The following is a 144,179-nucleotide window of genomic DNA, read 5'->3' as shown; positions in this document are numbered from 1 at the left end:
TAGATGTGTGAAGTACTGATAAATGTCACAATGATGGTTTTAGATTTTATATTATTACTATAGGTAGGTTAGTCTTACCACAAGTGAGTCATTTTTAAAATGTGCCCTTTTTAATGAGTGACTTTTACAGATAAATCATAATAAATTGTACTGCTACATTAAAAAAAATAGGAGATGATGTGGGAGAGGGAGGGGATACATGGGAATTCCTCATACTTTCAATGTAACTTTTCTGTAATCTAAAACCTCTTTAAAAATAAAGTTTATTATATTTAAAAAAAGAAAAAGAAAAGCTATTTTTTTAAAAGTTAAAAAAAACCATACTCATATAATCTGTTGAGTAAAATAGCAGGTTTTAGAGCAGTGTTATTATATGATCCCATTTTTATAAATATATACTCATAGAAGAAGACTGAATGTAAAATTTTAATATTGTACTAATATTAGGGACATTTTCATTTTCTTCCTCTTTTTTCTTCTTCTTTGTTAATATCTATATTGGCTTCTGTTTCCACAATGAAAATATATTGCTTCAATAATAAAACCAAGTTCATCAAAACAAAGATTCTAAAAGTAAAAATTACTTATATACAAGGACATCAGTGACACCCTGGTGGGTCGAATACCATTCAGCAGAATTTCTGAAACTTCCCATTGGGTTGAAAACCCACCTTTGTTTGATATCTGACTGAGATGTCTCAATCTCTTAGGATTGTGGCTTCCATTACCTTCTTGCTAGGCTTACAGAGTCTCTTCATGAACTCTTGAGGCTGCTCTCCGCTCCCCACTTCAAGGTCTTACTCATCTACAATTTTGATCTCTCCCCACTTTCATATCATATGGAGGGTGATGTACAGCATGAGATAAAATCAGAAAACAAGAGCTCAAAGGGCCATTTCCTACAGAGACAGTAATGTTTTTCAGAACTCATCACTTAAAAAGTAAAGTCTGAAATAAATCTTTGTTTTTCCCAAGGTTGATCCTGCTAACATAACCTTGGAATTAATTCTCCTAAAAATTATGGATGAAGAATCAGGATGGCATCCACAATTTCAATTTAAATGTTGTTTCTAACACTTACCAGCTCTCTCAGCAAGAAGAAAAACAGTTTGTATGTTCTTTTAAATGCTGTGTTTCTGAAATCCTGTCTTTGGGTACTTGCTCTTGGTTGCTCTGATTATGCTGACCTATTTGCCAATTCCTGCAAATAGCTGAAACTACACTATAAGCTTATGTGAGGGGCAAAGAGAAAGATTAAGAGCAATTAAATTGAGGAAGGCTTGTAAAAATAGTGAATTCAAAATCTAAAAGGGAGCAGAGGATGTAATCATTTCTGTCATGGCAATTTCTTTTTGTTATAAATGCCCTTTATTTTTTAATATGAGTTTCCAGGGTGCTAAACCAAAAAAAATGAGATTATGTTTAAATATTCTCTCTTATGACCCATTTTGAAACACAAAATGAAATGTGACTTGAAATTAACCTTTCTGAAATCAATAGTTCTGACTTTTTGCTGCAGAATGTAAGACTTAGCACTGTCAAACAAATGCATTTTCTCACAAAATGTACAATTACAAATCTGAGCAGAGTCTGAACAGAGGAGATAAAAGCAACTTGGTTCTAAAGTATAAAACTTGAAGTTTAAGGTAGATTTGGATTGACTTTTTAAGGAGAATGCACTATTTTCATCATCAATGATGAAAATATTGGATGTATTTATTTACTTGGTGTCAAATCATTACTGATTTTCTGTCATTAAATTTAGAATTCAACCATGTGAACCCGAAGGTGAGCAGTCTGGGCCACTTATGGCTCTTCAAAGCTTAATGTCTAAGCGTGGAAGTGCATTTATTAAAATTTTAGAATTTACTGTTTAAAAAGTGCAATTAGTGGGGGAGTGGATGTGGCTCAAGCAGTTGAGCTTCCACCTCCCACATGGGAGGTCCTGGGTTCAGTTTCCAGTGCCTCATAAGGGAACAAAAACAAGGCAAAAGAAACAAAAAAAGCAACTCAGGGAAGTTGATGTGGTTCAGTGGTTGAGCAGTGGCTTCCCACATACAAGGTCCTGGGTTCAAACCCTGGCCCCTGGAACGCTAAAAAAAAATGCCACAACTCCTGAGGGAAGAAACATAAAGCAGTGCACCGACCATGTGGCCCCTGCTCTTCGTGGTTCTGCTGGTTGGCGGCTGGATCTGTTGGTTTGTCGGTAGGAGCCTTTTGCGCCAGAATCTGCAGAGCCTTCGGATTATACACACCTGGATCACAGCCCCGTGTCTGAGTGCCTCCAAGCTGTTCAGCCTGTGGGGTGTTCCCCTCGTGCTGTGTCCACTCTGCAGGAGACCAGGTACCACAGGAAATGGATGTTGGATTCCACGACTAAGGGACAATGTTACCGACTCTTAGTTTATGATTACTCCAGAAATTATTAATCAACTTTTCAAAAGCAGCCAAGATCTTCACTAATGGAGCAGGCATTTTCTGCCTTCAGGGTGAGTCAGTGAAATGCGACTCTCCCCAAACATTACTTCACAGAATTCTACACAGATTTTTGGGTAGATGTTTATTCTTGCCATTATACATTTAAGCATTAGATCATTTTATTGGGCCTGTGGGTTATATATATATATTTTTTTGTATGCTCATTGTAGGCTCTACTTTATTTATTATTAAAACCGGGTGCATTTTTTCACATTAATCATTTATCTATATCTCCAAATTTTATTTTCACCTAGTCAAGAGTCAGTTTCTGGAAAAATTGGAAAAGCACCCAAAAGCAGCTTTGTAAAATTTATTCTAAAAGACCTCATTGACAAATATTTCCTTTTTTCTTAACAGTCCTAATTATGAGTAAATGTGGATTAAATTTGAGGGCAGCCAAGTGGAAACCCAAATGCCAATTTCCCCCTTAGTTCCACGTAGATTTTTATTCTTAGCCTAGATAAAATAAGAATATTTTCTGTTATTGGTTTGTTAATGAGTCGATTGCTGGTAATTTAATAAAGCAGTTCAGACAGAAAATGTCCCAGACCATTTTAGGATTGGCCTATATTATATAATATTCAGAGGTGCTCAAAAGTTGACTTGGAGAATATTTTGGCTTTCAGTAGCAAGCCAGAGTCAAATAACATTCTGTGTGAATCTACGTAATACAAATATAGACGTCCATTGTTCTGCAGATATTCCAGGTCATTGATGATTTAAAATTCCTAGGCGGCAGACTTGGCCCAGTGGTTAGGGCATCCGTCTACCACATGGGAGGTCCGCGGTTCAAACCTGGGGCCTCCTTGACCCTTGTGGAGCTGGCCCATGCGCAGTGCTGATGCGCACAAGGAGTGCCCTGCCACATAGGGGAGCCCCATGCCCAAGGAGTGTGCCCTGTAAGGAGAGCGGCCCAGCGTGAAAGAAAGCGCAGCCTGCCCAGAAATGGTGCCGCACACAGGGAGAGCTGACACAACAAGATGACGCAACAAAAAGAAACAGATTCCCATGCCACTGACAACAACAGAAGCAGACAAAGAAGTCGCAGCAAAAAGACACAGAGAACAGACAACTGGGGTGGGGGTGGGGGTGGGGGTGGGGGAAAGGGGAGAGAAATAAATAAAATAAAATAAAAATAAATAAAAAATAAAAAATAAAATTCCTAGATTTCCAGGCCCTGCTTTTATACACATTGAATTAGAATCTCTAGGGGTTGGGCCTGAAGTCTATATTTTGAAAACGTCCCCCACATAATTCTTATGTGCACTAAATTTTGAGAAGCATTGTTCCAGAAAGTATACAATCAGTCTTGGTTATTATAGGAACCATACATCCATTTTCCAAGTCTGTCATGATTTCAAATACTCTGTTTTATAAAGGTACCTACAGTTTTTAGATTATAAGTCCAATTTTAGGTTCAGAAAATAGTGTAATCATAGTAATAATGAATGGTCCTTTCATACCTATACTACTAGATACTCTGTAACTGAATAAAAGGGTTTATAAATCTTTGTTTTGTCTGTTTACAAAATAATCCATGCTTAATGAACTAGATAAGGTACTTTTTAAAAAACAAATCAATTTTATTGATACATATTAATAAAGCATATAATTCATCCAAAGTGTACAATCAATGGTATTTTGTATAATCATATAGTTGTATATTCATCACTTCAATCAGTATTAGAGCATTTTCATTATTTCAATAATAATAAACAAAAAACAGATAAACAAGAAAATTCCTCACCTCTTAATCTCTCTATGCTTTCACCACTGTACATAGTTGCCGTTTCTGGCTATTACAGCCAAAGTGTGTAATCAATGGCTTTTAGTATAATCACAATGTTGTACATTCATCATATCAAAAATTTTAGAACAATTTCATTACTCCAAAAAGAAAGACTCCACACCCCTTAGCATTCCTTCCTCAGACCTACATAATCACTAATCTGTCATCTTTATAAATTAATTTATATTTATATTTTATATAAATGGAATCATACAATATGTAGTATTCTACGTCTGATCTCCTTCACTTAGTAAAATGTGTGTGTGTTTGTCTGATAGTAACATTTTGTAGTATTAACTTACATTTGCTCAGCTTCAAAGAAAAATGGTCTTATATATGTAATTCTACCCATAGTCATATTTCACATAATATATTATATTTTACATAATATATTTAGTTCCTAATAGGGCAATCATACAGTATTTGTCCTTTTGTGTCTGGCTTACTTCACTCAACATAATGTCCTCCAGGTTCATCCATACTGTCATGTTTCATAACTTCATTTCTTCATACTGCTGCATAATAATCCATCATGTGAATATACCACAATTTTTTTATCCATTCATCAATTGATGGACACCTGGGTTGTTTCCAACTTTTGGCTATCATGAATAATGCTGCTATGAACATCATTATGCAGATATCTATTCATGTCACTGCTCTCAGTTCTTCTGGGTATGTACCTAGCAACGGTATTGCCAGGTCCCATGGCAAGTCTATATTCAGCTTCCTCAGGAACTGCCAAACAGTCCTCCATAGTGGCTGTACCCTTCCACATTCCACCAACAGTGAATAAGCATTCCTATCTCTCCATATCCTCTCCAGCATTTACAGTTCTCCAAAATTTTTATAGTGGCCAGTCTAATAGGTGTGAAATGATATCTCATTGTAGTTTTGATTTGCATTTCCCTAATTGCTAGTGATGCTAAACATTTTTTTCATGTGTTCCTTCGACATTTGTATTTCTTCTTTGGACAGTTGTCTTTTCAAGAGTTTTGCTCATTTTTAAATTGTATACTTTGTCTTTTTATTGTTGAGTTGTATGATCTGGAAAGGTACTTTTGACTGCAAGCTATAGAAACTAACACTGGCTAACTAAAGCAATGCGGGGATGAATCTCTTAGAGATAGTCCAAAAGAGTGTCTAGAATTCAAGGAACAATTAATAACCAAAACTCAGGAAGGTGGAAAGTAGAGGTACTCTAAGGACTTCAGCAGCAAAGGCTTGTGGACCTTATCTTTAGAGCACTGGCAGCAAAGTAATTCTGCTCTAACAATTTTCAAACTTGGATTCTCTCACTTCCAAACTACAAAATCCTGGGGTAGAAGACACTGTTGGTGGCCTTCTCACTAACCATTCCTCCCTTCACCCATAATGGCAGAGCCTTGTTTTGTTTTGCTGTTCCTCCCTTCCCAGGGTTACTCAAGAGTAAAGCTTTAATAGTTCACATCAGTCATGGGAATCCCATTCCATTTGCTAATGTTTGGTTTAGAGGTGGGCTTGTGACACAGTTCTGGCTAATGATAGGTGCTGGCGGTTTACTGGGTGGCTTTTGGAAAGAAGAAACACATGAAAAACAATAATTTATTTTCTTTCACTGGACTAGATGTTGTCATGTCTGCATGTGATACCTGAAACTCTAGCGGCCATTTTTCAGCCCTAAGGAGCACTAGCCAAGAGCAAAGTTAATGTGATATCAAAATAGAAGTGGGAGGAACCTGGGTCTTGATGTCATTGTGGAATATCTCCACTCCTTGGTATCATTGTAGAGCTAGCTTCCTTCTGAATATATCTTGTTTTCTGAGATAATAGCTGCCAATAGACTTGGAGTTTTCTATTTGTAGCTCAAAATATTCTAATTGATATTCAAGGAGAGAGGATTTGATTGGCCAAGCTTGAGTTAATGTTCACCCCTCGATCCATCAACAGTGACAGGAAAACAGAGTCACATAGTGCAGTTAAGATCCCTTGGGGCTCACCCTACATATGGTACTATTTCTAGAAAAACTGGAATTTGGGGGAGTCAAGCAATCTCCTAAAGAGTGACTACTACAATCACTGTAGAAATTCAACCATGGCAGAAATAAATCATGTAGAACCTGACAATTCCCCAGACATAACCAATGCATATCACTAAAACTTTGTATTTATTCCTGCATCCTTCTTCATTATGTATAAACAAACATATATAAAGCTATTTGGCAAGATTACCACACAGATCACTGAGCAGGAGGCCTTCTGTTGGCTGGTCTAAGGTAATAATACACTGTGACATATGGGTTTGTGTTTGGGTCCTCCTGACCAGTCCTTGGGTCTTCTTGCCCCATGTTCTCTTTGCCATTATTCGTCTCCCTGATCCCTAGACCCTATGTCCTGGCATCACATAAGACCTCTCCTCCTAGGCCTTACCCTGTACTTCAGATTCCTGATTCCTTTCTCTTCCATGTCCCTCAACCACATTCTTATTCCCTCTGTGCCCTGCCCTTGGCTGGCTTTTAAGAAGGAAAGAATCTATCTAATTAACTCATCCTTACCAAGATGTCAATAGTAGACTTTCTCTTAATGTGTTACTCTTTCAACAGTTGCCTCTTTTTTCCCCAGAGGCAACAAGAGAATCATATTTACCTGAGAAGATTCCCAAATCGCAGTCTTCAAACATTCTCCTATCACCAAACCTGTAACATTTCTACCACTGCTCTCCATAATTCAGCCCTCAGATACCTAATCATTTGTCAAAACCCCACACACAAACACAATAACTGATGCAAACAAGCTCCTCAATCTCCGAATAAATAATTTCCCATTGAATACATTCTCCACCATGAATATTCTGGAAATACCAAGTTGTTTCATCCTCCTAACCTCATATTAATGACTTTTCATTGGTTATTCCTAAACTGAGTTTTCTTTAGCACACCAAGATTGTGTTTGGCTGAATGATTGTGGACCATGATTAGAGAACTAGTGCTTCACTCCTATGAAGTTCACTCATTTTATTTAAAAGATAAATTATAAATTAAAGTAATCCTACATTGAGACATAGAATTCCTCACATGCGATTTCTCTGGCTTGCTTATCAGTTAGAGCTGTAGATGTGGACTCCTCACTGCCATTACATTTATATTATTAATTCTCTCATATGATTATATCATTAAACCATCTACTAAGGGCTTTGCTACATAGATGACATTCTTCCACTATGAATTTCCTGAGATTAACTGAAGTAGTGAAGATGACTACAGCAACTTCCATACTGATTACAAACATACTTTCTTCAATAAGTGAATTTATTTTTCAGGAAAAATTTTCCATTAAGAATGTCTACTGTTCCATGACAAACAAAAAGAACCATCCCAGGTTCAATCCCCATCCCCTGGAACCTCAAGAAAAAAAAAAAATCCCATGTCCTTGGGACCATATAACAAAGGGAATCGAGCAGTGAATGATGGATTTCTATCAACAGGACAAATATGAAACATTCTCTCATGAACTATAACAAATATATAATACTAATTCAGGGTGTTAATAATCAGGTGGGTTGAGGGAAAAATATACCAAATGTAAGATCTGGGGTATAGTTACTAGTAATATTTTGACAATGTGCCTTAATTGTTTGTAATAAATGTTTCACAAAAATGCAAGGTGTTGGTGGTGGGGTGATATAAGGGACCCCCTATGATGACATGCGTGTTTGTTTTATAAGTTCACAACTTTCACTATATACTTTTTGCTTATGTATGTTCATGTATGAATGACATACTTCAATAAAATTTTATTTAAAATCTCTCTAAAAAAGAAGAACCACATAAATTCTTGAATTCTTACAAAATCTGCTGCAGGAAGGAAACTGACCTCAGGATACAGAAAGCAGACTTACAACCAATTTCCTAAAAGGTACCCACTTGGCTACATTGCCGCTGAACTGACATAAAAGATTATCTTATTATTCCTTTACTTGATAATAAAAACAAAGGTTCAAGGAATGTGTCTGACTCCCAGAGCTCTTCCTGGTTGTCACCACTGAAATTGTTGGTTCAATGCATGGCACCTTTTGCAGTGAGGAGTAGTTGAATTCTTTTTTCCTTCCTTCCCTGCCCCACCCCCTAACTTTACAGCTCAGATGAGTACTGGAGTAAATTTCTCCATGATCTATTGCTTTATAGTTATGGAATCATGGTATGTCAAATACATGTCCAACAGATTAGATTGCAATTAGATTGAGAAGTCTGGCGTGGGATGGAGGATAGACATGTTCTACACATAACCAGCAGACTGGAAAGGACTGCAACTGGGTGAAACCACTCTTGAAGAATACAGTGCGGTCACAGAGAGAAGGTTAAGTTGATCTTGTCTTATCTGATGTGTTTAAAGTTTAAATATATGGCTGAAGTCTCTTCCATATCCAAATCATTTATGGTGTGAATTCTCTCATTTCAGCTAAGATCAGAATATTGACTGATGGCTTTCACACATTGATTTCATTCATAGGGATTATTTCCAGTTTGGTTAATTTCATGTGGTCTGTGGTTTAAAAAAATTAAGGCTTTCTCATATAGATGATATTCTTACTGTTTCTCTCCTGCATGTTTTCTCTCATGTTGTCTGAGTGCAGAACTATAATGAAGGCTTTCTCACAGAGATGACAATCATGTGGTTTCTCTGCAATTGTGAGTTGTCTCATGTCATCTAAGATAATTCTTACTGAAGGCTTTCCCACATAGATGACATCCATAGGGCTACTCTCCAGTGTGAGTTTTCTCATGTTTATTAAGGTTTTTTTCACTGAAAACTTTCCTACACCAATGACATTCAAAGGGTTTCTCTCCAGGGTGAGTTCTCTCTTTTTGTCGAAGAGCAGATTTTTGCCTGAATGAGTTCCCATATAGAGGACATTCATAAGGTTTCTTTCCACTGTGAGTTCTCTCATGTATTCTAAAATGATGCTACTGATTGAAGGCCTTTCCACAGTATTGACAATCATGGGATTTCTCTCCAGTGTGAGTTGTCTCATGTTGTCAAAGACAATATTTACTGAAAGCTTTCCCACATGGATGACAGCTATAGAGTTCTCTCCAGTGTGACTTCTCTCATTTTGATTAAGGAAAGAACAATGAATGAGGCTTTCCTACATAGCTGGCATTCATGGAATTTCTCTCCAGTGTCATCTCTGATTAGAATTGTGACTTAAATCATTCATGAGGTTTCTCTCCAGTGTGAGTTTTCATGTTTGCTAAGATGAGAATATCGATGAAGGCTTCCCCCATAAATTACATTCATGACATTTCTCTGCAATGTGGTTTCCATTGTATTGTCTGAGGCCAGAGCTTTTCATAGAGGCTTCAGTACTTTGGTAAAATTCATATGATTTACTCCTAGTGTGAAACTGCTCATGGTAATTAAAAGGTGAATGGTCTCTGAGGACTCTGCAAGTTGCCTACTGAAATAAAGTTTCTTTGTCATGTGAAGTAATATAGGTTGAGTCACTGTCAATCTTCTGTGAGTGGAGACTTCTTGCAAATAATTACATTTAAAGGAATTCTTCTCAGTGTGGGATCTCGGCAATGGCAAGATATTATAAGTGTCTTTCCTGCAGATAGGTTGGATGGGTATCATTTCTATCATTTCTTGATTTTTAAAGGCACAACTCCTCCATTTCTCTGGTAATTATTGCTCCACTTGGTATATCTTTCACACAGCCAGCATGCTGCAGCATCATTGGTCTTGAAGGAGGCTCCAGTCAGCAGTTGTCTCTTAAAAGAGATTTCCTGTATGTGGCAAAACCACAGACTAAATATCTAGTGGGTTTTGTCTACCAAGGGACCTGGAAAAAGGGCAGATCAGGCACAGCAGTGGTGGTGTGGTGGCCAGGAGCTAGGTGCTTTCCTCCTGTGTGCTTGGTGCTGGTTCTCTGCGTATTGAAAAGTTGCCACTGGGTTCCTCTCACTAAGGTTGATGGTATCAGCGCTTGTCCCCTCAGAGTTTATATCAGACTTTGCTTCTAGGCTAAACTCAGCATGTCAGCCCATAAAATGTTCTGCCTTGAAAGGAAAAGAGCTTCCAGATAGCAGCATCTGCTTATACCCTTTCTTTGCAGAGAGAAGAGAACAAGATCTCCAATTACAGAATTTCAGACCTAGTATGTGCATTGTGAAGATACTTTTAGCCAAGATTTGGTAACATCTTCAAACTCCCCAAGTCATACCATGCATAGATTCCTTAAGGGAATCATGTAATTCCATTTGGGGTAAATATTAGATTTCTGTAGTTTTCTATAATTATATTATAACAAAATCCATGTTGAATGGAAAAACACAAGAAGAATTAATGGAATATTCAAATATAACATTTTGTGTGATCTATGTATCTTTAAAAAAAGAGATAATAAAAAAAGAAATAATCCAAAGTAATTTGACTGGAACATTAAAAAAAAGAAGAATTAATAGGCTATTTATTGACATAGGATGATCTGTTCCCTCTTTTCTTTACTTCTATTTTCAGGCTCAGGTCTGATCTTATACAAAACTATCACTTCCTTCCCATAGGCTGGAAATCCTCTCACTTTCATCCCAGCTGTTCATTCCTCAGCATGTTGTTTTCATGTGGCAGCCTCCTGGGCTCTCTTTCTTTCCTGCCTTATCACTCTCCCATTGTAGCAGACCCTAACGTGCATCCCCAAGGCTCCAACTAACTACTCTGAGCAACTAATCAGTGTTAAAATGTACCAGTGGAAAAAGGCAATGGGCTCTTCTGATGACCAGTGGCTTATATCTAGAGCCTTTCAGAGATAAGGCACCAAACAGGCATTTCTGTCTACATTAGAAACTGTAGGTTGGTGACATTTCTGAGTGCATTTCTTTTTTTTATTATTTTTTAAAGAAGCTTCAGATTACATAAATGATTCATCAAAAATATAGGGGAATTCTCATATACCCCACCTCCCCCTCTTCCCACACTTTCCTCAGTGTATCCTCTGGAATGACCTTTCGACTCACTTTGAAATCTCTTAGCCATAAAAACTCATTTGGATTTAATATTTCCCCCTTTTGGTCAAGGTCTTTTTCCATTTGCATCACTAGTTGGCAGTTGGTAATAATCCCTCGTTGTCAGGGAGGCTCATTCCTGGGAGTCAGGTTCCACGCTGGGAGGAAGGGAGTGAGTTTATATGCTGAGTTTGGCTTAGAGAGAGGCCACATTTGAGCAACATGGAGGCTTTCAGGAGGTAAATCTTAGACAATATATAATTAAGCTAAGTTTCTTTTCACAAGAACGAGGTTCATAAGTACAAGCATCAATATCAAGGGCCTGGTGTATTGGTCTGTCCTCCTTCACTAGGAACTGGCCATGTACCCTAGGGATTCTTGCCACTCTATTAGAGAATGTAGGAGGACTTCCCGGGATTGGAATTCAATTTTCTTTTGGTTATTTTGTGGGTCTCCAACCACTGAGACAACACCCCATGATCACTTAAACATATTCCTATTCCATAAAGGCATGCCCCAGGTGCACCCCTCCCCACACATCCCCCATCACCATACCCCACATGGGTGATCCTCCCCTGCCACAGTTGTGACCCTTATGAGAGTGCATTATTTTTTTTAGCAGGAAGTTAAAGAGGTGACTATCAGATTTTAAAAATATTCCTAAATTAGCCCTACCTGGACATCTCTTCTTTCTGCTGTCTCTCTGCCCATCATGCTGCCCATAACTTCCTCTTTCTGCTTTCTTTTTCCTTAGATTAAGACTTTTTTTTTAATTTGAGAAGTTGTGAGTTTATAAAACAACCATGTATACCATACAAGATTCCCATACATTGCCCCACCACCAACACCTTACATTATAGTGACACATTTGTTACAATTGATGAAGGAACATCATCATAATATTATTGCTATCTATACACCATTGCTTATATTTGGTGTATTATTCCCACAAATCATCCTATTACTAACACTATGTATTAGTATTCTATATTTGTTATAGTTCATGAGAGACCATTCTCATATTTGTACTGTTTACTATAGTCCATCACTCACCACGGGTGCTATACAGTCCCCTGTTTTGTAAGATTCTTCCCAAGTGTACCCTCAGTGGCTCTCAGTTTCATTACTAAGTTGTGCTGTCATAAGTTCATTCCATTTCAGAATGTTTTCATTACTCCAAAAGGAAAAATCCCATATCTCTTTATACTCACCATTATTGACTGTTAACATTGATGTAGTACCTTCTTTGCCACTGTTGTAAAAATATTACAATATTTCCATTAACTATACTCTGTATTTTATATTAGTTGTTATTTTTCCATGTATCTCCATATTCTTAACACTTTGTAATAGAAGAACATTCTTGCATTTGTACTATTAATTAACCACATCATCATCTACCACCGAAAACGCTGTTGTACAGCCCCTAGATAATCCTCTAGCTTTCTTTCAATTGACATTAACCTTCTTAGACTACCCCACTATACTCACTATAATGTTACCATCAAATCTATCCATTTCCCTACATTTACAATCTACCTTATTAAACATTGTAGATACACTCAGCGTCAGCTCCTACTTCTCAACTCTCATTCTATCTCCTAGTAATCTACAGTCCATAGTTTAACTCCATGAGTTTACTCATTGTATTTAGTTTGTATTAGTGAGACCATACAATATTGTTCCTTTTGTGTCTGGTTTATTTCACCAAGCATAATGTCCTTAAGGTTCATCCATGTTGTCATAAGCATCCTGACTTCATTTCTTCTTACTGCTGAATAATATTCCATCATAAGTATATATCACATTTTGTTTATCCATAAATTGGTTGATGGATACTGGATTATTTCCATCTTTTGGCAATTGTGAATAATGCCAAATGACTATCAGTGTGCAAATGTCTGTTCGTGCTCTTGCTTTCAGTTCTTCTGGATATATTGCATATATCCAGGATTGCCAGATCATATGGCAGTTCTATATTTAGCTTCCTGAGGAACTGCCAAACTGTCTTCCACAAAGACTGCACCATTCTACATTCCAACCAACAGTGAAGGAGTTTCTATTTCTCCACATCCCCTCCAGGACTTGTAGTTTTCTGTTTTTCTAGTAATGGCCATTCTCTAAGGCATGAGATGATATTTCACTGTAGTTTTGATTTGCATCTCCCTAATAGCTAGTGATGTTGAGCATATTTTCATGTGCTTTTAGGACATTTGTATTTCTTCTTTGGAAAAATGTCTGTTCAAATCTTTTGCCTATTTTTGAATTGGGTTGCTTGTCATTTTGCCCATTGTCAAATTGGGTTGCTGTTGAGTTCTTTTATCTCTTTATGTAACATGGACATCAAACCCTTATCAGATATGAGGTTTCCAAATATTTATTGTGGATATTTTGGGGATTTTCTAGGTATAAGATAATATCATTGGCAAATAGCAAAAGTTTTGCTTCTTCCTTTACTATTTAGGGTGGCTTTTATTTCTTTTGCTTCCCTAATTACTCTGGCTAGAACTTCTAGCACAATATTGAATAAAGTGGTGACAGTGAGCATCCTTGTCTTGTTCCCAATCTCAGCAGGAAAGCTTTCTTTCTTTCACGACTGAGTACAATGCTAAGTGTGGGTTTTTCATATAGGCACTTTAGCATGTTGTGAAAGCTTCCCTGTCTTCCTATCTTTTGGAGTATTCAAGAAAGGATGCTTTATTATGTCAAATGCCTTTTTTTTTTTGCATTAATCGTGAAAACCATGTGATTTTTCTTCTTCAATTTATTAATGAAGCTTATTGATATTCTTGTTTTGAACTACCCTTGCGTACCTGGGAATATCCAATTGTTCATGGTCTATGATTCAAAATATGCTCTTGGATTAGGTTTGCAAGTATTTTGTTGAGGATTTTTGCATGTATATTCATTCAAGGAATCAGTCAGTAATTTTTTCTTTTCATAGTATCTTTGTCAGGCTTTGGTATTAGGGTGATGTTGGCTTCATAGAATGAGTTTGGTAGCATTCCCTCCTGTTCAATTTTTTTTGGAAGAGTTTGAGCAAGATTTGTATTAGATTGTCTTTGAGTGATTTGGTAGAATTCACCTGTGAAGCCATTTGGTCCTGGGCTTTTCAACTTCGGGACATTTTTGATGACTGTTTCAATCTCTTTACTCATGATTGGTTTGTTGAAGTCTTCTATTTCTTCTAGGCTCACTATAGGTTGTTCATGTGATTCTAGGAATTTTTCCATTTAATCTACATTGTCTAGTTTATTGGTGTAAAATTGTTCATAGTATCCTCATATGCGCTCTCTTATTTCTGCGGGGTCAGTGATAATGTTCCCTCTCTCATTTCTAAGTTTATTTATTTGCAGCTTGTCTTCTTTTTTCTTTGTCAGTCCAGTTAAGGATTTGTTAATTTTGTTGACATTCTCAAAGAAACAATTTTTGGTTCTATTGATTCTCACTACTGTTTTTTATTCTCAATTTCATTTATTTCTGCTTTGATCTTTATTATTTCTTTCCTTCAGCTTAGCTTGATATTAGTTTGCTGCTCTTTTTCTAGTTCTTTCAGGTGTGCGGTTAGGTCTTTGATTTTAGCTCTTTCTTCTTTTTTAATGAAAGCATTAGGGCTATAAATTTTCCTCTATGCACTGCCTTTGCTGTATCCTAGAGGATATATATATATACATACACATATACACACACACATATAATTAGAGAAGTTGTGACATTAGAAAACAAACACGTATAACGTGTAGAATTCCCACACATCACCCCTCCACCAACACTGAGTCCCATAGGTTTTGATATGTTGTGTTTCCATTTTCATTTGTCTAGAGATATTTACTGATTTCTCTTACAATTTCCTTTTGGTCCACTGATTATTTAATAGTGTGTTGTTTAATCTCCATATATTTGGGAATTCTCCCTTTTTCCATTGGTTATTGATTTCCAACTTCATTCCATTCTGATCAGAAAAAGTGCTTTATATAATTTCAATCTCTTTAAATTTATTGAGACCTGTCTTGTGACTCCAAATATGGCCAATCCTAAAGAAGGATCCCTGAGCACTAGAAGAATATATACATCCTACTGTTTTGGGGTATATTGCTCTGCAAATGTCTGTTAGGTCTAGTTCATTTATCATATTATTCAAGCTCTCTCTTTCCTTATCTCTTTCCTTATTTATCCTCTGTCTAGATGTTCTAGCCAATATTGAGAGTGGTGTATTGAAGTCTCCAACTATTACTATTTCTCCCTTCAGTTTTTTTATAAGGATTTATTATTATTATTATTTAATTTATTTCTCTCCCCTTCCCCCCCCCCAGTTGTCTGCTCTCTGTGTCCATTTGCTGCATGTTCTTCTGTGTCCGCTTGTATTCTTGTCAGTGGCACTGGAATCTGTCTCTTTTTGTTACATCATCTTGCTGCATCAGCTCTCCATGTGTGCAGCACCACTCCTGGGCAGGCTGGACTTTCTTTCTCACTTGGCAGCTCTCCTTACAGGGCGCACTCCTTGCACGTGGGGCTACCCTACGTGGGGACACCCCAGTGTGACGGCACTCCTTGCGTGCATCAGCACTGCACATGGGCCAGCTGCACACGGGTCAAGGAGGCCCTGGGTTTGAACCACGGACCTCCCATGTGGTAGACGAACACTCTATCCATTGAGCCAAGTCCACTTCCCAGGAGTTCTTAATATCAATGTAGTGATGTCCATCAAACCTTTTCTCTATACTAGAAGTTTGCGTATCTTATTTAAGAAACCCAGAATCATAAAGATGTTCTCCCATCATTTCTTCTGAAAGTTTTAAAGTTTTGCTTTTCACATCTGTATCTTTAATCCAAGCCAGAATTGAGTTTTTGGGTATGGTATGTAGAGTCCAATTTCATTTTTTTCTGACATGTATACTCAATTTTACAATACCATTAATTGACTAGACTCTCCTTTCCTTTGGTAATCCGCAATATCAGCTCTATAATAGAGCAAGTTTTCATATGAGTATGGCTCTGCTTCTGCACTCACCATTCTATTCCATTTGTCTGTTTACCCCTACACCAATACTATATTAGCTTAATTAGTATAGCTTTATTTTGAGTCTTGATATCTAGGTAGAGCAGATCTTCTCTGTTCTTCTTCTTCAAGGTTCTTGGCTATTTTTGACCTTTTCTGTTTCATATATGATTTTAGAATTAGCTTGTCAAGATCTATGATGCCTCTTTTGGGATTTTAATTGGAATTACATTGAATTTTTTGGTCAATTTGGGGAGAACTTACACCTTATGATACTGATTCCTTCTATCTATGGCCATCATATCTTTCTCCTTTTTATTTAGGACTTCTTTAATACCTTTCTATTGCATTTAATAATTGTATCCATAATAACCTTACAATTACAATGTTAATTCTTAGGTACCTTATATTTTAAATTACAGTTTCTAAGACTTTGTAACAGGTATATAAAGATAAAATTTTAGTTATATATTCATCTTGCATACAACAATCTCGATAAACCCCTACTGATTCTAATAATTTGTCTGTAACTTACTGCATTTTCTTGTCTAATTGCACTAGCTGGACCCTCCGGTATAATGTGGAATAATGGGTGATATCATTGATTAGTGCTTAGGATAAAAAGCATGCTTTTATTGTTTCACTATTGAGTATAGTGTTGGCTATTGATTAATGAAGTTTTTTTCTATTCCTAGTTTACCAAGAGGTTTATTTATTTAATTCATGAATTGATGTTGAACTTTATTGAATATTTTCCCCACTACTGAGATGATAGCATGGTTCTTATCCTTTAACCTATTAGTTTGTGGGAATTAAACATTTTATGAATTTGAATCTTCCTACCCATGAACATAATGTATTTCTCCATCTATTTAAATCTTAACGTCTTTTTATTATGTTTTATTATTTCCTCTATATAAGGCTTATATTTTCTGTTTGATTTATTCATCACTATTTTAAATGATATTTTTAGAATTGTATTTTCTGTTTTACCTGGATTTTAGAAATATGTTGACTTTGGGAATCTAGATTTCTAATAATTATCTGTATATTCCTTAGATTTTTCTATGCAGACAATCAAATCATCCAAAAATAATAATGGTTTGATTTCTTTCTTTCCCTTCCTTCCCCACTGTACCTCCAATACAATGTTCAACTAGAAGTAGTAATAATAGTGTATCCCTGTATTGTTCATGATTTCAACATTTCTCAATCATTATTTGCTCTATGTAATTGATAGATATTTTTATCAAGCTGAAATTTCTCCTGTCTATTTCTGGTTTGCTAAACATTGTTTAAAATAATTAATTGATCTTGATATGTATCAAACCCCTTTTCTTTATTGATTAATATATTCCTATTCTTTTCTCCTTTATTCTGTTTACGAACAGTTATATAAACAGATATTCTGATGTTAAACTAACTCTGCTTTCCTGAAATAAATACAACCTCATCATGGTATATTATCTTTTTTAAACATTCTGGATCCAAGCAACCCATATTTTTTCTGTGATTTGTACATTCATGTTTATAAGGAAAATTGTCCTATAAATTTTCTTTCTTATAGTACCCTTGTCTGATTTTGGTATCAAAGCTATACTAGTTCCATGAAATGAGTTAGATAGTGTTCTCTTTCTGTTCTCTAAAAGCACATTCATTTAAGAGAGGAAATCTCTGTTCCTTGCATTCCTATCCTATTTGTCTCTATGCTGTTTCATTGGATTTTTCTCATCCCATCCCCCCAAGTTTCCTTTCCCTCAGCTCTTCCTCCTCACTGTCCTTATTTGTTCCCTCCTGCAATATTCACTTTCTTTTTCCTTTTCTACGTATCAATAAGATCACTGTTGACTGAATGCATCAAAGAAATTAGGCTGATTTCAAGTATCAGAATATTAATTTTAACAGATGTTTTTAACATTTCCAAGTATAACATTGTTCCGTATGACCAACTAGTACTGCCTAGATATGAAAAAAAAAAATCTCACATCTCAGTCATTTAAAATCATACTGATTGTTAAATAAGAATTTCAATCCCCTGTTCAAAACTACTGGTTTTGAAATATTTTTGAAATCAGCAGTCACATTGATAACATGGTAATTCCAGACTTCTCTGCTTTGTGACACTCAACAATGAAGGGAAACAATTCAACTTTGCAAGGAACACAACAGAATTTCATGAGGGCAAGAGCCTTTTCACAAATAAGCTATGATGATTTTCTAAGTTTTTCAATAAACCTTCAGTTCTATGCTTTATATTTCATAGATATCTTCTCCTCTCCTTTCAAATAGACAAATGCAAATCTTGATGGAATATTATTTCTGAATGCTGGAGATTACTTTAATTCTCTGTAAGAAAAACCTGGGCTGTTTTATCCTTTATTTTAGTTGAAATGTAAATATTTTTAAACCCTCCATATCAATAAGATTTCTTTCCTTCAGAGACTTAGTAGCTAAATACCAAATGCCCTTACAAAATGTAAATCTCATATGCAAAATATCATTAAATTGTAGCATACATAGTTTATAAGCATTTATTGCCACATAGTGTGTATAATTTGGAACTTTTTGTAAAAAGTCTATAAATGCACAGCTACCTTATCAGAATCAAGAAATATTATAGTTCTTGGAAATAAGGTATATTATAGCAAAAATACCATTTTTAGGTGAACTGTAAAGTACATGGGTTATATCCCTCTGAAAGAATACCAGTTAGGGATGCCCCTACAGGAATTCTGTGGGGTACCACCAGTTAATTATGTCATTTTACAGTGAGGATAGACACTAATCTCATTGTCTGAATTAATTCTATGGCTATATGCACTGATTGTTAAGATTTCCAGTGTCCACTTTGTGTGACTTCTTGTGAGCAGTCCCCTCAAAAAAATTTCAGTGAATTATAGTGTTCCCAAGTAGAGGTATTCTAAGTTTTCATAGATTTAACCAGAAACCTCACTTTCCTCAGTCCTAATGGTGGTGGGCTGTGATTAGTTACCCAGATTCTCCTTCAAGAAGAATGACTTATTCCCCCAACTTCTGGGATGGTTGCTAGAAGGCAGCCTCTGCTGTCAGCCCTCTTCAGAGGTTGCCTCAGCTGAAAGAAACTTCTTGTCCAAGGTCAGGCTTCCTTCTATGGGTAACCCACATCCAAAACTAATCAACATGCATATGAAGAGCAGGCTTTGGACCAACCTGGAACAACACTGCAGGGCCACTCCCATTTCAGAGCACCCCCTGGGGTGGGTTAAGATCTCATTCAGACTGCACCAGAGCTCAACATCTCTGCCAAATCCTTACCTCTCCTTCTGCTCAATGCTGAGCTCTTCTCCTGAGTCTGTTGCACAGGGAATCCGGGAAACACTTAGATGAAAATCCTTGTTTCCTCCTTCCCTTCCTCTCTCCCTCCCTCCCTTCCTTCTTTCCATCTATTTGAGTTCATCCAAAAAAATTTATTGAACACCTACTGTGTGCCAGTGTGGGAGTCCAAAGTCTGGACTCCCCCTCCTTAAAGGAAACAAAGCCAATAGCACATAGCTGCCTGCGTGGCCTGGACACTAGTTAGAAAGTTACAAGCCTCCCCAGAGTAAAAGGATGTACAGGTGATATCAGAGACTGTAATTTTATGCAGGCTCTACACTACCTTCCTACAATAACATCACCATACTCTATGTATGTGCTTCATGTGATCCTAGCAGAAATTCAGGTATGAAATTTGTTTGTTCTGAGACCCTATATATTGCCCCTCATTTTCCACCTCTTTGTGGAGTGCTATCTTCATTCTCTGGGCCATCACCAACAGAGAGATTCTCTCCTGTCCGTAAGTCTCAATAAAACTCATGTGCTGAGTGTGTCCTTTGACTTGCAACTGCCCCAACCTGTGCCCTTCAGAAGTGCATTGGAACATCCAGGTACTTTCTTCCTAAATATGGCATAATGAACAGATTTGAATCTTTCTTTCGTAAATCATAAGCTCCCAGTGCCTGAAGCTGAACATTAGGGTCACATTTCTTGTTAATTATGGATACAAAAGGCTTAGGAAAGGACTCACAATTTGTCCTGAACCTTTTCTTTTGTTTTGAACAACTCACAATCTGACATAAGCTTCCTTGCTCTGACAATAATTCTCCCCTACCAAAAGTATACACGAACTCTATCAATTGAGTGTTTTAATCTGTGAGTTTGCCTGGGTTCTGGAATCTGCTCCTGACTTTCTGTGTTGCATTAGGTCCATCTGTTGCATTTGTTAAAATTCAGTAAGGAGAGATGGTCCCAATCAAGACTGCGGAGTGAGATGCTTCAGGGCTTCATAGCTTTGAACAATCAATATGAACTGTCAGAAAGACCTGTCTCAAGGCTGCAGAACAGAGTTAAAGGACTGCAGGAACAAGGCAAGTACTGAATTAAGGAAAAGGCATCATAAAAGCAGGAGGACCTCATGGCAACATGGCTGGCCCCTTCCTCCCCCCTCACCAGCTTAACACGGGGCCAGCCTGAGCTCCTGTTGTGCACCCTTGGTTCCAGTTCCCGCGGGAGCAGAAAACTGCTTGTGCACATACTGCGAGTGTGTATGACTGGCCTAATCTGTCTGGTGGTCGCCTGAGGGATATCCGAAAAATTGCCTGCAGGTTAGAAAGCAGTTCAGAGAACTCTCTACTGAACACTGTGGGAGAGCAGTCCAGTGGCTGCCTGAGGCAAGGAATAAAGTGCAATATCCAGGACTGTCAGGAAACTGTTTCCTAAGGACAAGTGATATTGGTATCCATATAAAGGGGGAATTCCCAGGGCCCCAGGCTCATTCCCAAGACAAGACACATGCACAGAAAGGAGCAGGACGGCCCCTACACTTTGGCCTTGAGTTAGTCTCTAAACGTATTATATATTGAGGGGCCCTGAAGGACAGCACAAGAGCAGATCAATCTGCAAAGGCTAGGAAAGGTGTTTTCTTTATTATTTCTCCTCCTCCTCATTCTCTTCTTCCTTCTTCATTTTAGTTATCTCTTGGCATTCAAGGACATCTTTGTCATAACACTAGCTCAATAGAAGCTTAAGGAACAGACTTCTCAGATTCTGAATTCCAGTGATGACACACTAAAATATCGAGATGTCCAGCTTTCAACAAGAGATTACAAAGCATACCAAAACAAACAGGAAGTGATGGCCCAGGCAAAGGAGAAAATTACAGCATTAGAAACCATGAATGAGGAGGACCTGGGACATATCAGATCAGGGAAAAAAAATTAAATGGCCCTGGAAAAACATGAACAAAGAACTAAAGGAGGGAAGAGGATTTGGCTCAATGGATAGAGCATCTGCCTACCAAATGGGAGGTCCAGGGTTCAAACTAGGGCCTCCTAACCTGTGTGATGAGCTGGCCCACGCACAGTGCTGATACGTGCAAGGAGTGCCATGCCATGCAGGGGTGTCCCCCGTGTAGGGAAGCCCCACATGCAAAGTGTTAGCCCCATAAGAAGAGCTGCCCAGTGCGAAAAAAGTGCAGCCTGCCCACGGGTGGTGCCACACACATGGAGAGCTGACGCAGCAAGATGATGCAACAGAAAGAGAGACAGATTCCCAGGACCGCTGGCAAGAACACAAGTGGACACAGAAGAACACACAGTGAATGGACACAGAGAGCAGACAACTGGGGAGGGGGAGCGGGGAAGGGGAGAGAAATAAAAAATAAATCCTTAAAAAAAAAAAAGACCTAAAGGAAATCAGGAAAACAATTGATGAACACCAAGAGAATATCAGGAGAGACAGAAATTATGAAAAGGAACCAATCAGAGCTGAATATCACAGTAACAGAAACTAAAAACTCCCGAGGGGTTCACCAGAAGACTGGAGATAAAAGAATCACTGAACTTGAAGATAAGACTATTGAAATTTTACAATTGGAATGATCAATGATTTTTACTAACCATCTTGATTTGCTTGAGCTTTCATTTTATCCAGGGAATTATAAAGAAGAAATGGAGGTTAATGGAAGCAGGATGACATACCAATAATCCTTTGCAGTACTGATAAAAACCCCTGTCCCCCAACCTAGAAGAAAGAACTGTAACAAAGAGTTCAAACTGACACCAGTATAGTCTGCTGATCTTCACCAAATAGCCACCATCTTACATCACCATCCTGCTAGCTAATTAACAAACTGGGCCTCAAGGACACTCTGCCCAAACAGCCCTGTAGCCCCTCTAGTAATCATAACACATGTCCCCTTTATCCCTATCCATTCCCTTTGTTTCAAACAGCCATAGAGGTTGCTCCCCCAGCTCACCCTTTCAAGCAGAAACCTCTTTTGGTGCTATTCCTGCATTATTGCAACTTTAGCTCAATAAACTTGATCAGCATGCCCTTTTTTTTTTTGTCTGTTTATTTTATTTTCAGCATAACAAATCATCCAATCTGAGGAGCATAAGCAAGAAAGAAAGAAGAAAAATTGAGCAGAGTCTAATGAAGCTGTGGGATACCATCAAGTGTACCATTATATACATTGTGGGAATCCCAGAAGGAGAAAAGGAGAGAAAGGCACAGAGAGACTATTCTAAGATATAATGACCAAAAACTTTCCAAATTTAATAAAAGACTTGAATATACACATCCAAGATGCTCAACAACCTACAAACAGTATAAACCCAAATAGACCCATGCCACAGCATATTATAATCAAACTGTCAAATGCCAAAGATAAAGAGAGAATTCTGAAAGATGCAAGAGAGAAAGAACATGTTATGTACAATGGATCCTCAATAAGATTTAATGCTGATTTCTCATTGGAAACCATGGAGGCAAGAAGACAGTGGGATGACATATGTAAAGTACTGAAAACACAAAACTGACAACCAATAATTCAATATCTGGCAAAATAGTCTTTCAAAAATGAGGGTGAGATTAAGATAGTCCCAAATAAACAAAAGCTGAGGAAGTTTCTCACCACTAGACCAGTCCTACAAGAGATGCTAAAGAGAGTTCTGCAGGTTGAAAGGAAAAGACAACAGGTAATAGATGCATGAAGAAACAAAGGTCTCCAATAATAGTAATGACAGGGATAAACATAAGTGCCAGTATTATTGTATTTTTGATTTGTTACTCTACTTTTTACTTCCTACAGGATTAAAATGCAAATACATAAAATGTATTGAGAAATCAGTGGTTTTAGACTCATAATGTATTAACATGTAATTTGTGAAAAGAACTACATAAGGGTGAGGGGGTGGAAGGGTATAGGAACATAGTCTGTATACTATGAAGTTAAACTGGGATCAAAGCAAAAAGATTGTAACAGATTTACAAGGTTAAATTTAAGCCCTCTGTTAACTTGAATGTACCAGAGAGTATGCATACTCATAGGGACAGAAATTAGAGTACAGGTTGCCAGGTGCAGGGGGTCGGGTGAATGAGGAGTTAATGCAAAATGTATGTAGGGTTTTTGTTTGAGTGATACGAGAAAGTTTTAGTAATGGGAAGTGGTGAGGGTACTGCAACGTTATGAATGTGATTAGTCCTACTGAATTGTATATTTGGGAACGATTGAGAGGGGAAACTTTATGTTGCATATATATGTTCCAATAATAATAATAGTAAAAAGAACAACTAAAGAAACAATAATATCAAAATGCGATACATGATCCTGAATAAGATCTAACAAGAGAGGAGAAAAGGATCAAAAGGACATATTGGGACATATGAAAAAATTAGAGCATCAGCTATAAGCTTTAAATAAATGTTAAATTCCTTGAACTTGATAACTGTACTCAAGTAGGATACAGAAGTGAATATCCTTGTTCTTAGGAAATGTATGACATAATTAAGTGTTCAAGAAGTATGACATGTACAACCTACATTCAAATGTTCAGAAAGTCAATTGATAAATAGATGGACAGACTGATACAAAGATAGATAGATAGATCGATAGATAGATAGATAAATAGATGGATGGATAGATGGATAGATAGAATGGCTGATAAGGCAAAGTTAGTTGATCTAGGTATCTGGGGGATAGAGTATGATGGGATTCTCTGTTTGGGGTGTATATTATTTTTGTAACTGTCCTGTTCTTTGAAAGTATTTCAAAATTAAAAGTTTGAATTAAAAAAAAAAAACGGTATGGAAATAAGAGGAAATAATGACAGACTCACAGGATTAGAAGCATCCAAAGACTGCAGAAGGTTAGAGCCTGGCAGGAACCAAGAAATTATCCAACCAAACCAACCTCCTTGTACTGTAGATGGAAAAAATGAAAATACAATTGCCTGTTTTATGCAAAGTATGTGCTACTATATTATTGTTTTAGAGGTTACAGAGGGTGTCTCCCTATAGTTTGTAAATTTCTTTTGGGCAGAATCTAAATCTCATACTTTTCTACTTTTCTCAGTGCCTAGAATACTAAAAGTCAGGGTTTTAAATAAGTTGACCAATAGAGCCCTCTTCATCCAGCAAAACTGCTTAAATCACATGGGCAGTAGAGTCTTAAACTCCTACATACAAAGATCTCTCAAGGAAATTCAATAGCCTTCCTTACTACTCAAATCTTAACAGTGATCAATGTCAAGGAGTTCCTCTTAAAACAATAACCCAGCCTTGAAGAAAATTCCAAAACTGTCATAAATATGAACAAAATTTGTACTGGTCCTGTTCCTTTATAAGAAGTTTACATATAATAAAGAGGTTATAAATAAAATCAGCATTATTTTTTAATTTAATGTTTAAATATCTACTCAATCATTATTTTTACTCTACCTCATTCCAAAAAACAATTTGAGGGTACTTTACAATGAAATATAAATTAAAAAATAAGGATGTGGGTGGGGATGTAGCTCAAGTGGTTGGATACCTGCTTCCCATGTGCAAGGTCCTGGTTTCTATCTCTGGTACCTCCTTTAAAAAAAAAAAAAAAAGGATGTAAGAAAATGGAGATAGAAAATATAATTAAAGCTCTGGTTAATGTGTTAATATCCAAAGTTCATGATGTAATTGGCAGTAGGCCTGAAATTTAACTCTGAGCATTCCAAATTACTACGAACAACTGCTTTTCTGAAGGCAATAGAGTGGTCTAAGTACCCTATTCATCAGAATATATTTTATCCCAGATGATCAATCCAATCCAATCACAGTAATTCCTATTCCTCTTCTCAGTAAGTGGTTTAAGAATGTGTATATGACAAATTCTAACAAAATGGATATGGGGAAAGACTTCTGAGGCAGCTTCCAGAAAAGGTCTCCTCAATCCTAAAAGACACATAAGAAATGTAAGTTCCGCTTTCTTCCTCTGAATGTTGTTGTGTCTTGATACGCTACCCAAACTGATGAGTCATCTTGCTATAAGCCTGAGAATGAAGCCAAGACTCATTGGTAGGCAAAGCCAAGAGAATTCCTGAGAAAGGATCCAGTACCCTGACATACTTCCCTGGAGCCCACCTTACCTCTGGACATCTGGTTATGTGAGTTAAGACATTTTCTTTGCTTAAGGCAACTTAGGTTGGGGTTTTCCGTTACCTGCAGCCAAAAACATCCCAAATGATATTAAAAAAACAGTATGTAAGAGCAAGGCTGTGAAATCAAACTATATCTTCTATTTAATTTATTCTATGTAAACTTGAGAAAGTATTAAAATCTTTAAACTTCAGTTCTTTCATCTATAAATTAGGGTAGGCAATGCTAATTTTTAAAATTATAAAAATGTAGTAGGGAAAAAAGCATGTAAAATGGTTAGCACAGAGCCTGATATATAGTGCTTAATAAAGAAAAGCCTTTTAATTCAGAAGAAACAAAGCTAATCAATACACAATACACAGAGCAACTGGCTCTGTGAAATGGCAATCAAACTTTCTTGGCTATAATTGAGGCTCTCAACCTATCTTCAGTGAGGGTAGAAGACAGTTGATGCTTCTTGTAAAACAACCCATTACATGCTGAAAGGTCATTATAGGGGTCTAACTTGTTAATCTCAACTAAATATCGAAAACCAAAACTATGAACAAACTAAATCGACCTATGTCTAATTATCTGTGCACTTACTGAAAGGGCACAATAGTGTGACAGGTGACTATCAAATGTCCAAGCAAATAGTCACCAGGATGACCTTTACTGGGTAAATGTCTCCTGGGTTCAGTCTCCTTGTCTCTGGAGATGAGTTCTGTTTCAGGTCTGGTGGGTGCTATTGATGCCAATGGCCTTTGATATAAAAGTTCCTTGCTGCTTCAGACCTTGTGGAGCCCAATCCTTCCAAGTTATCATAGTTCCCAAGAGACTATGGCAATATTGGTTTGGTTCTTTTAAGGACCTATAATACTATCAGTCACTAGATGAATTCCTGTCAGTCCAGGGACAAATGAGCTAGAGGAATGTCTCAGTCTAATACTTCATTGGTCACACTGGCTATCAGACCACTCGACATAGTTTTAGTAACAAGGGTGGAGTAAAGTGAATGAGGAAGGAGGTGGGAACTAAAGGGAAACAGAGTTGACTGCCCTGAACAAATCACTTGTTTATTGACCTGCTTTTCATCCCTATCTGGAAAGCAGTAAAAAAAATAGTGGTTAATCTAATTATGTTGCTTGGGGACAAGGATTATGTCATCTTTGACACTATACATTGTTCCAAAAATGTTGAGAATACAATACTTGTTAAAATTTAAAAGTAAAATTTAAATATCAATAAAATAAAGGTCTTAAGCACATTTTTAAAAAGGATGATAATCACCTTTTAAAAACATTGACTAATGTCTTCCTTTTTGTTTTTGTTGTTTGGTTAATACTGTTAATGTAGGAGAAAAGAAAACATTTCCCCTCCCAAGCCATCACCAGTACCACTGAGAAGCCAGGACTTTTTATTTTTGGATACTGGTCTTGCTTGTCCCAGAGAAGAAACTAACAGTCTTTTTGCATTTCTCAGTTTTGCCAGATTGACATAGAGGCATGCTAATTACACTGTTTTAGTTTGCTAGTCTACCAAAATTCAATATACCAGAAATGGGTTGGTTTTTACAATGGGGATTTTTAAAAAATTAATTTTACTGAAATGTACTCACTCCATCTGAAATGTACAAACGATGGCATTTGGTATAAACACAGAGTTGCACATTCATTTCTTCAATCAGTATTAGAGCATATTCACCAAAAACAAAAACCCCTGCCACTTGATAGTCCACCTTTCAATTTCTCTAACCTTTTCCTGCCATACATAACTGCTAATCTATTTCCATCTCTGTAATTTATTTGTATTTCCATTTTGTGTAGATAGAGTCAAACAATATGTAGTACTTTTTGTCTAGTTTCTTTTTCTTAGAATACTTTCTTTTTGTTTTTACCATAGATGGAAGGTTAATATATTACTATACACTACTGGCCATAGTTTGCTTTGGCTGTGTTTTTGCCCAAATATCACCCTGATATTAACATCTTGTAACATTAACTACATTTGTTCTCTTTCAGAGAAAAGCATTCTTATAAATGCACTATTGACCTTACTAATTTTTCACAAGAGCTCACTAAGCTACATAGTCCCGTTTCCTTTTTTAGCTTTCCCTCTAGTGATATACCCAACCTAGATTTTCCCTTTCAATCACTATCATACCCATATATTAGCACCGAATTACACAGCATGGTGTGAATTCACAATCTCTATTCATTTCTAAACAACATTTTTTATTTTTTATTATTATTATTTTTTAATCTATGTTGCAAGTTACTCAGCTAACACAAGATAGTAACTACAATAACAATTATCACCACAGTTTATCCATTTATTAGTTTATGGACACCTGGGTTGTTTCCATCTTTTAGCAACTGTAAATAATGCTGCTGTGAACACCAGTGTGCAAATGCCTGTTTGTGTCACTGCTCTCAGTTCTTCTGGGTAAATACCTAGTAATGGTATTGCCGGGTCACATGGCAGAGTTAGATAACTTCCTTAGGAAGGGCCAAACAGATTTCCACGGCAGTTATACCATTCTATCTCCTCACTAGCAGTGAATAAGCCATTCCTATCTTTCCACTTTTTCTCCAACACTGGTAGTTTTTTGTTTTTTCGATAGTGGTCATTCAAGTAGGTGTGAAATGATATCTCACTGTAGCTTTGATTTGATTTCCCTAATAACCTATGGTATGGAACTTTTTTTTCATGTGTTTTTTTACCATTTGTATTTCTTTTTGAGAAAATGTCTATTCAAGTCCTTTGCTCATTTTTAAAATTGGGTCATTTGTCTTTTTATTGTTGAGTTGTAAGATCTCTTTCTATATCATAGACAGTAAATCCTTGTTGAATGTGTGATTTCCAAATACGTTTCCCATTGCGTAGGCTGCCTTTTCACCCTCCTCACAAAGTCCTTTGGTGCAAAAGTGTTTAATTTTAAGGAGATCCCATTTATCTATTTTTTTCTTTTGTTGCTCAGGCTTTGGGTATAAGGTTTAAGAGACCTACCTACCTCCTACCACACACCTACCACAAGATCTTTAAAATGTTTCCCTACATTATCTTCTGGGAGTTTTTAATGGTCCTGGTTTTTATATTTAGGTCTTTGATCCATTTTGAATTGATTCTTGTATAGGGAATGAGATAGGGGTCCTTGATCATTTTTTTGGTTATGGATATCCAGTTCTCCTAGCACCATTTGTTGAAGAGACTGTTCTGTACCAGTAAAGTGGACTTGGTAGGCTTATTAAAAATCAGTTGACTGTAGAGTTTAGTTCTATTTCTGAACTCTGAATTTGATTCCATTGACCAATGAATCTATCTTTATGAGAATACCATGCTGTTTTGACCACTGTAGCTTTGTAATATGCTTCATGGTCAGAAAGCATGAGTCCTCAAACTTCACTTTTCTTTTGTAGGATGTTTTTGGCTATCCAGGGCCTCTTACCCTTCTAAATAAATTTAGTAATTGACGTTTCTATATCTGTAAATAGGTTGTTGGAATTTTGATTGGGATTGCATTGAATCTATAAATCAGTTTGGGTAGAATTGACATCTTCATGATATTTAGTTTTTCAATCTGTGAACATGGAATGTCCTTCCACCGGTTTAGGTCTTTTTCTTTTTGCAGTGTTTTAGCTTTCTACAGGTCCTCTACATCCCTGGTTGAATTAATTCCTAGATAGTTGAGTCTTTTTGTTGTTATTGTAACTGGAATTTTTTCTTGATTTCCTCCTCAGCTTGTTCATTACTAGTGTATAAAAACATTACCAATTTTTTGCATATTGATCTTACATCCTGCCACATGCTCTACTCATTAATTCTACTAGCTTTGTAGATATTTTGGAATTTTCTAAATATAAGATTTTGTCATCTGCTAATAGTGAGTTTTACTTCCTCTTTTCCAATTTGGATGTCTTTTATTTCTTTTTCTTGTCTAATTGATCTAATGAGAACTTCTAAGATAATGTTGAGTAACAGTGGTGACAGTGGGCATCCTTGCCTTGTTCCACTCTTAGAGGGAAAGCTACGATGGGGATTTATTTGTCTGTAAGCTTACAGATCTGAAAATGTCTAAATCAGGCATCATCAGGTGATGCTTTCTCCCTGAAGACTGGCTGCTAATGATCCTGGACTCCCTGTCACATGGCAAGCCACATGACAGTGTCTGCTGTGCTCTCCCCTTTCTTCTGGGTTTTGTTACTTCAGCTTCTAGCTTCCTCTGGCTTTCTCTCTCAGCTTCCGTGATTTTCTCTCACCTCCTGTGGCTTTTTTTTTTTTTTTTCTGTCTCTCTCCATATTTATTCCATTGTTAAGGACTCCAGGAAGAGGATTAAGACCCACCATGCTTTACTGAAGTAACCTAATCACAAGGTCCCACCCACAATAGATTTGCAACCACAGGAATGGAATAACTCAAAGAGCACAATTTTCTGGGGTCGATGAAAACCTCAAACTACTGTAGACACCTACCCCCACAGGTCTTCATTTAGAAGGGTCAGACCCACTATAGAATTAAATGGCATACCACACAAATGAAAGATGCTATTAATGTGGAAAAGTGTATATTTTAATGTAATATTTATGTAATTTAAAGCTTCTTTAAAACTGAGAGAGAAAAAAAGATTTGACAGCCCTAAAAAATTAAAAAATAATTAAATGGTTTCATATGAGAAGGGGAGGCTGATGCTTTCAGAGGAAGAGGGAGTTGGGAAGAGTAAGTGAAGATGGTTGTATGAGTGCTGGAGACAGTCATCCTGGTCTAAAGAGATCCAAAGCTGCAGGATCTCAGGTTAGAGTGGCTGAGTAGGTTCCCAGAGACTGAGCACAAATCCCCAGTGGAGGGCCCCATGGCTACACTGAGCACTGAGCAAGTGGCCACCAGCAATGCCACCCACATTTGGATAGACTATGCTACCTTGACAAGGAGGACCAGGGGCACCAACCACAGTTCACTGAAGAACAAAAGCTTCGCTCCCGATTTCCTGAGGGTTCTTTTACAATCTCAAGAGAGGGGAAGTTAGAAATTATTGAGATTGGATACCACCATTCTTAAGAGGATAATGGCAAAGCCAGATAAAATTCTATTTAGAATAATACATAATATTTCTAGCTTGGTGAAGGAGTCCAATTCTGTGCTATTTGTATTTTTAATTATGCAAATAAAAAATAGAAAAGCAAAATGAAAGTAAAAATTTCACACACCTCTACCTCTCAGAGATTATAACTGTTAGTATTTGATGGCTACTTTTCCTGAAAACCCACAGATACCCATACATGTATTCATATATGTGGGATTATATTGTACATACTGTTGCTAGGCTTTCTTTCTTAATTCTGATTTTTACTTATAAAAAGATGTGCGTTTACTGAAAATTCATGCATAAAATACAAGGTTCCCATATACCACCTGTATTAGTTAGCCAAAGGGATGCCGATGCAAAATACCAGAAATTGGTTGGTTTTTATAAAGGGTATTTATTTGGGGTAGGAGCTTACAGATACCAGGCCATAAAGCATAAGTTACTTCCCTCACCAAGGTCTATTTTCATGTGTTGGAGCAAGATGGCTGCTGACATCTGCAAGAGTTCAGGCTTCCTGGGTTCCTCTCTTCCCAGGGCTTGCTTCTTTCCAGGCTTAGGGTTCTTCTCTTCCCAGGGCTCCAGCTTAAAGTTCAGCATCAAACTCCAACATCAAAAACCCTTAATTCTGTCCTTTACCATGCCTTTTATCTGTGAGTCCCCACCCACCAATGCCCTACTGACACAAAAGGTTTACATAATTACTTAATCAAGTAAACCTATGAATCCAATATAATCTAATATGCCCAGAGGAAAAGATCAGTTTACAAACATAATCCAATATTTCTTTTTGGAATTCATCAATAATATCAAACTGCTACACCACCTGATTATCAACACCTTGCATTGGTGTGGTACATTTGTTACAGTTGATAACAGTACATTTTTTAAATTGTACTATTAATTCTAGTTCATGGTTTATCTTCGGGCTGTTTGTGTTGTATCATCCCAGAGTTTTTTTTTTAACTTTTATTTGAGAAACATAAAAAACCCAAAATTTCTCCTTTTAACCACATTCAAATATTTAATTCAGTGCTGTTAAATACATTCACAATATTGTGCTAACATCAACACCACCCATTACCTAAATTTTTCCATCATTTCAAATAGAAACGCTGTACAATTTAATTAACTCCCTATTTCTTACCTCTACCCCAACCCCTGGTAACATATATTCTAGATTCTGACTCTATGAGTTTGCTTATTCTAATTATTTTATATTAGTGAGATCATATAATATTTATCCTCTACTGTCTGGTTTGTTTCACTCAACATGCTGTCTTTTCTTTTTTTAGGTACTGGGAGCCAGGGATTGAATCTGGTACCTTGTATGTGGGAAGCCAGCACTCAACCACTGAGCCACTTTGGCTTTCCTGAGTTGGTTTTATCACTTGTTTTGCTTGTTGTTTGTGTTTCGTTTTTTTCAGGAGGCACATGGAACTGTACCCAGGACCTCCCATGTGGGAGGCATGTGCTCAACTGCCTGAGCCACATCCACTCACAACATGATGTCTTAAGGTTCATCCATGTTGTCACATGTATCAGAACCTCACTCCTTTGATAGCTAAATAACATTCCACTGTGTGTATATAAAACATTTCGTTTATCCGTACATCAGTTGATGGACATTTGGGTTGCTTTCATCTTTTGGCAATTTTGAATAATGCTGCTATGGGCAAAGTGTGCAAATTATCTGTTTGAGTCCCTACTTTCAATTCTTTTGGGTATATACCTAGAGTGTGGGATTCCTGGATAATATGGTAATTCTATATTTAACTTTCTGAGGAACCACCAAACTGTCTTCCAAAGTGGTTGTACCATTTTACATTCAAAAATGAATGAGTGTTCTTATTTATCCACATTCTCTCCAACGCTTGTAATGCTTTGTTGTTGCTTTTTAAAATAATAGCCATTCTAGTCCTACACAGAAGTAGGACATTCTATGGCTAGAGATGTCCAGTGACTAGCCATAAGGACATCTCATTATGATTTTGATTTGCATTTCCCTAATGGCTAATGCTGTCAGCATCTTTTCATGTGCTTTTTGGCCATTTGTATATATTCTTTGGAGAAATGTGTATTCAAGACTTTTGCCCATTTTTTAATTGGGTTATTTGTCTTTTTGTGATTGAGTTGTAAATTTCTGAACTCTCAGTTTGATTCCATTTGTCTACGTCTATCCTTGAGCCAGTACCATGCTGTTATGATTACTGTGGCTTTGTAACAAGTGTTAAGATTGGGAAATGTGAGACCTCCAATTTCGTTCTTTTTGAAGATGGTGTTGACTATCTGGGGCCCTTTACACTTCTGTATAAATGTGATGATTAGCTTTTCCATTTCTCCAAAAGAAAGCTGTTGGACTTTTGATTGGGATTGTATTGAATCTGTAAACCACTTTGGGTAGAATTGATATCCTAACAATATTTAGACTTCCATTGATGATCTTGGAAATTTCCATTTATTTAGGTCTTTAATTCCTTTAACAGTGTTTTATAGTTTTCTGTATACGTCCTTCACATCCTTAATTAGATTTATTCCTAGATAGTTGTTTCTTTTAGTTGATATTGTAAATGGATTTTTTTCTTGATTTCTTCTTCTGATTGTTCATTACTAGGGTATAGAACACTACTGATTTTTGGGTATTGATCTTGTATCCCACCACTTTGTTGAATTTATTTAATAACAAAGATTTGTTGTGGATTTTCAGGCTCTTCTTTTTCTTGCATCATGTCATCTGCAAAAAGGACAGGTTTTATTTCTTCCTTTCCAATTTTGATGCCTTTTATTTCTTTTTCTTGCCTAAATGCTCCAGTACACTATTGAATAACAGTGGGCATCTTTGCCTTGTTCCCAAAGTTAAAAGAAAAGTTTCACTCTTCACCATTAGGTATGATGTTAGCTGTAGGGTTTTTATATATGCATATTATCATCTTCAGGAAGATTCCTTTTATTTCTAGTTTTCTAAATGTTTTTATCAAAAATAGGTGCTAGATTTTGTCAAATGACTTTCCTACAATTTTTAAAAATTTTATTTAAGTATATCATTCATACATGAACATACATTAACAATAATTATATAGTAAAAGTTGCAAACTTATAAAACAAACATGCATATCATTATACAGGGTTCCCATACATCACCCCACCACCAACACCTTGCATTGTTGTCAAACATTTGTTACAAACTATGAAAGAGCATCAATCGAAATATTACTATTAACTATAGCCCATATTTTACATTTGGTGTATTTCCCCCCCAAAACACCTGATTATTAACACCCTGTATCAGTATTATATATTTGTTACAGTTCACGAAAGAACATTCTCACATTCTGTTAACCACAGTCCATTCCACAGGATTCCCTGTGTTATACAGTCCCATGCTTTGTACAATCACTTTACATTGTGTAGTTTGTTGGTATACAATTGTTTATAGTATCCTCTTATGATCTCTCTCATTTCTAATTTTATTATTTGTATCTTCTTTTTTTCTTTGGCAGACTAGTTAAGGTCAATTTTGTTGATCTTCTCAAAGAATCAACTTTTGGTTTTGTTGATTCTCTCTCTTCTTTTTAAAATTTTATTTATTTCTCTCCCCTTCCCATTCCCCCCCTCCAGTTGTCTGCTCTCTGTGTCCATTCGCTGTGTGTTCTTCTGTGACTGCTTCTATCCTTATCAGTGGCACTGGGAATCTGTGTTTCTTTTTGTTGCATCATCTTGTTGTGTCGAGTTCTCCGTGTGTGCAGCACCATTCTTGGGCATGCTGCACTTTCTTTCATGCTGGGAAGCTCTCCTTATGGGGCACACTTCTTGTGCATGGGACTCCCCTACATGGGGGACACCCCTGAGTGGCAGGGCACTCCTTGCATGCATCAGCACTGTGCATGGGCCAGCTCCACACAGGTCAAGGAGGCCCAGAGTTTGAACCATGGACCTCTCATGTGGTAGGTGGACACCCTATCCATTGGGCCAAGTCCACTTCCCTGATTCTCTCTTTTGTTCTTCAGTTAATTGTGTTTGGTGCCCCTGGTCCTCCTTGCCAAGGAAGCACACTTTATTTTCCTTCAACCCCTTGAATTGCTTTAGGTGATTTGTGTGATTATCACTGATGAGTTGTCTTAAATCCTGTGCCTCATCAGGATTGTGGGCTTATTCCTTTGGCTGTGTCATGTCTTCTGTTTTCTAGTATGGCTTGTAATTTTTTGCTGTTGGCTAGGCATCTAAATATGTTGGTAACTTTACTCTGACAGTCAATTTTTTCTCTCTCGCCTAGTGGTTTTGTTTCATGGCTCTTCTTTGATTTTTGGTTCAGTTTATTCTAAGTCTTTAAAATTGCCCAGCTTAAGTTATCAAAATAGGGCTGGGGACTCACTAATGGGGTGAGAATCCTGGTGTTCTGGGACGAGAGACTCCAAAAAGCATTTTTCTTCTTGCAGTTTCCCAGCTGGCCAGTAGATGAGCTCATTGATGAATCTTTCCACTGAGAATCTCTTTCAATCTCCACTTGTCCATGATTATGGTCTGGACAGAGCTGAGATTCAAAGTGGGCTCTGGGGAAGCAGATGTGGCTCAAGGGATTGGGCTCCCATCTATCATATGGGAGGTCCAGAGTTCGATTTCCAGGGCCTCCTGGTGAAGGTAAGTTGGCCCACGTGGCAAACTGACCTGAGCAGAGAGCTGGCCCATGCGGAAAGCTGGCCTGGGCAGAGTACTGGCCCACAGGGGTGCTGGCCCTCACAGAAAGCTGACGCAGCACGATGATGCAACCAAAAAGAGATGCAGAGGAGAGGCAATAAGAGACACAGCATACCAGGGAGCTGAGGTGCCTCAAGATTGAGCACCTTTCTCCAACTCTGGTGCCACCTAAAGAGAAGACAAGCAGACACAAAAGAACACAATGTGAATGGACCAGAAAGCAGATAGTAAGTGCAAAACAATGGGGGGCGGGCGGAGAAATAAATAAATAAATCTTAAAAAAACCAAAGTGGGCCTCTGCAGGCCAAATTCACTGAAGAGAAACCATTTTCCACCCTCCACTGTATCCTCCCTCTTTCCAGGGAGGAAGATGTCCATTCCCTTCTCAGGTGGTTATCGTGAGCCATGGGTTTTACCCAGGCTGTTTGCCTTGAGGGTAGGGGATAGGTGCTGTTCTCAGCCACAGGGGTTAGTTACTCACGTTTTTTTCATTTCAGCTTCCTCTGCTTTCTGTCCCTTGCCCTTTTGGGGAATGCACAGCATTCTCCTAGTCTGCAGATCCCCTAAGCTGCTCCCTCAGACAGCTTCTTGCTCTCCCTTCATTGTTTTTGTGAGAGAGTTGAGCCCTGCCAATCTACTCTGATGCCATCTTCCCAGAAGTCACTTCTGTGCCCCTTTTCTGCAAGTTCGATGGTCCTGTTTTTTCCCCCCTTATTCTGTCAATTTGGGTGTATTACATTAATTTATTTTCTTATATTAATTCAACCTTCCATACCTGGTATAAATCCTGCCTGAACACATCGTGTATATTTCCTTTAATGTGCTATTGTATTCAGTTTGCTAGTATTTTGTTGAGGATTTTGCATCTACATTCATGGGATACTTGTAATTTTCTTTTCTTGTGTTGTTTCTATTTGGCTTCATATGAGAGTAATATTGACATCTTAGAATGAATTGAGGAGTGTTCCCCCTCTTAAATTTTTTGGAAGAGTTAAGGCAGGATTGGTGTTAAGTTTTTTTGGAATGTTTGGTGAAATTCTTCTGTGAAACCATCTATTCTTGGGCTCTTCTTTTTTGGGAAGTTTTTAATTATTGATTGAATCTCTTTACTAGTTATTGGTTTGTTGAGATCTTCTATTTTTTTTGAGGCAGTGTGTGTAGTTTGTGTGTTCCTAGGAATTTGTCCTTTCCATCTACGTTATCTAATTTGTTGGCATGCAGTTGTTCATAGTATTCTCTTGTAATCCTTTTCATTTCTGTGAGGTCAGTGGTAATGTTTCCCTTTTCATTTCTGAGTTTTGTTATTTGTATCCTTTCTATTTTTTTCTCAGTCTAGCTAAAAGTTTGTCAATTATATTCATCTAGCCAAAGAACCAACTATTTGTTTTTTTATTCTCTGTATTGTTTTTTTAATTATTATTTCATTTATCTCCATTTGAATCTTGTTATTTTCTTCTGTTTGCTTTGAGTTTAGATTATTCTTTTTCTAGTCCTTCCAGTTTTGAGGTTAGGTCTCTGGTTTAAAGTCTTTCTCCATTTTTAATGTACTAATTTAGAGGTATAAATTTCCAACTCAGCACTGCCATTGCTGCATCACATAAGTTTTGATATGTTGTATTTTCATTTTATTTACCTCAAGATATTTCCTAATTTTTCTTGTAATTTCTCCTTTAACTCACTGATTAAGAGTTACAGTGGAAGCAGACTTGGCTCAATGAATAGGGTGTCTGCCTACCACATGGGAGGTCCGTGGTTCAAACCCCAGGCCTCCTTGACCCATGTGGAGCTGGCCCATGTGCAGTGCTGATGCGCGCAAGGAGTGCCTTGTCACGCAGGGGTGTCCCCCGCGTAAGGGAGCACCACGCGCAAGGAGTGCGCCCCATAAGGAGAGCTTCCCAGCATGAAAGAAAGTGCAGCCTGCCCAAGAATGGCACTGCACACACGGAGAGCTGACACAACAAGATGACACAACAAAAAGAAACACAGATTCCTGGTGCCGCTGATAAGCATAGAAGCGGTCACAGAAGAACACACAGTGAATGGACATAGACAGCAGACAATGGGGGGGGGGGAAGATAAATAAAAAATAAATCTTTAAAATTTGACTGGCAATTGTTTTCTCTCAGTACTTTATTTCAACCCACTGTCTTCTTGCTGCCATGGTTTCTGATGAGAAATTGGCACTTAATCTAATTGGTACTCTCTTGTATGTAACACATTGCTTTTCTCTTGCAGCTTTCAGAACTCTCTCTTAGTCCTTTGCACTCAACAGTTTGACTAGTATGTGGCAAGGTGTGTTTCTCTTCAGGTTTATCTAGTTTGGTATTCTCCAGGCTTCTTGGATGTGTATATTCTTGTCTTTTGCTAAGTTTGAAAAGTTTTCTGTCATTATTTCTTTGAATTCTCTTTCTGTCCCTTTCTGACTTTCTTCCCCTTATGAAATTCTCGTAATATATATATTGGTACATTTGATGGTGTCCCACAGGTCTCTTAGGCTATTTTCTCTTTTTATAATCCTTTTGATTTTCTGCTCCTCAGCTTGATTAAATCAAATTGTCTTGTATTTGAGTTCTGATTCTTTCTTCTGCCAGCTCTAACCTGCCGCTTGTGGTCTTCAACTCCAGTAGTTTTGCTTGGTTCCTTTTTTCCTATCTATTTTTGAGATTCTTATATTGTTCATTCATTGTTTTTCTTATATCCTTAAGTTTTTTCTCTGTCTTTTCCTTTATATTCTTGAGCATGTTGAAGTTTTTTGGGTTTTTTTTAGCCTTTCTTGTATGTCCACAATCTGGTCTTCTTCACTGATGTTTTCTGTATTTTTATTCTCTTCCTTTGGATGGACCACCATTTCCCGTTTCTTTGTTTTTCTCATAATCTTTGCTGCACATTGTCCATTTTAATATTTTAAAATGTTAACTCTGGGGTTTAGTCCCTGAGACATCTGTTTCTTGAGTTTGTACCCAGCTAATGATTCAACAGGGATTTTCTTGAGTGTGAGGAACTGAAAAAAACAAAGCAAACCTAAGGAAAAAACATCTTTACCAGTCTTTGCAAATTGGCTTTGTATTGACTGGTGCTCTCCTTCAGAGTTGAGTCCTCCTATCAGGAAGGTCAGCCAAAGATTAATGCAAAGTACAAGGTCCTCCTTGTCTTCTCTGGGCATGTGTCTTGTCCTGGGCTCCTGCTTGCTAGTGGCCCTAAGAGATATTCTGTTTATAGGAATTTCAATGCTGCTTCTGTTCCCCAGGAAACAGACTTTCTCTCACTCCTGGAGTTCCTCTGCAGGTCTTGAAGAAGGTCAGCTTTTGCCTCCTAGCACCAGACTCAATTGTTTCTTACTCGGCTTTGGCTATCTCAAGCTGCTTTTGCCTGGAGGAAAAATTCTGCATGGTTCCCAAGTCAGTCTTTCCAACTGGAACAAGGCCAGGACCCCACAAAGGGAGCACCAGGGGCTCCATATTGCCCTGGGGAGGGATAAGGGAGGTGCTAGATACCAGGAAATTTATTCAGGGCTCCCCAAAGCTGGCTTTCTTGTATCAGCACCTGCACAGCAAGGGAAGTCCTTCACCTGTCTTCTCAGTTCTGAGGAAATGTAACATCTTTAAGTCTTCTCTGCCACCTTTGTGTAGGGTGGGTTGCAACAACAGTTCTCTTCAGAGCCAGGCCTCCAGAGATCTGAAGAAGTTAATCAAAAGCAGTGATCAATGCTCAGACTGTATGTTCCTGGCTCTTCGGAACTAGGTTTTTACATCACACCCTGGTACCAGCAAGCTGTGCCAGTACTTTATTGCTGCCTGATGCGAGGTTGGGTGATGGGTGACAGCTGCCACCGCAGAGTGCAATTCAGTGGTACTTACTGCAATTTACCAACCCCTTCCTCCCACCCTTCTCTGAATGCTGCACAGCATTCTATTGAACTCCAGCGTTCTGAAATATGTGTTTCAGATTTATCCTGCCTGCTTATTAGTTGATCTGGTAGACAGACTGATTCCTGGAACTTCCTACTCTGCCATCTTCCCATAATCCTTCTGGTATTTTTTTATTCAGCATAATATTGCAATTATATTATACCATATCATTAAACACATTTATGCAGTTATACATCCAAAACATCGTTTTTATAGCTACAAGGTATTCCATTATATACAATCTATATGTTCTATATTATAAATTATGTGTGCAACCAAACCATTAGTGTGGGTGCTTATATTTTTCCAATGATTTTGTTGTTAATAAATATAATTAATAGCACTATGATAATTGTAGTAAATCCTTTTATACCTTCTTATTAAACTCATTTTCTTAGTGTAATTTCTGAGAAGTGGAATTGCAGGCTCAAAGTGCACAAAGTGCATTTTAAGGTATTTTATATATATTGCAAAATTCAATAGGCACATTTAGATTTTTTATGAATAACATTTTCTACTTATAAGAAATTTTACAGGTCTATTAAATTATCATACCAAAATTTTCACTTTCTTTCTCTACACTTAATAGCATCATAACAAGGCTAGATTATGGCAGTGAAATTACTACTCTGAAATTGTAAGAGGTCTTATTTTTCACTTAAAGTAAAATTCTTCTACTATTTAGCAGCTGTTCACTTTCTTCCACAAGTTACATATCAATAATTGAGCTTGTAGGTCAATCTTTTGCTCTATTAATAGAGACAAATCTTTCTAGTAGTTTCATTCATCTTTTGATTTAATTGATCATATTGTATAGAACAATATCCTGTCATTATTTAAATTAAGTGAATTTAAAGCAGACTATTCTAAACCTTTTTGATTTGCAAATTTACTTATAAATGCCATGCCCATCTAACAATTAAAATACTCAATCTCTTATTAATGCAGCAGGAAAAGCAACAGTTTTGGCTTATATTTACTTTAAAATCATATATATATGTATGCATTTCCTATTATGGATATACTTTATTGCTTATAGATATGGAATAAATTAACTACGAGGCTAAGTATTTGCAAATGCATTTGGTTATTGCTTCTTATCTATAAAAAAGACCACTGCCTAGATACTCCTTTCCTGCTATCTCAACCCTTAGCAAACAAGAGCACAATTTAGCACTTTGCTTGATGATTAACGCTGTTAAAAGGCTCAGAAAATGCTGATGGTTAGACAAGGACTAGAGCATTTTAGCTTAGAAGTTCATAGCATAGACTATTCCTTCATTCACTCAAAACTGAGGAATATGTAGAGAAATATGTCCCTTTCAGGGACAACTCTATGACATGTATGAGTTTCCCTAAGTAATTTAATGGGAATATACAAAATGCATTAAGAGATAATATACTAATTTGATATACTTCAGAAACATTTTGGACATGGGAATTAGGTCATTTTTTATAGAAAAATATGATTTTAAAAAACACAACGAAATGGGCCATGGTATTATGCCTTTAATCATCTGGACAAAACAATGAGCTAATTATGTATAATGACTCTGCTATACTTTCAACACCTTCAGGGATCAATTTCTTCCAACAGTGAACCAGCCAGTACCACATGGTCTGCTCTAAAGCAATGACCTCTCTGATTCAAATGCAAAATGCTATTGCAGATGAAATTCACTGGGACAAAATGTTCAATAGAAAGATTACATTTCCAGTGGGGCAGAAAGATATTTGCCAGCATCTCATTAAGGCTTCGACACAAAGTCTTGGATTTCAATCAGCATTGAGATAGGATGGCAATAATCCAGTAGCAAAAATGTAGCAAAGGCTTTGTTTCCTGTAGCATTATGCATTTTTCCATCTACAATAAAATCCTGAAAAAATTTCCAAGAGAATAGATAAGGAAAGAAATAACCTTGTAGTAATTTTAATGCCAGCCACACAACATGTTCTGCGAATCCTCTGTGGCCTGATAACTTTGCCTCTCACTTGGGGAGGAGAAGGTGACATCATTTACATTTAGCCCAACACAAGAAAAAGCCTGAAATTCTCTGCACCATAAATGTAGCATCAATTCTTCCACCTTTGCAGCCCCACCTCCCATCATTAATATACTCCAGCCATTTTATCGCCGGCATTTTATCCTCTTCCCCTAGAAGTAATTTACCGACTTAATGGAAATGTGAGAGATTTGCTTTAACGGATTTTATGAATTTAAGCAAAAGGTCCCACTGAACATTTCCCAGTGGAGAAAGGTTATTCTTTGGCCAGGAGGCATTTGTAATAGTTCCGTAATCAAAGAAAGATTTGCCTCAGGCTTGCTAATTTGCTCAGTCTCTTAAGTAACAAAGGGGTCTAAACTCTGCCTCTCGTTTTAAAATGAGCCCCATAAAAGCTTCCAGCTTAGCAAGAACTCTAAGAATCCATAATCTGAGCTTTTAACCCCATTTCAATTTGTGCAAGTGTAATATCATTAGGGACTGATTTCTACCACAGGGTAGCTGTGGCTTTTCATGGAATTTAGTTCTTCGTCTGCGAGGTGCCAGGATGGGGCGAATACTTTGAAGAAGGCAAACTATTACTGATTTCTGCAGTAGCTGAAGGTGTGTTGTTTCCCAGAAAGATCAGATGCTGGGAATACTGCAAATTTCATGAGAAAGTCTCTTTCCTCTGAAACTTTTGGTCAAATACTACCTTAAGAACTCTAGATTGGACTTTTTAAAAACCAATTTTTTGTTTTCGTTTTTGTTTTAGGAGGTACCAGGGATTTTACCTGGGACCTTGTACATGGGAAGTAGGTGCTCAACCACCGAGCTACGCCTGCTCCCCTCTACATAGGATTTTGATTAGGAGGTGGAAAATTCAACTGAACTCTTCTTAATTTGCATAGCTGGGTCTAAAAGGATATAATCAGGCAGAGTTATGTCACTTTATTCACAACTGTCCCCCCGGGTCTAGAACAGTGCCAGGCACTAGCTGTTTAATAAATTTTGGTTGAATGAGTGATAGAACAGTTCATTGCCACTGTTCATTCAGAAGAGACTTTTGTTTTACCTCAGCTTGTGTCAACAGCCCACCATTCTTTGACTGACTTCTCTGGGCTGGTTTCCCCAGCTCCTGGTGCTTCCCAAACACCTGTGTCTGGAACCAACTAATCAAATGGCACAAATTAATGGGAAAATGTAATGAATTTAGGGCCTCAATTCAGAAAACAAGTAGAAGAAAATTGACCCACAAACCCATAGTTTTGCCCAACAAACTTGGCATTAAAAAAAAAAATCTATACATTGAGACCCTGGGATAACCATGTTTGCCAGAATACCTGGGATAGTTCTAATTCTAAATATTTCCCTGCCTTTTTAGTCATTGTTGAACCATGTGGTTGTCAAAATCAGACTAGGAGATAGGGAAAAAAAGAAAATAGCAGGAAGAAGGGAAGGTGTCTGCCCAAGCTTAATTTACTAATTGATCCCCTCTAGATATGTCATTTTGAAAATTATTAAAAATCCCATCAAGTGTAGACAGCCCGTGCAATAACATAAGGGTGATAAGAATGCCAGCATAGAAAGACTCTCAGAATCTTATTTCCAAAGTAATATCAAGAGTGGTAGAACTAATTATTGTTGGCTAATACATGTCAATTAATAACTAATAAAAAATAAAATTAAAAAAACAACTAATAGGTGAAAAAATACAGCACATTTGGGGAACTGGAATGGTTCAGTCTGACAGAAACATAAGCATGCTTGTTTCCTTACCAATGCTATCTTCATCTCTGTTAAAATTCTTCCTGAAATGATTTTGACAATATTCTTTGATAATCGGTAACAAATGTCTAACAACAATGCAAGGTGTTGGTGGAGGGTTGATGTATGGGATCCCTGTATAATGACATGCATATTTGCTTTGTAAGTCTACAACTTTCACTATACACTTTTTGTTCTATGTTCATATATAAATGATATAAAGATAATAATAGGGTGGGTTGGGGGGAAATATTTTGGTTACTAGTAACATTTGGACAGTGCTCTTTAATCATTAGTTTAAAGACCTTGCATTGTTAAACTGTTTCCTGGGACTGGAGTCATTGCCATTGTCACTAAGGGCAGGACTGCAGCCTCTTACGCTCTATACCCACAAGTCAAACAGCTTAGGTTATCTCTGAAGAGACAAAGAGCCTCCCACCCATAGCCCACATCACCCCTACATGGGTGACACCCCTGCATGGCACAGCACTCCTTGTATGCATCAGCACTGTGCATGGGCCAGCTCCACACGGGTCAAGGAGGCCCGGGGTTTGAACTGCGGACCTCCCATATGGTAGGTGATGCCCTATCCATTGGATCAAGTCCACTTCCCCTCCCTTAGATATCGATGCACGCCACGTACAGTTAAACAAGAACAGATTATTGTTCTAGTGCCCTAGATTAGTCTGTTTGTTGAGTCAGCAGTTTTATTTCCGCTCACCAACTAGAGTTGGTTTCAGAGATCTGGAAATCAGTTTTTCTTTTGACTTCCTAATGGACACAAAACCTGTAACAAAGAGTAGGATTGTGCATTGTCTTTTGACTATTTTCCTCCATATGAGGATTGGATGCTTTTAAAGTCAACTCGGTTAAATCCTCCTAAAACAATTACATCTCAAGAACAAAACAAAAAGAACATCCCAACCACTCACCTATACATTCCTTTCATGTACTACAGATATATCTTGCAGTAATTTTGCTTCTTTTGCAATAAGAGTTTCCAGTTGTCTTGTCTGTCGTCTTTGCAGGCATATAATCTTTTCTTTGAGAATTGGAACTATTTTTAGCGATTAGAATTCCAATACAAACATGACAAGATATGACTACAAGAGCCTGATTATCCTACAAGAATATTCTCTGGTAGTTAGTTATTTCCTATATTTGTGCTTAGAAGCAACCAAAGCTCCTCCCCCTTCCTACGAGGGAAGTTGCAATAATGTTTTCATTAGAGGCTCTGATCAGGGCTATGTAGGTATTCTCAGTAGCTCCTACACTGCCAAGAATACAAGAATTATTTGAGAAAAAAAAAAAAGATTGTAGGCTTTCAAATTGTCTTTACACAACCCCCTTATATAAATTAAGACATTTCTTGTTTAGCCCCTCACAAGTTGACAGACAGCAGTTACAGGAAGAAAGAAAAATGAATCCTCTGTCCTTGCCATTTTGTCTCATTTGTCGTTTGAAGAGAGACATTATGCATTTACCATGCAACCTTTCTTTTTCTCAAAGACCCAGACATGAAGAGAGAAACTGTACCAAAATCCAAGAAGACAGGAGAAAGAAATCGAAGAAAGATGGAGAACAGGAAATACATGTTAAAGGACTCCAGGACAAGGAGGAAAGGAAAGGATTCTAAAAGACTGTCAAATCTGATTAGATTAAGTTGCTTAAGCAAGGAATTTGGGAGGCTCAGAGTTTGTGTGTGTATGTGTGTGTGTGTGAGTGTGGTTTTTATGGTCATGATTTTAAGTCTTTAACTTCTTAACGGCTGAGTTGTATATTTGGTCACAATCAGGGCATATACAGTTTCAAGCTCTTAAAATGAGACTCAAGTCAGGGACTATCGTGTAAGGGATTATTTTGGTGAAGACAATCAGGACTTGAGTAGTTTTCCTTTGCATTCTCACGGTAACAAAATCTACCTTCTGGTTTTGGGCTCAATGTTTTACATATATCCTAGATCATTTAACTCTGGAATGTTTGAAGGACAAAATTATTTCCTTTTATTAATTATTTTGCTGGAGTGAGCTGAGTGAATAACAATAATTCTTTAGGGGAGTTTTTAAGAAAAAGGGAATTTTCATGATCAAATTCAGAACTAAGAAGACAACATAACAACAATATTTTAAATTAACACTTTATAGTAAGGTAAGTACAAAATGCAAATATTTTATATTGTTTTCTTAGCTCCAGAAGATTCTATTTAATTTAAGGAAATGCTTCAAAAGACATGAAGGAACTAGCAATTACAGAGTGCCTACTGCATGGTGAGCACTGTGTGGTCATTTACAGTGCATGTAGCCCTCCATATAGTCCTGAAAAGAAGGCATTATCATCTTCATTTTACAGATGAGGAGACTGAGGTGAAGCAACTTGCCTGAGATCACATAACTTGTAATTGACATAACCAAAATAAAAACCCCAATCTGTTTTAGTCCAAAAGCATGTAATCACTCTACTTCCCCCCTCCCCCTGCCCTCAGGGAGTTAATTGTCTAATGGGGGATATGACAAACACTCAAAAACATATGACCAAAGCTGAATGTTAAAGATGCTTTTAGAGATGCTTAAACAGTACCTTGGTACTCCAAAGGAGAAAGAGATCTCACTGGGTTGGAAAAATGATGCAAGCCTTAACTGCCTAGTAATTTCTGAGAAGAGCTTTGAAACAAGGGTAGAATTACAATAGGCAGAGAAGGGGTGGGGCAGAAGGTCATTCAGAAGAAAAGAGTGTGAACACTGAGATTGGGAAATACAATTTTTAGAGAAACAGCAAGCCCAAGGTTCAGCCTTCTGAGTATAGCATGATTTGGAACTTGGCACAGCAGACTGGCTACCACCGTCCCAGAACCCTTCAGCCCCATCTCAGAGTACTATCAACCAGTAGGAACCCATGATTCAGAACATATGAGAGAGGCGTCTTGCTGAGAAAAAAAAAATAGACCCAGCATATTTCTGACTGCTATCAGGGGTGGCTGCCTGCTCTGGGTCCTTCGCGTCTTGCCAGGCACACCCATCTTATCCTCCTTCCACCTTCCAGTTTCTCCAACACTCCAAGGTTTCCTCCCACCTTAGGGCTTGTACACCTGTCTGTACCCCCATCCCCACCCTCATCAGGATTCTTAGGTGAAAGCACCAGAAATTGACCAGGGCTCACTTCAGTATTAGAGAAACATATTGGAATATATTTCCAGGAAGGCTGGCTTATCAGATTTGGGGAACAGGAAGAAACAAAGCAAAGCTGGGCAACCAAAACTTCTGGCAAAATCACACTCAAAACCAGTCCAAAGGGGACCTGTTCCCTCTGCCTCTGGATGTGAAGCTCCATATTGCTAGACAATGGAAACTTAGAGTCACCACTCCAGAATCTGGACGTTGCCACCACGGTCACTGCCACCAAAACAAATTCTCCTCAGCTTTGCATCTCGGGCAGGTGACTGTGATTGTCCGAGGCCTGGGTCATGTGCCCATACCTTAACTGCAAAGAAGGCTCAGAAGGTGAGTAAATGGACCTATCTCCCACCAAGATTCCACAAACACAGAAAAGGAACTCAGATGCCAGGGAGCCAAAATCCTCACTTCTCCTTGCTTGTCTCAAGACCACTCCTTTACAATTCAGTTCTATGTTGAAATGACACCTCCTCCAAGACGCCCTCCCTTAATCACCATATCTTAATGAGATCTCCCCTCCATTGTTTTCTGCACCAGGTTTCTTCCTTCTCAACACTTACCACAGTCAGGAATTATTTTAGACTGCACAGATCATGGGCACAAGCATCTCAACTGTGCTGTACACATTTGCTTCCCAGGGCCCTTGCCCATGCCTCATACAGAGTGCTCTGGTAGATATTTATTGAATGAATCGATAAATGCATGAATACCCAGAAGGCAGAGACTCTATCTGCTTAATTTTCTTTAAGTAAATACAGCTTTGCATTAAAGAGAGAGTTCCCACAAATTATAATAAAAATTAGTTGAATTATTTTAGAGTCATAGCCAGAGTAAGAGTAGAAACCATTCTTATTACTCAGCACAGGACCATGCATAGTGTATTAGTTAGCCAAAGGGGTGCTGAAGCAAAGTACTAAAGTCTGTTGGCTTTTACAAAGGGTATTTATTTGGGGTAAAAGCTTACAGTACAAGGCCCTAAAGCTTCCAACTTAAGGCTGCTTTTTCACCAAAGTCAGTTGCCATGCATTGAAACAAGATGGTGATCTCTGCCTGTTCTCTCCTTCCTTCTTCCTCTTAAGGCTTGGTGGGCCTGGGTTCTTGTGATTTCGGCTGTAGGCTGGCATAGGGCTTGTCTCTCAGGGCTTCCCATATCAGTCTGGCATAGGGCTCATTTTTTTATAGGCCTTATCAGCTGCTCAGCTGCTCTGTTCTCTTCAGCTGCAAACTATCAGGCAAATGGTTCATCTCTCCCTGGTGCTCCAGGATCAAATGACAGGAAGCGCTAGCTCCTCTTTCATGTCTATGGAGCTCTCTCTTCCATTGCGTCTTCTTGCGAGAGTGTCTGCTTTTCAGCCCTCTAAGGGGTGGGGACTCAGCCCTGAGTCACACCCTCCTGACCTGGACAAATCAAAAGCCCTAAACTGATTTAATACAATCAAAGGTATTATACCCAGAGGAACAGACCAGTTTACAAATATAATCTTTCTTTTTGGGGTTTGTAAATCTCATACTGCAACATATAGTTATGCATTTCCATTAATTTTTAAAAACTTATTTAGTGAATAATATTTCTCTAACTGGCATACTATGGATTTTTCACTCATCACATTTTCTGCTCATAATTGGTCTCTTATCTGAAAACATAAGGGTAAGAGAAAAAAAAGTATATCTTGCATCCTATTGCAAATCATATATATTATAATCTTGCATATTTTCATATGCCAAATGTTTTCTTATAGAGAGCTTCAAAATTGCAATCCAGAAGTGGAATACTAACTAATGACTTCCCACTCTGTCAGGATCTGAGATCATCAAACCTTTTCGTGAATTTCTCCTCCACCACTACACTGTTAGATCCTTTCCTGGTGCTTTACTCTGCTTTTATTGACTGCAGCATCTCAGCAAATACATTTTTAATTCCCTATCAACGTTAAGTGAAGAGACTTGCCAGTCTCCACTTCCCGCAACCCTGGCTCCCTGCTCTGTGCCTCTAGATTTTGCACTTAACTCTAGTCTAGCACTTCTCCACTACAAGACTTTGAGACACTGAGGGCTAAGCCCTTGTCTTACAGATCTTTGCATTTTCAGAATATTCACCATAGACCTGGGTACACATTATTACTCAGTGAATGTTGGCGGCATGAAGCCAGTGCTATTTTAAAGTCTATTTTAAACAAGTGCATGTCCTTATCTCTACATTTAGTGTAGCATTCTGCACACACTGATTACAAAGCAACTGCAGATGTCTGACTGGAGGTATCACTCACAGGCTCCTGTCCAACCATCCTAGAAAACCTAGAGCTTGCACTAAAAGGGTTTCACAGGATTTGCTCCACCCCCAAAACTTTGTGCAATTTTTTTTGCATGTAGATGTATTTTTCCAATTTGAGGCCATAGTTTCCATCAGCTCTTCTCTCTAATGAGTTAGAAAAACTTAAGAACTGCTGCTCCAAAGGCTCCAGATGACCAAACCCAAATCATCTGTTGGAAGTATAGGTGGAGAAAGATTCTACCTACATGCGTACTTTCTCTATCACTGTATTCCCTGGAAAAGGAGTAGTAGTAGTAGTAGCAGCAGCAGCAGTAGTAGTGGCAGACATCCACTGAATACTTAATATGTCTAATCACTGCTCCAAATGCTTTACATGTGTTTTCTCATTTAAACCTAAAACCCTACTAGATAAACAACTCAATCAGAGAAAAATTGTGTGTGTATGCGTGCGTATACACTCACTAATGCACATGTAGGTATAACTGGGCAAGAACTTTGTTGTTCTTTTAGGTCTTAGCTTTAAGTTTTTGTGTGATGATCTATTTACACTGGATACATTTGTTTCATTTAATGTTCTCACTTTAAGTAGAGCCCAACTCATTGTCACAAATAATTTATGATTTGAAACAATATATCTTTGATGGGTAACTTGAGATTGAGAAACTGGATGTTCTGGATAGCATACCTTTTCAATTAATTGATGGTTTACCCATTAATGCTTTAAACCTTTTCCTAAATCACTAATAGCCCTGAATAAGATGTATGGACTTTGACCCTTGGATCTTTCCTAAAGTTTAGGGCTCTATTTCAATGTTACCAGTGCTGGCCAGGCCACACACTTGAATGACACCCTGCTGCCCATTACCTCACCCAGATACTGTCATGGGTTCCAGGGTCTGAGCAGAGGCTAGAAAATTAAATTATTCTTCAAATTTTGTGCAAATTCCAGTGTCTTCCTATTTTATGCATTCTCCCATCCCTGACACACACACCACACACACCTTACAAATGTGTACAATAAAAATCCATTGATTTCAATTGAGCTCAGAATGTCTTCTACCTGAATATCTTTGTCTGTGTTAACTCATCCCGAATGAGTCACCGAGACACTCTTAGAAGTGGTTCACTAAGGCAGCCTTGCCCAAGTTAGATGGAGATAGTGTAGGCTAAAGTGGTCTCACAACATTGAGTAGCCTTGTTTAGCAGGTGGTAAGTTTCTTCATCTAGAATCAGTACTTTACATATACCACTTTTTCTTGGCTTTTCTCCTACCTGTCTTTAACATTCGGTGCTCAACCTCTGAGCCATATTGGTTTATTCATTTGTTTACTTGTTGTTAATTTCTTTGTTTTTAGGAGGCACCAGGACCTCTCATGTGGGAAGCAGTCGCTCAACTGCTTGAGCCACATCCACTCCCTCATTGCCTTTTTTTTTGTAAAGATTTTTTGTTTTTCAATTACTCTCCCCTCCCCCTCCTGCCCTGCCCAGTTGTCTGCTCTCTGTGTCCATTTGCTCTGTGTTCTTCTGTGTCTTGTCAGCGGCATGGGGAATCTGTGTCTCCTTTTTTTGTTGCATCATCTTGCTGCATCAGCTCTGTGTGTGTGCAGCACCACTCCTGGGCAGGCTGCACTTTCTTTTGTGCTGGGCGGCTCTTCTTACAGGGTGCACTCCTTGCACATGGGGCTCCCCTACGCGGGGGACACCCCAGCACGGCAGGGCACTCCTTGTGCACATCAGCACGGCATGTGGGCCAGCTTGTTACACAGGTCAGGAGGCCCTGGATTTGAACCCTGGGCCTATATGGTAGGGAGATGCTCTATCAGTTGAGCCACACCTGCTTCCCTCTACTTACTTCTTGAATGTAAGTATTCTCCAGTGTTCCACATATCTCTTTTCCTCCTATGTTCATTATGCCAGAGCATTTTTATCTATATCTATCTTCAACTATCATTTACCTATATGCATATGGCACTCCATTTATACATTTCCAATCTAATACCTCTTTTGAGCTCCAAATCTATACATGCAATTGCTTACTGTACATCCTCACCTTGATGCCTACTGGCTCCTCAAGTTAAATATTTCCCAAACTACATCACTATTTTTCCCATCCTTCTATATTCCCTAACAATATTGAGACATAAATTCTACAGCATTTGCTCTGTTCTTCTCTGCTGTGTGTTTTACAGAAGCAGGCCCCCAAGGATACCTACTGCTATTCAAGAATACCAGTGACTGAGTGAGTATGGCTATGTAACTTAGAGGTAAACTATTAGCATGCCACATTACCCAACAGTTTTACTAATTACAAGGTGATGCTTTGATGTCCATCTGCCCAACCTCTCACTTTCTCAACTGATTCTAAATTTGAGTAGAGAAAAAGGCAAATACAATGCCTCCAAAGAGTTCTAAAGTCTTCTATCTCCCTCACTCCTCCATATCCAAATGTTTAAAGTAAAGGGCAGCTTTCCAATGTTATTCAGGGTGCCCAAAAAGGGATCCTAATTACTATTAGAATTGATTAGAAATATGGTGCTGTTGTGGAATTTAAGAGAAGTTTAATTATTTGAGTATAGAGAGGCCAGGACTCAGGAATGATTTTGAGAAGGAAAAATGGTTCATTGACGGCCGGCCTGACTCGGGAGCTTTCAGTTTGAATTCTGAGCCCCGAACAAGATTTTCAAATGTCTTTTATACAGAGAGGAAAGGCCAAATGGTCCCTTTGTTTCAGTTCTCAATAGGCTTGAATTAGCATATATATCTTCCACATCTTAGGTAAGCTTTTAGCATGGACTCCAGACATTCTAGATAAGCTGTTAGCATATTTACTTTTTGCATTTCCCCTAAATACTTAAAGTTTATAGCCCTTGCATTGTTAAACATTTCTTGGGACTGGAGCTGCTTCCACTGTCCCTAAGGGCAGGACTGCAGCCTCTTACCGTTCCACACCCACAATTCAAACAACTTAGTTATCTCTGAAGAGACAAAGAGCCATCCACCCATAGCCCACATCAGTGCCAGTTCCACATGCAACTTTTTTTTAAAGATTTATTTTACTTATTTATTTATTTCTCCCCATCCTCTTGTTGTTTGTAATTGCTGTGTCTGTCATCTTGTTTCTTTAGTAGGCAACGGGAACTGAACCTGGGTCTTCCAATGTAGGAGGGAGGCGCTTAATTGCTAGAGCCACCAGTGCTTCCTGCTTTGCTGTGTCACTCATGTTTTCTTCTAGTCTCTTATTGCGTCATCTTGTTGCATTTGCTTACCACACCTGCCCATCACACCAGCTCGTTGTCTTCTTTAGGAGGCACTAGGAACTGAATCAGGGACTTCCCATGTGGTAGGTGGGAGCCCAATCGATTGAGCCACATCCACTTCCCACAACTTCTTTTGTAAGTGGTAAAATGTACATTGGTCTCATTCCTGGAAAATATCGCCCTTGAATAGTAAAAGGCAAACAACATAGAGACACAGACTCTCTCTCTCACTCTCTCAATCAAACTTTATTTCAAATTCAAAAAATAAAATAACAGGGAAACGGACGTTGGCCCAGTGGTTAGGGCGTCGGTCTACCACATGGGAGGTCCGCAGTTCAAGCCCCGGGCCTCCTTGACCCGTGTAGAGCTGGCCCATGTGCAGTGCTGATGTGTGCAAGGAGTGCCCTGCCATGCAGGGGTGTCCCCCGCGTAGGGGAGCCCCACGCGCAAGGAGTGCACCCATAAGGAGAGCCGCCCAGCGCGAAGGAGGGAGCAGCCTGCCGAGGAATGGCGCCGCCCACACTTCCTGTGCCGCTGACGACAACAGAAGCGGACAAAGAAACATGACGCAGCAAAAAGACACAGAAAACATACAACCGGGGGAGGGGAGGGGAATTAAATAAATAAAAATAAATCTTTAAAAAAATAAAATAAAATAAAATAAAATAACAGACAAAAGGCAGCCCAACAAGTTATGGATAGGGAATGGTGGGAGGTGTGGCAAGTGGAGAATGTGGGAATCCCTTGTGTGTTTCTTTTGCCTGTAGTATTTTATGTAGCCTGAGTATCTTTTAAAAATAAATTAAAAATATATTTTAAAAAAATAAATTATGGAAGCATTACTCCTAAAAAGTTCTCTTTCTCTCTTCACAGGCATTGTTCTAATCTTCGGTGAGTGCTTCTGCTGAATGTTTCTTCCCTGAGATGACTTGTTTTTTCCTGAAGCCAGTAGTTACAGTCAGCTGAAATCCTAAACTTAACAATGCATACCTGAAACAGTCATTTTATTCTATTATCTGAATTTAAGCCCATTTATTATGTCATCTGTTTTGAATATCTTCCATTTGCTTCTCCAGATCCTCTTTCCACCTGTTTTCACCCTGCTTTCTGCCTCAGAAGCCTGGCCTAAGGTTGGATCTGACCAATAGGACACTCCAGCAGGAATCAGCAGACTGTGATGTCAGGGTGCTTATTCCCTTGGTTTCCTCCCTGTGAGATCACCTTGAGCTCTGTTGGCTCCTGGGCAGAAAGTCACTGCTCCTCTCAAGGTGGCTCTAGCTATAGGAGTCTCTCTCCTTTCAGGTTTTAGTCATGCTGTCTCCTTATCCCTCAGGCCTGGGGCAGGGTTGGTGGGATGCAGGGGAGGGCAACAGCTCTGATGCTTTGAGCTCCAGACTGAGTCCTACAGTATCCCTTGTGGTTTTCTACATTCCTCCTACACCCAAGAAAATTACAGTCACTTTGGTGACTCCTTGAAGTATCCCAATTCGAATGTTACCATCTCTTTTAGGGTTCTTACTGCTTTAGTCAATGAAAGTAAATTAGTGCATGAATTTCTATATTCAATTGCTTCCACATTCAAATTTTATTCATAGAAAATCGCTTTGTTCCCAAATCCATGAAATAAATGTTGTACCAAATTATTACACTGCTCAAAACTCTCATGTGTCCCATGCCCTGCATTACTCAAGGGGTCCTACTAGTTCTACTTTATAAATATCTCAGACCTATTCTCAGCTCTCCCATTGTCTTTTTTCATCTCCCATCATTTCTCACTTATATTACTAACTGATCTCTCTACGCCTGTTCTTGGTTCCCCATCCACCCACCTTCCATACAACTACTGGAAATATTTTTTAAAATAAAAATTTGATGATCTTACCTCTCTGCCTAGAAATGCTCTGCGGTTCTCAGTTGCCATCAAGATAAATTCCAAACTCATTAGCACTCATAATGTGGAGCCTGTCTCAACTTCTACTGCTCTTGCCCACATTATATCAAAATATGTTCTTTGCCCAGAATATTTTGTCCCAACTTGTTCACCTAATTCTTATATATTCCTTAAGATACACCTTGCATATAATTTGCTTTTGAAAATCATTTCCGACACCTGCACTCTCATAGCACTTCCCACTCTAAATTTTCACTATAATGCAAAATATTATTTAACACCCTCACCTGCCACTAAGCTCTCTGCTGCATAGTACTGTGCCTGATACAAAAAAAAAAAAAAAAAAAATCTCAGTAAATGTTTTTGAATGAATATTGAATGCAAGATCCTATGGAGGCAATACATTTTTTGTTGCCATTCATGGTCCTCATGTACAGCACAACATAATGAAAAGGGGAGACCACGGGGGACATCTAAGAAGGAGAAGAAGCTGTGGCCAGCATTGCAGAGAATGTGAAGGAGAGAGAGATCTGAGGCTTGTGTCATAAGGAGAGAAATTCTGTGACGAGATTGCCAGACACAGGTAAGCACACCGGGCAGTTCCAAGATCTGAACTTTGGACAGAGCCCCTGGGAACTTGAAGGCAACAGTTTTCACTTCTTTTGTTTTTATTTATTTATTTTTTTTATTTTTATTTTTTAAAATTATTTATTTATTTATTACTTCTTTTGTTTTTAAACAGTGGAACACTCTTTTTCAAACAAAATCATCTTTTAAAACCCAATATGCAAAACAGATAAAACCAGCATTTATCAGCATGGGTTTATTTTATAAAATCAGCTTTAAAACACTTAACATTTACTTATTATAAAATTGATCAGGAAGAGATGAGATGTGGAGGCATTTTCGGGACTTCATGTTGTCCTAGGTAGTGCTGCAGGGACAATTACCAGACATTGTAGATCCTCCCATGGCCCACTGGATGGAACATGGGAGAGTGTGGGCTATGATGTGGACCATTGACCATGGGGTGCAGCGATGCCCAGAGATGTACTCACCAGATGCAATGGATGTGTCATGATGGGGGCGGTGGGGGTGAATGGGGACCTCATATTTTTTTAATGTAATATTTTTAAAAAAATGAATTAAAAAAAATAAAATTGATCAAATAAACACAAACATTTGAAACTGAGGTTCATGGATGGTAATTGCAACCTTACAGCAATTTAAGCAATGAAAAAAATTTGAATCAGATGCTTATAGACTCTCTCTAAATATGGACTTCTAGTGTTCAATAGAACACAGTTTGACAAACACTGCCTCAGCATCAAGCTCTTCCCACAAAGACAGGCCTTTCTCAGCCATATAAAATCTCACAAAAATCAGTTATAGGCATACTGTCTGGCCTGGGACAAAAATTCCCTCCAGCTGTACAACTATGAAACTTACAAAACAAGTTATCTGTTTCCAGTATACAAAGGAGGGACAGTCATTCAATAAATGTTATCATTGCCATAGGGAGAAACTGGAAGGAAAACAGAGGTCATGAGTCCCAAACAGTTCTGAAAATCTTCAGGTGAAGGCCATTAGATTTCAGAGTCTGAACATCATCTAAGAAGGTTGGTTTCTTCTCCTTGGGGCCTTATGGAGTGGCAGCCCCACCCATCCAAGGGCTTGCCAGGGGCCATCTTCTCAGCTCCACCCTCATTGAGCGCCTGGGTGGTGGCCAAGTTCTAGGCCTCACCCTCCAAGAACACTGGCGTGGCGGCCATACTCTCCCCAATCTCTGGGGTAACAGGCCCAACCTCCTCAAAACAGTGGGTGGTAACCAAACTCTCCCCAAACCCCAGAGAATGTGCTCTACTTTCGCTAAAGCCTGGGATGACAGCTCTCTCCCTGAACAATGGGATGGAAGGCCTGCCCTCTTCAAATGCCAGGGCAAACTGACCCTTTCCACACATAGGTGGGGTCCCTCTCTTGGCCTGAGAACATATCCTAAGTTGAGACCTCAGCTTCCACGGTTCTGCCTTTGAAGTCATTTTTCCTTCAAGTTCTCACTTTTCTTTCTTTTTTTTTTTTTTTTGTTTATTTTTTTTTTATTGATTTTGTGATAATATTACATTAAAAATATATATGTGAGGTTCCATTCAACCCCATCCCACCACCCCACCTCTCCCCCCTCCCCCCCCCCCCGCAACACTCGTTCCCATCATCATGACACATCTATTGGATTTGGTAAGTACATCTTTGGGCACCTCTGCACCTCATAGTCAATGGTCCACATCATGGCCCATACTCTCCTCCATTCCATCCAGTGGGCCCTGTGAAGATTTACAATGTCCAGTGATTGCCTCTGAAGCACCATCCAGGGCAGCTCCATGTCCCAAAGATGCCTCCACCTCTCATCTCTTCCTGCCTTTCCCCATACCCATCAGCCACCATGTCCACTTTCCCAATCCAATGCCACCTCTTCTATGTGGACATTGGATTGGTTGTGTCCATTGCACCTCTATGTCAAGAGGAGGCTCAGATTCCACATGGATGTTGGATGCAATCCTCCCACTTTCAGTTGTAATCACTCTAGGCTCCATGGTGTGGTGGTTGTCCTTCTTTAACTCCATCTTAGCTGAGTGTGATAAGTTCTCACTTTTCTATCCTGTTTAGTCCAGGCAGGCAGTGGTTCTGTTCATACAGATAAAAGAAAAAAACCATGTTGGTTTTGCATGCAAAAAACAGGGTTCCAAGCCATCAGAAATAAAAAGACAGTAAGACTTTCCACAGATCTTTCCTGAATAACTGCATTTCCAAACCTGACTTACCCTGAAATGACTCTCTGGCTCCATATACAGTTAAAGCCTCACATGGGGCCCTATTCTCTGGGGACTCATTTTCTGGAAGTTCAGAATTTCACAAACTATTAATTTCTGGTTTCTTTGTGCCCAAGAGTTCAGTTCTCAGCTTAACCATTTTCTCTCACATTTTGCTATAAGCTGCAAGGAGAAACCAGGCCACACTTTCTACATTTGGTTTGGAAAGTTTCTCAACTAAATGTCCAACCTCATCACTTTCAAATTCTGCCTTCCATTTAACATCAGAAGTCAAGTTTGCCAAGTTCTCTGCCACTTTAAAACAAGGATTGCCTTCCTTCCAGTTTGCGGTGACACAGTCATCATTTCTGTCTAAGGCCTCATCAGAAGTATATTGAGCATCCCCATTTCTACCAACAGTCTCTTCAAAGCAATCTAAGCCTTTTCTACCAAGCATCTCACAATCCTTTCAAAGTCTACCCCGTACTCATTTAAAAAACCATTTCAACATTTTTGGTGTTTGCTTAGCAGCAGAACCCCACTTTCCTGGTACAAATTTGTTTTTTACTTTGCTAAAGGCTGCTGGGAGCAATATATCAGAAGTGGGTTGGTGTCTACAATGGGATTTATTTTACAGTTCTGAGGCCATGAAAGTGTCCAAACCAAGGCATCACTGGAAGACCAGCTGCTGGCGATCCTGGAGTTCTCTCTCAAATGGCAAGGCACGTGGAGGCATCTGCTTCTCCTCTGTGCCTCGTTGCTTCAGCTTCTGGCTGCTCTGTCTATGGTTTCCTCTCTCCAAGGTTCTTTGAGCTTCTGGGTTTCTTCTGCGTCTGTGGCTTTTTAGTCCTCCCTTTATAAAGGACTCTAGTAAGAGGACTAGGACCCACCTTGGGTCCTGTAATCTAATCAAAGACCCTTAACTGAAGCGTGCTAATCAAATGGTCCCACCCACAACAGATTTACCACACAGGCATGGATTAGTTCAAAGGACACGATCTTCTGGGACTGCTTGTAAACAATTACACCGAGTGAAAAACTAGAGGGAATTTCACCAAAATGTTTACAGTGAGTGGTGCCTCTGTGTGGGGAAATGACAGGATCCAGAAGAGGAGGATCTCACCACAGAGAAGCACCACTCACTGTTAATATTTTGGTGAAATTCTCTCTAGTTTTTCACACAGTGTAACTGTTTACAAGCAGTTCAAATCATACTTTATCTACAAACCTGTATTCTTTTATTTTTTTCACTTACCATTATAACAGAATTTTCTCACATGCTCAACACTCTGCAGAAACATAATTTTTAGTGGTGGTAAAAGTTCTACCCCACTGACTATATAATAATTGACTCCAGTTATCCTCTATAGTTGAACATCTAGCTTGCCTCTGTTTACCAATTAAAAATGACACTATGATACATCTCTATAAATATTATTGTAAAAATTATTTTCTTATGATGGACTCTCAGATGTTGAACAAACTGTTAATGATGTGAAAATATTTCAAGCATTGCAAATTATTTTCCTAAAGACCATAACAATATACACATACCAACAGCGTCTAAGACTGTCTGTCTCTGGCTACCTATGTGCTTAGAAGTTTAAAATTATTTCTACCTTGATGATTACAAAATTGTATTTCCTTATTTGAACTTGCATGTCTATAGTCTTAGGAGACTGAAATTTTTCTCACATAATAGCTATTCAAAGTTACTCTATTGTAAACTGTCCTTTGTCTATTATTTCCTAGTATATTAATGTTTTTCCATTATTTCTGTTTTCAGAATGTTAAAAATAATTTGTAACCAGAACATTCATAGATTTTATTCAAATGTTTTACTACATAGCTGCTTAAAAACAAATTATTGAGTATCATTCCTAATTGTCCTTGTTTACTTCGTTACAATGTGAAAAGCAAGCCTACAGTTTGCAGAGTAATAGTTCTCAACTATTAGAATTCTAAATCTGTAAGATCCAAATTAATGAGTGCCACTATAATTAGGTAGTAATTCATCCAAAATGTAATGATCATTTCTTTCGTGCCCACCGTGGACTAGACACAGTTCTCAGGGCTAGAGATGTAGCAGCAGTGGTCAAGCTAGATGGCTCCCTGCCTTCCTGCACTTTACTGTCTTTCTCCAGGTGTCTTGATAATTTAGAATAAAGCTGAGAACAGCAAATAGATGGCAAAAATAGCATTCTTTTGAATTACTGTAGTTATTCAGAGTAAAAGCATCTAAAGCATTAAATTAATATGAACAGGGCTTTAGAGGCAGACTTATTCATGACACCCCATGATGCTGTGATGACCTTTCTACCTCAAAGTCTTAGAAGTTGGCAGTTGGGATCATCCAACTTCCTCCTGCTCCTATATTCCTATTCCAGCTGCTGAGGTTAATTCGGCCCCAAGGTCAGGGAAATATTGAGACCACTGAATCTACAACTCTGTGCTCTGTGCTCTCCTGGGTTAATTCTGACAGCAAAATCTTACATCTGGCTTTTCATTAGGCTGTGTGTGACTAAGCCATGGCCTGACATCCCTGTTCCAAGAACATATCTCCCATCTTATGTTTCCATTCCTGACTTCCCTTCACAACTACCTAGTTTTCCATCAAATAAATTAGTTCTTGGAGCCTCAGGCTCTCTTGGTTAAATCTTGACACCACCTTTCCCTGTGGCTGGATTCTCACTGCCTGCTGTCACACTTCTCTCTTAATGATCATCTGCCTAGACCTGATGCCAGAGTCATGCTTGCTACAACCTGCCTACCTGCCTACTTCCTGTTACTCTAGAAAACATTTGGGAGATGGAATCAACAGTGACAAATGTACAGGATATGAAATTTGAAATGAGATGATTTTGTAGGTTTGTGGCTTAGATGATTAAAAGAAGGATGGTTTCACTCAGTGAGACTGGAAATGGGGGAGTAGGCTCCCTGGGAAAGATGACAAGTTCAAGTTTGGACATGTTTGGTTTGAGATACCTGGAGGACCTCAAGAAGATATCCAGTGGAGAGTTGGATGTGTGACCTGAGAACTCAGAGAGAGTGCTATATTTGCATAAATATTTCTCAGTGTGTAAATATGTATATGTATATATATACACACATATATATATTCATACATACAGAAAGACAATATTTTAAAGCTAAGCATCTGCTAGTGATCAAGATTTCTGAATTTATGTATAGTGGAAAGATCACTGAGCAAAGCACAGTTCTTTTCCTATTATGCAAATCTGTTCATGTTGTTAATTAACAGTTCTGTATAATTAGATGCTCATTTACATGTTAATATAGAAAGCCTTATCCACCGTGAAATTTGCCTAAAGTCAGTAAGGTCAAATATTGAATAAATATTTGTTCAAAGAGGAATATTACAGGTCAATGCTTCTAAACTGGAAAGTGATCAATCTGGGTCTGATTTAGGCTTTACAAAGGGTTTGTTGTTGTTATTGTTATTGTTTTACTATATTTCACCTGCCAATTAATTGTTGTTTTATACCTCCACATTAGAAAGAGAAGGCACTGAATACTTGAGTAACTTAAAAAATATGATACAAGAGTTCATTCTATCACAAGAAACTAAATATAAGAAATTCTGGGGAAGGGTGGGTGGCAAGAATCTCTCCCTACCACATTTGGGGTGGTAAATATTCCCTTAATGGGGCACTCATAATTCCCATTACAGTTAATGGAAGTTGTATGTGTATGTATCAAGAAGAGCACAAGCCTCACTATCTCTATCAGAAAATGATTCCTTTTGTGTTGATCTTGTAGCTGTGTTTTCGTTCTACCTTTTAAAACTATTACACCTAACACAGTTTAGAGTGCATTATAGGCAACTTTAAGAAGCTGTCATTATCTCCTCTCTCTTAACCACATAATAGAGGGTAGAAAAGTGAGAGTACAGTATATATACCACACTGAGTAGAAGGAACTTGCCTTGAATTTTTGAACCCGTCAGCCTATTTTCTGTAATGCTCAGTGGTGAATAACGCTTAAGTGCTCCATCATTCACTAGGATATGTGCTTCGTGCCAAAGGTTACCAGATTACAAAAGTATCCTCGGCTCAGAAGGGACTCATAATTCACCATCACCTTATTTTGACACCAAAAAGAGAAAATATGTGCATCAAGACAAGTAGAGGAAATAATGAGAAGGAAAAAACCTGTATTAAGTTAACGATGTAGCAAACACTCCAAAGGGAAAAATACACACTAGAACAATAATAAGGATAATAGAAAAGTAATGCTGTTCAATTATGAGGAGACTTGCTGGTCAGTTCATAAACACTCCACTGACTCAAGAGAGTTCCATAAAGAGTTTCCCTAGGCATGAGAGGAAATGGGAAAGTTAAGATAGTTTCCAAAGTCAGAAGAAAATATTTAGTCATGCCAACATTTATAAAAAGACAAGGGAATATACATCTCCTGAAGGTGAAATGAAAATATTTGACAAAAAATTAAAAACACAAATGACTTGGAGGAATTGTTGCCAAGCAAAAGGTGACCAATGGCAGGGTCCCAGTGGCAGGGTGGTAGAAATATAATGGACGTAGACAACTAGAGTAAGACATTAGAGGACATCTGAACAACACATGGAAAAAAATAGTCAAGAGGTGATATTTATGGAAAGATCCTGGGAAATGTGCTCTTTGCCAAGTAAGATGGTCAGAGGAATGGGGTTTTAACTTTCGGTACATTTAATTTTAGCAAAGTTGTAACCATTCAAATGATATCTATAAAACATTCTTTTGATATCTACAAAAGAATTACCAGAAAGCTTGATACATCACTAACGGGGCTACAACTTTCCTTTTTTCAGCAACATAACTTGATGATAAACTTTGTATGATGAGGATACACATTAAAGGGTTGCCAACAAGCAGTTACAAATGTTGTAACTGTATACTTTAGAAAGACTTACTGGAGTCCCCTGACTATTTTGAAATGTCCTGGATTACTGGGTAATGGAATGCAGTCCTAACCTTTCAAATTCCTTCTTCTTTTGATTTATGTGTGTGTTATACCTTTTTGGTGCCTTGCATATTTGCTTGTTTAAGTGCCATGGCTTAATTTGTGCATTCTCCAGAGAAACAGAACTGACAGGATATAAAGAGATCTATTATAGAGATTGGTTAATGCCACTGTAAGGATTGGCAAGTCCAAATTCTGTAGGGCAGGCCACAAGTTGGAAACTCTGATGAAGATGAAAGCGAAGGTGAATATCTGGGAGAGCTGGCTGGATGAAGTAGAGGCAGAAATTCTTTTTTCTTTTTGAAATCCTCAGTTCTCCCTTTAAGACCTCCAACTGATTGGATGAAGAGACTCACCTCATTGCTCAGGGCAAGCTCCTTCATTTATTGTAGATGTAAACAACTGTAGATGCAATCACTCACCATCTTTAATCACAATGAGATAGAAATTTCAGAACCCTAAGAGACAAAAACTAGGCAAAAGGTTTCACATGCCCTTTATTCCCTATTAAGTGGATGGAAAGCCAAACAATATATAGACATTTCCTCTACCACTTTAAGCTACCTGCCTGAAAGGAGTAGTTTTCAGTCCCTGAAACCCATACCTGGCATTGATCCCTGGCTGACTAGGAGCAAATAACAGCAGAAGGATGTTCATCACCTTGGAGAACTCAGACTCTTTAGAGTAGGTTAGGCTATTCTAGTGAAAGGAGGTCGTATTCTCACCATTTTAAGAGTGGCTTCAAATCTATAAAAAGTTGTCAAAACAATACAAAGAACTCCTGTATACCCTTCACCCAGACTCCCTAATTAAGATTTTACCACATTTGCACTATTGGACCTTTTCTTTTAGTCCAGCTAGCTAGATAATAGATCAAATAGATAGAAAGATAGATATAGACATAGATAGGTAGATCTATCAGAATGCACACAATGCCAATTCAGCTCATTGCTAGCAATGTTAACCTTGATCACCAAGTCAAGTCGGTGTCTGCCAGATTCCTCACCATTTCATCCATCGATATGTCCTCTCAGGAGCAAATCACCATGTAAAGAAGCTCAGTATATACCATCACATGATGAGAGAATACCTGGAGGAAACTCAAGGAACCCAGACAAAACCAGCATTAAATCCCTAGATATGTGGATGAAGCCATCTTGGATCTTCTAGCCTCAGTCAAGCCATTCCAGCAGATACCACGTGGAGCAGAAGAACTATTGAGGTGAACCTTGCTTGAATTCCCACCCACAGAATTTTAAGCAAAAAAAAAAAAAGTTGTTTTAAGCCACTATGTAGGTGGTTTGTTTGCAGCAACAAGTAACATATAATAATTTCCATAATGATTTCTTCTTTTACCCTTGAGTTATTTAAAAGTACAATATGTTTCTTATTTTCCCTATGTGTTGGGGATTTTCTGGTGAATATTTTTTAGTTCATGTTTTGTTATTGTTTTCCAGTTTAATTGCCCTGTGATCAGAGAATATGCTCTGTAAATTATGTATCTTTGAAAGTTGTTGATATTTTCTATTAAGGCCCCAGTAAGTGGTCAGTTTTTATAAATGTTCTGTGTGTGTTTGAAAAGAATGTGTATTCTCTTTCAGTAGAATGTCTACTATTAAAAAAAAAAAAACAGAAAGTTACAAGTGTGGGGAAGGATGTGGAGAAACAGGAACATCCAGTGATTGTTATGGGAATGTAAAATGGTGCAGCCACTGTGGAAGGCAATTTGGTGGTTCCTCAGAAAGTTAAATATAGAATGACCATTGTACTTCTAAGTATATACCCAAAAGAATTGAAAGCAGGGACATGAACAGACATTTTCACACCAATGTTCATAGCAGCATTATTCACAATTGCCAAACAATGGAAGCAACCCAAGTGTCCCTCAACTGATAAATGGACAAAAAAAAAAAAAAAAAAAAAAAAAAAAATGTGGTAAATACACACTATGGAAATTACTCAGCTGTAAAAGGAATGAAGTTCTGATACATGTGACAACATGGATGAACCTTGAAGACATCAGGTTAAGCAAAAAGAGCTAGACATAAAAAAACAAATATTGTAAGATCTCACTGATAAGAAACAATGAGAATACGCAAATCCATGGAGTCAGAAACTAGAATGTAGGTTACTTGGGGCTGGGTAGGGGTATGGAATGAGGAGCTGGGGCTTCAATTGTACAAAGTTTCTATTCGGGATGATGAAAAAGTTTTGGTAGTAGATGTTGGTGGTGATAGCACAATATTGTGATCAGAATTAGAGCACTGATATCTAGCTAGCCAGCTAGCTACGGAGTTAAAAGGGGAAATTTTGGGTTGTATATGTTGCTAAAATAAAATTTTAAAAAAATATCCATGGGACTGTACAACACAAATAGTGAACCATGGAATAAAACATTGACTAGTACATCCATAATACAATAATAAAAATGTTCTTTCATCAATGACAGCAGTTCTGCCACACTAATGCAAAGTGTTAATAATGGGGTAATATGTGGAAACTCTATAGTTCATGCACGATTTTTCTGAGGACCTACAACTCCTCTAATAAAAAATTATTTTAATTTTTAGAAAAAAAAAGTTAAAAAAAAAGAATGTGTATTCTGAGGTTTCTGGGTAGTAGTGTTAGGACAAGCTGACTAATCTGTCACTCACCTCTTGTATATTCTTTCAGATTCCTTCTTTAACCAATTATTTACTGAGAGAGACATGTCATCACTTTTCACTATGGTTGTGGATTCAGTTATTTCTCCTTGTAATTCTGTCAGTAGTTTTAATTTTTTTCTTCCTTCCCCCGCCATCGCCCCCACCCCTGCCCTGCCCCCACCCTACTGTTTTTGCTGTCTGTGTCCATTTGCTCTGTGATCTTCTGTATTATTTCTCTTTTTGTCTTCTCTTCTCGTCTTTCTCCTCTAGGATTCACCAGGATTCCATCCTGGGGACCTCTGATGTAGAGAGCAGTTCCCTAGCAATTGCACCACCTCAGTTCCTTCCTCTTTCTTTTGTTGCATCATCATCTTGCTGCGTGACTCACTTGCATGGGCATTGGCTCACCACGCAGGCACTTGGCTTGTCATGTGGGCCCTGGCTCACCGTGCAGGCAAGCTTTCTCTTCTTCGTTTTCACTAGGAGGACCTAGGGATCAAACCCAGGTCCTCCCATATGGTAGGCAAAGGTCCTATGACTTGAGCCACATCTGCTTCCCTTTAAATTTTTTTTTAAGGTTTATTTATTTACTTATTTCACTTTTCCCCACCCTGTTGTTTTCCGCTTGCTGTTTGCTCTCTGAGTCCATTCACTGTGTGTTTTTCTGTGTCTGCTTGTCTTCTCTTTACGCGGCACCAGGAACTGAACCTGAGACCTTCTGGAGTGGGAGACAAGCACTCAATCTATCACACCACCTCAGCTCCCTCGTCTGCTGTGTCTCTTATTGTCACTCCTGTGTGTCTCTTTTTGTTGCGTCATCTTGCTGCACAGCTCTCCATGTGGGCCAGCACTCCACACATGTCGGCACTCTATTTGGGCCAGCTCACTGGGCAGGCCAGTTTGCCTTAACCAGGAGGCCCTGGGAATTGAACCCTAGACCTTCTATATGACAGATGGGAGCCCAATCACTTGAGCCACATCCACTTTCCAGTATTTTTAATTTTTATTCCTTCGTTAATATTTATTAGGACCTACAAGTTTAGAAATGTTTTTTTTTTTTTTAAAGATTTTTTATTTTTTATTTATTTAATTCCCCTCCCCTCCCCCGGTTGTCTGTTTTCTGTGTCTTTTTGCTGCGTCTTGTTTCTTTGTCCGCTTCTGTTGTCGTCAGCGGCACGGGAAGTGTGGGCGGCACCATTCCTCGGCAGGCTGCTCTTTCTTTCGCGCTGGGCGGCTCTCCTTACGGGTGTACTCCTTGTGTGTGGGGCTTCCCTACGCAGGGGACACCCCTGCCGTGGCGCGGCACTCCTTGCGCGCATCAGCACTGCGCATGGGCCAGCTCCACACGGGTCAAGGAGGCCTGGGGTTTGAACCGCGGACCTCCCATGTGGTAGACCGACGCCCTAACCACTGGGCCAAGTCCGTTTCCCTAGAAATGTTTTAACTACCTGCTAAATTGAACTTTTTGTAGCAACCCTCTCTATATCTAGAAATGCTATAATAATTTTTTTTGCTATTAATACACAAACTTTCTTTAAGTAATTGTTTGCATGGTGCATCTTTTTCCATTCTTTAATACTCAGTCTTTCTTTATTCTTATGTTTTAGAATAGTCTCCTGTGATATAGACAGATTTTAAAATCATCCAATCTTTTTTTTTATTCCTACCCACCTTGCGGCTTGCTTGCTGTCTGCTCTCTGTGTCCATTTGCTGTGCATTCTTCTGTGTGTCTGTATTTATTTATTTATTTTTATTTATTCCCCCCTTGAGGCTTGCTTGCTTGTTGTCTGCTCTCTGTGTCCATTTGCTGCATGCTCTTCTGTGTTTTTACTTGTCTCTCTTTTTTTGTTGCATCACCTTGCTGAGTCGGCTCTCCACAGCCCTCATGGGCCAGTGACACTCTGGGGTGCTTGCGGGCTGGGCGGTACTCCATGGCTTGCGGGTGAGCCTACCTTCACAAGGAGGCCCCAGGACGTGAATCTAGGGCTTCCCATATGGTAGACGGGAGCCCAGCTGATTGAGCCACAGCCGCTTCCCCAATCTGACTGTCTTTTAACTGAAGCATTTATGTTTTTCTAATTTTTGACATATTTGGTTTTACCTATATTATTTATTGTGGGCTTTCTGGTCATCTTACCTTTTCTACTTGTGTTTCTTTTTCCTTTCTTATCTTTTATTATTATTAATTTGAAGATTTTTCTCATTCTATACTCCCTTCTACTGGTTTGGAAGTTCCATATGTGCTTAGTGAAAATTTTAACCCACAAACTTTATTTATCAAAGGCTAAATTAATTTTTACCCTCTTCCCCAACAATGAAACACATATAGAATTTAACTCAAATCACCTCCATTCAAACTGATATGGATGGCACCATGGTCATGTATTTATTGTCATTGTATCCCCAAAAGACATTATTATTAATAATTCAAATGGTCAATGTTTATATTCATCCAAATATTTACTACCCTCATTATTCACCACTACTTCTTGCGTCTCAGATCTTCCACCTAGGATAATTTTCCCTCTGACTAAAGTTCATTCTTTTTAATTTCCTTCGTTGTATGTTTTTGGTGGTAAATTCCCTCGGTTTTGTCTAAAATTGTCTTTGTTTTGCCTTTATTTATTTTAACACATTTATTGAAGTAGTTATTTACTCATTTTAAGTGTATAGTTAAATAAGTTTTGAAAAATTTGCAGAATTATATAACCATTACCAAATTCAAGATATAGAACATTTCCACCACTCCAAAAAGTTCCCTCATGTCTCTTTGAAGTCAATCCCCTCCCTCCATCCCCAGCCTCAACTACTTTTTGCCTATATATTTCCGCAGTCACAGAGTATAGAGTCAATTATGTCTTCCTTCTTTTACTTAGCATACTTTTTGAGACTCAGTCATGTTGTTGCCTCTGTGAATAATTCCTTTCTCTCTATTGTTTATATATGACAATTTTATCTATTTACCAGTTGATGGGAAATTGAGTTTTCCCAGGTTTTATGTTTTTGTTTTTTGGAACTTACTTTTTAAAAAGAAACAAAAACCCTTTTTATTGTAGTCATCTCTCTCTTTCTCAAAACCTCCCATTTTAAACACTTTCAAGTGTACAATGAAGTAGTAGTATTTATATTCACAATATTGCCCTACCATCACCAATAACTCAAATCCATTACCCCACCTTTTTCATCACCTCAAACACAAACTGTATACCCATTAATCAATAGCTTCCTCTTTCCCTCTTCCATCTTTGACACTTACTTTTCAAAGATAGGCTTATGCAATCTTAATATTTCTCCAATCCTCTTCTATCTCCTATCCCCTAGCAAAGCTGTATCAGGAGGACACAGAATTCATCAAAGGTAGTACAAATGAAAATACTTTAATTAATGGGCCAGTTATAGCTGGAAGGATAGAGTTAAGGGAGCAAACGAGATAATGAGACACACCCAGAGACAGACTACAGAGGAGGTCATTATCCTTCCGAGGGCTGAAGAGACAAAGGTAGAAAATAAAGTGTTCAGAACCCAGTGAAAGCTAGAGCCACGGAGAATGGGCCATTGGCAAAAGCAGCAGTCACAAAGGAATGAAGATAGAGCTGGAGATATTGCATCAAAGGAGGGAAGAATTTGGGAAGAAATACCACAACTTTACTCTCCACCTGTTTTCTGATATCCTTGCCTAGACCTCTCCTTGGTCAAATCCACAAGGCAGTCCTCAAAAAGCTAGGGTCAACCACCAACGGCATGGAGCTTGGCAGAAGAATGGCAGAGAATGGATTTGGGGGACAAAGAGAAGATAACAAGCATATTTGTTATGTTGATTAACACAATTTTTATTTAGGTCTTGTCTAAGATGCCCCTTGAAACCTCCACAGGGCATCACCCCCCAACCCCCATTACTGGTGTATACACCCTAAAAAGTGCTTTTCACCAAATGTGTACACAGACTCAACCCTAGAAATTAACCCTTCTTAAAATTCTGTCCATTTTGGGTTAAAGAGCTTAAGAATAACACGTGCAATGTTATTAGCACGGACCAAGAGACAGTAATACATTAAAGAGCTGGAAGCTTCTCTTTGTAGGAAGGCCTGGAGGTGGGAAACCTCAAGGCTAGGGCGCACTACACGTCCCAGCATACCTTGCAACTACCAGAGATCTCGACTCCCAGAATACACTGCTCGCAACGCGCAAGTTTGGGGCTTGTAGTTCTCCCAAGTCAAGTCAAGCTGTACGACGAGATAGATGGTTGCTTGCCCAGCCGGAGAATATTAGGCGTAATCTTCCATCTTTTGGCAAAGGGGAATCACTTCGGACCCCTGGGCCGCCTAGGTTCCTTGCCTCATCTACCGCCTTCTGTTTAACAAAGGGTAAGTCACGGAGAGGCTTTAGTTCTCCGCAGTAGGACCCCACCCATTCTTTCTGAAAGCCATTTGTCCCTAAGCTCTCGCCGTAGCAGCCGCCGCCCATCCTTCTTTGTGTGCTTAGGAAGCCGCGGAGCTGGTGGCGGCGACGGTTGGCGTTGGGGGCGAAGGTGAGGGACGTTCCCTGGAAGTTGCTGGCGGGCGAACTCTTCTCCTTCCCGCTACCTGACAGGTGGGTTGACTCAAGGCCCTCCTGCCTGCTGGCTCACGTCGGGATCCAGGCGGCTTGCAGGTTCCTGCTTTCAGCGCCGTCTGGCCCGGCTCGGGAAAGGAGGTGTGGAGAGAGCCGGGTGCGGGGAGTCTCGGCTGCCGGGGAGGGGAGCACACCCTCACCTCCCGGGCGCCGGGGAGGCGGCCTGCGGAGCCTGCCTGCGGAGCCTCGAGGCTCGTCGGGCGCCCCCTGGTTCCTCTTCGGACTTCCCAGCCCGGACCGCGCGACCTCTTGGCCGTGAGCCCACCAGTCTTTGCTCTATTTAAAAACAAAAGCCATTATAACCTGCTTTGAGAGCGCCTTCTCTTACCCTGTATGTAAGAAGTGGAACGCAGGCGTTGTAGTCCAAAACTCCAGAGGCTTTTTTTCCCTGGAGTTTTAAGAAGGTGATGACATGTCAGTCATGGAAGCTCCGGCCTCTGAGGATGAGCGGGCCGGTCAACTGGTCAAACTTTGCTGTTGAGCTTTGACTAAAAATACGTACTTTACCTAATATCAGTTGATATTGGTATATCTATTTTATAGTTGACACGCAACAAATAAAATGTTCTTAGTTTAGTGTGTAGTTATGTATGTAAGTTCTCTCCAATAGCCGTTAACTTGAAGCTGTTTAGAGGTGTAGGAAGGCAGAGGATGAACATCTTCTCTTTGTTGTTGTTTTAGTTTGTTTAAATAAATCTTGATAGATACATTGTTTGTATATTTAAGTGGTCTGCCATGTCAGCTTTTCACTTGCACTTGAAGTTTTTCAGCTTGCACGTGTCTTTGAGTATTGCAACTGAAATTTCCTTTATTAAAAAATGATTACTTTTTGACTAATTTACCTTTATTCATATTTAATAATTGTGTTTTTAAAGCGATTCCCCCTAAATAGTTTTCCAGAGGTTTTTATCCCAAGCTTGCCGAAAAGCATTAATGCTTAAATTTTATAGACAGATGTTGAGAGAGATTGAGAGACTTATGTAATAAATCAGTAATATGGAGAATATAACTTTTCTGTCTCCTGATGTAATGCTCAGCTGCTAAGCTATTTTTTCAATTAAAAAAATCCTTATTCATCATTTATTCCTAAAACTAAGAATAGTGGTTAAGTAATTGTTTTGTTGTTCTTTTTAGTTCAGAAATGAAAGGAAGAAATAAATATCTGCTTAAATAAATATTGTAGAAAAGGAAATCTGGGCTACTTGCTCCAACCTCCCTCTTCTAAGGTGGGGATTATGGTTTAAAGAAAACAAAACAGAAAAAGAAAGAAATTATTCTGCTCAATACTGTTTTGCATAGTATGTCATTGTATTTTTGAAGCTCTGTTTTAATTCTCACCTACCCCTTATTCATTTTCGTGCTATCAATCACTTTCAGTCTTCAGAGCTCTGTGTTGGGTGCTGTGAAAGAAAAAAAAAAAGACTAAAACATGGTCCTTGCTTTCAAGTAGATTGCAGTCTACTAGGAGACATTTCAAGTGTGTTCATAAATAATGGTATTAATAGTAAAAGTGCCAGAAGAGGTGTTGGTAAGTTATTGTAGAGAAAGAAAAAGTCATTTGATTTGATTGCTAATGATGGTATCTTCTGTGGTTCCATTGTCCTTGATATTACTCATTGCATGTCAGTTTATAGGAATTTTCTGTTTTACTTTATATTGTTTTAATTAAAATTTCTAGAGTGAATGCAGAACTCTGGCAATAGTTTTGATCTATGTCATATAACTTAATGACTTCTTACAGCCAACCCATACCCTCTTTTTTTTTTTAGGAGGTCCTGGGCATTGAACCCAGGATCTTGTATGTGGGAAGCAGGTGCTCAACCGCAGTGCTACATCTGCTCCCCAGTGAGAGTTGGTTTTTTCATTTGTTTTGTTTTTAGGAGGTACCAGGGATGGAACCCGGAACCTCGTACATGGGAAGGAGGTGCTCAACGATTTGAGCTACATCCACTCCCCATGTCCTCTGTTTTAAGAGCCAGTTTTGACCTTTTTCTTCAATGCCCTTAATATATTGTCATCAGAAAACATTAAGGCAGTGTTTTATATTTGGGCACATGCATATTAAAGAGTTTACTATGTACTACTTTGCTCAACTTGATAATATTTCATATATACATTTGTCATTTTTTTCTAAGCAGTTTTCAAGCATTGAATGTATTGCTCTTAAGACAGTTCTCTTTTTCGAAGCATTACCTTTTAAAAAGTATGCAGCTATTAATAGAGTAATGAGTACATCATAAATGATTGTATGTTTCTTAAAGTCACAAACATGTCGGACAAAAGTGAATTAAAGGCTGAGTTGGAGCGTAAGAAGCAGCGGTTGGCCCAAATCAGAGAGGAAAAGAAGAGAAAAGAAGAAGAAAGGAAAAAAAAAGAAGTATGTTTGATTTTTAAAATAAACTTAATATAAAATACTTGGATTTTAAATACTTATGCCTTTACATAATAATTTCAGAATAGTTAAAAATCCAGTAGTTATGACTGCAAATATATAGTGCTATAGGTGAATCTTAATTAAAAAAAAAAAAAAAGGAAATGACAAAACTGGTAAATTAAAAGGTGTTTTTCCTAACTAAAATGATTTCATATAAATTGATGCATGTTTAGGATTTGACTTATAAAAGTTCAATTTACTTGTTTAGTTTTCTAGAAATATGTTTAGTAGCATCGGCATTGTTATAGTTCATAAGACATGGCATATAAATTATGCCTTAGTCTGGACTTTGAACTTACCTGAAAATTTTACTAGTCTGAACTAGAATAGATAGTATTAATGGCAAACAGAAATTTACATAATGGATGATTTAATTGATTTGAGGATTTTTTCTTATCTCTGTTATCATGAGTTAGTCATTGAAATATTTTTACTCCTTAGTAGTTTCAGAGTACCATAAAAGTGGATCAGCTATTTGTCGTCTGATTTTTAGCACCACCATTTAATCATTTATAGCAAATATACATTGACCCTGAGCAATCAATTTTACTTGCTCTTGCATTTATTTTTGTGGAAACTCTTTAGATTGATTTATATATTTTTACCACAGATATGTTTTAAATGGCCATTATAAGATATTTTGTTCTGTGATATTAATGCTAACTTTTTCTATATAGTAGCCTAAACACAGCCAGGACTTCTGGAAATTTCTTAGGGAAAGAGAAAAATCAGTAGGAGAAAAAAATTGATGGTACTATTTATGTACAACATTCCTATGATGCCTTAAAAGCCTAGAATTGAAGAATTTTCTTGTTTATTTTGAACCTTTCTGTGATATATTGTTTTTTAAAGGTTAGAGCTTTAAATTAGCTATTTGATTAAAAGTGAACTGATAGAAGAATGATTCAGAATAGCACAGCCATTCCAAAATGTATCTGTATGCTTAAACCATTCAGTACAGATAGCAAATTTAATTTTTTTTTTTAAAGATGACCTTGGTATTAGTGGTCTCTAAGGGATGTCTGTGACAATGATTGAAATCTAATTTAAAGTTTATAAAATGTTCCTAGAGATAATTCAATAGTATTAAACAGTGATTCTATTAATACATTATTATATTCAGGCAAAGGGTCAATTTGGTAACATAGCTTGTTGGCTATTTTAGTGAATTGTTGTGATGACTTCTTTAAGTTAAAAGAAATCGTGGAATATTAAGACTAACAAATTCACTCCAGACAATTGGAATGAATAATAGTTATCTAGTCAAAATAAGCATATGAGGTGTGTGTGTGTGTGTGTGTGTGTATATACATATATAAAAATACCCTGTGCTTAAAGCCTTAAATTTTACTTGTCTTTAAGCCTCTAAGGTTTAAATTTACTGAGATGTTTTGGATGAGCTAAGAGTATTGAAGTTTATCTAGTTTCACTGGAAAATTTTGTTAAGACTGTAAAAGACTTAAAAGCTGACAAAAGTTTCATAAAAAATGTTTTATGCTATACAAAAGTAATTTTAATTTTATCAAATCTAACATTTGTCTTATCATAAAAATAAGACGTGTAGTTTAAAAAATTAACATAAAAACCTTTCTTGAGTTGAATTTGGACAAACATCCTCTACATAAAGTTACATGAATACATTTAAGACTTCATATGGAGGTTTGTGGGTTCACACTTTTTCAACAAATCAAATTTGCCCGTTTACTTAAAATTTGTTCCATCTTAAATAGTTATCATTTACTAACTATAAAAAAGGGACCTAATATGTAGTCCAAACTAATTTTGCCCCCTAAGGGGATTAATGTTAATACATTATTTAAAATGCATTTTTTTTGGCAAACAAAATGTTGTATATCATGTATAAATTTAAGTTTTTAACTTACAAAAATTTAGACTGATCAGAAGAAGGAAGCAGTTGCACCTGTGCAAGAGGAATCAGATCTTGAAAAAAAAAGAAGAGAAGCTGAAGCATTGCTTCAAAGCATGGGGCTAACTCCAGAATCCCCCATTGGTAAGGATAAGAATATATATATTTATAAGAGATAGGTATATTTTCTGTTTAGCTCATATGTAACTGAGATGAGTGAGTTGAGTTGAGTATTTTGCACTTTGCTTTATTTGTGTCCCTTAAAATAATTGGTCTTATTTATTTGGAACTGTTTTTTTTCAGATGTGCTAATATATGATAATTTGGTTTGTTCAAAAGAGCTGCAAGATTAAATTAACATACACTGAACCACCAACTGGCTTTTCTTGTTAAATCAGTTATTTATTTCAACAAGCACTTGTTGAGCAAGTTCTGTGTACCGTACTGTGTTAAGAACAAAGATAACTGTGATTCCTGACAATTCTATGTGACTTTCTGTAGGTTAGAGAGAGAGATAATGAAGTTCTAAAACTATACTAATGTTTAAAGGTGGTTAGGAGCGGAAGGAGAAGCTTCTGCTCTCAATGCTGATAAAAGAAATAATATTGGTAGTTGATTCTGACAGTGATTTGAATTAATCTTGCTTTTTTTCTGTTTTTCTCATTTTTATAATAGCTCATTTTTAAAAGCTAAAGCAGTAGAGGTACTGAGGACAATTATGTTACATATCAGTCAGAAAGCATTAGATGCTTACTTAAAATAGTTCTGTGCTGGGTGCTGTTATATGGTATTTTAATTTGACATGGCCTTTGTCATTTAGGGCCAAAATTTCAGGATCAGTTTGTGGATTAATTTAATCTAGTTCAGGGAACAAATTCTCAGCGTTGGTAACTGCTGTATGTCTGTTGTTGTGAAACTGCAACATAACTGTTCTTAGAGCTTGGATTTCTAAAAGATTTCAAGATGAAAAAACCGGTTCTTCTCGTGGTCTGATTCATTGTTTCTCGCAGTTCTTTTCCTTATTGGTAGAGTCTGAAAACTGAAATACATTAATTTTTATGTCTCTATTAATCTTATGATGCATATTGCAGTTTAAAAAGTAAATGAACCAGAATACTTTGTGCTTATATTAAAAAAAAAAAAAAAAAAAAAAAACCTAGTTAACTAAACCAAATTGCTTGTTAGTTGTATAGGCTTTATTTTTATTTTTATATTTTTTGGAGGTACCGGGGATTGAACCCAAGACCTCATACTTGGGAAGCAGGTTCTTAGCCACTGAGCTATTCTCAGGCTTTAAGTGATGGTTTTATTTTCTGTGCTGTTGGCTTTTGTTTTTCTCCTGTAGGACTTTTTTGTTTTTTCTCCTTCTTTTTCTGACATCAGTGTCAATGAATTCGCTTGCTTATCTTTTTCAGTTCATGATACACTACTATCACTGATTCCTGAAAGACCATTTTTTGCTGGTAGTGTGTGTTTAATCTTTTCCCTCATTTCCCATAGGCAATTCCATTTCCCTTTCCCTCTGTAAGGACCCACCCTTGTTTTTTTAATATATGCCATTTTGGTCCATCCTCCATGTGTTTATATTTTTCAGGGTTTCACATGATACATTTTATATACATAATGGTATCATGTTATATGTCTCATTCTGTTCATTCCTTTTTTCAGTCAGCATTGTTTTTGAGATCTCATGTTGCTACATATAAATCTAGTTATTTCTTTCTGATTGATACATAATATTCTATCATATACCATATTCTTTCTACTTATCCATTCCCCTAGTGAAAGGCACTTAGGTTGCTTTTATTGCTTTTCTTTGTTATCACAAGCAACACCGCCAAGAATATATTCTTTCTCTATGAGGACTGTAGAATAGTTTCTGTGGGGTATATGCCTAAGAACATAACTGCCACGTTATAGTATATAGACTTGCTTCAATTTCTTAGGCTCTGCATATCACTCTCAAGAATGGCTACAAAAGTTTTCCTTTACACTACCAATGCATGAGAGAATAACTTTCACAATATCCACATCATCACTTGATATTGTCAACTTTCTAATTTTTGACAAATTGATAGATATAAAGTGGTATGTCATAATGCTTTAACATGCATTTATCTGATTACAGTGAGTTTGAATGTCTCTTTTTACCACCCAGATTTTCCCTGTTTTATATTACATCTTCATATCCTTTTACCCAGTTACTATTGGTGTTCTTTCTTTACTGATAAAGAGTTCCTTGTATATTTTAGGGAGGACTTTTTTGTCTGTTTTAGTTTTAAAAAATACATTCTCCCGAAATAAATTTTTAAAATAAAGAATAAATAAAAATAGTCATACACATGAAAACAAATTTCCCCTTCACTAATAATAAAAGTGCAAATAAAAGGAGATCCCTTTTTAGCCTATCAAAGTAGGAAAAAAAATTGTGTTTAAATTTAATGTTCTGTATTGGTAAAGATGGGGGAAATAATTTTGCTCATGACCTCTGTGGAGAGAATATATTTTGGTACAGTATGGAAACAAGTTAGAAACATTTCAAAAATGTTTGATTTAATAATTTTGATTTAATTAGATCTAATAATTTTATATCTAGATATAAATCCTTAAAAAATGACCTAGAACATGTACTAGAATGTTCATTACATGGTTGTTTACATTATCAAAAATTGGAAAAAACCTTATTGTCATATGAACAAATAAACTGATGTACACATACAGTGAAATTCTATGAATCATTAAAAATTTCTGGCAAAAAAAATGAATGACATAGAAAGATAGCCTTAGTACTACTTTGTTGTAAAACAAATGTTCTCATTTCATAAAAAATATATATATGCATTAAAAAAATTTTTTAACCCTCTTCCCATTCTGTTACCTGTTAATTCTGTAGTATCCTAGTATCCTTCATTGAACAGACTCTTATATTTTGATGAGGTCACATCTACCAGTTAAAACCCATTTTTGTTTTTAGTCTTTTTTTTTTTTAAAGAAACTCTTTTTATCTTGACACAAATATTTCTCCTATATTTTTTCCTATTAGTCTTATCCTTCACATTTTAGTAATTGGGGTTTATATTTTTGATTATAGTGTGAGGTAGGGATCCAACTTTTTTTTATATAGTTAGCATATTTCTCACTTATTAAATATATCCTTCTTCCCCCCCCCCCCCCACTGATATTTGATGCCACCTTTGTCATACAGTAAGTTCCCATAGTTCTTGGGCATGTCTGGACTCTGTATTCTTACTTTTGGCCTGTCCTATTTAACCCACTGTTTAAATTACTGTGGCTTTGTAGTACATCCTAATATTTCATATAGAAAATGCTCCCCTTTGTTCCTCTTTTTCAAAATAGCACTAGATTCACATATTTCTCCCCCTTAACACAATTAGTTTACCCCCAAAATATTGCTTACTATATATTACATCTAGCTGTTATGTGAACATCTGGATTTAACCAGTGGTTTTCTTGCATTTAACTTGTTCCTCTTCCCTTATATATCCTCCAAACTGGAAATTAGATTAAAAAAACAAAACAAAAACAACTTGGTTAGCTTCAGGTTGAACATCTTTGTCAAGAATATCTCATAAGTGATGCTTTGTATTTCATATCCTCTGATGTCATTTGGCACATGTCTGGTTATCAGACTATCAGTGATGCCAGGATAGATTACTGGATTATGCTAGGTCTTTCTATGATAGTTACATTCTTTCCTTGCTTGTGACCGGCAAGTAATATCTAGGATAAACTACTTTGGTGCCACTTACATATCCATTTCTCTAGCAGTCTTTCACCGTATAGTGGTTTGTTGTTGTTGTTGTTGAGGTTTTTTGTTTGTCTTTTTGAGGTACTGGGGTCTAGAGATTGAACCTGGGACCTTGTATGTGGAAAGCCCGCACTCAACCTCTGAGCCACTTTGGCTTCCCTGAGTTGGTTTTTCCATTTGTTTTTGCTTGTTTGTTTTTGCTTTTTTTCCCTAGGAGGCACCAGGAACTGAACCTGGAACCTCCCATGTGGGAAGCAGGTGCTCAACCACTTGAGCCACATCTGCTCCCTACCGTATACTTTTAATACTCATTGATGATCTTATATAAATCAGTTATTTTATTTGGAATTGCAAAATTGTTTTTATAATTCCGTCATTCCTTTTGTTTTTGTTTCCCTCTTTTTTTAAAAAATTTCATTGAACTGTATCATTCATACATGAACATATGTAAACAGTAAGTATATAATAAAAGTTGTAAACTTACAAAACATCCATAACATCATACAGAGATCCCATATATCAACTCACCACCAACACCTTGCATTGTTGTGAGACTTTTGTTACAAATTATGAAAGAATATCATCAAAATCTTATTACTAAATAGCCCATATTTTACATTTGGGATATTTTCCCTCCAACTCAGTCTATTATTATTTTTTAAATATATTTTTATTATAGAAGTTGTGAACTTACAAAACAAACATGCATATGTGTAGAATTCCCATTCAATACCCCTTCATTAACACACCACAGCATGGTGGAACATTTGTTACAGATTATGAGATAATATCATCAGACAGTTATCACCAACCTTGGTCTATAGTGTACATTTGGTGCACTTTTTCCATACTCCCCCATTATCAACACAGTATGTCTTTGGCATAGATGCATGAATATTACAGTATTGCTGTTAATCATAGTCCATAGGTCACATTTGATGTGTTTTCCCATGCTTTTCCACATTCCCACCACTCTGCAATAGTGATGTACATTTGCTCTAGCTCACAGAGGACACTTGCGTTTTATACCATCAACCACAATTCTCATCTACCTCTGAGTTCACTATGTTATTCAGTCCCTAGATTATTTACTAGCTTTCTTGCAGTTGACCCTTACATCCCTAGTCTGCCCTTACCAGCTATATTGCTATTTATAAACCAGCTGCTACCACTATAATGTATTACCATCAACTCTATCCATTTCCACACTTTTACAGTAAAGTTAATTAAAACTTCTACATTTATTAAGCATCAGTAGTCCTTCTCAGCCCTCCTCTTACCTCCTTTAAGAAGCCACCACCTACCACCAGGTATTGAAAATGTTTTCCTACATTTTCTTCTAGGAGCTTTATGGTTCTTGATTTTATATTTAGGTCTTTAGTCTATTTTTGTGTAAGGTATAAGATAGGGGGCCTCTTTCTTTCTTTTGGTTATGGATTTTCAGTTCTCCCAGCACCATTTGTTGAATAGATTATTCTGCCAAGCTAAATGGGTTTGACAGGCTTGTCAAAAATCCCTTGACCATAGATGTGTGAGTCTTGTTTCTGAACCATCAGTTCAGTTCCATTGGTCTATGTGTCTGTCTTTATGCCAGTACCATGCTGTTTTTACCACTGTAGCTAGGTAATACAATTTAAAGCTTGGAAGCAAGAGTCCCCCAACTTCTTTTTTCCTTTTTAAGATGTTTCTGGCTCTGGGGGACCCGTTACCCTTCCAAGTAAATTTGATAATTGTGTTTTCCATTTGTTTAAAAATTCTGGTGGAATTTTTATTGGTATTGCATTGAGTTTGTATGTCAATTTGGGTAGACTTGACATCTTAATAATATTTAGTCTTCCAATCCATGAGCAAGGAATATTTTTCCAAGTATTTAGTTTTTTTTTAATTTCCTTTAACAATGCAGTGTTGTTTTCTGAATGCAAGTGCTTTACATCCTTTGTTAAGTTTATTCCTAAATATTCCTAAATTAATTCCTAAATTAGTTGCTGTTGTAAATGGAGTTTTTTTCCTTTCTCCCCAGAATGCACATTACTTATGTCTTTTAAAGTCTATTTCATCTGATATAAGTATAGTTACTCTGGCTTTTTTTTTTTTTTTTTTTTTTTGGTACTTCATGTATGGAATATCTTTTTCCAGCCTTTCACTTTCAATCTGTTGGTATCCTTGGGCCTAAAGTGAGTCTCTTGTAGACAGTATACATGGCTCATATTTTCCTATCCATTCCACCAGTCTGTGTCTTTTATCCATTAACGTTCAGTGTTATTACTGTAAAGGGAGTTCTTATTTCACCCATTTTGACCTTTGAGTTTTATCTGTCATATTTTATTTTCACTGTTCTTCTGACACTTTTAGATACTGTTATTGATATTTTAATTTCTAGATTCTCTTCCATGCCCCTCTCATTTTTTTTTTCAGACTATATAGCACACCCTTTAGTATTTCCTGCAAAGTCAGTCTCTTTTTTATAAACTCTGTCAGTTTCTGTTTATCTGTGAATATTCTAAACTTGCCCTCATTTTTGTAAGACAGTCTTGCTGGATATAAGATTCTTGGCTGGAGATTTTTCTCTTGCAGTATTTTAAATATATCATACCACTGCCGTCTTGCCTCTGTGGTTTCTGATGCGAAATTGGCACTTAATCTTATTGGGTATCCCTTATATGTGATGCATTGCTTTTCTCTTGCTCCTCTCAGAATTCTCTCTTTGTCTTTGGCATTTGACATTCTGATCAGTATGTGTCTCTGAGTTGATCTGTTTGGTTTTATTTGAATGAGAGTACATTGTCTTTCTTGGACGTGGATATCTGTGTCCTTCAATAAGGTTGGGAAATTTTTCACCATTTCTTTAAATATTCCTTCTGCCCCTTTTCCCTTCTCTTCTTCTTCTGGGACACCCATGATATGTATGTTTGCACAATAAATGAAATTACAAATACATTGGAATCATATAACAGCAGATATAAGGAGGTAGAAGAAAGGATTGGTGGGCTTGAAGACATGGCCTCTGAAAGCAAACATACGAAAGACAGATGAAGAAAAAATTGAACAAGGTCTTAGGAAACTAAATGATAGTGAGACATGCAAATATACCATGGGCTATCTCCTCAGGTGGCTTGCACCACCAGTGGATGATGGGCACTGGCCTCTGTGGTGTGGAATGCTCTACTCACAAATATTCTGTGCAGATGAGCAGTTTCCTCCTTCCATTCTTTCAAGGATGTTGCAGGTTGTTCCTCTGGTCTCCTGGAGCCCCCACACAGGTGCTTTAGATAGCTCTGGGCAAGTACTAACTGCCCTGTAGCATGAGCTGACTCTTAGAGCTCCTTACTCTGCTGGTTCTCCCAATTCCATCATTCTTACTACATTCATTCACTGAAATTCTTCTGTTAAAAAAAACTTCCCCTTAATAACTGGTTATTCTAAGTGTATTTCCTATTAGAAAAGCAAGGGAGACATGCTAAATTTTTTCACTTTGATTACCAATAGTTACCTCCAGTAGTGGCATATGAATTTTCGCATGTTTTTTTTTTAAGATTTATTTATTTAATTCCCCCCCCATGTCTGTTCTCTGTGTCTATTTGCTGCGTCTTGTTTCTTTGTCTGCTTCTGTTGTCGTCAGTGGCACATAAGTGTGGGCAGCGCCATTCCTGGGCAGGCTGCACTTTCTTTCACGCTGGGTGGCTCTCCTTACGGGTGCACTCCTTGCGTGTGGGGCTCCCCTATGCGGGGGACACCCCTGCGTGGCACGGCACTCCTTGCACGCATCAGCACTACGCATGGGCCAGCTCCACACGGGTCAAGGAGGCCTGGGTTTTGAACCGCGGACCTCCCATGTGGTAGACGGACGCCCTAACCACTGGAACAAGTCTGTTTCCCTGTATTTTTTAATATACCAGTAGATTTGATTAACTCATATTTTATGTAGGATTTTTGTATATATGCTTATAATTGAAATTTGTCTGTAATTTTTTTTTTCTTATACTGTCCCCATTCTGTTTGGCCATTATGGTTATGGTTTTAAAATAAATTGGGCAGCTTTCTTTTTTTCTATTTTGTAGAGTAGCCTTATATAAGATAGGTATTACCTGTTCCTTAAAAAGTTGTTAGAATTCAGCTGACCTCATACATGGGAAGCAAGTGCTGGATTCACATTTTTTAATCTTCATTTTATCTAGAATTATTTTCCACTTTTCATATTTTGCTCAATTGCATTTTCTCCTTTTTTTCCTGCCAGAGCTTTGTCTGCTTTATTATTTTTTTCAAACAATCAACGTTTTAATTTTTCTCACCAAATTTGTTTCTTTTATTGATTTATTTAAAAAAAAAACTTTTTATTTTAAAATAACTTCAAACTTATAGAACAATTGCAAAAATAATACAGACCCCATGCAGTAAACTCCAGCATACCTCCACCACCCCAGATACTCCAATCCACCAATTTTAACATTTTGCCACCTTTGCCATATCATTCTATCATCCATCCATCCGTCTCTCAGTCTTCTGAGCATTTGAAAGTAGGTTGCACATAACATAATCCTTGAACATATACTTCCATGTACATTTCCTATGAACAGGGACATTCACCTAAGTGATTACCTACTTAAGTGCAGTTATCAAGTTCAAGAATTTAACATTGATATAAAGATTGTATACCATATTCCATTTTTTTCTCATGTCCCAATAATGTCTTTTTGAACTTTCTCTCCTCCATTCTTAAATCCTGTCCAGTATCATGTATTGCACTTAATTGTCATTGTCTCTTTTGTTGCTTTCTCTCTTTTTTTATTGTGAGAACTTAGAAACAATGTAAACTTTCGCATCTCAACTACTCCCAAACTTAACATTTAGTGGGATGCATCACATTTGCTATGTTGCAGTACCCTCACCACCTCCATTATAAAAACTTTCTTATCTCCCCAAACAGAAACTCTACAGCAGGGGTTCTTAAAAAGGGGTCTAGGAAAGTGGATGTGGCTCAAGGGGTTGGGCTCCCTTCTACCATGTAGGAGGTCCAAGGTTCAATTCCTGGGGCCTGCTGGTGAAGGCAAACTGGCCAGAGTGGATAGCTGGTCCACACAGAATGTTGGCCTGTGTGGGATGCTGATCCATGCAGGAATACTGGCCCATGTAGGAGAGCTGGCCTGCGCAGGAGTTCTGGCCAGCAAGAAGAGCTGGTGAGGCAAGATGATGCAACAGGAGGAGACGGAGGAGAGACAAGGGAAGATGCAGCATACTAGGTAGCTGAGGCAGCATGGGAGATTGAGCACTTCTCTTCCACTGTGGATGGTTTCAGGGTCATTTCCCAGTACCACCTGAAGAGAGGACAAGCAGACACAGAAGAGCACAGAGCAGACAACAAGCAAAAAACAAGGGAAGACGGGGAGAAATAAACAAATCTTTTAAAAAACAAACAAAAAAGGGGCCCGTGAGCTTGAATTGGAATTCAAAAAAAACATTATTCTTGTGGGGACATATTGGTGCAGGTGTGATATATTTATTAACTGATACACAGTATAATGTGGACTTAGTAAGGGGTCCATAGTTGTCACCTGAGTGGTAATGGGGTCTGTGAAACAAAAAAGGTGAAGAACCCCTACCTTATAGCTATTTTGTATTAATTCCCCATTCCTCCTGCTCCCTGCCCCAATGGCCTATACACTAATTTCTGCCTCTGTGAGCTTGTATATTCTCCAATGTTTTCTTTGTAGTTACCCTGTGACTTACAGTTAACATCCTAAATTTATAACAATCTTGTTTGTTTTGATACTAAGTTAACTTAAATAGTTTACACAGACTATGTTCCTGTATCCCACTATGCTCCCCCCTTTATGTAGCTCTTGTTATATAGATGACATTTTCATACATTGAGTCCAAAACCACTGATTACTTATTACATGTTATGCATTGGATTCTATAGGAAGTAAGAACTGGAGTGACAAATCAAAAATACAGTTGTACTGGCATTTATATTTACCCCTTTCATTACCTTATTGGAGAGCTTTATTTCTTTATGTATCTTTGATCTATTACCTGTTGTCCTTTCCTTTCAACCTGCAGAACCCTCTTTAGCATCTCTTGTAGAACTGGTCTAGTGGTGACAAACTCCCTGAGGTTTTGTTTATCTAGGAATGTCTTAATCTCATCCTCATTTCGAAAGACATTTTTGCCAGATATAGAATTCTTGGTTGTCCAATTTTGAGTTTTCACGGATGTGGCTCAACCAATTGGGCTTCCATCTACCATATAGGCGATTCAGGGTTTGTTCCCCAGGGCCTCCTCCCGGTGAGGAGTGAGCTGGCCCATGCAGAGGGCCAGCCTGTGCGGGAATGTGGCCCCCATGCAGGAGAGCTGCCCTTTGTGGGAATGCCGCCTTGTGCGGGAAAAGCTGCCACGCAGGAGTGTTGGCACATGCAGAGAGCTGACGCAGCAAGATAATGCAGCAAGAGACACAGAGGAGAGAAAATAAGATGATGTGTAATAGAACAGGGTTGAGGTGGTGCAAGAGAGTAATTTCCTCTCTCCCAGTCCAGAAGGTTGCAGGATTGGTTCCTGGAGCTGCCTAATGAGAATACAAACAGACACAGAAGAACACACAGTGAATGGACACAGAGAGCAAACAACGGGGGGAAGGGGGAGGGCGGGGGGAGGAGAAATGAATAAAAATAAGTCTTTTTAAAAAATTTAAAAAATTTTTTTGAGTTTTCAGCACTTTAAGTCTGTCATCCCACTGCTGCCTTGCCTTTATGGTTTCCATTGAGAAATAGGCATTTATTCTTATTGAGGCTACATTGTACATGATATGTTGCTTCTCTTTTGCAGCTTTCTGAATTCTCTATCTTTGGCATTTGACAGTTTGATTGTAATATGCCACAGCGTGGGTCTGCTTGAGTTTATCCTGTTTGGAATTTGTTGAGCATCTTAGATGCATATATTCACATCTTTCATTGAATTTGGGAGGTTTTCAGCCATTATTTCTTTGAATATTTTCTCTGCCCCCTTCTTTCTCTCTCTTCTCTTTCTGGTATCTCATTAAATGCATATATTGGTTCACCTGATAATATCCCACATGTTCCTCAGACTCTGTTTAATTTTCTTTATTCTTTCTTCCTTCTCTTACTTAGATCGGATAATTTCAGTCATCTTATCTCCATGTTCACTGGTTGTTTATTCTGTCAGCTCCAACCTACTCTTGAGTCCTGCTAGGCAATTAGTTCTCTTTGGTTCCTTTTTATTATATAATTTCTATTTCTCTGTTGATATTCTCTTTGTGTTCATCTCTTGTTTTCCTGACATTCTTTAGTACTTTGTCCATGTTTTCCTTTAGCACTTTAAACATATTTAGGACTATTTTTTTAAGTTTTTGTGTGGAATGTCCCAGGTCTGATACTCCTCAGTGATGGTTTCTAATGTCTTAATCTTCTCCTTTGCCTGGGCCATCACTCACTCTTTCTATGTTTTGTAATCTTTTGTTGTTGAAACCTGGAGATTTTTATATTTTAATGTATTAAGACTGAAATGTAGACTCTTAGGCATGTGTTCTCTTAAGCTTGTATCCATCCAACTAGTGTTAAAATAGTGCTTTCCTTGAATGTAAGGAGTTAACAACAATTTTTAAAATGAAAAAAAGAAATTCCTTTCCCAGTCTTTACAGATTGACCTCTGCAAGTGCTCTCCTTCAGGGCTTATCCATATAGTGAGTTTAGAGAATAGCTCTGTAGGAATTTCCCTGGTCCCTTCTATGTGTGTATCTTGTCTTGAGCATGGGCCTTTGGCCACAAGACTTCTCCCATTTAGACAGTTCTGAATGTCTCCTCTTCCCTAGGAAATAATTACCTCATGGTCAGGGCACTGCACTACATGTCCTACAGCTAACCGTTCCTTGCCCCAGGCAGCATGACTTATCTACTTTCCCACATGTGCTGTATGAAAACTTGGTGAGCTGCCTTTTATATGCAGGGCAAGTTCTGGGAGGATAAGTCCCTCAGGCCACCAACACACAGGTCGAGCCAGACGTACTTGGTCACAGTATGCATAAAGGTGACTCTGCTCCCTCCCTGAACTGAGACCAGGGATCTGGGCACGGTGGGTGTGGGCCAGCTCTAGATTGAGCTGGTGAGGGGTAGGAAGGGACCAGCCAGAGAGCCATAAAATCATACTGCTTTTAAGTAACCTTTTTCTTTACTCACTGTTTGCCCTGTTACTGCAGTCCTTTAATTGTTTTCTGGAGCTTTAAGAAAAATGTTTCTGCCAGTTTCTGCTGGTTCAAAGCTTCTGTGGGGAAAGAGAACCCTGAAACTTCTCATTTCACCATCAATTGATATAGACCATATTTTCGTCTGAATTTGGGTGTAAAGTGTTCATATTGTATCTTAGGTTTCAAACTTTGTGCTCAAAGACAAAGGAAGTATAATTAGCCCTTTTGCGTTTTTTCTTGTCTGCCTGCATTCTTTTTATCCTTATGATAAAACTCAAATTTCCTATTCAAGTATAGCGAGTATGTTATTCAGACACATGAAGAAACTGTAGACTAACCACAGTATAAAAAGTTGAAATTAAGTTAACCTGAACATTCCTCAGAATTATTTACCTTTGACTTATTACTGAATGTTATTTGTGGTATGTATTGTGCAGTATTTTAATGTACACAGATGATAGGAAACGAGGAGGACTGTTGAGGCAGAAGAAAAGTGAGCAGAGGCATGAAAGGTGAAAAGGTTAAGGTATGCACAGAGAAGTAGCAAGTGACTGGAGCACACAAGGTGTAGCTGACAGAGTGGGAGGAGAAAGAGAATACTAGAAATACAGGGAGAGACCAAATTGTGGAGGAACTGTTGGGAGATCACATAAAGGTTTCTCACATATGGAGTGATATAATCAGAATTCATAACCTTGGCTTATTTAGGTAGGCCAGTGTGGCTATATCATAATGAGCAAGAGGAAGCAGAAGAGTGGAAGTGTGAGGTGTAGGCAGAGGTTGGATTATGTAGGGTATCAGACATGTTGGAAAGAGTTTTAATAAGAGGGGTTTAAGCAGTAGAGTATCTTAGATAGGACATTAACTGACTATGAAGATGGAAGACTGCCTTGTTTTATCAAAGGAAGCAGCATCTCTTATTTGCAACTATAACCAACCTTCAGTTACCACAATTTTCTAGCCTCTCTTAGGTAAATTGGTTTTTGGGAAATGGCTCTGGGGAAAGTTGAATTAAGGGAGAGATATCTAATAAACCATGTCTAGCCAATAACCGATTGATTTTATTTTACTATATTGAAACTAGAAAAAAAGTTTTTTACCTGAAATAAATATTGTAGTGTTAGTTCTGCATTTTTATACTCGTGTGGCATGTGCACATGCAGGGGTTCTTACACTTCTCAGAATGTAGCAGCAGATAGTTTTATAACATTCAACATCAGCATGTCTTTACATTTTAGGATTATTCAAAATTATACTTTACAACTTTCCCAGTTTTCACTGTTCAGCATCTGTGCAAATTGCCATTTTCGGCAAACATTTAAAAATTTAGGTTTTCCCATGGTCCACCATCCTTACCAACCTTTTTTCAGACAGTTACCCACTGCACTCAGAACATGCTACATCAAAATAAAAAGACCACACTATACTTGCATTATTTAATAAGTATATCACATCCACACTAACACATCCCCTTTAAACATTAAACATTAAGTACATTAAAAAGAATGCTTTTAAATGCATAAAATAAAATTACAAAGGAAATCAGTTACATATATTGAAATAAAGTTAATAAAATAAAAAGCATATGATATACTATACCTATGTGCTTCTTTCTTAACATAATAAATAATAATCCAATACATCAAAAATATAGGAAAGTTAAAGTTAAATTTATTTTTTAAAGACATGTCTGTGTGCAGACTGTTGTTTATACTGAAAAAGAGCATTAAACTGTGGTGTAGTATTTGACAAGTCAACATGCATATCATGTTGGACATCTAATCAAGTTGATTTTTTTTCAATTCAAGCTCACGGGGACCCCCTGAAATCTCCCCTGATTAAGAATCCCTGCTCTCAAGGAGGATGCAAAGTCATTTCCTTGTTAATTTTCTTTATGTTAATTTTTTTGTCTGTGAGTGTAGATATGAAAAGGGGGAAAGAGGAAGAATGATACCTCTAAACCTCAAACTGTTTATTCATATTGCTTAATTTAACCATGAAGAGATAATTTAGTAAGTTACTTTTTTTAAAATAAAAAATTACTTCATTTAGTGAATGTGGTTAGCTGAAGATTTTAAAGAATTTTTAAGTTTTATGTATCTAAATTAATTACTAAAGGAAGAGTGGGGAGAGCAGCATATTTTATCTCCCATTATTTTATAAATAGAATAGATTATTGATAATTACCAGAATAAATTATTGCAGAATAATAATTATGGCATGATTTGCAACAAGTTTTTTTGAGGGAGAAAGTAGTATGGTCCTCTTGATCAAATATTAATTTATCCATTATAAACTTAGCTATTTCACTTGAGAATTTTTAGTTGTCAGTAATTAGAAAGGAGATTTAATTCTGGTGAGGATAGAACAGGGTGGGGTGCGATTAAACAGGTGTGCTTTGTAAAAGAAGGTAGTTGTCATTGTATTAATTTATTTTAACTCATGGTATTTAATTGAAATTTTAAGTAATTTAAAGATATGATATTATGTTTATCAAAGCAGGACAAGCTGAGTAATATTGAATTAAGAGTCTCTTCAGGCACGTCTCTCTGTTGAGCACACCGTCCTCATGCCTTGAGTGTATACTTGGTCCTTACTAAACTCTTTTCTAACTTCCTTAAAAAAAAACACGACTGTTCAGATGGCTAGGGAAATGAAAAAAAGGTCTGTTTTTAGCATGTAAGTGTCCAAGTCAGATCCAGACATCTTTTTCCTTTCTTTTAAATTCTTTATTTCTAAGTCATTTTACTTATCTTGTTAGTAGATTTGCCATTGTAATGGAAGGATTAAAGGCTTTATGAAGATCTCACACCTTTAGAGAATTAGGTTAAGTGCATTTCAGAGTCCTTAAAACATAGGCCCCTATGTATCTTCAAAAAAACACAATAAAAAAAGTTTAACAAAAAAAAACTAAGGAAAAAAAAACACGGAGGCCTAAAGATCCAGTATTTATGTCCAGTGTTTTTCTAATGTTTGGCCTGTAGAATACAGTGGCTATCAAACTTTTTTGACATTAATTCCCAGTGAAAATACATTTTATATCATGATGCAGGGTAGATACATGTTTTCTTTTCACTAGAAAGTATATTGCTTATTTAGTAATTATTTTTAAATTGTAGAAATTAAACACTTCTAGAATACACAAGAGGATTTATTTTAAACATCGATCTTATTTTTTTCTAAAATGGAATTTTTTTCCCTTTTTAAAATTTTACTGAAAATAACATTAAAAAAAAAAGATAGAGTTACTATAGCCCATCTTAACTTACCTTCACTATTAGCTTCTTATTTATTTGATCATTTGACTGCTTTTTGCTTGAGTTCCTTAATAGCAAGGACACTATTACAGTTTAAGTTTCATGTCTTTCCACTTAGTAATGCCAAGTAAAAAAATCCTCCTTTAGAAAAACAACAAAATTTTGTTTAAATTTTAGGGAAGTGTATAGTGAAAATTGAAATTTGAACATTTCATTAAAAATTAATTGTTCATTAACTTTTTTTTTACTAAAACTTAAGTGACCAGTCTTTAAGAAGTTAATTTTTAAGTACGGCTGTAAAGACGTGTTGTACCAAATTTGGAGTTCTTTCCCATGAAATACCAAAAAAAAAAGAAAAAAAAAGAATGAATCTTTTTGTATGCATGACTACTGTTTTAACCATCTGATAAAGAAATGAAAAGAGGTATTGGCAATTACTCTGAAACCAGAGCCTGTAATCAGGAAGGCATAGTACATTGATTACTATGTTAAAAATAAGTTTATTATCTGGATTTTCTTTTATTGAGAAGAAACAAAAGAAGGTTGCTAGGCATAATAAATATTGCTTTGTTATTTTTCTTTTCCTCTCTTAGTGACTTGCAGCTCTGGAATATTTTTAAATCGAATTTTTAGATAGAATGCTTTCCATGTTACCAAGTCATTCTTGCAAGGGTAGCCTAATTTTAATTAATTGTTCCATGAAGGGGAATATTCATTCCTTACAGTATTTGAATACCACACAATTGTTTGTATGTAAGTTTAATTTTTATTCTTTCAAATGTTTAAGACCATTTTTAAGTAAAGCATTCTGCTAGACTAATTTTTGGGAAAATTTTTATGACTTAGTCTGCTAGATAATAGGTAGGGTAGATAGTAATTAATATGCCTTATTTTGTCAAAGCAAGTAGGTCTCTATGAAACATTTCCCTTTATTGATTCTGAAAATTTATTCCTTTGATTAACATTTACATTTTGAAAATTTCTGTTGAAATAAAAATAATATTTGATATTAAACACAGATATTTCCAAATAACATTTAAAATAACTTAAAAAAAATTACCGTGACCCTTAAATTAATGATCAACATTTTTTTTTATTTTTATTTTTTTAAAATTATTTATTTATTTATTTATTTGAATTACATTATGAAAAATATGAGGTCCCATTCAACCCCACCGCCCCCGCCCCCCACTCCCCCCACAGCAACATGATCAACATTTTTTAACATCAGTTATTTCTTTGGGAGCTTGTTATCAAAAGGATGAGATTTGGTGCCTACTGCCTACCTAAAGAAGTAAAAGTCTAATGGAAAATCTCATAAATATTTACATATAAATTCAGATGTTATGAACATTAAAATGTTAACTGTATAGTTCCCAATATTGGGACATGTATATAAATAGGAACAAGGACGTGAGTTTATGAATACCAGTTATCTGATATGGCTAATCTAGAATTATTTCATAACACTATTTGAGAATTATTTTGAAGGAAAATCATGATTTAATGGAAAGGTAATCTAGCTACGAGAGACAGATAACTAAGGTTTATCAAAGGAAAAGAAAAAGCATTTCAGGGATAGCAAACAAAGATGGTAGTTTCCTTGCTCTTGATTACATTGAAGAGAATGAAGGAAATGAAACATGTCGGGGAGATTAGTGAGGCTATGTTAACTTCTTTATCAGAAGGACTATTTCAGAGTTAAGGTTGAAAGTATCTTTCAAAAGGAGAAAAAAGAGTATTTAAATATTAATATTCCAGGATAGGGAGCACTTCCGTCCACCAGGGGGCATAATTGTAACACTGGCTGTGTTTGAATACTTTATCATAGATTGATGAGCTGGAAGAGACCCCACAACTTAGGGGTCTTGTTTTCTAAATACTCCTACTGCCTACATTCACTTTCCTTGGCTGTCTGCTTTTCTAGGGCCTTCTTCCTGGCAAAGGGTTTCTTGTGCTTGAAAAATAATTGGGCTGTTTGCCATCCTTCCTCCCTGAGACTTCTGTGTGGGTTCTCTGTGATTGAACACAACTTAATTCTAATCTAGGTGCATTCCCAGGTCCTTTGTGGTTTAAAAATATTCCATTTGTTTCTTCACAGGCCAAAAGGCAGCAGTGTTAATTTTATATCCTTGGGAGGCCAAGGTCTAAGCTGGACAGGAAAGATCATCTTGGTTGGCTTTTCCTCCTAAAACATTAATGTCAGAGTCTTTCAGTATTACTTTCATGACCAGTACATGTCATTCTATATATGTATATATACATATATACATATATAGAATATGTAAATATATAATTTAAAAATAGCTTTATTGTGATATAGTTCATATACCGTACAATTCACCCATTTAAAGTAAAAAATTCAGTGATTTTTAGTATATTCATAGATATGTACCACCATCACCAGTCAATTTTAGAACTTTATATCACTTCAAGAAGAAATTCTGTATACATTTGCTGTCACACCGACTTCTACCACTTCTCCCAATCCCTAAGCAACTGCTAAACTCCTTTCTCTCTCTATATTTCCCTGTAGATTTGTTTTTCACTTTACTGATTCTCACAGAAGGAAATAGGTATCTTTGTTCTAAACTTCTTAGAAGCTTAAGTTCATTCACATATTCACATGTGTTGATATTAATTCCTCTGTTTTGTACCATTTAAAGTCTTGTTTTGGGGCTATTTTATATACAGAACTGTGGCATAAAGGTACTCTAAGCAAATGACATCTCAAATACTTGGCAAAGGCTACTTAATAATGGCTTATGCTATTTTCAAATCAGGTTGGACTCTTAAGCCAACTTTAAAAATGAACTCTAGAATTGAGTCTTTTCTGAGATTTGAGAAGCTATGAGTTGCTCAGATTTTTTGTTTTGCTTTGTTTTTTTTTTTTTACCTCTCTGAATACACACTTTGATTTGTTTTCAGGGCCGTTTGTTGAAGTCTTAGTGTATAGTGGCACGGCCTTATTGTGCAATTACTATCTTTGATTTCTAGACTAATTGGGTTAAAATGAGGTAGTCACCAAATAACACTGCCTTTTTTTCCATTAACGTTCCTCTTTTTTCAGTGATAGTAATTTTCTTTTTCCAGGTTTCTTAGTTCTGTGATATGTGCTATTTATTATTGCAAGATGAAGTTGGTAGACCAGCTGATAACTTAGAATCCTTTCCTTTATGAGTCCTCTGTCAGCTAGCTTGAAAACTATCTTTTGGCAGAAAAAAAATATGGTTCTGGGATGGAGATTTTTATCAAATTAAGAATTTGAGGTTGTGATTTGTTTTGCCTCTCTTTGGTTGTGATAATTTGGCAGCCTTACTCCTTGCCTGATTTATTTATTTTTATTTCTGTTATTTTTATTTCAGAACTGGTTAGGTTAATACATTTTTTGATGTATATATAATTACTAGCTCATCTATTCCTAGAAAGAATTTGATGTAACATTTTTTAAAAAATCAGCCTTAACCAAGTAATATACTGTTGAAGTTGTAGAATGAATCACTGATACTTTAAGTCACCAGAAAGAGTGAAAAAATGTTAAACTCAAAAAGGAATTTTATAGTTCATCACAAATAATTTTATCAATACGAATACTACTGCTATTTTTCTCCAATATTTCTGACATATGTACTTGGAAAGAATATTTACCTAAATATGAAATTAAGTATACAATTTAAAGAATATAAAATTTCTTCTTTGAAAATCCTTAATTTGAAAACATTATATTAACTCACTATATTTTAATTTAATAAACACTTATTCACATTTATACCATTCAAGAGAAGCAACTGTTAGGTATTACTTTTTATTCCTGTACCAGTCAGGACTTACACTAGGGACAATCTCACAGTGAGAGATGGGCAAAAAGATGAGGAAATATACCCTAAGAGAAGTTAGGGAACATTCATATTCTTGTCCTTCAGATACAAGTCAGTTTTAGTTATTTTGAGCTATGTATACAGCACTTAGCACATGTGAACTATATGAAGCTATCTGGTCTTAAAAAATTTTTTTTGTAGAGTTAATCAACCAATTAGAACCATGGTTATGTTTTTATAGTCCTTCAAATTTAAGTAAGCATTAACCACTGTATCTCAGGAAACAAACATTCTATGATTTTTTTTTTCTTTTTATCTTATTATTAGCTACCAATATTATTTGCCATTGGAATAAAAGGGATAATCAGTTTTGTACCTGTGTTCAAGATATGATTCATCATACTATGTTTGTACATTTTGTTATATTAGGAAACCCATTGTTTTATTGCTTTACAGTATATACTCTTACACATGTGTAAACATTTAAACTTAATTTTCAGGTGATAATGACTGTGACTATTCCAAATATACAGACTTTTAATTAAATGCATGTTTATTTAGATTAGTTCCTATGTAATGAGGAACTTACCTTCTTTTGAGTATATTATTAAAAGAAAGGCTTGCAGCTCAGCACAAAATATATATTGAAAAATTATTTTAAAAAGAATCTTGGGAGTGGGGACATTTATAGTAAAATTTAACCAGAAGATGGCAGTGATGATCCTCCTGTACTCCTCCAACGGTAATCAAAAATTTTTACAAATGTAAAGCATGAAAATGCACGTTGACTGTTGTTATATAATGTTAAAAGTTAACAGTTTAGGGACAAGCATTTGCTCTGTTTTATATACTATGAAAATTGTGTATTTTTCTATAAGAAGGGATTAAGAATATTTTGGGTGTCTGTATCTTTGTCTGTACACTTCAGTTTTTTCTGAATACTGGGGTAAGGATGTTATCATAAGTCTTGCCTTAAGTTGCATGCATCATTTTATGTTATGCATTTTGTCTAGAGGGCATGTTGTTTTATGACCTGTTTGCATTTTTCACCCAAATTGCTGGAAACTAATGGACATTTTAAAGGAGCCATTCCTTTAGCCACAGTCATTTTTCTAAATTAGCCTTTTTTTGGTGGGGCACGGAATGAAGTAATTTTAAACATTAATTTTTGAAAGGAAAAAGTTGTTAGACAGAAATTAACATTTAAAAATAAATATCAGAAAACCAGAGATTAAATGATATAATAAAGCATATTTGGGTTTTAATAATGGGAGCAATCATAAATAATACTTATAACCTATTGACCTTAAAAGAAGTTAGAAAAGGGAGAAGGAATGCTCTCCTTTGAAAATTAGTGCCCACATTTGGTGATGGCTGAAATAAAGATGCATCCTTTCATAATCTTGCTTTTTTTAATTTTTAATATATAACCCAAATGCATTTTGCCAAAGAAATTGCATGAATCTTTAGCATGCATTGTTAACTTTGTCTTTTCCCTCTTCTTTCTACTGTTCATTTCCATTCATGTATTTTTGGTTTGCCATTTTTTTTTCTTTTTTGTTAATTACTTCATGTCAAATTACTTTTGAAACGTCATTAAGCTGAGCAACCTCTCCGTGTAGTAACAGCGGATACCTGTCTATTTCACTATTTAGTCCCTCCTCCTATGTCTCCATCCTCCAAATCTGTGAGCACTCCAAGTGAAGCTGGAAGTCAAGACTCTGGAGATGGTGCCGTGGGATCTAGGTATAGTAATTTTCTTTAAATATTTTAATGATTAAATGCATTTAGAGCCCAGGTACCATTGATGCTTTAGAGGGACTCTAAAATAGTTATTTCTACCTAATGTTTTGAAATCTAAATGGCATGGATATTATCTTTTGTAAATTAGGGGGAAATGTATAATATTTTAACTGTCACACTTGATTAACTTAGTACTTAACAGTTAACTGATTTTATGTTCTTTTATATTACAAATAGAGGTGTTAATGCATTTTAAATGTTTCTGTTTAATCAAACTTGATATTGGTTATTACATTAATGTTTTGGCTATAAAGGGTGTAAAACCAGAGGAAAAGCTGGAGAGTGTTTACTGCCAGACTTTCTTAAATTTGCATCTTCCTTGTGTAATATGTTTCAGGTTCATTTTAGGATCCAGCATATAATTGGGACTTGTTTTTCAAAAGTTCAGTGAGGTTTCAGCTTCCTCTGAAGATTGCATTAGGAAAAATGTTACTTATTACTCTTTGACACACACACATGCAATCATAGCAAATCTTTATTTAATGGCATCATACTTTTTTGACAGCTGAAATGAGATTAAGCAGAGTGAATAAAAATCTTCAACAAATTCAGAATTCTTAATCTTTTTCATGCCTGAGCCCCTCTGGTTGAAGTTAGAAACAAGTATTGATTTAAAAGAGAGAGTAAGAAAAAAAAAGTAAGGTGACTAGATAATCTGTAAGCTCAATGCTTTAATCAGTTCCTAATAATCATCAAGTTATTGTTAATAATTAGAAGGCACAAAAGACATACAAGTTTGAATGTGAGATGTGTTTTCAAAACTGTTTTGTATACAGAACCAATGTTGCAAATTTAAGCATTGGAGGTAAGTGATATAACTTTCATTGAAAACAAAACAGAGCTTTCTTTTTCAATATAATATCACTTATAAAATAGTATATGTTATAGATTAAACACCAAATTTCTTTAATCTAAATTCATTTTTAGAGCTGAAATTGTTTCATATGTCTGTATTTTTATACAAAATATTAGTATTCCTTTTTTTAATAAGCAAGTGATATTTTCAAGTCAAGGATTTTTTTTTCTCATTTTGCAGCATTACTGTAATAAAATTATTTCCCCTAATAAAAAACTATTTATTAAATTTCTTTATTTCACATTGTACATTATTTTATGTACATACTATACTGTGTTCGTTTCTGAACTCACTGTTCCTGAATTTGAATAGGAATAAAAGATTATTTTAGTGTAATATCAGCAGGTTTACTTTCAAAAGTACTATGTAACATATACCTGATTTTTTAAGTTAGTAACAAAACATGTTCTAAATTACATAGGCAGTCTAGAGATTATTAGAGACCCTTTGGAATATTGTAACATAGGTCAAGAAAGAAAATATTTGTGTATAAGCAAATTTCATCAAATTGCCAACTTTGTGTTAGTTACTGTAGGCCACCACAGAAAATAAAATGTTCATGGCCCTTGCCTTCATAGAACTTTCATTCTAGTGATTATATTGTTAATTGAAAGATACTATTTATTTTATCGAAAAACTCTGAGGATAGTGTGCTAGCCTGTGTTCAGTTTAAAGTGTAGATTTTTATTGATGAATTGAAAAAGAAGAAAACAGGTAGTTTAATATCTTTTGGGTATTTTGTTCTTATTAGAGAATTACTTCATTAGAAAATGAATATAAAATTAAAGTTTCTTTCATATTTAACAGGAGAGGGGAAAAAAATCCTCTTTTTAAATGAAGGTGACCTTATATCCTTTAAATCTTAATACCATACATGGTTTGTCATCTTTGAGAGCAAGACTCATTTTGAAAAACTAATTTTCAAGAAGGCTGAGTATATTCATTATATAAAGATGTGTGAGCTATACAATCCTGTGCATTGCACTCCACTAGTTGGCCAAGACATTCTAGGATTAGTGTACTTGGGGAGTGGGAAAAGATGAAATAGACAATAAAAATGTCTGAATCACTATTTCTAAATACTGAGAATTTTCATTGAGCCTAATGGTAATTTGAGTAAATATAAAAAGGCCATCAGAAGTGATATTTCTTTAGATTTACGAATTAGAAAGTTGCATTTCATTACTTCACTTTCTCAATCACTTTCTGACATCTCTAAAATTTAAGTGATAGTTATTCGGTTGGATAATCCATGCCCATATTTGTTTTTTTCTTTCTTGATCAGATCAGCACATTTCTCAGGCTTTGAGGTTTTATTGGAATTTTGCTTTCTATGACTGCACATGCCTTTTAAAATAAGTAGAATCGTGTATGTTCTGTAATGCCATTTCAATACTGACTGTATTTTGAAGTAAAAATCTTAACTTGATTTTAGACTAAATGACATCTTCAACAAGTTATGTGATTGATACAGTTAGGGCTCTCATATATTGTAAAGACTGTAAATAGAACATTCCTTGGAGAACATCTCAAAGAATCCCTTCTGGTTTAACAAAGCCTAAATTTGCTGCATTTGTTGCTTAGTACAAAATAGATCTTCACTGTGGCCTCTTCTCTTATTGCATATCTTTTATTGCATTCCTGTATAGATTTCAAGATCCTCCTTTGTATTTTTAAAATGAGGGGTTTCTCTAGTTCAATTCATCTTATGATTTATTCATTAACTGTATAGGCAGGTAAAATAGAGAAATCCTTTGTATTAAAATTTGTAACAGTTTTAGTTACACATATATAACATATCTTATGTGAGAAACATACATTTTACAAAAATGGTAGCAGTAAATATATTGTGCTCTTAACTTTTTTACAGGGACCATATAAGCATCATACAGTACTGTATGTAATCATCTTTTATATTATTAACCTACAAAAATTCCAATGTAATAAAATAGTTTTTGTTCCAGTGACTAGATTTGTCTTAAATGGAAAAGACCCTGTGTAAGTTGTTTACCCAATAGGCAAGACTAAACACTGATAATTTGTTTAGGATTGATATTCTCCAAAAGATTATAAGGTAAAGTAAATCCTTTAAACATAAAATATTGTTCCGGTGGGGGGAAAGTCTATTTTTTTCCTAGACACAAAAATCTTTAGTTGCTTTCTAAAGCAGATGACATATAAGCCCAAGGCGGTGCTTAACCCATAAATTACAGAAGGGTCACATTTTGGAAACTTGAGCCATTTTTTATCCCAGTGGAATAGTCTTTGGTTTTCTTACCAAAAGGCTTATGTATTGACTCATTTCCTTTACCAATATGACAATTTCCTACACACATTTAATGCTTTGGGCAAGATTGCAATATATTAACCAATATTTTTAAAAACACTAATGTTTTTTCATTAGGAAACTTAAACTACTATCTATTTTATATCCTAGCTTGTTTTCATCCATAAATAATATATTATTTGGGATGTTGGCTTCTTTAGCTGTTCTTGTAAATTACTGTTCAATATTAGTTTCCCATAATCTGCAAATGAAAATACTAAATCTTTTAAACTATTTTGGATTGTGTGTTTGTATCTTTATAACCATGTTATTATGCTTATTGCATGCACTAGAGCACTGAGTGTTATCTGCTTGTTTGTTTTTTTCTTACTAATCAGAACATGTGGTTTTTAATTGTGAACACTAACTTTAGCTTTAGCTATTCATAGAATGTATGTGCTTAACTAACTTATGGCCTTTTTTGCTAATAATTCATGGTTGTCCTACAACCATTTAGGACGCTGCATTGGGATACAGATCCATCAGTTCTTCAGCTTCACTCAGATTCCGATTTGGGGTATTGACTAGATTTATTACCTTCCATCTTTTGTAGTTACTTTGATTCTTTGTGAAACTGTACTAATTTTATTTTGCCTAATTTCTAATATGTAGTGTATAGTTAGGAAGAGTTATTTTACTGTGACACCTCATTTATCCTATATCATTAATGTATATGTGATTTTCTAGGTACCCAAAGTCTACCAATTTAAGTGCACAATTTCCTTTTATTCTATATTGATAAGGTTTTCTAAGATATAAACTTCCCAGGCTTTTTCTAATACATATTCTACATGAACTTTTTCTGAGTTACTCAATATGAGCATTAATCTGTTTTCCTGTATTGAAATTCACTGATGATTTCTAAGATTTTGTGAGAGAGAGAGCTGTTGATCTCTACACTATGGCCTCAGATTGCTATTTATTTATTCATTCATTTGTCGTAGACTCCAATGCACATTACAAATGTTTGCTGCTGCCATTGTGGCTGACTCGGTTCTTTTCCCCTGATAAATTACAGTCTCTATAACATATGACCATACCTATTGGAATTTTGTCTAATATAAAAGTAAATAAGCCTTTAATAAGGACATATAAGAAGAATGATTTGTTCTAGTTCATTAACTGAAAGCCCTCTCTATTGGCTGCCCTGAGGCTTTTTCCCCTCTATTATAGTATCCTAATTCTTAGTAAAAGTGATTTTTGGATAAGTGAGGTATTACCCTCCTACCCTTCTACTCCTGATTCTTGGAATATTTTGTTTTGATATTGTGACTTTTGTAATATAGACCTGAAATGTACTCAAATTAGTGACTTGGTTCTGGTGCTTTGAGCTTGATCGTTTTTCCAGATATCTGAACAATTTACTTTTTCATATGGTTTACATCTTAAAAATCAATATATAAGAGCAAGTTAGCGCAGAGGTTGAGTGCCTGCTTTGCATGTATGAGGTCCTGGGTTCAATCCCTGGTGCCTCCTTTTAAAAAAAACAGTATATAAAATTTCTTATTTAAAATTTTATTCTTAGACTACTAGGTTACTTCAAATATTCCTAAATTTCTCCATTTGATTCATTGACTATGCTTTTAAATTTTTCCTTCTTTAAGGCTAACATATTCCTAAAGTAGAAAATACATTGAGACACTTCTTATGGCCCATATTTAGAACCTTGATGAAAGGGAACTTTCATAATATGCTAATTTTATTATACTTTTTTGTATAGGATTTTAGAGTTAGTTGCTAAACAGAATTGAAAAGCTGTTTATATACGAAAAACAGTTATTTTGCCAATGATATATATATTTCAGATATCCCGCTTGATATTCTAGAAATTATAGCAATATCTTTATTGGATATTCTTTTTTTTTCCTCCCACAAATAAGGTGTTTTATTTGTCACTTTTAAAAGGCTGAATTTTAAACAGATTCTTAGACTGGTGGCTCATATCCATCAGCTTCTTCTAATTCAGCACCTTTCTCATCTTCGATTGCTTTTCCAGAACCTTCATTATGAAGCTCAAACTTGGGCTTCTTCAGCATTTTTACTTTTCTAATGAACACATCATGGAGAGGATAGATTGATTGGCAAGACTTTTCTATCTTTACCAATGCTGTCTGGACTTTATTGACCACTTTAAAATAATTTGTCTGTACCTCTTGGGTCATGATTTCCATCATTTTCTGGATTTGGCAGGCCTGTTGGTACTGAGCATAAGAGTTCTTCTGAATCTGTTGTGGTTTTTAATAAAACCAACACAGAACAGATGAAGCAAATAACCACTGGTAGTTTTGCCATCAACATGTGCTTCAGGGAAACGGACTTTGGCCCAGTGGTTAGGGCGTCCGTCTACCATATGGGAGGTCCGCGGTTCAAACCCCGGGCCTCCTTGACCCGTGTGGAGCTGGCCCACGTGCAGCGCTGATGCGCGCAAGGAGTGCCTTGCCACGCAAGGGTGTCCCCCGCGTGGGGGAGCCCCACGCGCAAGGAGTGCGCCTGTGAGGAAAGCCGCCCAGCGTGAAAAGAAAGAGCAGCCTGCCCAGGAATGGTGCCACCCACACTTCCCGTGCCGCTGATGACAACAGAAGCGGACAAAGAAACAAGACGCAGCAAATAGACACCAAGAACAGACAACCAGGGGAGGGGGGGAAATTAAATAAATAAAAAATAAATCTTTAAAAAAAAAAACAAACATGTGCTTCAGTCATGGCCTGCCATTTTTTGACCATGGAGAACATTTTGTCACAGGTAGGAACCATGCTATGGAAGTTGGTTAGGCAGTTTTTGCCCTGCACATCTTCAGTAATTAGTTCATCATTCTGCAGATCATCCCAGCTCACTTCAGAAACATGACCCTTAAGGCCATCAAATGCCATGTTGGTTCCTGTGTCCTTGTAACTAGTGTTTTCCTAATATTTCTTATATTAAGCATTGCTAGTACTTTTACTTCCTACCAGTTTTTCTTAGAAAATGGATTGACCACATGGTTCTTTGCTCCCTTTTTCTGGATAGTCTTTTAAGACAGCATAATTGAGAACTGCTTTGGGAGTTTGAAAGCATACTTTGAATTTAAACATCTATTATAACATAGAAAAAAATCCCCCAGATCTTTGAAAGAGATATTTTATTTTTGGTCAGTTTTCCTCAGGCACAACCCTGTTCCTCCTATTTGTCAAAAAAGAATGTATTTCCTCTCTTTAACTAAAACAGAAGTGACTTTTGTATTTTTATGGTATTCAAAAGATCTTTTGCTTTAGTCTCAGGGTAAATGTATCTGTAACTTAGTAGTCCAGTCTATGAATCGAAAACAGTACCAATCATGCAGAGATAAGAGATTTAAAAGCCTTATTTTACTTTAAAATCTAAATTGACAGTTATGACTCTCAATTTTGGCAAAATATAAGTAGAAAAAAAATATTTTTAACAGAAACTTAATAATCTGAAAACTGCAGTTTGCCTGTTTTTTTATAAGGGAACTGAACTTGGTCTGATATGTAAGATTTTGACTCTTCAGAAAAGTCCAAAATCATACCCCCCTAAAAACAGCTCTCATAACCAACTGTAGTCAGGTCCACTCTGAAATTCCAGTCTTCTTACTCTATTACCACCCACAGTTTGCTTGAAGAAACTAAATTATTTGCCTTTTAAAGTGAAAAATAAACACTCTGACTGATTCAAAAATAGCTTTTGTTTTTGCTACCTTTTAATTCTTTAGTTAAAATAAGGCCAATTCATTGTTTATCTAAAATTTCCTGAATAAAACAGGGATTTAAATTACAATGTTGGCTACACATGAATGTTTAATTCTTAATTTTCCAAAATAACATAGTTTGCTGTAATTAAAATGTATCATTTGTTGTATTTAAAAACATTTGTATTCACTTTATTTAGACGAGGACCAATTAAACTTGGAATGGCTAAAATTACGCAAGTTGACTTTCCTCCTCGAGAAATCGTCACATATACAAAGGAAACTCAGACTCCAGTTATGGCTCAACCCAAAGAAGGTGAATGAATATCTGTCCTTAATAATGATTATCATTAAGCCCCAAAATTAAATAAGTGGATTATTTTTTTCTTCTTCACCCCTCCTTCCTTCCTTCCTTTCCTTTTTCTTTATTTCTTTTTTGGTGGCGCTTTTTTTTTTTTTTTTTTTTTGCATATTTTCTTGGGGAAATATAAAATTAATGCCTTGGGGTTTCTGAATTTATATCTTTGCTGTTTTTTTTAAGAGTTTCTACACCTTTTCTTTTAGATGTTAATATAAGCTATGTGTATGGTTTTAACTTTGTTGACACGAATTTAAGTCTTTCAGTCATTTTGTCATTGATGTATGCTACCTTTAAGAAGTAGAAAAGTTTAGGAATGTTCAATTTCTGAACATTAAGCTCAGTGTTCAGTGAGCATAATTCTTCCCCAAAAGAGAGTGTAACCCACAGTAAATGAAATCATATTATTTTTTGTAGAACATGCTGTATCTGATACACTATTTATCAGACCATGCCAATAAATAAATCTAGGCCTAGTTATTAAACCTCTTCTGTTATGATGCAAGGGCTCTACTACATAGATTATGTAGTTAACCTTTAATCTGTGTGTAAGGGAGAGAAGTGTATAAGAACATTGTATCAAATGTAGTCTTTGGTTCTTAAATAGAAGAGTTGCCATTTTTAAATTGGGAGTTAATTTTCTTATTCTTATTAAATAGCTAATGATTCAAGCATAAAGCTATACTTTTTGTTTTGCCCATTGAGGCTAATGAACTTACGTCAAGTAAGAGGGGTTTATTTGGGATCCTTAATATAGGTCCAAAGTCTCATATTTGAAACCTTTGGGGCCATGTGTGTATTAGAATTCAGAGTTTTTCAGATTTTAGAAAACTGGTAAATTATATGCTATATGTAAACACGCCAGCAAGGTCTTAAGCATTTTCAGGAGTGAATGATGCTATTTTTAATACTACGTGAGATAAATAAGGATTAAAAATAGATTTACCTCCAGTCATGTCAGGTTTACCACCAAATTGAATTAGGGATTTTAGAGCTATTGATATCTTGGAATTGTGGATAAGGGATTTTGAGCCCATAATAAATTATCCTTTTAACAATCTGTGTATAAGGAGCATTTTTTTTTCTAATTAGCCAGGAATATTTACTTGTATTTAATTATAGAAAATGAAGCATAAACATTTTCTTTATCAAATGTTTGATTTATTTTAAATTTTTTAGTTAAATTACCACATTTCTCCACTAAGGAGAAACAAAAGTAATATTCATTGCAAAAATCCCAGAAAACGCAGGTGAACAAAAGGCAGTAAATGCTTGAAATCCCTAGCTATCACCAAAGAAATCTTTAAATTTTCATATATATGTGTACATACCTCAAACTAGTATTATAATTATTCACAACCTTTTTTTTTACTTAATAGTAGATCATCACATGGACCATTAACTCTCCTTTGAGTGCCCACTAAGAATGGAACTAAAATAAATACCTTAAGTTTTTCCTTTCACTTTTTTTTTTTTTAGGAGGTACCAGAAATTGAACCCAGGACCACCTCCTACATGCTAAGCAGGCAACTCAACCACTGAGCTATATCCTCTCCTCTTCCTTTCACTTTGAACTTGTTGCTAAAAGGAGTTGACATCATCATACACATTACACACACACACACATAATTACACTTTGAACATTTTTGGAAAATGAGGGTAACATTTTTAGCCATGTTAACATTCATTCTATGGATACATTTTTCTTCATTCCTGCTGCAAAATTGGTTGGTAAAGTAGCTTTTCACACTTGTAAAATAATCATCCTACCAAAAAAGAAGCCACTGATGATAAACTCATTTAAGACATAAGCAATTTAGAAAGGAAGGGAGGGAGAGAGGGAGTAGAATATGGAGAATGGTAAATTACTGCAGGCTTCCATAATTTCCAGGAAAATACTACTCCATTAATCAAGTATATTAATTTGATAAGCATTATGTTTGTCTTTGGGGTCTACATTATTAGATATGTTAACTCAGAAACTGAGCAAAATGACTAAAATAAGGGCAAAATGATTCATTTAAAAAATAGGTTTTATTCTTCATTGGATAATGTAAGAATTGTATTTTTAGTTATACAATATACTTTTGAAGTGCATTTGGGGTTTTTCAGAATGAAAATATTCTGAAGCTATTTTGGGCAATGTACTATGATATACCTACAATTGTAGTCACTAAATGAAGGCTTTCTTTTAAAAAAAAAAAATTCTAATAATTTTAGCACAGTACATCATAGGAAATTTAGAAAATGCAGAAAAGATATAAGGAGGAAAATGTCTGTGATATCATTACTAATGATAGCCATTACTAATATTTTGTTTCTAGTCCGTTTTCTATGAGTATGTTTTTTCAAAAATTATACACACACACACACACAGAGTTTAGTATCCATCTTGAAATGTGCATTTCCATTTGCTTGCTTTTTAGCTTTATATAAATTTAAAAATACAGACATTTAACTTTGGACTACTTTAAATGTATAGACTGGCATGATATAAGACTGGTGTTTTTTGTTTTTTCAAAAAATTCTTTTTCCCATTTTTATTTTTGCAATTAATTTTTAAAAATTAAAGAAAAGTCATGATTTGTTAAGCTGATAACCCGAAGCACAAGATAATCTGTGTTCTTTTCAGCTTGAAATTATTCGAGGCAAAAATTTTAGCATCATCATACTTCATCTTCTTTGCCTACATTTTTTATAAGCACAGAGATGGTTTCTTCTTCATTGTTTTAATGCCAGGACTAAACATTGGTGTGTAGGGTACTCAGTAAATATTTTCTGAAGGAATTAATTGTTTTTACCTATTCAGGAGAATAATTTTGCCTACTTGGGGTGTTTATTTGCATGCTTCTACTCCAGAAGTAAATACTGAGAAAATAAGTAATTTTCAAATGTCAATGCTTCAGTATAGTTATTGGTGAAATTGGGCAAAACAGTATTATTAGTCTTAGTTCCTGGTTTTACTATAACTATAATAAATTCTAATTTTCATTTGCTCTTAACGTCCAAAATTGAAACCTTAATGGATTCTCCTTTATAGCCAACCTTCTTGAATTCCTTGAGGATACACTATGTAGACACAAATTAAATGTACTGTTATGATGTATTCTCTGTATCCTTTTGAGTGGTTTGAACAAAACTAAACCTGTCAGAATCTTTTTTTTTTTAAGGTTCCAGGGCTGAAAATTGAACCCGGGACCTTGTATATAAGAAGCTGGCACTCAACCACTGAGCTACATTGACTACCTGTCAGAATTTTAAAATGTATTATTTTAGCTATTGGTTTGTACCATTTGTTTTCTAAACTTCATGTTTAAATTGATCATTGAAATTAAAACGGCCAAGAGTGTCTACTACATTACATATCAGGCATAGTGTGAGGCACTTTACATTACTTCTTAAGTCTCTAAGCCAAACCCTGGAAGTTCAGTATTGGTTCCATTTACACATGAAGAAGCTGAAGCTGAGAGAGAGAGCTTATCATGTTTCACAAAGCTTGTAGCTATGACCAAGTCTGACTGATTCCTATGTGTGTGCTTTCCCTTTTCTGCTGCCATTGAAGCAGGGACTTCCATGCTTTTATGATAGTAACCTGCAGTAAGAAACTCATGTTTTAAAAATGCTGACCAGGACACATTACATTTATTGGTTTAGACCTGTAGTTTGAAAGAAACAAGATAACATAATTGGCTTATTTGTTGGTTTATCCATTTCAGTTCAATATTGTTTAATAGTGATTGTCTCAGAGTATATTTGAATAAGTGGCTCTGATCTTCCATGGTGTTAAATAGAAGTTTATCTTCATTGATAGAATGTGAAAGTGACAGGATGGGTGAACTGAGCCCATTTTATAGCAAGTTTACCCACATCAGCACTCTTTACCTTTTACATTTTCCTATGTGGATTAGAAATTTAGATGAAATTTTATTAATTCCTATGTGTATTCACTTGTAATTTAGACAATATTCACTTACTCTACTATAAGTTTATTGAATATATGCTATATATGAAGGTACTAAATTGTCTTTTCTTCCATTTTGTGGTTCTTTTAGTTACAGGTTAAGGTTTATAAATTGAGGAGGACAAGAAATGTATCCTGATACCATAGGGCCATCCTTAACCTTTGGAACTGTTTTTAAAAATGAGATCATTTCCTTTCTATATCATTAGTTATTTTCTTGTCTAGGGTTTTTACATTAAGTTCATTTCCCAATATTTGGAAAATTGAAAAAGAGGGAAAGAGAAGAATCCTGAAATTAAGGTTTTGTAATAGAAAAAAATAAAACACTTTTTGCTTAACTATACTTGTGCTTACCCATTGTTTAATAAAGTACTTCTCAAATGTAGCCTAGTTGGTTCCGTTTAAGAATTATATAACAAATTTCAAAACTCACCATGAGACAGAATTGCCAAAATCACTATTTGAGTTTAGCAAATGGTAAATTAAACTTGGGAGAGCAGTGTAATCAGTGCAGAAGTTATGTGAGTTACCAAGTTGAACATAAAAATTGATCTTAGACTTTTTTTTTTTTTAATGATAGCCTATTCTTTTCAAAAACTATCGTTTTTATTCTTCTCTTTTTTCCCCATTCTAGCCATCTTCTTGCTGTCAAGTTTACTCTCTAAGTTGGTAGTACTGTTTCTGAACTGAGATGCTTTGCTGTCTTAAAGCACCTACTGTGAATGAAATTGGCTAGAACCATGTGACCTCAGTCAATTTCACTCTCTGCAGGTAAAAAGCTTCTCATGGCAGGAGCATGGTACCCACAGATATACTCCTGGAAAAGGTATTTTCTCCCTTTTTAAAAGTTTTCAACTCTTTTGAAAATGGTATTTTTTCTTATCCCATCTTTAGTATGATTTTTTTGTTGTTATTGCTGCTTTTAGAAATAAGGTATTTTTAAAGGAGGAAAAAATCCTGAAGCCATTTAATCTAATCAACTTATTTACACCCAAGGAACTTATTTGATGACCCTAAGGTTGCAGTGTGAGTGAATTTTGGGGCTACAACTAGATCCCAGCTCTTGATTTCCAGAGATGCACTATTTCCCGCTTCCTTACTTGTGTGGGGTTTTGTAATTATTGTTTGTATTGGTTTAAAAGCTACAGACTTTTCTCCAGATACACATTGATTAGAATTTATAATATGTAGACAATTCTTACATATAAATAGCTTTTAATCTGTTATTACATGATCTTCTGGAATCTACAATTCTTAGGTAGACTAAATTTTGGGCTTCTGGTTAGTATTACCCTTGTCTAAAATTGACTTTTTTCTTACTCTGGAGTAAATTGATGACACATGTAATAAATTAGTTTTAACCCTCAGAGAATCTGTTAGACTACAAATATAACTGAAAATTGAAGCATTTGTTCTTACCCTTGATTGAAAGGCAGTTAGCATATCTGAAACTATGACCTCAAAAAATACAATATTTGATTAGAGATCATAGATAAAAGGATCTACATTCAATGATGCCAATACTGCCAAAAATAAAATCTGAATTATATCCAAAAAAACTTAAGTAGAGAGACAAATTCTGTGTTAAAATCAAGTAAATTGTATAAAGTATTACTCTTTTAAAAAAATTCCCCCAAATTACTCTTAGATCTATATTCAGGATTGTTCCTGATAAAATAATCAACTCTGTATTTTTCCCTTGCTGAAGATCCAAATTGTTAAGGAAGTCTAAGTGGTCTTGTATCTTATTCTAAATGGTTAAAAAAAAAAAAAATGAATGAATTCCATGATACATTCATGAAGCTTTGTCTTACTCTAAGATTCTCCTAAATATGCATTTGATTTTAAAGAATAAGGTATAAGAAGTTGAAATTATATCAAACAGATTGATACAAAGTGTTCAAAATGATGTTGATCCAGAAAAAAAAGGATTTTGAAAATATTAAAGGAAAATCATTAAAATCTAATCTATATTATAAATTAATAGTTTAAGCATTTCCCTGTAAGATTCTCATTTTATAAAAAATGTTTGTGAAGTTTTCATAAATTGAATTTTTGTAAATCAAATCATATTTTTATATGAAAGACACATTTCCTGATTTTTAGAACTCAATGGCAACTTCCTTTGTACCATGAATAATCAGACTAGTTTCTTCATAAGATTTTTTTTTTAAGATTTATTTTATTTCTTTCTTTCTCCTTCCCAGCCGTTGTCTGCTCTCTCTGCCTATTCTCTGTGTGTTCTTCTGTGTCCACTTGCATTATCTGGCGGCACTGGGAAACTGCGTCTCATTTTTGTTGGCGTCGTCTTGCTGCATCCCCTCTCCGTGTGTGTCGTGCCACTCCTGGGTGGGCTGCGCTTTTTTCACGCAGGGTGGCTCTTCGTGCAGGGCACATTCCTTGCACATGGAGCACCCCTACGCAGGGGCACCCTTGTATGGCATGGCAGTCCTTGGCGCGCAGCAGCACTGCACGTGGGCCAGTTTACCACATGGGTCAGGAGGCCCTGGGTATCGAACCCTGGACCCTCCATGTGGTGGACAGACGTTCTATCAGTTGAGCCACATCCGCTTCCCCATAAGATATTAAATTATCTCAAAATAAGGTACACCAGTTACTATAGCTGCATAATGAATTGATAGGCAGCATATGCATTTCCTAAATCTTAATGTAGTAGGATGGGATTTGCTTTTCATTTCATATCGAGAATTGGCTTAATCATGATAACTGATAGATTCATAAAGATCAGTATTGGGAAACGGACTTGGCCCAGTGGTTAGGGCATCCATCTACTACATGGGAGGTCCGCGGTTCAAACCCCAGGCCTCCTTGACCCATGTGGAGCTGGCCCATGCGCAGTGCTGATGCACGCAAGGAGTGCCATGCCACGCAAGGGTGTCCCCCGCGTAGGGGAGCCCCACGCGCAAGGAGTGCGCCGGTGAGGAGAGCCGCCCAGCGTGAAAAGAAAGTGCAGCCTGCCCAGGAATGGCGCCGCCCACACTTCCCGTGCCCGCTGACGACAACAGAAGCGGACAAAGAAACAAGACAAAGAAACAAGACGCAGCAAATAGACACCGAGAACAGACAATCGGGGGAGGGGGGGGAATTAAATAAATAAATAAAATCTTAAAAAAAAAAGCAGTATCAATGTCTGTTAGTAAGGATTTTCTAAGATCTTGCATGTTAACTTTTTAAATGTGTAGTAATATTTAAAAATAATTCAAAGTGTACTTTTGTAGCTTCTTAGCTATATGTGTCTTCAATGTAATATGATATACAGATGAGAAAACTTGCTGTGCAGACTCCTTCTTTCAGCTTAACAAAAGCCACCCATTTCACAGATGATTTAACTTTGATTAACCTCCTCCATTGTAATAGTTTATTCCGACAACTAGAATTTCATTCCTTGGTGTTATTTCTAGGTGCAGTTTAATTTACAGAACAGCTTTTCTTTCCATCTCACCAAAATACATCACAATTTTGATGTTAACTCAAAGTAAAAATTCAGTGGTTCATTAAACCTAGTTTTAGCATTCATTGACAAGAGATTTGTCATTTTAAAAGTAACTGCTACTTTTATGCAGTCTTTACTGCTCCTTTTATAACCTTAGATTTCCTGTCAGAGAAAGCATGGAGTTAACCACTTAGCATATTGTAATGAATATTCATCAATAAATTGATGTGACATGGCAGTCCCATTTTTCAATCTTCCTGCTCTGTTGCAGTCTTTTCTAGTTTTACATATATTACAGCTTATCATGTAATAGGGACTAGCTTAGAAAATCTTTAGAACCTACAGTACTATATTTTTGGTCATGCTAATAGTACTTCAGTAGCTCTCTATTCATAAAAAGAAGTATATTTGTTTTAGAGAAATATTTTCCAATCTCATATTCTTGATGGTTTGTATTTTTACCGAACATTTTATATAGAGAGAGAATTGTTTAAGAGCAACTTTAAAACAAAAATATACATTTTGCAGTTTTTAAAAACTGCATTTCATTTGTTTTTATGTTCCTTAAGTTTCTTTAGCTTAATCATTTTTATGAAGCTTGAGCTTTAGTACTTATAATAGTTTGAAGATCAGTTTTTAATTCACGTAGAAAGAGTTATGTACATTCATTCTAAAATGAAATCCCAATTGAACATGCATTTCAATAGTTTATGTTCATCATTCACCTCCAACCTAAAATAATTTATATGAACAAATAGGCATGGCAAATGCCATATAGTAGACAGATATAGATCATTGTTGAACGTGCTTCATCTACATTTTAAATTGTAAAGGAAAAGAGCATCTATAAACAAGATCTTTCCTGTTAAATATGTAGATTATGAGGTCACTTAGCACTAAAATACCACATGCATTATGACAGGAATTTGACATCTGTCATTGGAAATGGTACTTAGAAGCCATATAATGCAACAGTGTTAAGGGAGGGGAACAAGATGTGGGTAGGAGGCTGTAATTTATAATTCACAGTGCTCAAGAATGAACTGTCCATGGTGACTTAAAGTCCCTATCTTTGATTTTAGGATTTATGTACCGTGAACCCTACTATAAACAAAATTTATTAGAAGAGCTGATACTATAAACAAAATGGAAGAAAAAATATTCTTATACCGAATTTTTAATTGAGTAAATGTCTTGTTCTTCCAATTGTCAACTTTTAAGTTAAATATAATTAAATTCTTTTATTCCATTACCATTGTAGGTGACTTTTTGGCAGAATTTCATCCTAATATTTTAGTGATACAGTATAGAGTTACTACCAGTTATACTGTTTTCAGATTAATAGTTCATTGTATATGAGAATTCATCTAAAAAAGAGTACTGTCTGTTTCTCTGTGTGCTTATTTTGCCCAAAAAAGCTTTCATTTTTTAAAAATAGCACAAAAGCTGTAATTGGCATGCTTTTGTAAGGAAGTGTCAATGTGCAAGAGAGTGGTGATCACTAAGAATTCTTTTACGTGTTCTTTCCCCTTTGCACCACCACCTCCTCAGCAGGGTCACTGAGATCACTAGCTTTTCTTGAAATGGCCATTTTCACTGGCAGGTGCATTATACCCTGTATTTTCAGATTGTTTTTCCATTCTGAATGTTTGGCAGGTTGATTGCTCTGGCTGCATTGACGGAGAAAGGGCTGACAAATGCGGTTGGGCTGGCTGAAAAGACAGTGATTACTGTTTTCCTTTGTGGCTGATTGAGGCCCTTGAAAGGAAAAATTTTAACCTTCACCATTTGGTTCAAAAGTATGAGCATATATTGAAATCATTCGTGCCATTTATCCTAGTTCTGTAAACTTGTCAGAACATAAAAATCGCTCAATTTCAAGTAATGTAGGATTGGCATACGTCATTATCATTTTGATTAAGTTGGAGGTTGTAACATTGTGTGCATTATACAGTGTCATTTAAAGCTTTCTTTCCTAAAGGAACAGTCATATTTTCATTGCTTATACTATAGAGTTAGGAAGATTTTCATAGCTCTCTAAACCTAACTCTATGTGTGTGGTTTGGCAGCTGGTGTGGCCTACAAGCTGCATTTTGTTTGCAGGGTAAAGGCTTGTCTGTAGGCCTCCTGGAGTGTGGGTAATTGCACAGGCTGACATTGGGGAGAGGCAGGATTGGAAGCAGTCAAGCGGAAGAATGTTATGCCATCCCATTGCCACCTTGTAGCAGAAAGACACAATCCCAGCAGTGCCATCTGGTTGTTGCTGTCTAGTCAGCTGGCATGGCTGCTGGGACCATGAGTTGGCAGCTGGTTCCCATCCTTGACCATTCTTTTGTGTACGTTGTATATATGTGTGTTTTAGATAATTTTGAACATGGGTCAGGGAAGTGACTAACAAACAAGTCCCCTTATTGAATAGGCTCTCATTACTTGAGATGTACTCTGCTGCAGACACCGCTGTTGTTCCCTTGTAGACAAATGACACATCTGTTTAGACAATAAAAATAAATGTTTTCTTCACAAAAATTCAGTTAAGGATATAGAAAAATAGAAGGTAAACAGGGTTGTACATTCTATAACATTTTAAAATAAAGGACTTTTATTCCTGATTTGGGATATAAGAGGAGATTTAGTAATTAAAAGAAAAAAGTCTTAGAAATACTGTTTTATTATATCAATAAATTTATCCAAATTAAGAAACATTATTTTAAGTGTTTATTGCCACATCTTACAACAGTAGATAATGAGAGTTGGCGTTTAAAATGACAGAATAGAAAATGTGGTCTCATAGCTATTATCTTTAAAATCTGCGTCTCAAATAGCAACCTGAGAGTTAATGTAAGCCGTCTTTTTGCCATATGAAGACCCATTAGACACTGATGGTTTTGGATCACAAGTAAGCAGCCAGCTCTGTAGGCTATTTTAGACATTTGATTTTCTTCATTGTACAGCATTAACATGTCAGCAAGCCACAAAAAAACTATGCAGGAGTTGCATGTTGTTCTGTCCTAAATGATAAATCCTTGCACGGTTTTAGAGAAGTCCATGAGGAAATCATCCCAATTGTTTATATATCCTATTTCAGTTTATGGAGCTACAGAATTTGGTATGATTAATGATGAAGTACCATATGGGTATGTATAAAAATTTAACCAGTAGGTTTCATTAATTCTTCTTTTTAAGACTATGTTGATAAAATTCATATTACTTGTACTTGTCCATCTTACAGCAGTTTACTTTTACATTTATCTGGGAAGTTGTTATACCTTCTGAAATAGTACCTCAAAAGCTATCAGCTATTTTCATAAAAGTGATTTTTTATTGGTCTGATTTTTCAGATGAAGAGGAAGATGATTATGTAGTAACTCCTAAACCACCTATTGAACCTGAAGAAGAGAAAATTTTAAAGAAAGAAGAAGAAAATGATAGCAAAGGTATCTTAAAATTTTTAACTTAAAAAAATTTTGTTGATCCTGTTGAGATTTATTTTATTATTTGTACATTAAAATAAAATAAAAAGTGTGAATCAAGGTGAATCAGTGTGTGACATTCATTGATTCAAACTGTGATAGTGAGTTGACATGCTTTAACTGACATAAATCAAACTTGAGAAAATTGTTTGTTTTCTAGCTCCCCCTCATGAGCTTACTGAAGAAGAAAAGCAACAAATCTTGCACTCTGAAGAATTTTTAAGTTTCTTTGACCATTCTACAAGAATTGTAGAAAGAGCTCTTTCTGAGCAGATTAACATCTTCTTTGATTACAGTGGGAGAGATTTGGAAGACAAAGAAGGGTAACCTTTAATTGCTAAGACTATGGCTTTAGCAAGTGATAAATTACTTTAAGATTAAGAGTGATATGAATTATAACACTTTTTTTTGGATTTGCTCCTTTTCTGTAGAGAAATTCAAGCAGGTGCTAAACTGTCATTAAATCGGCAATTTTTTGATGAACGTTGGTCAAAGCATCGTGTTGTTAGTTGTTTAGATTGGTCATCTCAGGTAAATACAACAAAATTGATTCCTGTTAGCAGTTGATAGTTTGAATTATGGGAACTTTATAATTAAATCAGTATTTTAATATAATAATAGAGGGTGGTTCTAATGTTACCGTATTCATTTTTTCGTATATACTTTGGAAGATTGAAAACATTATTTCTATTTAAAAATTAGGATTTTATTTAAGCCATAAAACTCAGTTTTACTGATTTCAGTTTCTCTCATCACATACATTGGATAAAATTTAAATACATTAAAAATTTAAAATAATTAACTGTACTAATTTAAAATCTGCTAGCATCCCTGTGAGCATAATTCTAGAGATATTTTTCTTGGTGAAGTTATCAGATTATTTGTATTTTCAAAATAATTTGATAAAAAGTTGAGTAACTAGGAACATAAAACAATTCCTATTTATGTGTAACATTTCTTTTTTTGTTGATTCTTATAAATAGTACCCAGAGTTACTTGTGGCTTCCTATAATAACAATGAAGATGCCCCTCATGAGCCTGATGGTGTGGCCCTTGTATGGAATATGAAATACAAAAAGACTACCCCAGAGTATGTGTTTCACTGCCAGGTAAGATGGTTTTAATAATCTCCCCCAAGTTTAAGAATTCATTAATGAATTTAGACAAGTGCCTTTTTTCTTTTCTTGTCAACATAATGATTTCATTGGATTGGCATTTACTAAACCACTCTATATTTGCAAACAGATGTTAACAGAAATTGAAGACTTTTCAATTTAGCAAGATCTGCCTTTTGTAGCTTTTCTGACATCTCTTATAATGTTTAATCACACCTAAAGTCTTTTGCAGTTGTGATTTTCTGTTATTGTGAGTGATTGCACAAAAGGAATCTTTTATAAAATGTCTTTTCTACAGGGAGTTTCTCAGGAACTTATTTGTTGAATATACAATTAGATGGTTGGCCCACTGAATTACTTATACATGGCCTGAGGAGTTGGAATTAGATGGTTTTAAGTAGAAACATATGTTTGAAGTAGAAAACAGATGCGAATTTTTAAAGTGGGTTTAGTGCAGAGGTTCTTAACCAGGAGTCTGTGAGCGCGAAGTAAAATTCAAAAACACATTATTCTTGTGGGGATGTGGTGATGCGTGTGATATATTTATTAAATAATACACAGTATAGTATGGTCTTAGTAAGGGATCCATGGTTTTCACCTGACTGGCAAAGGGGTCTGTGGAACAGCAAAGGTTAAGAACCCCTGGTTTAGTGGAGGGTTAGAATTTGTAGTGTTTTCAGGTTGCATAAATTATAGTCTTTTAATAATGTCATCATTCTATAAAACCACTTAAGTGAATAAAAAATAACATATTTCTACTATCAGATCACTGTCAGAGGCTAATACCAGGCCAGTTATATTTTGATTTAATACTGAAATCAAGTGAAATAATTTCTTTAATAAATTGCTTTAACATTTATATGAAAAATCATTTCATTTGACTTTTTAGCAAAAAATATATATTTTCATATTTCTGAAACAAAATGAAAATTTTAAGCAGTTCAATAGCTGTTTTATTGCCCTTAATACCATATAGGAAAGGGGAAATATTTTGGGTAATAGGTTTATTTTTATAACTTGTTATTCTTCTTCCATTTGAACCTTGAGTATGAAACTCTTGCTTACAGTCAGCTGTGATGTCTGCTACATTTGCAAAATTTCATCCAAATCTGGTTGTTGGTGGTACATATTCCGGCCAAATTGTGCTCTGGGATAACCGTAGCAATAAAAGAACTCCAGTGCAAAGAACTCCACTGTCAGCTGCTGCACACACAGTAAGTAAAAGATTATTCCTATTAGACTTCTGTGCTCCTTCACCATTAAGTACTTAGTATGTTCATCATAGTAGTCTTAGAATGTGCTTCCTTTGATGTATAAATTTCTCATTATTTAGCAACCAAGAACAAAGACCTTTTTTTGTATTTTTAGGGATTTGTTTTTCTTAGAAACTTATGTCTTCTGAAATTGAATCTTTTTGTTAATCAATATAATAGCAGCAAAGTTCACATTAAAACTCCTTTCAAAGTTGAGATGATTTTGATATGAAACAGAATACCTGTGATTAGACAGTAAAAAAAAATTTTTTTTTTAAATACTCACTGAAAACTTACTTTAATGTCTCTTTCCTTAGCACCCTGTGTATTGTGTAAACGTAGTTGGAACACAAAATGCTCACAATCTGATCAGCATTTCTACTGATGGAAAAATTTGTTCATGGAGTCTGGACATGCTTTCTCAGCCACAGGTAGGTTAAATTTGGGAAACTCTGAAATTGTGAAGGAAATATTGTTATTATTTAGATGTGTACATACCCCATCTTAGATAAGTGGCATAAAAATATAATAAATTACAAACCAACCAAAACTAGAAAAAATTTTAATAAACAGAAGTTGCATATTTCTAAAATAATTTCTTCAATTTTGTCTGTTTTAGGATAGCATGGAGTTAGTTCATAAACAGTCAAAAGCAGTAGCTGTGACATCTATGTCTTTCCCTGTTGGAGATGTGAACAACTTTGTCGTTGGTAGTGAAGAAGGCTCTGTGTACACAGCATGCCGCCATGGCAGGTAAACCTAGACTGGAATTGGCAATTATCTGAAATTCTCCCTTGAATAATTTCATTGAAACAAATTGTCCCTTATTTATATAGAAATCTGTCCAAGAGCCACTTGTGTGTCAGATGATCTGAGTTCTAGGTTATAAAATTAAACTTAAAACTTAGAAAAAGTTCATTTTGTATTCAGGTTGTGTTCTGGATTTTGTGGGTTGTATGTGTGCATGCATACACAGAAGTTAGTGATAAGGAGGAACATTCAGTAATTCTTATACTTTATGCATATGCCACATACTGACTTCTATGAAGTTGTAAGATTTTTAGCTGTTTTTCCATTTCAGTTGATTTGGACTTTGAGCTTTAGTTCAGTCCCCCGATAATTGTACAGTAATGTCACGTACACATTTTAAATTGGCCAGTATTTCTCCTGCTGTTCAATCTGTTTTGAAATTGTCTGGCTGTACCTTATCCATTGCTTCCTTATATAAAATTGAGTGTCCAGATTTCATTCACATACAGATCACCCTCACTTCAAAGCTTTTGATTTAGAAGTAGCCCTGATTGTCTCTCTTACATGTAGCATCACTTTACCTCTATTCTGCTGCTGCAGATATTGGACTTTTGGGTTCTTTTGTCAGTAGCATCATGTTTATGGTTTATTGCTTTAGCAGTCTTGTCAAATGTGTATAGAATAACACTCAAGTTATTCTTATGTGTCATGAGCACAGAATTGATGTTTGTTGAAATTATGCCAAGGTCTGATATTTAAACCCATAATAAAATGTATTTATATTGGTCTACTTGCAAGAAAGTTTCCTAACATTTTCACTTTTATGAAATAGCAAAGCTGGAATCAGTGAGATGTTTGAGGGACATCAGGGACCAATCACTGGCATCCATTGTCATGCAGCTGTTGGAGCAGTAGACTTCTCACATCTTTTTGTCACTTCGTCATTTGACTGGACAGTAAAACTTTGGACAACTAAGGTATCTGAAATACAGATGTTTTCTCATTTGCTCAAGTTTCTGACACAAGGTGGTGCTCTAATACTACACAGGAAAAATGAAAAGCTTCCAAATACCTTAGAATTATTTACTGATAGATCAAACCTGATAAAGTCACACTGGACATTAGTGAGCCTGTGGACATTGTAGTGTTCATAAAAGTGTGCTGACAAGTATGGTAACTCCACACATAAGTAAAGACCAGTCTTGCCATCACTTCAGACTTAACAAGCACAGAGCTGTTAACGCACAACTGAATTAGGAGAAAAGTCCCTGAGTATCTCTCATAGCACTTTGCATAACTGTCATACAAACCCAGCACAAAAGCTATATATTTGCTCTTTGGAGAGCTTTTAGGGTCTTAAGAACTACAGTGATTTACAGCGCTGATGGGAAATGGAGAAAAGACAAAGTAAAATGATTTACTTTGAAGTCCTTTACAAAAAGTATATTTAGAATGAAATTGAATCATTAAGAAAGCTTTGTGGGTAGGCATGGGTGCATATACTTTTTTGTTTTCTACAATGAATGATTTAAATTGTTTGGTTTTAATAAGCTTCATTTATTTAAAAAAATCTACTTATGTGAGAAAGTGCTTCCTGAATCCTCCAGTCCTTCAGATAAGTATGACATTGCAGGAGAAAGGTTGTAAGGATTTTGGTTTAGTTTCTCTGCATACCATCTTTTGACTGAAGAATGGCTGGAACCTGGCCATTTGAAAGTCTCAGTGCATATCCAAGTAGAGGAAACATTGCTGCTGCTATAGATCTTGTAGTTTCATCTGACCCTGTTTTAAAATAGCATGCCTAAACTTTGCTGTCAAATTTCTCTGCAGTATTACATTGTCACTGGTATAACTTCATCTTCAGTTTATCAGATTCTATTTAAATTAAATTTTAAGCTTTTTTTTTCCTGTTTCTGTCTACCTTATCCTAAATATTAACCTTTTGAATAATTCATCATGAGACAAAGTTTAGATACTTTATTTGGTTCTTCCATTTCTTTGGGAAAACCTAGAAGTGTTAAGAAATGTTCCTTGCTATTTTAGGGAACTCATTTATTTTTTGAGTGCTGGCTTCAGAAATTTGGGGTGAACTCACTGTTCATTGGTTCTTTTTTAGTGCTTCCTTTTAGTCTAATATGTAGTGAGTTAGAAAACTTTGCCTACAAGAGCTTGCCTTTTAAAATTGAGTGTTTGCAGATTTGACATATAAGAACAGTACTTACCTTAAGTCAAATGATGGAAACATAAAAAAGTACTTAACACATTGTCCAACATGTAACAGGCTGTACAGTTTTCCTCTTAATGGGATCAGACAGAGCCTTATTGCATTTAACAAATCCTGTTTTCTTCTTGGATCATTCTTTAATGTTCTTTTAATGAGATTTACACAGTGGGGAAAGGTAGAGAAAGAAGACTATTGTAACCACAAGCAAAGAGAGGCATAATCTAGCCAATAAAATCAATATAAGATGTAGAATCAGAGAGATGAACAAAACTATTTCACTGTAGTCTACAGGCAACCATAGAAGTTGCTAGATTTCTGGATATGCTTTCACCTTATGGTCCTTTATGTAGCCTCAGGAGACATTACGTATTTGTTAGGTTGTTAGCTAGCTCCCTTTTTTGGTAATTGAGAAGTATCTTAGATCTTTTTTTTTTTTTTTTTTTTAAAGATTCATTTATTTATTTTAATTCCCCCCCCCCTCCGGGTTGTCTGTTCTCGGTGTCTATTTGCTGCGTCTTGTTTCTTTGTCCGCTTCTGTTGTCGTCAGCGACACGGGAAGTGTGGGCGGCGCCATTCCTGGGCAGGCTGCACTTTCTTTCACACTGGGCGGCTCTCCTTATGGGCGCACTCCTTGCGCGTGGGGCTCCCCTACGCGGGGGACACCCTTGCGTGGCATGGCACTCCTTGCACGCATCAGCACTGCGCATGGGCCAGCTCCACACGGGTCAAGGAGGCTCGGGGTTTGAACCGCGGACCTCCCATGTGGTAGACGGACGCCCTAACCACTAGGCCAAGTCCGTTTCCCATCTTAGATCTTTTTGTAATTTTTTATTTTGTTTTTTTAATCTCAGGGCTTGAGTTTTCTAGCCCTCTTTTGACTCTAAATTTGAGGCTTCCAGTTTGCCAATTCTTATATATATATATTACCAGCAGGGTAATGCTGGTTTTATATATATATATACACCAGGATTGGATAATGAAGAGTTTATCTTGCCTAAACAAGAGCAGAATGTATTTGTTATAAGAGACTGATGCTTGCTTTTGTGGTACTGCACAGCTGGTTGATTTATGGTCACTTGTTTCTGTAGTTCGCTATATTTCAACATAGAACTGCCTTCTAAATAAGAACGACAGGCAGGCAAATCTCTTTGCCTGCTGATTAAGCTGTGTGTTACTTCCTTCCTTGAACCTCATATAGAAGACTCTTCATTCAACCATGATACATGCCTCTCCCCTCCCCATCACATTTACATACCTCTCCAAGGTTAGTAGCCAAAGTATGGATGAGCATAGAACGTGGTATTTTCATACATGCCCAAGTATCCTCTAAAACTTCATGAGAAGATTTACCCTTTACTCTAGCTTTTCTGCACACAAGTAGTTCTGCTCTGTGAAGGGTAGAGCAGCAACAGTCTACTGGGCAAATATTTTTGTATTTGGCCACATCATAACTCTTAAGTCATGTTTCAATCTTGGATTTATACTTCCTGGTTATTTATGTTGCTCCTATTTATTTCTGTCCTGCCGAAAAACTTTAGATAGAGCCTTCCTAATACAATGGTACTCTCCATTAAAATAGTGATGCGTAACAGACAATTTTAAAAATAATCTCTCTTTTAAAAAACATTCCAATTCTAGCTTAAGCTTTTTAAACCAGGACCTTCACGTTTTGACTTTAACAGATTTTTAAAGTTTTGTTTGTCTGCCTCTACTTTTTGAGTGCTTTCTGACATTGGGAATTGAGCCTCCATAAATTGGGACTATGTATGAATTATTCGATACTGCAACACTGTCCCAATAGCAAAAGAAGATTCCTTCTTTCTTCCTTTCTATAAGTCCTTTAAAAATCCCTAGAAATCTCAATTTGGCACTGCCTCTAATTTATTTTAAAGTAATCTGCTTCTCTAACCATTCTCTAATCTTTTCCTAGTCAGGAATTTATAATGCACTCACAGAGTTCTTTTTCATCAAATTGTTTTTATGACTTTTTTTAAACTCACTTATTTTTAGTAAATAAGATAAAGGAAGACTATTTTCTACCAATTGGTGAAGTCTAAACCTACCAAAACATTGCAAACATTGCTTTTAATTTATTTGAAGAGCACTGTTAACCTTCTCAAAATACCAAATTTGAAAATTCAGAACAGAGGCAATTTGGCTGGTCTAAATGGTAGGGAGAATACATGAGGAATGAAAGCTTCTTCAAGGTAACCTAGGGACTAATGCTTGATTTGGGATAGACCTGGTAAATTAGCTTCAGGTTTACCACATTTAGACATATTTGTTATAGATTGCTCTTAAAACATAAGAATTATTTATTTCGGGACAAAATGGTCCAATGTATGTGAAATGTACTCTAAGAACCAAAGCCTATCGGAACCGTATTTTACCATAAAATGACAAACCTAAGATTGTTGATTTGGTAATTTCTTAGAATAGGTCATTTTCAGAATTTTATAGTCCAAAGACACCTTAAATTTTCCTTCACAGTCTCTATGGTCTTAATTCTCCTTATTTTAACAGCTTTCCTATTTTAATTTTCAGAGATTACCAGCATTAAAACAGAATTAATGAGGTCCTATTAATTGTTAGGATAACAACTATGCATAGAATACAGAAGTTAAAATGAAACAGTGCTCTGAAGTTGGAGTGTTTCTTGGGAAAATTTGACTGCCCATTCAGACTCAGCCCTATATGGCATCCTTTATCTTATTAGTAACTTGCATATTGACCACTGTTCAGTCTCTCGTTTTCATATTCAGAAACTCAGTTGTGTCAGTCTACTAGAGTTGATTAGACTAGGGAGTGCTGATTGGAACTGACAGGCTCCAAAGACATTGATACAGTGAAGAATGTCAGTTTATTAATTTGTAGTGAGAAGCATAGCTTCCAGAAGGCCCAGATACTCACCTTGGCCTGACCAGCTCACTGTTTCCAGGAGACAACCTACATGGGAAGCCAAATTATAATTATAAGGTTGGTTGGGGAGAAAGAAATTGGAACTGAAGGTGTTTTATAACTTAAATGTTTAATGGCGTCAAGCTTAAGATAGCTGATTCATTTATTTTCAAATAGAGATAGCCTTGCCACAGGGTGGTAATTATCAAATTACTTTGGCTGAGACTCCCTCTCCTAGATAGGGCTTGAATAGGTCTCTCTTCTTTTCCTTTTAGGACTCTGCTTCTTTATATTTCCATTGCTTCTGATTGACACATTCCTTCTCAAGAAGTTAGTTTCTCCAGTTAGGTTAAATAGGAAGGTATTTATGACCTTGGAATTATTTCTTTTTAAAGCATTTATTTACCTCTTTTCTGATCCAGTTTAAGGACATATTTGTTTCCCAGTTTTCTGGGAAGGACCTTATTGTTATCTTCATGCATTTATTGTAGTGACTCTCTTTGTTATTAATCTGGAACACCCCAGTTACCCCAATTTTGAGAAATAACCTTAAAAAGCTTGGAGGAAAAAATGGCTTGTCCCTTGACCATACAGTGTTCATTCTCACCAGTGTACCAGAACAAGCCTTTGCTTATTCAGATGCTACCTGTCATTCAAAGAAGTTCTTTGTTCTTTTTTGTTTTTTTGACAAATATGTTTTGAAAACTTTTTATGTGAAAGAATTTTATTGCTGCAGACACCTTTAGAGATTATCTAGTTAAGTAGTTCTCAGTCTTGGCCAGACATTAGAATCACCTAGGCAATTTTTAAAACTCCCAATGAGCTACTGACGTCTCAAACCAATTAAATCAGAAATGCTAAAGGGGAGACTTGGGCAACAACATAGTTTTAAAAATGTCCCAGGTGATTACAATGTACAGTTGAGGCTCAGAACCACTGGCACAAAACCTTTGTCTTATAAGTCAGGAAATGGAGGCCTAGTAAGATGAAATTACTTTCCCAAAGACTTAAAGCTAATTTTTTTTAAAGATTTATTTATTTATTTCTCTCCCCTTCCCCCACCCCCCCCCCACCCCAGTTGTCTGTTCTCTGTGTCTATTTGCTGCATGTTCTTCTTTGTCCCCTTCTGTTGTCAGTGGCATGGGAATCTGTTTCTTTTTGTTGTGTCATCTTGTGTCAGCTCTCCGTGTGTGCGGCACCATTCCTGGGCAGGCTGCACTTTGTTTCGCACTGGGCGGCTCTTCTTACGGGGCACACTCCTTGTGCATGGGGCTCCCCTGCTCAGGGACACCCCTGTGTGGCACGGGACTCCTTGCGCATGTCAGCACTGTGTGTGGGCCAGCTCCACACGGGTCAAGGAGGCCCGGGGTTTGAATCGCGGACCTCCCATGTGGTAGACGGACACCCTAACCACTGGGCCAAGTCCCCTTTCCTAAAGCTAATTATTATTGGCAAGTCTGGGGCAAGAATCTAGATGCAGTGCCCCTCTTGAGCTCGTCCCTGCTGCCTCTCTGCCAATTAGTCAGAAGTTCTCTTCAAATAAGAAAAAATACTAATTTTTAAAAGATTTTTTAAAAGTGCTTAAAAGATCCAATTGGAATTTTAATTTAGAGTGTCATATATAAAATTAATATATTATGAAATGGTATCTGGTATTAAATATGTACTTTCTTTCTCTCTGGTGGAAAAAATTATTCATTTTTGGATGACTGAATTTTTAAAGTTAAACGTGGGGAAAAAAGGTCTATAGTCCATTTTTAAGTTTGAAATGTGTTGCCATTTTGTTATATATTTTTTTAATACAATCCCTTACTTGATTATAATGCATCCTTTTTTCTCTCACTGCATAAAAGTCTGCTGAATAGGTGAAACATTTTAACTAACCATTTCCTGGGATATTTAGAAGTCTTTTATTATAAATATTAATAAGTTTTAAAATCTAATTTACATATACCTTTTTCCATATTTTATACTTTGTAAAAAGGGGATCACACATTAGGTTCTTGTTTGTATGTGGCTTCTTTTGTTCTACATGTTTGTGAGATTTTATTCATAATGTTTAGGTGTAAATTGTTCTATCTCTGTTGTATGCTATTCCATTGTATGACTATTCCATTGTGTGACTATATACCATAATTTATCCATTCAGTTGCTGGTGGTGTTTATAGTTTGGGGATATAATAAATAGCGCTGCTATGAACATACTTGTAGATGTCTTTTGGTGGACGTAGGCACTCTATTCTGTAAGGCTTGCATCTAGAAGAAAATCTCTGGGTCACAAGACCGCTATACATTCAACTTTAGTAGATACTGTCAAGCAGTTTTCCAAAGTGGTTTTACCAGTTTACAAACCATTAGTAGCATATGAGAGTTCCTGTGTCCCTACTGCTCTACATCCATACCAAATTTGTATTTTCTGTATTTTTTAAATTTTATTTTAAAACCATTCTGATGGTTGTGTATGTCTGGCATAGGGCTCGTTTCTTTCTAGGCTTTCTCAGCTGCTTAGCCGCAAACTATTGGGTGGATGGCTCAGCTTTCCCCAGGCTCTAGCTGTTTGAGCCTCTTCATTCTGTCACGTGATAAAATTCTCTCCTCTGGCATCTGTGGAGCTCTTTCTCTTTTTGTGTGTCTTCTTGAGTGAGTATCCATTTATATTAGCCCACCAAGGGAGCAGGGACTCAATCTGAGCCATGCCCCACGAATATGGTTGAATGAAAGCCCTAATTTTAACTGGTAATTTAATCAAGACTTGTCAGCTAAATCTAATCCATTCAAAGGGTATTTCACCCAGAGGAATAGATAAATTTACAAACATTCATAAATATTCATAAATAATCTCAAACTGCCGCAGCATCCATTGACGATTCTGTCTGGGTCCATTAATTCACTAGGGGTTATAAAATGATGATATTCTGATTCTTTATCTATTAGCTGAAATACATCTGTAAAGAGAAGCTTACCCTCATGTGCCAATGTAAGGGATGTTATCTGCCATCCCTTCCGTTAGCATATCTCTTCAGTCTTTTTCATCATCTGAATATCATTCTGAATTAGATCCCTCAGTAGGTGCTAATGGGTACATTATTCCCTTATTCATAACATTGTTTGGTTTTATATAAAATCTATGACTTACATTTTCTTTCTTTGAATATCTTCAATAAGTTACTCTGTTGTCTTCTGGAAGAAAAGCATCGCTATCAAAATATGTCTGAATTTAATCTGATTTTCTTATCTTACATGTGATTTGGTCTTATCTCCTGGATGATTAAAAGATTTTTTTCTCTTTCTTGAAAAGGCCAGTTTGTCTCAATATGTAAATTACCCTATCAATATATAGTTTTTACACTATGAATCATTTTAGGAGTGCTCTCTTAAGTTGTTGTTTTTAGGATTTGTTCTCTATTATTGCTTTGGTTTACTTCTTCAGGGCATGCCAATGCCAGTGTATGTGTGTCTTTGCTAATTTTTTTAAAACGTTCTCTTTATCTCTTTCAACTTTTTTCAATAATAGCCTTATTGAGGTATAATTCACAAACCATAAAATGCATTTTTTTTTAAGATTTATTTTATTTCTCTCTCTCCCTTTCTCCCCGCCGTTATCTGCTGTCTGTGTCCATTCTTTGTGTATTCTTCTGTGTCTACTTGCATTCTTGTCACGCAGCACCGGGGGATTGTGTCGCTCTTTTTGTTGCATTATCTTGCTGCATCAGCTCTCTGTGCGTTGCCACTCCTGGGCAGGCTGCACTTTTTTTTTTTTTTTCCACATGGGACGCACTCCTTGAGTGTGGGGCTCCCCTACATGGGGGTGCCCTGCATTGCAGGGCACTCCTTGTGTGTGACAGCACTGCATGTGGACCAACTTACCGCACTGGTCAGGAGGCTCTGGGGATCGAACCCTGGACCCTCCATATGATAGGCAGATGCTCTATCAGTTGAGCCATGTCCGCTTCCCAGTATTTCATTCCTTTTATGATTCAATAATATTCCATTGCATGGATATATAATCTTTTTTGTTTATCCATTCATCACTTAGTGGTCATTTGGGTTGTTTCTTCTTTCTGGCTGTTGGGAATAATGCTGCTATGAACATTTGTGTACAAGTTTTTGGGTAGACATATGTTTTCATTTTCTTGGATATAAACCTAGGAATGGATTTGTTGGGTCCTATGGTAACTCTAATTACTATTTTGAGGAAATCCCAAACTTTTCAAGCAGCTGTACCATTTTACATTCCTATCAGCAGTATATGAGTGTTTTCAATTTCACTTCCTTGCCAATACTTGTTTTTTTTTAAATTACAGCCATCCGAGTCATGTGAAATGATATGTCATGTGTTTTGTTTTTTAATTTTTCTTTTTTAATATGTTTTTTATTTTTAAAAGATAGATCACACAGAATGTTACATTAAAAAATACAGGAGGTCCCCATATGCCCCACTCCCCCCACTCCCCACTTTTCCCACATCAACGTCTTCTTTCATTAGTGTGGTCCATTCATTTCAATTGATGAATACATTTTGGAACACTGCTACACAGCATGGATTATAGTTTACATTGTAGTTTACATTCTCTCCCAGTCCATTCAGTGGGTTATGGCAGGATATATAATGTCCTGTATCTGTCCCTGCAATATTATTCAGGACAAACTCCAAGTCCTAAAAATGCCCCTGTATCACATCTCCTTTTCCCTTCTCCCTGCCTTCAGCAATTCCTGTGGCCACTGTCTCCACATCAATGATATAATTTCTTCCATTGCTAGAGTCACAGTAATTGATTTACATTTCCTGAATGACTAATGATATTGAGCATCTATTCATGTCTTTACTGGCCATTTGTTTACCTTCTTTGGAAAAATGTCAATTCGAGTTGTAAGAGTTCTTTATATTGTCTAGATACAAGTCACTTATCAAATATATGATTTGCAAGTATTTTCTCCCACTGTATGGGTTGTCTTCATTTTCTTGATACTATTGTTTGAAGCACAAAAGTTTTTTATTTTGATATATATGATTTATCTATTTTTTTCTTTTGTCACTTGTGCTTTTGGTTTCATATCTAAGAAACCATTGACTAATCCAAGGTCACAAAGATTTATTCATATGTTTTCTTCTAAGAGTTTTGTGGTTTTAGCCCTTTATTTAGATCTGTGATATATTTCGAGTTTATTTTTGTGTATAGTGTGTGTGAGAGGTCAACTTCAGTTTTCTGTATGTGAAATCCAGTTGTCCTAGCACCATTTATTAAAAAGGTTATTCTTTCCCCCTTGAATTAGTACCTTTGTTGAAGCACAATTGATCATAAGTGTAAAGGTTTATTTCTTGACTTTAATTTCTATTCCATTGAACTACATGTCTGTCTTTATGCCAGTACCACAGTTTTGAGAGTTTTTCTAATATGATTTATATTGTCTTTCATAGCTTTATCCTTTTCTTAATTTCTTAATGTCTTGTTTTGAAATATTAGGTTATAGTTTTCATCTATTTTGTGGGTATGGCTTTCTGGTATCCTTTCATTGTCAGAAGGTATGTTATTCTTCCCTTATTCTCTTTTTTCTTATAACTGTTGTAGTTACTATGGCTACATAACAAACCACTCCAAAATATAATGGAATAAAATAACAGCAACATTTTATTTCGCTCACAAACCTACGGTCTAGGCAGTGCTCAGCAGGGATATCTCACTTGTACATCACTCAGCATTGGGGTGGGGGTGGGCTGGAATCATCTGAAATTTCACCCACTCATGTGTCTTGTCCCAGGGCTGGGAAGACTCAAACAGCTGGAGACTGAAAAGGCTAGAGCTCCTCAGGCATCCCTTATATTTCAATGTAGTCTCCTCACATTGTCTTTCCAGTATGGAATTTCATAACAGGCAGACATCTGACAAGGCACTCAGGTCTCCAATGGTGTGTTCCCCAAGGGAAAGCATCCAGGCAGAAGCTCACCTTTTATAAAAGACCCAGCATCAGAAGTCAGACAGTGTCAATAATTAAAAAAAAAAAAAAGGGAAACGGACTTTGGCCCAGTGGTTAGGGCGTCCGTCTACCACATGGGAGGTCCGCGGTTCAAGCCCCGGGCCTCCTTGACCCGTGTGGAGCTGGCCCATGCGCAGTGCTAATGCACGCAAGGAGTGCAGTGCCACACAGGGGTGTCCCCCGCGTAGGGGAGCCCCACGCGCAAGGAGTGCACCCATAAGGAGAGCCGCCCAGCGCGAAGGAGGGAGCAGCCTGTTGAGGAATGGTGCCGCCCACACTTCCCGTGCCGCTGATGACAAGAGAAGCGGACAAAGAAACAAGACGCAGCAAAAAGACACAGAAAACAGACAACCGGGGGAGGGGAGGGGAATTAAATAAATAAAAATAAATCTTTAAAAAAAAAAAAAAAAAGAAGTCAGACAGTGTCACTACCACAGCATTCTGTTGGTTGAGCTATTAAAAAGGTCTGCTCAGGTTTAGGGAGGAGGGAACAGAAACTGTTTTCTCGATGGAGGAGTATCAACATCACTGTAGGAAGAACTTGTGGATGGGGGGTGTGTGTGTGTGTATATGTATATATCAGTGTGTCCATTTTTAGAAAATAAGAGTATGCCACAATAACTTTCTATAGGCTTTGACTGAGATCCTTTTCTGTTGCTTATTACCAGCCAGTGAAATGAGTTTTTCTATACTTTTTGGAGGGGGAAGGGATAGGCAGAGATAGCTTTTCCTGTTTCGTAGTCTAGGCTAGAGCTCCCCCTTCTGTACTTTTTGCAAAATGATTTGTATATATATGTATGTATGTATGTGTGTGTTTCCATGTTTCCTTTGTATTTTCTGAAATGTGCCTTTTCTTCTCCACTACTTTTATCTGAACTTTGTCTTTCCATCTTTCCTTTTTTCCCTGTCTTCCACAATTTGGATTCTGCTCCCAGCAGTTTCTCTTCAGCAAGACTTTGTCTTAGAAGAGAGCTTTGGTTTGTTAACTTTGAGAGTGTATAGGGCCCAACTCCACCATTAGACCTTACTTATATTGCATCTCAGTCTGCTTGTGTGTTTTTGTAAGTAGGATTCTGCAGAACTCCCTCCCAGTTTTGCTCTTGTTCTCAAACTGGTCCCACATTCTATTCATTGAACTTCTGCCAACAACTGTGAGGTTCTGTCAGAACTCTTATGCTTTCCCACACAGATGCTGATTCCATGCAAGCCTTGTAGTCATCAACAGTTTGTTTCCATCTGCTTATATTTGGAGGTTTGTGAGAATACCTTGTCTCCTAATTTTGTAGTAAGTGTTATCTGCGAGTCTTGGTTTTGTGATCCTCATTGCCTTGTCTGGTTTTATGGGAAGATTTAAAGATAGGAAAAGTACCCTGCCACTGCTGTCATCTTTCCAGAATCCTCTCATTGGCAAATGATTTTAAAGTACATTCTATTCCTTTTTAAACAGTATGACAACTACAAGTTAAAAAGGAAATGCAATTCAATAGTTGACCCTTAAATAATAGCTCCAGGTAATACTGTAGTGAAACAAGTTATAGTTATAGGAACTTTACTAGATTGAGTTAAATATCATAAAATATTATACCTGTTGAATGTATGTCATATTTTGACTAAGAATCAAATTTTTCTTTCAGAATAACAAACCTCTATACTCATTTGAAGATAATTCAGACTATGTTTATGATGTTATGTGGTCACCCACCCACCCAGCCTTGTTTGCCTGTGTTGATGGCATGGGGCGACTAGATTTATGGAATCTCAATAATGACACAGAGGTGAGCAGGAAAATAACAAAAATTGCACTGAAAAATAGAAAATTGGAGATTTATTGAATAATTTGTGAAATTCCTTTTATCCCAAGGAATGTAAAAGGGCTCTGTGATTGCAGCTTCATCACAAAGAAGCCAAATAAGCTTTGTACCCTAAATAATAAAGCGCATGCTGTGCACAACTGAAGAGAGAAATAACGTTGCCAAGAGCACTGGGGCATTCCCTTTTACTTCTGAAATGCACTATCAGGTCTCTAATGTCCTGGAAAAGTCTCATTCATAAGGCAACTGAGACATTTTCATTCACAGACTAGAAAGCAGATAGTTTCAGACTGTTGAAGTATGTTAACCTAAATTCTAAATTTCTGAATTGCCTCTTAGCCTTGATAGAATTGTATGTCATCCAGAAGCATTAGTCTAAGCCTGACTTGTTTGATTGTAGGAAATAAGTATTTTGATGACCTTTTTTCCATGAAGCACTGAAAATAGAGTACTGCTGTTACTGTAAAATGAAAATAGAACCTCCAAATTTCCTAATTGCTACACTGAAATCACTTACTAGCAATAAAATTTAACTGTCATTTATTTTTTAACTATGTATATTTTGCCAGTTTAGAGAGGGTTAAAATGTTCTTAAAATCCTATATTGCTATGTGGTAGTAGAAATAATGTTAGTAGTTCTATCTGTTGAAGATAAAGTACCTTCTCCCACATCCTACTCTCACATCTTTTATATTTCTGGTGGTATTTCTCTGAAGCCCTTGAAATAAAACAGGGCAAGGAAGTTATGTATTGGAAATGTGGGAATTTTAACACTGTGTTAACTATTCATTTAGTAGTTTGGGGAGGAACATTCAGATTACCGCTAACAAATTAAACCCTAACTAGATAATTGGATTTGATAACATATTCTAGTTACCTAGAATGGTACCAATTTTATTTTCTTAGTTTGCATTTTGGTCTTAGAGATTATGACCAAATTAATTAAATGCAGATCCTTTCCTATAATAGTAAATTCAAAATATGTATCTAAATATTTTTCTTTGTAAAACTCTTTTGGCATTTGGGGAGGTTAAATTAATCAGTTGAGGATGATTGGTTTCAATTAGAAGGGCTCTTTTAATCATATTTCAAAAATTTTAAAATTTTAATATGGCATTTAATCTGAATCAAACATTGAATGTTTGCTCTGTGTATTATACAGTGGCATATCTTTTTCTTAAGCATAGAAAAGGCACAGTCTGATTAAAAGGGGCTGGTGCCATTGTGTTGGTGCCATTCTCCTGCCTCTCTCTGTCAACTCATGGGATCAAAGGGCTCTGGAAAGACCTATACTGCACCTTTAGTATGAACTACATCTAGGAATGATGGATCAAATCACAAGTTTCAGCTGACACAGATGCATGCTACAAAAGTAATTCCTGTCCTCTAAAATTGAAATATAATATGTTTATGAGGACTTTTGAAATGTTTTTTAAAATGGGGTTTGGCCATATGTTTTCAAACAGCTTGACTTCTTAAAGAAGTGAAAACAGCAACAAAGAATCCTTTATTAAAGAGGAAAGCTTCCAAAATGATATGTCCAATCATGTGAGAATTTCTTATATAAGGATGTAAGTTATTTTCCCAAACCATTTCAAGGATTGACTATAATGTCAATTTATAGTGTTGTATTGCTGCTGAACAGGAAGAAAGTTGGGGGGAAGAATCTCTTTCTTTTCATCTTTGTTTTAACAATGTAGCTAGATTGGAAGAAAAAAGAATTACTGTTTTACATGTTTATAGAAATCTTGATGAAACTTTTAACACTGCACTATATTTTAAATGACTTTAGGTGCCAACTGCCAGCATTTCCGTGGAGGGTAATCCTGCTCTTAATCGTGTAAGATGGACCCATTCTGGAAGAGAGATTGCCGTGGGTGATTCTGAAGGACAGATTGTTATATATGATGTGGGAGAGGTATGGAGCTCACTGCCTATAATTTTGACACATTTATTTAGCTTTCATAGCATAGCAGTGAAGGTATCTTTGTGACTAAGTCTAGTCTTTGAGGCTCATGCATCATATGAACCATACGGTTATAAAGATAAAACTTACTTTCCACCACAGAAGTGACTCTTGATGTGGCTCAAGTGGTTGAACACTTGCTTCCCACATGGGAGGTCCCAGATTTGGTCCATAGTGCCTCCTAAAAACAAACAAAAAAAAGCAAACAAATTAAATAACCAACTCAGGGGAACTGATGTGACTCAGTGGTTGAGTGCCGGCTTCCCACATAGAAGGTCCAGGATTCAGTCCCTGGCCCCATACCTCAAAAATTTTTTTAAATTAAAAATAAATTTAAAGAAAATTCAGGTAATAGAAACTAAAAGTTATAGCTTTTGACAGTTATCTGATGACTGTGAATTGTGAATCTTGAATCTTCAACCTTGTTGCAAAGCCATTATAATCGAATCTAACAGCAGGATGAGCTGCAGTGCTCTCTTTAGTACTCTGCTTGGCTGTACACATGACCCAGGATTGATTTCCTCCTTTTTAGCTCTGGCTAACACTTCAGACATTTTATTTTGCTATGTTTCATGATTCTCCATCTTCTCTGGATGCCATAGGGTATCCAGAGACATGGCTTCTAGCAGTTGGATCTGGGAGGTAGATTCAATTGCTTAGAATGCTATCCAATTAAACTGTCTTAGCACTGATGGAAATTATCTGTATCTGCCTGCCCGGTATGTTATGTGAGGCAAAAGTGTCACAAACCTCCTCTCACCTTTTGCTGTTGGTACAACACTAAAGGGTAAAAAATGGCATAGCTTTCAAGAACGGATTTGAGATATCAAGAAGGTTATCTTACGTCCCAAACAAAAATGAATACGTACAAGAAAACAACTCTTATAAACCATACTTCAAAAATTACTTCATAGTAGGAATGGTACAATAATAAAGTAAAAATATTTTAAGGAATCCCTCCCCACCAGCAAAACCCATGTGGTGGTGCACAGGAGTTACATTTGCAAGGCATCGTCATTATCCTCTCTGCACTGATAGATATAATAGCAAAGTCATTTCTAAGACTGTCACAACATACTTCACTAACACCATCGTTTGTTTCTAAATGTAATTCATTGTTATAGTCCCTGTAATTACAGGAAGGCCATTTGGTCAGATTATTACTTTTAAATGGGAAAACTATTTAAAAACAAACTGAATAATAGTGGGTAAGATGATCTTATTTCATTGTATATAAAACGTTGTCTTTATTTCAACAGCAGATTGCTGTTCCCCGCAATGATGAATGGGCACGGTTTGGCCGAACACTTGCAGAAATTAATGCAAACCGAGCTGATGCAGAGGAGGAAGCAGCTACCCGAATACCTGCTTAGTTTCTGAAATAGGATGTGTAGACTTAGTAGATTTTGGGAAGACTCTAAGTAGATCCTAAGACTATTGGCATGCTTCTGTCTAAATGATAATTAAAAGGACATTTTATGGATCAAACAGTGGATTTAATGCAGCAAGCAAGTCTTACAATGCCCCTTTTTATATAACACACCTTGGTTTGGATAAGTGTCATTTTTAATACAGCTGACTGACTTTACAGAATGCAGTCTTTTCTGAATTCTTTACACAGGTAATATATTTGGAATTAGTTATTCTTTTGGATTATTTTCAAGTTACAACACTATATACAGTTATTTCTAAAGCACAGATTGTATAAGTTCTACATATTTTTAAATAATAATTCCCTGTTATACTGATAAAATTCTCAGTAACCATAATATGTAGGAACATTGTTTATTCTCAGCCATAGCATGCACACATTTATCCAAATTCCAAGCTAATATCCTTTTTCTTCTTTATAAGTCATGTGGTAGCTATCTATAAATAAAAACAAATATGCATTTAACTTTTCAGATTTTCATTTTGATTTACTCTTTACAATTTGATCAGATCTTGATTTTATCTACTTTGTCCAAGTTTAACTGCCCTTTTTTTTTTTTTTAAAGATTTATTTATTGTCCTGCCACCATCACCACCACCTGTTGTCTGCTCTCTGTGTCCATTCGCTATGTGTTCTTCTGTATCTGCTTGTATTCTCATTAGGTGGCTCCGGGAACTGATCCTGGTACCTTCTGGAGTGGGGGAGAGGTGCTCATTCTCTTGTGCCACCTCAGCTCCTGTCTGCTATGTCTCTTTTTGTTGTGTCATCTTGCTGCTACAGCTCTCCTCATCAGCCAGCACTCCTGCGCAGGGCGGCACTCCGCATGGGCCGGCATACCTTCACCAGGAGGCCCTGGGCATCAAACCTTGGACTTCCTGTATGGTAGACAGGAGGCCAACTGTTTGAGCCATATCTGTTTCTCTTAACTTCCTTGTATTCAACAGAACAGGAAGGAAGATTAGAAATAGGAATTTGAGGGAAACGGACTTTGGCCCAGTGGTTAGGGCGTCCATCTACCATATGGGAGGTCCGCGGTTCAAACCCCGGGCCTCCTTGACCCGTGTGGAGCTGGCCATGCGCAGCGCTAATGCGCGCAAGGAGTGCCGTGCCACGCAAGGGTGTCCCCCGCGTAGGGGAGCCCCACGCGCAAGGAGTGCGCCCGTGAGGAAAGCCGCCCAGCGTGAAAAAGAGACTGCAGCCTGCCCAGGAATGGCGCCGCCCACACTTCCTGTGCCGCTGACGACAACAGAAGCGGACAAAGAAACAAAAGCAGACAAAGAAACAAGACGCAGCAAATAGACACCAAGAACAGACAACCAGGGGAGGGGGGGAAATTAAATAAATAAATAAATCTTTAAAAAAAAAAAAAAGAAATAGGAATTTGAACAGTTTTGTTGATAATTCTAATAAAGATTTGATGGGAAGAGAAATTCCAAATAATAAAACCTCTTAATTATGATTATTGTATCATTTAAGGAATTATTGACCAGGAATACAGCTCTAGTTCTAGGTGTGGTGCTCATGAAAAGTATGATTCTAGCCAATTTTCTCCATCTATCTGTGCCTTGTTTCCTTATCTAAGAATTAAGTTTGGTTTAGATGATTTCTAAGTTTCCTTTCTCCTCTAAAATTATTAATTCTAATTATTTAAGGCAGTTCTCTTGTATATTCAGTTTTCATAAATTGACACCTCATAATTATGTATTATATACCAAAGATAAACTTTTTGTCAGCAGGCAAACATCTCAAGTTATCTCACAGTAGCAATGTCTGTGAGTCAAAAGTTCAGTTTTAGCAGGGTCATGCTGTCTTTGTTTAGAAAAGTTTCATGTAACCATTGTAATATTTATTATATTGTAATTTGCCCTTAGTTTGTAAAAAGACAAGAAAAAGGAAAAATGTGTTAAGACATAAGGTGGAAATCAAAAGATGCAGTAAATTAGATGCTTATTGGACTCAAGTTGATGTGTTCCATTGTGAAAGAAAAGAATAAAATTGGTAAGTATTTTGCAAATACTTATCACTAAAGAGTTTTTGCTTTTTGGGAATAACTCCTCCACTTCACCTTCAGAAACTGACCTTTGCTAAATTCACCTTTAGCTTACATTTTTTAGGAACACGTGATTATAATTGTAGAGAAATGCCTGTAAGGTCGATGCTATAATACAATACCAAAGAGAAAATATAGGGCTTGTCACTGCTGGTGTAATATCTTCTAACAAGATTAAGCTGATGAGAAAAGTTTATCACAGCTCTTTATATTTTTAGAGATGAACACCTTATAAATTTGAAAAAATATCCCACTACAGAAATTTGTGCTGTATTTTTTATCATACATTACACATTTTTTTCTAAGCAGGAAAAAAGCATAGAATCTAAGTTATTTTTTGTTTGTTGTTTGACTTTTTCTTTTTGAATGGTTTAAAGATTGTTACCCTTGTTTCTGTTGAAGAAGAGTACTGTTTTGCAGACAGTAATTAACCTGCAATAAAGCTTTGATGTCATTTTTAAATAATGCCACAACCCATTGAGATTATAGTATTTATCATTTAAACCAACTTCACTGACAAAAGCTATCTTCCTATTTATAGGTCCAGTTCCCTGCAAAGTTTTAAAAATCTTTTCATATAAAATGTTACAGCAAAGCTGAGATACTGCATCTTGAAGGAATTAGGTGGCTTGGAACTTAGGGGGATCAACTAAAGGAAAGTAGTTTGGGGGATGATTTTAGTCTTTCCATGTTATAAGAATATTCATTCTGTTTTGTACTAGTACGGATGATAGATTGGAACCTCCACCACCTGAGCCATATGAAGGAAGGCCTTGAATGCAAATCTGGTTTGAAACATGATTTTTCTCTTTCCTTTCTGTTACACAGTGTATTTCTAAACATCTTTTCTATTACTAAACTCCAGTATTTCAGCCCATTGATATTATATTTTCTAAATGTCACAGTAAATAAATAATAAATAGCTATATAACTAGGTGTATGTCAGAGATAATGGAGTTCCAGGTATGGCTTCAGGTGCTCAAATGCTGTGAGAATCAAGTTGTTTCAAGCAGGACATGGCATTCAAGGTGGTGGTATGCCTGAATCTAAGGCATAAGTCTAGATTAAAAATCCATGGGCTTTGCTGCTTTTGATAATGTAGTGATTGGTTCCCATTGCAATGTTTTAGGGGTTTTTTGTTTTGTTTTATTTGCATTCAAGCTACGTAGAGGCAAGAAAAGGGGTTATTTCCTGCCAAAGTGTAGCTAATTAATGACTAGGCATAGGGACTTTTAAAAACTTTGGGGAAAATATGCCGTAGTATAACCTTATTTTTGATTCATCAAAAAGTACTGGGAAATTATAACTTAAGAGATCTGATTTACAGATTCTGGGGGCTTCTAGTCCTACCAAAGAATTGGAACACAAAGGCAAGAGTAAAACAACATCCGCGTTCAATATGTTGAAGTGGAGAGTTACAATAAAGAACATTACTTTAACCAATTTCTTCGGTCTTATTGCTCCATAAAAGTAATAACTTGCTTGTACTGGGTATATTTGTCAAATCATTTTCACATATAAAAAAACCTTATGGAGTTTATTTTAGAAAACGACCCTATAATCTTAACCAGAATGGCAACTGGAAGACTTTGTTTTGTTTAGGATTATTTTTTAATCACCCTCTACTCCCCTCCTCCCGTTGTGTCCATTCACTGTGTGTTCTTCTGTGTCTGCTTGCATCCTTGTCAGTGGCACTGGGAATCTGTGTCTCTTGTTGCGTCATATTGCTGCATCATCCTGCTGTGTCAGCTCTGTGTGTGTGTAGCACCACACCTGACCATGCTGAGCTTTTTCGCATGGGGAGGCTCTCCTTGCAGGGCGCACTCCTTGCACGTGGGGCTCCCCTACGCGGGGGACACCTGTGCGTGGCACGGCACTGCTTGCACACATCAGCACTGTGCATGGGCCAACTCATCACACGGGTCAGGAGGCCCTGGGTTTGAACCCTGAACCTCTATGTGGTAGGCAGATGCTCTATCAGTTGAGCCAAATCCGCTTCCCTAGAATACTGAATAGTCTTCACATTGTAATACATTTCACAATAGGCCAATGCTCTCCAACCTTTTGTTGGACTTTAAATGTATAGATTATCTTTCTGCTTGCCATGTTAACAATTCTGCAACTTCTTATCTTGAATGGATTTCAGGTATTTAAGTTTTCAGTATGTAGCTGCTAGCCACTGATAGTTTCAACAAAGCCAATCAGCAATCTTTTATAAACTTTTATAAAATTACAGTATTTTGTGTTGTTAGTTTCACAGCAGGAATCTCAGTTTTGGCTTCTTAATATTCCATTACCAGTTCCCAGTCAGAGGATGGAACAGCTTGCACTCAGGTAAGCTTTCGGAAAGGTCTATTTCACTTTGTGAAGTCACTTATTCAAGTCTCTGGTAATGTATTATCCTACTTGTCTTTTAATGTACTTGATTTGGTCAGAAAGCTGTAGGGCAGTGATTGTATGGAGTGTAGAACACACCTACGGACCACTGAATATGCTCTAGAAATCAGGTATACCACCTGTAAGTCTTTTTGATGGCAAGTAATTTTATCTTTTGTGAAAAAAAAAATTTTTTTTTCTTGACAAAGTAATGGAAATGGTTTGGGACAAACTTTCTTATACTTAAGGGCAACCTGGCAAATGAGAGAAAAAACACTGGGCTTAAAAGACCCAAGGTCTATTCCTGATTCTCCCCCACACAGACACCCCATTACCAGGAATGTAACCTAGGAAAAGGATCAATTTTCTTATCTGACATGAGGAAAATAACTGCTTTCTATGAAGAGTGCATGAAATGAAGACCCTTGTAAATTTTTTTTTGTTGTTGTTTTTGTTCTTGTTTTTAAAGAATACTAGAACTGAGAGAGACCGTTCTGTGTAGCCATCTGGAGAATAACAAGAGCTCATCTTCTAACAATTAAGTTGCTTGGTGTTCAACAAATTATTTTTTTCTAATTCTAAGCAATCACATCACATAATTTAAACCCTTAGATGTTTAGACGCAGCAGCAAACTGAGGGAAAATGTTAATTGTCCTTAGTAATACTTTTCTTAGAAAAGTTTTTTGCCTTACATTCTATGGTAAAATTACAAATTTGTTGAGTAGGGGAAAAAATGACCCACTCTGAATTTCCAGCCTATACTCAGCTGTTCGTTACTTACAAAACACAGTCTGAGATATCTGGAGCCCTAGAAAAGAGGAGTTGGAATAATGACAAATTTAGTTGAAGACTAGACAGCTACATAGTAGAACTGGAATTAATCATTTCTATAAAATCTGGAGAACAGTTGTTAAACTGTTAGAATTTATGCAGTACCTCACACTTCCCTAGTCAGTTCCCTTGGAATTAGCTTGCTCATTGTGGGAAGATGATCAAAACAAGTTGGAATTTTGGTCCTTGGGGATCTGTGTGGCTGTCAGGCATAGAGGAAGCCCTGAAATTGGTCCTACAGGAATAGCTTTAATCTAACTCAGATCTGGGTTAGCATATCCCTGCTTTCTCATTGTACTCAAAATATTCATTCCAACAACTATTGAAAACCTGATATAATGAATAACAATTGAGAAAGAAACTTGCTAAAAATAATTAGGCCCTTATTAATGGGCCTCTATTTCAATAACATTTGATACAATCATGAATTTAAAAGTACACTAAAGATTGTGAGATGGATTTAGGGAAACTCTTTGCCTTTCAGAGGCTCAGTTTAATCCTCCTGACACTGAGGAGCTACTTGAGTATTTGTATCAATTGAGAAAAGAGACTCTTGTGTGCTGAAAATCAGTTAAGAGGTAAAGTGTGATAGAAAGTAGACAGCCCCTGAGTTTTTCTGCCCTTCATCTTAGGCAAGTCCTTCATCCCCTCTGCTATAAAATAAATTTTGGAATAATAGTAGTGTTTTCAAAAGCATAACTGGAATCATACATTTACATGGATCAAAAGTCCTTATAGGCGAATTGAATGTCAAGGTTTGTGCTTTAGTGGGAAATATAGCAACAGAGAGGAAGGTATTGAGTGATGTTTGGTTAGTAGATAAACCTGTTCAAAACATGGTGGTCCTGAGATTTGCATTTCTAGCTCATAACACCTTTGGGCTAGTCAATTTATGCTAAAACTCAGTTAAGTATCTCTGGACAAATTGCTTCACCTCTATATAAATCTATTTCCTTATTACTTCACCAGGTAGTTACAAGAATTAAGTGATAATATGTGTCAAAATGGTAAACAGTGAAGCATCACACATGTATTGGACATTGCTATCCTGGGAGACAGTGAGTAAATAAATTTTAACAGGTTCAGTAACTGATGGTCAGTAACTCCAAGTTGATTGACTCTTATCTTCCAGCTGTTAGAGGTTAAAAATAGGCTTTTATAAATTCAGATATCTGTGCTGACACTTCTGCTTATCAACAGGGCTCCTCTGGCTTGACTGGGTAGAATTCTCTTCCAATCCTTTTCTTAGCTTTTTTATTCTGTTACTGAGAGAGACCACAAAACCAATAATAGGTTTCAAAGAAACAACTTGGAGTGATGTGAGAGCTTATGCACCAGAACATTAAAACTCTACTATTTCCAAAGTTATCATTTCTTCTGCCTCATAAAGAACTGGCCTTTGTACCTTCTGAGCATGTAATACTAGTGCTAGCATTTATTGACCATTTGCTAAGTGATTGTATAGGATAAGTATTTCACACATTCTCATTTAATCTAGTACCTGTGATGTAGAAACTATTAAAATTAATACTTTTTAAAAGAAACTGATTTGGACCAATTTCTGTGAACCTGATTTATAGCCAGTTTCCATGGTGTAAATATTCCCACCATGGCCAATTACAAATTATCCGTGTGATAACACTGAACATGAAGTTGGGAAGTGATGCCCATAATGGGTTCTCATTGAGCTCCTGTAAGCCAGGAACAACAATCACTGGGCTTGGGGACATTGACTTACAAACTAGGAACTAAACCTAGGCAGTCTGATTTTAGATCTGTGTTCTTAACCACTCTCCTACACTGCCTTTTTTTTTTTTTTCTTAGTCAACCAATAAGTCATTTTTCAAAATTCAGATAAGCACAGTGCCACATGCTTGAAAAGCCGTAAAGCAACTCGAAGAAAGGGGATGAGTTAGGACTAGTCTTTTGGCTTCTAGGAACTCAAGTGATTTTAGAACTTTTTACTGCTGTCCAGGTTGACTCAATCTACTGGAAGAAACAGGTTAGATATAAGACTAAGTTTCAGCTGGCTAGAGAGGATGGCAGTAACTCTGACTTGACTTCAACTAAGCAAGACCCCATTATGCCACCACTGTTAGCACACTGCCTGAATCCACTTTGGAATCACTAACCTTTTTCCTTCCTAGGCTCTCACCTAACATTTGCAGCCCTGAGGCAATAAATATTAATGTTTCAACATTATAAACCAAGCTACACGCTATTAATGTTCTAGTCTATCTTGACAAATATACCTTTACAGCAACATACAAGTCCAGCTCGGAATTTAGAATTCTCAGACTTCTCAGAATTCCATGCCAGAAAGTGGCAGCACCTCCCGCACACACACATGACCCCCTGCTCTCTTCTGCCAGCTCTATATAACACCTCAGGCTACGTGCCTAAATTTTGTCCCTGCAGATAGTTGCTCTTGGGCCACTCTTCAGATTTAGTGGTGTGCCCTAGATTTAATGGTGTGCTCCCCAGAAGATGAACCTGGGAAAGTGTCCCACATAGCCGTAGAAGGCGAGATATTTGGAAAGGAAATGTTATGGTCCCAGGTACCTTCCTTTTCTCTTAGTCACTTGAATCTTTTTCTTTCCCCAGAAAGTGCCTTAGTTTTCAAATCAAATCCAGTGGAGAATTGGGTCTCTCTTCACTTTTTAAAAAAATTGATTTTGTTTACACACACTCTATCCACCAAACATAAACTCCTTCCTCCCTTCCCCATCTACTTTCTGTGCCTGGATGTGCTATCTCTAGATATAACATAAGTGACATACAACATTTGTTCTTATGTGTCTTATTTCACTGAGCATAGTAATTTTCATGATTCTTCCAATGTTGTAGCATGCCTCAGACGTCATTCTTTCTTAGGGCCAAATAGTATTCCATTGTATGTATGTACCACATTTTGTTTATCCATTCACTTGTTGATAGACACTTAGGTTGTTTACACCTTTTGATTATTGTAAATAATGCTGCTATAAACATAGATGTTTTTTGAGACCTGTTTTTTTTTTTCATTTTCTTTGGATATATACCTAGAAGTAGAATTGCTGGGTCATACGGTAATTCTATATTTTAACTTTCTGAGAAATCACCATATTGCTTTCCACAGTGGCTGCACCATTTTACATTCCTAGCAGTGTGCTAGAGTTCCCGTTTCTCTACATCTTCTTCAGCACTTGTTATTTTCTGCTGAAGTAATAGCCGTCCTTGTGAGTGTGAAGTGGTATTTCATTGTGGTTATGATTTGCATATCCCTGTTAAAGATGTTGAGCTTATTCTTGTGCTTATTGGTCATTTGGGTATCTTCTTGGGGAAATGTTTATTCAAGTCCTTGCCCATTTTTTTAATTGAGTTGTCTTTTTGGTACTGTATTATAAGACTTCTTTATATATTCTGGATATTAAGCCCTTATCCATTGTATGGTCTGCAAATATTTTGTCCCATTCTGCAAGTTGTCTTTTCACCTTCTTGATGTAAAGTTTTTAATTTTAATGAAGTCATTTTTATCTGTTGCTTCTTTTGGTGTTCATGCTTTTGTTATTAGATCTATGAGCCCATGGCCAAATTCCAGGTTTGACTCTATTTTATCACCTAAGTGTTTTATGGTTTTAGCTCTTTTATTTAGTTCCTTGATCCATTTCAAATTAATTTTTGTATATAGTGTGAGGAAGGGGGTCTGATTCATTCTTTTGCATGTGGATATCCAGTTTTCCCAATTCCATTTGTTGAAAAGACTGTTCTTTCCTCACTGCATGTACTTAGCACCCTTATCAAAAAATCATTTCGCTCGGGGAGCAGGTGTAGCTCAGTGGCTGAGAGCCAGCTTCACATGTACGAAGTCCCACATTCAAGCCACAGTACCTCAAAAAAACAATTCACAAAATGTGAGAGGGGGAGAAGACGGGGTGTATGAGAATCCCCTGTATTTTTTATGTAACTTCTTTATTATCTAAAACCTCTTTAAAAATAGTTAAATGAAAAAAAGAAATAAGTTTAAAAAGTCAGGTCACCATAGATATGTGAGGTCTATTTCTAGACTTTCAGTTCTGTTCCATTGGTCTCTTTATGCCAGCACCATACTGTTTTGATTACTGTCGGTCTGAAGTACAATTTGCAGTCAGAATGTGTGAGTTCTCCAACTTTGTCCTTATTTTTCAAAATTGTTCTGGCAGTTCAGTCCCCTTGCAGTCCCACATGAATTTCAGAATTGGCTTTTTCATTTCTGCAAAAAAGGCTGCTGGAGTTTTTCATATGAATTACACTTAATTTTTAGATCACTTTGGGTAATACTAATATTGTGACAATATTGAGTTTTCCATTCCATGAACATGGGATGTCTTAACATTTATTCAGATCTTTAAAAGTTCTTTCACAGTGTTTTGTAGTTATCAGTGTGTAAGTCTTTTATATCCTTGGTAAAATTTATTCCTAATTATTTTATACTTTTAGATGCTATTGCAAATGGAATTGTTTTCTTAATTTCCTTTTGGGGTTAATTGCTAATGTATAGGAAACAGATTGTTTTCGTGTGTTGATCTTGCATTCCACCACTTTGCTGAAATTATTAATTAGCTCTACCAGTTTTCCTGTGGCTCCCTTTGGGCTTTCTATATCTCAGATCATGTTGTCTACTGATAGTTTTACGTCTTCCTTTCTGATTTAGATACCTTTTCTTTTTTTTGCCTACTTGCTCTAGCTAGAATTTTTACTACATTTAGTAGCAATCATGAAAGCGAGCATCCTTGTCTTGTTCCTGAAATTAAGGAGAAGGCTATGAGTCTTTTACCATTAAGTCTGATATTAGCTGTGGGGTTTTTGTAAGTGGCCTTTATCGTGTTGAAATATTCCTAGTTTCCCAAGTGTTTTTATGAATAAAGGGTGCTGGATTTTGTCAAATGCCTTTTCTGAATCTATTGAGATAATCATGGTTTTTTTCCCTGCTTCATTCTATTTAAATGATATATTACATTGATTTTCATAGTTGAACCACCCTTGTGTTCCTGGGATATATCCCACTTGGCATAGTGAATAATCTTTTTAATATGCTGTTGGAGTTGGTTTGCTAATATTTTGTTAAGGATTTTTGCATCTATTTTCATAAGGGAAATTGGGTTGTAATTTTCTTGTGATTTTCTTATCATGCTTTGGTATCAGAGTAATGCCAGCCTCATAGATTGAAAAGGAGGTATTCTCTGTTCTTGAATTCTTTGAAAGAGTTTTGAAAACTGGTGTTAATTCTTCTTTAAATGTTTGTTAGAATTCACCAGTGAAGCCATCTGGTCCTGGCCTTTTCTTTAGTGGAGGGTTTTTTATTATTGACTTAATCTCTGTACCTTTTAAAGACTTTTTGAGATTTTCTATTCTTGAGACAGGTTTGGTTATTTTGTCTAGATTATCTAATTTGTTGGCTGAATCATTTTCTAAAATATTATTATATTCCTAGTTTTATATATATACATATATATATATTTTATTAGAGAAGTTGTGAGCTTACAAAACACTCATGCATAATGTTCAGAATTTCCATACATCACCCCTCCACCAACACCTTACATCGTTGTGGAACATCCGTTACAGCTTATGAAAGAACATCATCAGACTACTACCACTAACTGTGGCCCATAGCTTACATTTGGTATATTTTTTCCATACACCCCCTACTATTAACAGATTATATTAGTATTATACATTTTTTCTAGTTCATGAAAGAACACTCTCATATTTGTACTGTTAACCACAGTCCATCTTCCACCAATGGTTCACTGTGTTATATAGTCCCATACCTTGTATAGTCTGTCCAAAGTGTACACTCAGTAGTAGCTCTCACTTTCATCACAAAGTTGTGGAGTGTTTTCCTTAGTCCAAAAGAAAGAATCCAATACCCCTCTATGGAATGTATGACCCTTAGCATTGATTTAGTACTTTCTTTGACATTGATGCAAGATTACAATATTGCTGTTAACTGTAGTCTAAGTTACATTAATTATATTTTTCCCATGCATCACCGTATTCTTACCACCTTGTAATAGTAACATATATTTGTTCTATTTCATAGGAGAACATTCTTACATTTGTACTATTAACCACAATCCTCATCCCCTCCAGGCTCACTGTGGTATTCAATCCCTAGATTATTCTCTTTCTTTCAATTGACATTTACATCCCTATACTTCCTCTTTCAACCACAATCCCATTTATGTATCAGCAATGTTAGTTATGCTTCCTAAAATGTGTTAGACCATCAACTCTATCCATTTACACACTTTTACAGTCAAGCTAATTAAAAATTCTACATGCATTAAGCATCAGTACCCTTTCTTGGCCCTCATCCTATCTCCTGGTAACCTATTCACTAGGTTTTAACTCCATGAATTTGTCATATTTGGTTCATATTTTATATAATATTTATCCTTTTTGTCTGGCTTGTTTCACTTAGATTAGTGTTTTTAAGGCTCATTCATATTAACGTATGTGTCCCAATTTCATTTCTTCTCACAGCAGCAGGTATTTCATTGTATATATTGGTTGATGGATACTCCGGTTATTTCCATCTTTTGGTAATTGTGAATAATGCCGCTTTGAACATCAGTATGCAAATGTCTGTCCTTATCACTGTTTTCAGTTCTTCTGGACATATTCCTAGTAGAGGGATTGCTATATCATACAACAATTGTATGTTTAGCTTCCTGAGGAACTGCCAAACTGTCTTCTACAGAGGCTGCACTATTCTACATTCCCACCAACAATGAAGGAGTGTTCCTATTTCTCCACATCCTCTTCAGCACTTGTTTTCTATTTTTTACTGACCTTTCTATGAGGTGAGAGATATGATGTAGTTTTGATTTGCATTTCCCTAATAGCTAGTAATACTGAACATTTTTTTCATGTGCTTTTTCACCATTTGTATTTCTTCTTTGGAGGAATGTCTTAAGTCTTTTGCCCATTTTTTAATTGGATTGCTTGCTGTTTTATTGTTGAGTTGTATGATCTCTTTATATAACATGGAAATCAAACCCTTATTGGAGATGTGTTTTCCAATTATTATCTCCCATTCAGTAGGCTGCCCTGACAAAGTCCTCTGAATCACAAAAGTGTTAAAATTTGAGGAGATCCCATTTATCCATTTTTTTCTTCAGTTGCTCATGCTCTCGAGGTAATATGGTTTAAAAAACCACCTACCACCAGGTCTTGAAGATGTTTCCCTACATTTTCTCCTAGGAATGTTATAGTTCTAGGCTTTTATATTTAGGTCCTTGATCCATTTCAAGTTAATTTTTGTATAAGGCGTGAGATAGTGGTCCTGTTTCTTTATGCCAGTACCATGCTGTTTTTACTACTCTAGCTAGGTAATACGATTTAAAGTTTGGAAGTGAGAGTCCTCCAACTTTGTTCTTCCTTTTTAAGATGTTTCTGGCTAAATAGGGAGCCCCTTATCCTTCCAAATAAATGTGATAATTGACTTTTCCGTTTCTTTTTTAAAAGGCTATTAGATTTTTTAATTGGGATTGCATTGAC

The 144,179-nt window shown here is 36.6% G+C and overlaps 1 protein-coding gene across 7 annotated transcripts; it reads left to right on the top strand.

The window, feature by feature from the left end:
- The first annotated feature begins 68,292 nt into the window (after positions 1-68,292).
- On the top strand, positions 68,293-131,862 carry DYNC1I2 (dynein cytoplasmic 1 intermediate chain 2). Of its 7 annotated transcripts, none has more exons than XM_071216295.1 (18): positions 68,293-68,473; positions 68,592-68,699; positions 70,982-71,097; positions 73,048-73,165; positions 93,715-93,805; positions 97,502-97,561; positions 100,930-101,045; positions 111,841-111,936; positions 112,133-112,295; positions 112,404-112,503; positions 112,956-113,081; positions 114,155-114,301; positions 114,658-114,771; positions 114,960-115,093; positions 115,923-116,067; positions 127,823-127,963; positions 129,792-129,917; positions 131,228-131,862. In XM_071216295.1, the coding sequence occupies exons 3-18, from the start codon at positions 70,990-70,992 to the stop codon at positions 131,336-131,338; spliced, it is 1,896 nt and encodes a 631-aa protein (XP_071072396.1). In that variant the 5' UTR covers positions 68,293-68,473; positions 68,592-68,699; positions 70,982-70,989; the 3' UTR covers positions 131,339-131,862. The 7 variants fall into 7 exon arrangements, with proteins under 7 accessions (XP_071072396.1, XP_012381526.1, XP_004460836.2 ...); XM_012526072.4 differs by having other exon boundaries at positions 131,225-131,862; XM_004460779.5 differs by lacking the exon at positions 97,502-97,561.
- Positions 131,863-144,179: the final 12,317 nt, after the last annotated feature.

Source organism: Dasypus novemcinctus, chromosome 7 (genome assembly GCF_030445035.2).
Source record: "Dasypus novemcinctus isolate mDasNov1 chromosome 7, mDasNov1.1.hap2, whole genome shotgun sequence".
NCBI classification, from domain to species: Eukaryota; Metazoa; Chordata; class Mammalia; order Cingulata; family Dasypodidae; genus Dasypus; species Dasypus novemcinctus.
The sequence above is the reverse complement of the archived record's forward strand: the minus strand, read 5'-3'. Positions and strand labels throughout refer to the sequence as shown.

Coding starts and splice junctions, on each gene's coding strand:
- DYNC1I2 (XM_012526072.4), top strand. CDS start 70,990: ATGTCGGACAAAAGTGAATTAAAGGCTGAGTTGGAGCGTAAGAAGCAG. Junction 93,806..97,501: donor GATGGTGCCGTGGGATCTAG/GTATAGTAATTT, acceptor ACAACCATTTAG/GACGCTGCATTGGGATACAG. Junction 114,302..114,657: donor TGTCAGCTGCTGCACACACA/GTAAGTAAAAGA, acceptor CTCTTTCCTTAG/CACCCTGTGTATTGTGTAAA.